General features: G+C 41.2%; 9 protein-coding genes across 22 annotated transcripts; 7 read left to right on the forward strand and 2 right to left on the reverse strand.

Annotated features, from left to right (window-relative positions):
- The first annotated feature begins 918 nt into the window (after positions 1–918).
- LOC117216370 (transmembrane protein 45B-like) lies at positions 919–2681 on the forward strand. Its single transcript, XM_033463029.1, has 2 exons — positions 919–1395; positions 1536–2681. Exon 2 carries the CDS (start codon positions 1577–1579, stop codon positions 2336–2338), a length of 762 nt encoding a protein of 253 aa, XP_033318920.1. The 5' UTR covers positions 919–1395; positions 1536–1576; the 3' UTR covers positions 2339–2681.
- Positions 2682–2946: 265 nt separating this feature from the next.
- Positions 2947–5612, forward strand: LOC117216369. Its single transcript, XM_033463028.1, has 6 exons — positions 2947–3297; positions 3359–3528; positions 3605–3853; positions 3935–4095; positions 4172–4261; positions 4324–5612. Exons 1-6 carry the CDS (start codon positions 3173–3175, stop codon positions 5395–5397), a joined length of 1869 nt encoding a protein of 622 aa, XP_033318919.1. The 5' UTR covers positions 2947–3172; the 3' UTR covers positions 5398–5612.
- A 728-nt stretch (positions 5613–6340) lies between these two features.
- On the forward strand, positions 6341–8923 carry LOC117216348 (cysteine desulfurase, mitochondrial). 3 transcript variants are annotated; one of them, XM_033462998.1, is made up of 11 exons: positions 6342–6486; positions 6640–6752; positions 6828–6907; positions 6968–7084; positions 7169–7306; positions 7389–7594; positions 7663–7784; positions 7849–8006; positions 8087–8358; positions 8423–8512; positions 8733–8923. In XM_033462998.1, the coding sequence occupies exons 2-11, from the start codon at positions 6647–6649 to the stop codon at positions 8794–8796; spliced, it is 1353 nt and encodes a 450-aa protein (XP_033318889.1). In that variant the 5' UTR covers positions 6342–6486; positions 6640–6646; the 3' UTR covers positions 8797–8923. The 3 variants fall into 3 exon arrangements, with proteins under 3 accessions (XP_033318890.1, XP_033318889.1, XP_033318888.1); XM_033462999.1 differs by having other exon boundaries at positions 6341–6752; positions 6840–6907; XM_033462997.1 differs by having other exon boundaries at positions 6342–6752.
- A 142-nt stretch (positions 8924–9065) lies between these two features.
- LOC117216349 (ras-related protein Rab-6.2) lies at positions 9066–11233 on the reverse strand. 3 transcript variants are annotated; one of them, XM_033463001.1, is made up of 4 exons: positions 11121–11233; positions 9868–10076; positions 9440–9684; positions 9066–9358 (listed from the first exon to the last, which is right to left on the reverse strand). In XM_033463001.1, exons 2-4 carry the CDS (start codon positions 10045–10047, stop codon positions 9160–9162), a joined length of 624 nt encoding a protein of 207 aa, XP_033318892.1. In that variant the 5' UTR covers positions 10048–10076; positions 11121–11233; the 3' UTR covers positions 9066–9159. The 3 variants fall into 3 exon arrangements, with proteins under 3 accessions (XP_033318892.1, XP_033318893.1, XP_033318891.1); XM_033463002.1 differs by lacking the exon at positions 11121–11233 and adding an exon at positions 10848–10945; XM_033463000.1 differs by lacking the exon at positions 11121–11233 and having other exon boundaries at positions 9868–10215.
- LOC117216350 (COP9 signalosome complex subunit 8) lies at positions 10799–13205 on the forward strand. The gene is made up of 4 exons (XM_033463003.1): positions 10799–11028; positions 11143–11213; positions 12082–12260; positions 12490–13205. The coding sequence occupies exons 1-4, from the start codon at positions 10972–10974 to the stop codon at positions 12744–12746; spliced, it is 564 nt and encodes a 187-aa protein (XP_033318894.1). The 5' UTR covers positions 10799–10971; the 3' UTR covers positions 12747–13205.
- Positions 13206–35495: 22290 nt separating this feature from the next.
- On the forward strand, positions 35496–77323 carry LOC117216327 (probable nuclear hormone receptor HR38). 5 transcript variants are annotated; one of them, XM_033462954.1, is made up of 8 exons: positions 35496–36355; positions 66101–66327; positions 68244–68479; positions 68739–69248; positions 69752–70082; positions 70270–70578; positions 71278–71512; positions 71969–77323. In XM_033462954.1, exons 1-8 carry the CDS (start codon positions 36265–36267, stop codon positions 72223–72225), a joined length of 2196 nt encoding a protein of 731 aa, XP_033318845.1. In that variant the 5' UTR covers positions 35496–36264; the 3' UTR covers positions 72226–77323. The 5 variants fall into 5 exon arrangements, with proteins under 5 accessions (XP_033318845.1, XP_033318843.1, XP_033318842.1 ...); XM_033462952.1 differs by lacking the exon at positions 35496–36355 and adding an exon at positions 36411–37448 and having other exon boundaries at positions 69755–70082; XM_033462951.1 differs by lacking the exon at positions 35496–36355 and adding an exon at positions 36412–37448.
- An 897-nt stretch (positions 77324–78220) lies between these two features.
- LOC117216523 (importin subunit beta-1) lies at positions 78221–91937 on the forward strand. Of its 3 annotated transcripts, none has more exons than XM_033463276.1 (7): positions 78221–78314; positions 78377–78658; positions 79679–79737; positions 79824–80006; positions 80080–80433; positions 80513–82524; positions 91839–91937. In XM_033463276.1, coding segments are annotated over exons 2-7 (2670 nt in total). In that variant the 5' UTR covers positions 78221–78314; positions 78377–78597; the 3' UTR covers positions 91840–91937. The 3 variants fall into 3 exon arrangements, with proteins under 3 accessions (XP_033319167.1, XP_033319165.1, XP_033319166.1); XM_033463275.1 differs by lacking the exon at positions 91839–91937 and adding an exon at positions 83270–90256 and having other exon boundaries at positions 78223–78314; XM_033463274.1 differs by lacking the exon at positions 91839–91937 and having other exon boundaries at positions 80513–82528.
- A 50-nt stretch (positions 91938–91987) lies between these two features.
- Positions 91988–100853, forward strand: LOC117216524 (carcinine transporter). 3 transcript variants are annotated; one of them, XM_033463279.1, is made up of 11 exons: positions 92019–92160; positions 92398–92619; positions 93189–93362; positions 93441–93544; positions 93616–93770; positions 93906–94074; positions 94159–94407; positions 94628–94842; positions 94981–95162; positions 95233–95411; positions 100829–100853. In XM_033463279.1, exons 1-11 carry the CDS (start codon positions 92089–92091, stop codon positions 100836–100838), a joined length of 1731 nt encoding a protein of 576 aa, XP_033319170.1. In that variant the 5' UTR covers positions 92019–92088; the 3' UTR covers positions 100839–100853. The 3 variants fall into 3 exon arrangements, with proteins under 3 accessions (XP_033319171.1, XP_033319170.1, XP_033319169.1); XM_033463278.1 differs by lacking the exon at positions 100829–100853 and adding an exon at positions 95513–95771 and having other exon boundaries at positions 92089–92160; XM_033463280.1 differs by lacking the exons at positions 92398–92619; positions 100829–100853 and adding an exon at positions 95513–95723 and having other exon boundaries at positions 91988–92160.
- LOC117216526 lies at positions 96575–100707 on the reverse strand. Of its 2 annotated transcripts, none has more exons than XM_033463282.1 (8): positions 100477–100707; positions 99861–99968; positions 99573–99782; positions 98685–99212; positions 97937–98006; positions 97696–97858; positions 96864–97082; positions 96575–96805 (listed from the first exon to the last, which is right to left on the reverse strand). In XM_033463282.1, exons 1-8 carry the CDS (start codon positions 100501–100503, stop codon positions 96760–96762), a joined length of 1371 nt encoding a protein of 456 aa, XP_033319173.1. In that variant the 5' UTR covers positions 100504–100707; the 3' UTR covers positions 96575–96759. The 2 variants fall into 2 exon arrangements, with proteins under 2 accessions (XP_033319173.1, XP_033319174.1); XM_033463283.1 differs by having other exon boundaries at positions 96575–96787; positions 100477–100706.
- Positions 100854–101954: the final 1101 nt, after the last annotated feature.

Here is a 101954-nt window from a genome sequence, read left to right on the forward strand (position 1 = left end):
GACCCTGCTTTATTAATTTTTTAAGTACATCAATAATTTTTATTTTATAATTATATATTTTTATATTTTATATCTTCTAGATTTTACTTTAACATAAGAATACAGTTTTCAAACTTCCTACTTCTAATCAAATTTTTCTTGTTAATTAATAATTGTCAAGGCAAACTATGGAGAATACAATTGCAGAGATACTTACATTCTAGTGGATTTTGAACTACTATTAGGTTCTTCATAGAGAATAAGAAGAAATGCAGGCTGTAAGAAATCTGTAACAAGACATGAAATATTATAATTGTTGTCAATCATATAGTTGATCATTTCAGAAGATTCAAATGGTAAAGGATGAAACTTTATCAAGTTTGGAGCTTTAGTAATGATAAAGATTGAAATTCTAATAAACTGTAATAAGTCTAAGAACAGGAACTTTAATATAAATGTTAAAAAGAACAAATAGAACAAAACAGATAGAATTAATGGCTTCAAAATGCGGATGTCTGTGTTTAAAAAATAAACATGCACCTCATAGTTTAATAAATAAAATTGATTGATGAAAAAGGAAGATAATAATAAAATCTTTTAACTTGATATAAAATAATATTCTTGGAGAAACAGTAATAATTACATCTGCGCTATCGTTATACAATGTGAGATGACACAGAATTGAATGTTGTAATGATATATAATATGTCAAAATCCATATGCATAATCTATTTTATTTATGAAAATATTTCTTATTTCGAAAACATAAGTGATTAGTAAAATAGTGCGAAATGGACTTTTTAAACATGGTGGTGCCATCTACCAGTAATGTACTATTAGTTGGCATTGACCCAAGGACAGTAATTAGTACCGTTAGATGGCACAACTATGTCCAACAAAGCCATTTGCGCCGTGGTTTACTCTAATTACATATAATTAATTAACTATATACTTACGTAGGAAATCGGACTAAATGCTATACTAAGAAGATTTCTGGGAGTTAAAGCTTTAATGCAATTCCTGGATAATTCAACAATTCTCATTATATACCAAGAAATTTGATTTTTCCATTTCGTCCCAAAAAGAGTAGTTCCATCGATTCATCGCTAGGTGGTCATAGTTCCACAGTCCATGTCTCAATTTTTTACTTAAACTTTTTATTTGAAAAAAAAACTAATTAGGAGCATTAATGTGTGAATTTTTATGTTGTACATTCAGAAATTAGCCTCAGCTTTCTTTTGACGTTGCTTTCAACCTATGAAATGCATGTATACAGATTTGTAAATTCAACTCAATAGATCGAGGCGTCGTTCGAATAATATAATTTTTCACGAACTACGTTCGAAAATTGCATTCATTCTGAAAAACATCCAGGGTATAAATTTTATATGTGATTGCATAGGGATATTATATACAGTGAGTAATTAGCAATAAGTGTCTATTTTAAATATATTTTTATTGTCTTCATTCTCAGGTTCTTTACTTAGATCAAGAAACATATTTTTTATGAACAATTTACTTTTTCAACACTTCTACAGATTTCATATATTTTGCAGATTACTATCAAGAAACAGGAAGTCGATTTTACATATACTCCATGGATAGCTATTTACCTTGTATTCTCACCGGCTTTATATTTTATACCTTTGGCCTAAAGTGGTGTTACGAATATGCTAAGTATTGGGTATCTCTAAGACCTAGAGATGATCCACATACGACAAAGGGACTAAGACTTATAGAAAAATGTGAAAGACTTATACATAGACATCCTATAGAAGGAAGTTTAAAACTAATAGCGACTGCTGTAGGATTAGCTGGTACGATAACTGGTGGTCTGCAACAAGTTGGAACTGTTTCACCAAAAGTTGTACTTGCTACAATCTATTTATTTTTTGCATTCTCTGGCCTGGTTGATGTTTTAAATTTTTATTTTCCTCATAATGTGAGCGAAGGATTAGTTAAATTGGCCCTTGCTCAAAGTTTCTTCATAGAAGGATTTCTTTTCTTATGGGGGAGTGTTGGAAGCAATGCATTAGTTGATAAAATTTTAGCACTAATAGTATGGACAACATCTTTGTCTATTTCTTTAGAACTTGTATGGCCCGAATTAAAACTTCTAAGAGGTTGTACAACATTACTCCATGGTGGTTGGATAGCACATGTAGTTCGTGTGTATCATACAGTGCCAATGTTACCAGAAGGTATTGCTCTGGTATTTTCTTGGCATGTAGCTGCTGCTTCAGCTGTGACATTATGTGTAGTAGCAGCAACAAGAAGTTGTGCTCCCAAACTTATGATAGAAGAACCACCAGAGATACCTATTTATGATTATTGTCAAGAACCAGACCAGAGAATGTAGACCCCACATGTGAATGGATACAACTTTGTGTCAATTTAAAAATTTTTATAGTATGCACAAAAGTAATATTTTTAGAGTAGTATACTGTTAGTACTGTAGTGCCAAAAAATCAAACAATGTAAACTAATCATAATTTTTACATACAGTATTAGTATTTTTTTACTTAATATTCATAACTTCATTTTGTAATACAACGAACGACTCTATTTTTAACTACATTTATACAAATGCGATGGCATAAACTTGTAATAACTTCAAATTGTAGGTAAAATACTCATTAAGAACTAAGAGGTGCCTTATTATTGTTCACTTATTTATTACTATGAAATTATGTAATTTTTTATCTTTTGTAATACGTTTTCTACCCTCCATAAACCTATTGCATGTTACGTGCAAAAATTACGTAAGTATATATTGTAAATAAATCATTTTATTAAACTTAATACGAAAATACTTAATACATAATTTATTCAACATTTAATTGTAGTATCCATATATAAATTATAGTAAACTGCAGAGTTTCCAAATCTTGAAATTCGTTTTAATACCAACCTTGACACATATATATCTCCATTAATTGCTTAGGGTGTTTTTTATAACTAGCAAAGAGTAACTAGTGTTATTCTTTTATCAATATTCAATAATAACAATAAATGCTTCGATTGGTTAGGTTTTTAACTATAATATGATTACAATAATGCACTGTTTAAAGGATTTTTTTTATTATTTGATTAATTTTTATCTACTATAAACTTACAATGTAGTGCAGTTTATAGTCAATAATCATGGCCTGAAGTCATTACAATTTACTTTCTAAGAAATCAAGAGGAAGAAATGGAAACAACAACAATTACAGAACCTATGGAGGAAAGTCCTGAAAAGGTTCAAACAAGTCCTCTAATACAAGTAGTAAGAGTACCAGTAAAACATACTAACCTTGGGATAAGAAGCCATGCCATGTAAGAGAATAATACAAGACAAGAAAATTTCTTACATTACTAATAATTACTTATGTTTCAGGGATATGAGTACAATGGTAGAGCTTACATCTTTTAGCACACTTGGCAAAATACAACCTTTCTTAGTTACTATAACAACTACTGCAGCTTTGTTAGTAGATTTGCATTGTCATTTAACAGATAAAGAAGTTTGTGGCTACTTAGGTGGCCATTGGGATATTAATTCACACAGTAAATATTTCTGTAATGTTTAATGTAATTTAAATACACATTTTATTACTAAAACTTACTTTTTCTAATATAATAGATCTATCTATAACAACTGCCTTTCCATGCCGGTATTCTGGTAAAGACAAATCAGCTGCAGCTGCTGTTGAAGCTGAAATTGCAAGGGCAATGGAATGGAAACGTGTGACTTTAGTTGGATGGTATCATTCTCATCCTAGATCTCATGCATCCCCTTCCCTGAGGGATGTTGATTCTCAATTAGATTATCAAATAAAAATGAAAGGACCTAGTGATAATGGTTACACACCATGCGTAGGTTTAATATGCTGTATGTTTTCTTTGACAAAATATTATTTATTGCTTAAAATCTTGTGATTAAGTCCAATGAATTCAAAATGATGGATTTCAGCTCCTTATAATACAGATGGCAGTTGCTATGAGTCAAATTTTAATGTTTTCTGGTCTTTACCACCTCCAGAAAATCGGCCTCATGAATATCCAAGACCAATGCTTTTGAGCTATACATTATCTCAAGAACACTTTCTTTCTCAAGATACATTAGAAGAAATTGTAAGAATTTACATAGTTCTATTCTATTAATAATTCAGCCAAGGCAATCAATACATCTTTATGTCTATTATTTCAGAGAAGATGCATAGAATATTATAGAAGTGAAGGAGGTATTGATTTTACTACCAACTTTAACAATAATACGACTTATCTTGAACGTTTAAGAGTAAGTATATAAAAATAAGATTCAAATATGAGTACAATAATAAAATACATCGATATCTGAAGTGTTCTTTAGCGTCCAAGTTACCCGGCCGTAGTAGATCGAACGGTTCGTATTGGGATGTAATTAGAGAAATGATTTGTCCTGGTTCTGAAGATGGGACATCACCGGAATTTCTGGCTATGAAATTCCCTCTGGTACCAGTATCAGAATCACTTGTTCCCTCAGTCCCACCAGGGGTTGGTCTTGCACCTAATAATGCAGCTGTCTTCCTTACACCTGTGAACTTCAAGCCTGATGGTTCAATAATTACACCTACATCAAAACCTTTTGTAATGCAACCATCTACTTCTAGAGATAATATTAAAAAGGATATTATAACTACGGACACCACATCCATCACGCAAATAAAGGATGGAAACTCTACATCTAAGCAACATATATCACCATCAGAAGTGATGCCCAGCTTTCAATCCGGGGAACTTACAGTTTCTGTAAAAAATACTAAATGCGATTACGATTTTGCGCCAACTGATTTTTCGAAAGTATCTAATCCTCTCGGAACAGATATTAGTATCAATAAAACGCGGTCATCCACAACACCCGATTTTCCTTTAGCCGATATAACACAGCAAATTTCTAAATTTTCAGACCTATCAAAATTAGCTAATTTTTCCACAGCGGATTTGGCAAAGCTTTCTGGTTTTCCTATACCAGATTTTGCGAGAACGTCATCGCCATCACCATCTGCATATATGCGTAATATTGCAAATTTGTTTGGCCCAATTGGTAAAATCTCTCCTGCGAGAGATATTGAATCGAACGAACGAAAATCAAATGATTTTGCTATGGTTGATCCTATCCAGTCACCATTCAAAGCAACTATTGGATCTTCAGAATCTTGTAGAAATTTTTCTGCAACTCCGGAGGACTACACAACTGATAGGAAAAAGATGGAAATACAAAACGATAACGCAAAACTCAATCGATCAAATGAATATCAAGGAACTGAAGATCTATCAATTTCTAAATCTGAATTTGGTGGGATGTTGGATATGACCACGATACATAAAAAGCAACAACAACCACAGGGTAGTGACATTGGTGATTCATTAAATTTATCGAAAGATCGTCAGTAATTTTCCTACATGAATGCCGATTAATCAGTATTTTACGATTATGATTATTTCAATACATTTATATTACATCGCTGCCTGTATTTTGTACTCTTACATTTACTTGTCAGACATTTTTACATACAAATTAAATTATATTTTGTAATTCTAGAAATACTCAAATCAATACGATTAATTTGTATATTTATTGTATTTAATAAATCGTTTTTTATCATTTTTTTAATTCATTTAGATACTTATATCTAACTCCACTTTCGTAAGGAAAGTGGAATTTTACACATAAAATGTTAATATATTTCCAAATCATTATATGTATATGCAGTGTATATGCAAATGGAAATGTTTATGCAAAATCACTAATAGTGATTGCGGAATCACGATCATAGTCGTGATGTAACTTCATTCACGACTGTGATCGTGACCTTATTTTGAATGAATTTGTTCATTGTGATCGTAATCCTTGATCTTGATTGAATTATTTCTTATAAAATACTTTAATGTAGCTTACACAAAAATATCTGTATGTAATGTTAATTTAAACGTTATATTTAAATGTTACGTCACGTTACGTTTTCTTCATACATATATCGTAAATTTACTTTAATATTAAAAATGAAGAATAATTCAATCTTCTTTTCTTTACAGATACATCAGTATCCTAAAGAGTAAAATATTAATTCTTCCTTTCTATTGTAAAATCGTAATATTAATTTGATATTGTTAATATAAAAAATAATATAAAAGATATTAATATACAAGTTATGTGATACGTGCAAAAAATAGTTATGCTCTCCACCAATCAGAAACGACCAAAAAAATTACAAATCACTGTGAAAAATCATTCTGATTGAGAATGAACATAATCGATTCACTTGTGATTTATAAGTAGCGATTCACACCATCTCTAAATATGCAGAGAGGAAACCTCTCTAGTATATGTATACATACTGAGAACAATGTTGCACCATTTTATATATTAATTGCATAGCGTAGTTGTACGTACACATAAATCAGTAACTAATAAATTATAGACTTGTCAGAAAAAGTTATTAAGTACATTGCATTTGCAATTGATTGTTACACTTTACATATGTATGTACATTTACAGAAGTACTCTAAATGTAGCTAAATCGATTAGATGTAATTTGAAAACAAAACTATTCAGTAATATAGTTAGGTTATCTGTGATTAGAACATGTGTTATGAAAATAGAACATAGTTGACATAAACTTGTGTTTTTATAAGAATTAATATGTTCCGGCCGGCAAGGAGCTTGTTACGCTCTTTAAATCGTATCAAAGAACGCCGTACAGTGCATGTTAATAGTCAAAATTTATCAGAAATTACAGAATATGAATGTAAGAATTATTGAATTTTGTGTTATTTTAATATTTCGTTAATTCTTGTATGTGAATATTATGATTGAATTGTAGCTGTTATCTCAGATGAGTACAAAAGAGGACCTTCAGAAGGCAGGGCACTTTATCTAGATGCTCAAGCAACTACACCACTGGTAAATATGATGTGATGAATTACAATATAATTCTTGATATTTGAATCAATTATTAAATAGGATCCACGAGTACTGGATAAGATGATGCCTTTTCTTACGGCATATTATGGAAATCCACATTCCAGAACTCACATGTATGGATGGGAAACAGAAGCTGCTGTTGAACTTGCTCGTAAAGTTAGTATCATATATAACACAATGGTTTTTTTTTAAAGAGCTATAATCTGACAAAATACTAATCAAATATTTCATTCCAAATAGCAAATAGCAAACTTAATAAATGCAGATAGCAAAGAAATTATATTTACATCTGGAGCCACAGAATGTAATAATATAGCTGTTAAAGGCGTTGCAAGGTTCTACAAAGAAAGAAAGAATCATATTGTGACAACTCAGATAGTATGTTAATTATATTGAACTATTAATTATTGTGCATTAACTTATTGTGCATTTATCTTTATATATAACTTTATCAATGTAGGAACACAAATGTGTATTAGATTCTTGTAGAGCTTTGCAAGCAGAGGGATTTGAAGTAACTTATATTCCAGTAAATGCAAATGGTCTTATTGATCTTAATCAATTAGAAGATGCAATAAGGCCAACTACTTCTTTAGTTTCTATTATGATGGTGAATAATGAGATTGGTGTGCGACAACCAATCGAAGAAATTGGTGCTATTTGTAGGTAAGGAAAGATATTATTAACTAATACCAAAAAAAATTTTGAATTCAATGATGCTATCAATTTTACAGAAAAAAGAAAGTGTTCTTTCACACAGATGCAGCCCAAGCAATTGGCAAAATTCCAATTGATGTTAATGCTATGAATATTGATTTAATGTCTATTAGTGGTCATAAAATATATGGTCCAAAAGGTACATCAAGATAAATTTTTATATATCTTATATTGAATATAATTATTATGAATGAAATTTTAAGGAGTTGGAGCATTATATGTGAGGAGGAGGCCAAGGGTACGTGTAGAAGCAATCCAAAGTGGTGGTGGACAAGAAAGAGGTATGAGAAGTGGTACTGTTCCAGCACCTTTAGCAGTAGGCCTAGGGGCAGCTTGTGATTTGGCACAAACAGAAATGGAGGTAATTTTAATTATAAACTATATACCTGTATACATGTATATATATACTAATATTTAACTAAATTTATTCTTTTTTACTAGTATGATCACAAATATATCACAATACTTTCAAACCGGTTGATTGATAAAATAATGTCAAATTTACCACATGTTATACATAATGGAGATCCAGTAGCTTGGTATCCTGGATGTGTAAATTTGTCTTTTGCATATGTAGAAGGAGAATCTCTATTAATGGCTCTAAAAAATGTTGCTTTGAGCAGTGGTTCTGCTTGCACTAGTGCAAGTTTGGAACCTAGTTATGTTTTAAGAGCAATTGGAACATCAGAAGATCTAGCACATTCTAGTATCAGGTAAATTAACATGTTTATGATATCGTAATACCATAATTATCCTAATATTTATTTATCTATATAGATTCGGTATTGGTCGCTTTACAACTATCGAAGAAATCGATTTTACTGCAGAAAATACGATTCGACACGTTAGAAGACTTCGAGAAATGAGGTACATCTTATTTAATTATAATATATTTATTTAATATAAAAGCATGGATGAATTACCTTATTGATATAACTTTGGCGGTAAATACGAAAAGCGCGATGCCATAATAGAACGGAGGGAACAAATTTATTACTGGACGTTTCTCATAATTAAGAACATATGGCTTTAAATATTGGTTGTTATATATACTTAATAATACATATTTAAATTGCTTATTTTGTAGCCCATTATGGGAGATGGTCGAAGAAGGAATTGATTTGAAAACTATTAAATGGACTCAGCATTAGTGATGCTTTGTTACACAGCTTCAACTATGTGGATTTAATGTACAATGTTGACTGTGAGTCATATACATAGATTAAGTCTAATTAAGTAAAATATCTTTCAATATCTAATAAATGTTTATTTAAAATTCTTTGCTTTCATGACTTCTTTAAAATTTAACTTCGATTGTATATAAATTCTTCTAATACTTCCCTTACTCCTCCCATTTTTTATTTTAGGGTGCTTTCTCTTATAGAAAAGCTTGGCATTACCATTATTTGATATAAAAAAGTAATTTTACTCTTCACACTTTATTACCATGTACTGAGTTATCCTAGTTATAAAAAATGTTGCTTCAGGATCATACACTTGCTAATATTTATTATTTAGCACAAACATGATGGATCAGCAGCTTCATCAATATACGAAATTTTAAATCTGTCTTTGTCCATTTCATGCAGTTCCATGCGTGATCTGTTAGCTTCCACTAGATGCTGTGCTATATCTTCAAACATTTCATGTATGCCTTCTCCAGTCTTACATGATGTCTTATATATGCCAGAAATTAAATTGTGACATTGTTCACTGTAACAAATAATACATTGTTTTTTTCAAATATGCACATATATGTACATTGCATAATACTTAGGTTGTCATTAAACTCACCAAAATTGTTCCATTTCTGCATCTGTAACTTGTGGAGCTGTGCTTTCCAAATCACTTTTATTCCCACACAGAAATATTTTTGCATTTTCAGCATATGTGACAATATCAAGCAAATGTTGAGATAAAAGATGGAAAGACGTTGAATTATCTAATGCAAAAACTAGTATAGCAGCTTCTGCAAATTTATAATAGCTTGATGTTACTGATGCAACTCTTTCCATTCCACCTGTATCCCATAATTGCAACTAGAATATAAAATAGAATTAAATGTATAATATAAATGTGAATAGCAGTATATCATATATGTAGAATAAATTTTCTAGGTACGTATATGATTTATTTATAAAAATATATATATGGGGAAAAGTGAAATTGTTCAAAGTATATATAGATAAACATATACATATATATATATATAAACATGTTACTCGTATTCGTCTGTCTTCAACAACATATTCTTTATCGATATTATCGAGACCCAATGTAGACTTGCGATCGCTGCTCGTTACAAAAGTATTGTTCGCAAAACGTCTAAATATAGAAGTCTTTCCAACACCGTATTCCCCGCACAGAATAACTTTCTGTTCGGTTACTTTAACAGTAGCCATATTAGGCTTATGTCACTTCGCCGGTCGTACTAAAATACAAAAACTGCAGCATCAGTAATAACAAATTATTATGTTTGGTATTTATAACATTTTATGCAATAGTCATTTGGCTGTATTCAGTATACAGCCACTAACACGAGCACAATGACAGTCGTGACTATAGAAATATTATACCCGTAACGGACCATAAGATACAGCTACATAAGTACCATAAAATACCTATTCACATCGATACGGAGCGAAACAGATTCCGAGTAGTTCGTAGTTTTGTAATAAAACTCAATACTGTACTTCTAAAGTAGTTTGAATTAAATATGAATTTAAGCAAAATTTAAAAATTCATTTCATTAAATGCTTTCTATGCTTGCAGCAATAGATAATATTATTTGAATTTTGTACAAGTGCCATGCAAACAATATTGTAACATATAATCGTAATTACTAATGAAAGACATGATTTACTTTTATGATGACGTTTTATATCGATATTTTTATTTCAAAACAATGCAGTTATTCGAGAATTTTTAAGGATAAGTTCTATTGATAGTTTTTAGACAAAATTCGGAACTAGTTCGTTATACATACTATTTAAATACGTTTTATAGCTTTAAACTTCATTATATAATTCTAAAATTAAAATGATCTATATAAATTGAATTATCTAAATTGATGATATAAAAAATGTATTTGGGTTTAAATAGAAATTAATTTTAAATTAGAAGTTACGTAATATAATTTGAAAAGTTGGCTTGTCGAGTACTGCCATCTATATTGAAGTAATACAGGAATTACCAATATAACCTGTATTTAATCTTCGGATGTTTAGATTTCTTGTTTGACGTTGATTATTTCAATGTTGCCGCGTACTTTTAACACAATTGTTTCAGTATCGTTTTTTTCTCTGTGGAAATAACGAAATTTCACCATGGTGCTAAGTGAAGTAGATAAATTTCTCCAAGAATTAGAGAAAGCTGAGTTGGAGGTAAATATATTTCTTGAGCAGTGTTCAAACATAGGTTATGCCGACTACTGCTCCGTTCTTCAGAAACATCAGTAAATTCTCTATATACTTACTTATTGCATATCATTTTCGCAGGCGCCTGGTGGAGTTGCATCACCACAAACTTATGCTCAATTATTAGCCGTATATCTTTATCAAAATGATCTGTGAGTACGACATGACTTTTGTTACTTTACTTTCTTTATTTTTTAAATATCGCTCAAAAATAAGATAATTTATTTTATCTAAGAATATCATACATCTCATGATCCAAATTTACAACATGTACTTATACGTTTGTCTAATAAAATTATTGTTTGTATATATCGTGCTGACGCCATCTGCAAATTCGTGTTCATGCTTGCGAAATACAAACTTTTTTTTAAATATATGATTTCCTTGAACGATAATTAAACTAAAAATTTGTTACTTATTTATTTGTGTATAGGTATATATATTTGCATTTTCTTATAGATATATGATTAATGACATACGTTTATATATATTGTTAATTTTGGTTTGTTGAACACATTACTTAACCTACAATTATGTTCCATTTTCTTTATATATTGCGTTTATATTTTATTAGAAAACATCTCGTGTGAATGAATAATAGGTTTTATGAATTATGAGTTTGTTGATCGCATGACGTATTCTTTTATCATGCGTAAAAAATCATGGAAAAATAATTACATATCTATTATTGTAGTTTACTAATTTATGACACAATATTTATCCCATTTTATTATATGTATGTTGTTTGTTAACCGTATACATAATTTTATGAATGAACTTATTTTTTGTAATAAATAATTCTTTAGAGTATAATGTTTTTATGTTTCAATGGTTCATAAAATTTATCCTTTAGAGGAATATCGTCGTATTTCTTTACTTTAGAGTTTGTAACAAACACTTCCCTTCTTACTCGGTTTTTTACTATTAACAATACTTCAACGACACAAATTCGTTCCTTATAAGACCTGCACGAGTGAGATTTCGATCCGTCTTTATTTGATCGAAAAATCACCGTCGCAGATGCAACGCCAAATACTTATGGAAGCGGATACCAGCGGACTTGAAAAGCGGAAACAGAGAACTTGGCCAGATATGGGTGGTAGGACAACGTATGTGGCAGAGAGATTGGCCTGCAGTACACGTGGCCCTTAATGCAGAGTGGAGTGAGGATGTTTCTGACATTATGGCTGCTTTAAAAGGTATATGTCGTAGAATAAACGAGAAAAAATAACCAAATAACCATTCCAATCAATTCCAATCAATTGAAGCTTTTTTCTCTATGTATCTATTTGAAAATGATTATTTTCTCAAAGAAAATTTTTTTTAGTTTTTATTTAATTTTTTCAAAGAATCTTTATATATCAAATCTTACAGAAAAAAATGTCTCGACGCTTGAATCGAGATATCAATTCTAGATCGGTTTTTCAGATAATGTTCGAGAAAGAGCAATTATCTTAATATCCAGGGCTTATTCGTCATTGGGTTTAACCGTGTTCGCATCAATGACGGGCTTAACGTTGGAGGAAGCGCGTCGGGTTGCCATCGAAAGAGGTTGGGTCGTAGATGGGACGATGGTGCAGCCTTGCAAGATCCAGAAAGAAGAGAGTAACCTCGCCCATGAGGTGTGTCTGACCGAGGATCAGCTGTACAAACTCACTCAATTCGTGTCTTTCTTGGAAAACTAAACGGGTAGCAGCGATGCTCACGCAACATGAAGACACGAACATCGACAGTACTTTAAACTTAGTTTTACCTCGTAATCGTATTATATAAAGGAGGAAGTGCTTCAAAGGAGGCACCTGTGTCCTTTCCCTAAGTATATACCTCGGTCTACCTACGCATTCTATTCAATCGGAAGACTCATTCGATGAAGCTCGTTGTAAGCATGGAGTCAACAACTCGATTAATCAATAACTGGCTGCTGTGTGCGAGGAAACTGGCATTTTCTAGAAGAAGCACTTTTTACAGGAGAGAAGATCCACGGACCGCGTCACGGGTTTTAGCTTAATATACATATATACGTTCTGATCAACCAGTGTTCATTTAGAATTAAAACACCTGGGATGAATTATTCTGTTGTATAAAATAATAATCACAGATGTGATCAACTATGTTCTGATACAACGTCCGATGTGTAAAATGTTGCTTGCCTCTGCCATTCAATGATTTTCATTAACCATTTTGCTCCTTTCAGGTTCATTCTTCCCTACAAGATTTATTTATTCTTTAAGTAATAATATTTTTATTTCCTCATTTTTTTCTAATAAATTAATTTCTTTATTAGTATCTTCAGTAAAGGACTGGACCATCTACTGATTTTTTAAATGCAGGTTGAATTATGTAACTAATACAAGATCTTAGAGCAATAAAGTCATGTTAGCTAGGGGAAAGGGTGATCTCGAAACGAGTGGCTTCGATCGCGCGTGAAAGCAAGCGGGTGTATCGTGCTCGGTGAGGTCGGTTGAAAAATCCGCGCGAGGAGATTCTGCCGCGGGCATTGCGTCACGCAAATCGAATCCTTACGGGTCGCGGACAGATAGGTATGCCCGGTTGGCTCGTAGCTTGTGGCCCCCGAGTAATTCTCTATGAAATCGATTCTGACCGTCCCGTATTGTAAACGCTGAATATGCACAATCGTATGGCGATTGCGTAACTTCAGATATTCTCAAAGAAATCGTTTCCACTAGTCAGCAGGTAGTCGAAGTGTGCACCCACCGTCATTGGTATCGGTTGTTCTTTTTTGGCTCCGCTATACTCTAGAAAGTTGTTGCACCGGTATCACCAATCCTACACGATACGCGAGTTTCATATTTTACATGGTATACGGCTGTTGCGCGTAAATTTCCGTAGAAATCGGCACGATACTCGAAAGCGTGTTATCTAGTTGTGTTCTTATTTAATCCCTTTTCTTTCCTCTGTATACAATTGATCTGTGTTTTCAAAAGCGTTGTACAGCAAGTAGAATCAGATTCACCGTGAAGTACTCTTTCTTTTTTTTTTTTGTCGAAATGTTTTTGATACATTATCGACGGGTAAAAAATTCATTATTGTTGAATCGTGGGAAGAAACGAAAAGAAAAACCTCCAACGTATCTGAAAGGCGTTCCCACGCGTTCGTACACATCAAAGCCTATCCTAGCTGTTGTTTATACTCACGAACGTGTACGATCGGTATAGTAATCGGTATTGAAAAAAGCGTCCGGTCAGCGGGGGGTTGCAAAATGGTTAGAATGTAGTTTAGGACGAGGATGACGATGCCGACTCTATGCTACGTATAAGAGATTCGTTGCCACAGCATATTCTGTTCACTGTGCCTTTGAATAATGCAGATTCATCGTCGTTTGAACGAGCGATGATTGCATCGCGATATAGCGCCGTTTCTTCTTTGTTTTTTATCCTCCCTCTTTCACTACTTCATCGTTGCTTCGATAGACAACGTGTGACTATCCGTCGAGGGTGAAGCAGTCTTCCGAATATCACTTTGAAGTTAGAAGAAACTTGTGAATAAATATCTTTACTTTAACAAGTTAGAATAAACGACATAGATGTTGGAAGAAATGATAAACGGTAACGATAAACTTAAACGGTGCAAAGGAAGCATTCATTTTAAAACGTGCAAATAACCAAGTCGTCCAGCAAGTTTTTTCTCACCTTCTTATCGAATTAACGTATTCTTTGGTCTTTTTTCTTCCTTGTTGAATCTTACTTTTGGAGTATAAATTGGCTGCTGAATATCATATTCAAACATTCAGGAATGTTTTACGACAGATGAAAGTCTGATTAGAAGGAAAATTAACTGGATTCAAATGATCAGACGTTACTCCTTGAGTATCTGCACGATTTCTAGAAGCTTGTACGCTCGGTACCAACAAGTATTACTAAAGACGAGTACTAGTTTGCAACATAAAACGCGAAGGTGAGAGGCAAGAGGGAAGACCCGGGTTACCAGTTACCTTACCTGACCTCCCCTCGTAAGAGTACGCGCCGGTGACTCGCGTCTTCTTTCCCGAGAGTGTAGCTGTGCCGCGGCCTGTTGCGGTGACCTTTGCACGTCGCGGAAAACGCCGATGCTCCGTGAGCAGCAAGCGAGTGGCACGAATCGAACGCGACTAGTCGATTTCGAAAGTCTCATCGCGGCGGAAGAGCCGTCGGGGTGAGAGGACGAGAACGAAGAGGATGATGATAATGATGAAGAACAACTAGAAGGCCGATGAAGAACATTCCCCTTCGTTTAACTATCGACGTTCTTCGTTAGGTCACTGATAGACGTGTTCAAATGGAGAAGCAAGAGGGTGTTGCGACACCTGTCGTCCCCTTGTTTCCCGGGTACAAGGTCGTTGGAAAGCGTGTTTATACAGAGCGAGATAGTTTAAATCATAAAAAACTTTCTCTTTATACCGAATTGATAAGGGAGGCGAAATGTCTCTGGAAACTTTTCCATTTGTTAATAGTTCATGAGAGGTAAACTTAATTTACAGATTACAAAGCTTGGACATCTTTGGTAGGGTCTAATCCAATTATCTAATAGGGTGTATAGTGACTATTGAATTGAAGAGTAAAATAAGTGCATCCTATAGAAGGGTTGAAACTTTTGTCGTGATGTAATTTGTTTGTTTAAGCGGTCTGAAAAACTGTATATAATTATATCAGATGCACACTTTTACTATCTCTGGTTATTACATTGCCGTGGTAAAGCGAAACAAGGAATACGCTACGATGACAATGTTCCATCGCTTTCGATCATCTAGTCTGGTTCCTAGGTTGCGTAACACGGTAATCCATCTAGTTTGAGCTTGCATCTGAACCATAATCCAGTGAATTCTCCTTTGTTGTTCGTACTCCGATTCCACCTTTCCCTTATTGGTTGACTTTCTTTCTCTTCCTCCATGCTTAATTTCATTAATTTGTCATTCTCGACTATGTACTTATGAGAAAAAACAGGTCTATCTGTTATCGAACCGAAAATCACTTGAATTGTCTGGAACAATAAACTCGGCGGGCCACTCTCTGCGGGGGTTGTACCGTTAAGAGTACCACAACGTGTCTCTGGTCCGAGCAGAAGGAGAGAATAGCTAAGAAAAGAGAGGGAAAAGGCACAATTGAATGTTGGCGGATCCGTGGGCGGGACGCAGTTCGATTGTTTCTTTATCGCGATCATCCTCGCTCCTTCTTCTACAGCGGGGCAATGGCAATCTCACCACCAATCCGTGCAATCATTCGTGTACTCGGTAGATTTCTATATCGTAGCTTGTATCATTGTCCTTGTTGCGTCGCGCGACGCGTTGGTTCGCGCCGCGTTCTCGGTGGGTGCGCTCAGAATGCACCTTCTCCGCGGCATTCCACGCGGAAAGAAAACCGATCGTTACCTTTGCACAATTGCATCTTGCGGAACGTAACGGTGATCGGTCGGGGGATCATCGATTCGTCTCGATCAAGACACCCCCGCAGAATCTTCGAACGAAGAGTTTAACCAGCTGCTTAGTCGTGGCATTTCCAACGAGATACCAAGTCCGTGCTCGGGTTCGTGAGAAACGAATTTTGGGGAGCGTCCGACCAACCTGAATCCTAATGGAATTTAGAAGAACAATAACGTAGACGAATGATAGCTCCGCGCGCAAACCGTGGCCGTTTGTATCGCGCGTAGACTTTCAGTTCTAGATCCATTGTCTGGGAATGTCCGATCGAAGTATTCCCAACCTGAAATCCAATACGCAACAATGCTTTCCCGTGGCCCGCATTCGTTGGCCCCGGCCACCCCTTATATTGTATATACTTCGCTAGATTACGGTCGATCAACGATAATCGAATTACCCGTGCTTACAAAATATTCTAAATAAGGAGTATCACGCGGTTTTAGAAACGGATAACAGGCCGAGTTACGTAACGGGAATGAAGGAGGAAAAGAGAAACCGATCCGCAGCACGACTGAATTTAGCCTGCATTAGGAATTCATGACTACCGAAGAGAAATTGGCGTGACGCGGCACCGTGACAAATACGCGGCTAAAGTTCTGGCACCCCGATTGACACGATAACCCTCTTTGTATTTGCAACAATGTCTAGTCGTGACTGGCTAGATTAAAAGCGAGAATCTTTGCTATCCTATTACTGAAACATCTTTAACTCTTTTGTGTATTTTTTCGAAACCCCACAACACCATCGTCTTCATCATTTTGACTTTTACAGGCTAGCAACACGAGCCTACGGTTCGAAAAAGCAAGAGAAACAAATAATATGAATTTCGTTAATTTCAACTTGGACTTTAGACTGGTGGAACTGGAGACGTCTAGACACTTGCGGCTCGAGTCAGGTAGAACTCGTTCTGCCGACTGGTCCAGCTATCAGTTCAAATCATTTTTGATGTTCGTATTACTTGTAGCGTTCAACAGCTCGCTTCCGTTTAAATATTCAAATCCACCAATTATCGGGACAGGTATACACCACGGCAATCAAAGTGCCACTACATCATCGAGAGAGAGGTAACTGAGAGGAAGCTGTGATCAGAAATGACTTCGAAAGTGTCTTCTTCTACTTGGAAAGTGGTTTAACGTTTCGTGGAAAGTGAAGGGGATCGTGTTGAAGTTGTTTAGAAATGTAACGAAGCTTTTCCAAGGGATACGATGTTCGAAGCTGATAACTCCCTTCCGTGGTTGTATCGGTGGCACGCCACAAGGCGGCTGCATAGCGCAGCGTGCGCGCATGGCGGGCGCAGACTTCTGGGATTTCGTAAGCGCGGCACTCTCGCTACTCCGGAGATAAAGAGAAATACCTGAGAAGGTGCAGGTGAGGTAAGGCGCAATGAGGCGGCGAGGGGGAGAGGAGGAGGAGGATAGCTTCTCGCTGGCGACCTAACACAAGAGTTGCAGAAAGAGAAGTGAGAGGGGAGAGGAATCGGCGAGAAGAAAGACAGAGGAGACCGTTCAACGGGAGAGAAGGCAGAGAACGGAATATGGGATCACCTAAGGTTAGGGTTCGCGATGCTGCGCCCACGTACCTATTGTCTCTAACTTTCGTGCGCTGCGGGAAAAAGGACGCGAGTTGCCTACGGTGTATACCGAGCCGCGCCACGTGTATCGTCGACCCCTTCTAGCCATGGGATGCTCCGATATTCTGTTTCCTTGAGAGACAGAGAAAGATGCGTCTATGGTGCACGTGAAACGAACGTTAATCCGCTTTGCATCTTTTTTAGCTTAGTTTAATTTAAATTGGATTTTTTAACTTAAATTCTAATTGATTAATTACATTCCTCGGGGGAAAATTGGATGTTTGTAAAATGACGACAGATTTGTGTTCGTTTCTTGATAAAACAGCGAATGATTGAATTAATTATACATCGACCGTGAGAGGTCCAAACGTGTATTTTTATGACCGAGACCGTTGTATAACTACCTCTGATTATAATATTCTAATATCATTAACATAATTGACGACTCGTTTTGACAAACTCTCATTCCCTTAGGGAATGTGCCACAAATGTGTTCTCCAGTTTGCAAACGATCGGTTGAGTGGTAATTTTCTGTTTATCAGAAGTGAAAATGAAAGTCGATAGGTGTATAGTGTAGATAATGTTATACGGATGGATTAAGATAACGCATATTACATCAGTCGTTAAACAAGAATAGTATCTATGATTATGTATATTTCGGGTTGACGATCTCATGCTATTCTAATCGGTGACCTATCGGTAAATCAGTTGCACTTCTTTTTCTCGTAGCCGATGCACATGAGTATGCTCTACATCGGCTCGCTAGAGGGAAGATTTTTAATCGTGACTCGTTGCTATTGGACGAAATATTGAGCCGGTTTTAATTCGGTTAGCTCGTGACGTCATTACCAATACAATTGTCATCGCGCGTGCCAAATTTGTCACCGTTACCAACGAGAGGATCTGATTAAATGGTTAATGGTTAGTCGTCTTAGAGTAACTTTTTCATTTAATTATCGTCATCGTGAATGCTATCGTTTTTTTTTTTAGATTGCGCGCCATCTTCAAGACGAGAAGCACGATGAAAAGTCAGTCGATTGTAAATAATAAAACAAATTTCGCTTTATACGCCATATAAATCAAACTTATCTGTGCTTTTTAAACGTTTGCTACATAACGTAACGAAACCTGTATTTTTATTTACGTTTGTTAGAATTCGTGGAAAGGTGGTCGGTAAATGTATAAATTCATAATTACTACATAGTGCACCGAATAAAATGATTGGCACTGCAAGTTAATACAATATTCGTTACAAAATTTATCTTTCTAATCACTTTTCCAATTTTTCGATCTTAATTAATGTGATTAGGCGACATCATCTGGCAGTTATAAGTTTTAAGTTTGCAAATTGCATACGAAAGTTTTGTATAATTGAAATTTTTAGCAGAATTGTTTGCCTTAAAGAAAAATAACTTGAAAGTATCGAACGTTTTATTTTTATATGCTTGCTTTATTAACATTCTAGTTTTCTTTTAAGGAAATGATATTAAAAAATAATAAGACTCGAAGTTAAAGACAGTAAATTGTTAACTGTTACCAATTTTTGGTACTTCTTAGTACAAATCACAATAGAGATTATAAATGAATAGACCGCTAGGAAAACTGGTGACTCTCTAGGTCTGTTGTGCCGGGTGGCGGCCACCAACGTTGCGCACGATTCTGCTCGATGGTTCCCACCTACCGTAGCCGCGCGATCGTCCGCTTTAAATGTATCACAGTTCTTTAACAATCGTTCCGAACCAACGTGTTTGTAATTAGACACGATATTCGTGTCAAACGCGAGCTCGAAAGACTTTCACGAAAGGCAAAACGTCGACCGTATGGTTTTGTAACTCGTGGCGATCATCCACTTTGATCAAAGTTGTACAGATTTTTACATTCAGTCAACAAGTGTTCGAGTCTATTCCTCGGATACAGTCCGTTTTCTTTGCTTTTTCATATCACAAAGTTATATGAAAACGTTAGAAATTCCTTAGATTAGCGTTTATGCGTTGCTCGTTGGAACTCTGGTCAGTGTCATTACCGTTTCTCACGCGTAGGTGTATCTTCTCAGTTTCCTTCTCCTCCGTCGATTATCGATGATCAATTTCACGGCTGACCACAGTACGCCTATCATCGGTATACTTGCGTAAATTTAAAGGGTTAGAGACTTGGAAACTCCCATCGATGACGCTATTCTGAGAACCGTTAAGTGGTGAATGCTTACACATTGTTCGCCGGTGCTTCGATCCGCCCTCCGTTGTTGCGCTTGATTCTTTAAACGATCTTATTGTTCGGTTTCGCTCGCGTGTTACTTTTCATCGGAGAAAATAAATAGGCATGTACCATGCTGTTGCATCACGGACAGATATTTCAACAAAAGTTTTTAGGGAACGCAACGTTGGTTACATTAAGGTTTCGTAATCGAATCCTAAGTGTTAATCGAAAATGGAAAATAATTAGATCTTCCATTACTATGTTACGAATAAGATATTCTCTCGAGAAAGGAAATATAATACTGTTCTATCTTCCTGTTATCCAGGCACGATATGAAACCTATTACTCCTGACTGAGGCTTATTGATCAGTGATGATAAAGCAATGACGAGTTGTGTAGAGCTATTCATTGTAGCACACGTCATAACGTAAAATTCACAAGTAAATAGTTAATAACGCGTGATGCGCTTTAGTACTCTTGAATCAATAACACGAAGTAAGGATCAATTTCCAGCTTGTTTACATTCTTAATATGTTTGTCTTATTTACATTTCCAATACCTATGTTTGTTTACCTTTTAGTTTTCTCCCACTCAGTCACCAATGACGTTAATTTCGATTCTTTTCTATCGACCCCATTTAAAGCGGCGTTTCCGGGTGTTCTCGTGCATCGCATCTGAAATCGCGGATTCGCATCGTGACTAGGCTCGCGGTTTGACTCCGCTCTTATCTGAAATCTAATCGGTTAATTAAGCTTTTAACGGGATGGGTATCGCGCGGTTGAAACCAAGGACGTCGTTAAGTCGCGAAAGCAGCAAATTCTTCTTAATCTAGATAAAATTATTTTTCTCTCTTCACGAACTTTTATAATCCTTTGCTAGTGGAATAAATTATCTTTTCACATCGCACTGAAATTATGAAGTTAAAGAAGTTGCGTTTCTTCCTTACATCCTTGTAACAACAAACGAAAGATATTTTTCCTTTCAATCATAGAGTAAATTTTCCCTGGATGCAGGCCGAGACCTGTACTCGCTTCACCCTCGATATCCCTGCCCCTCTCTCTAATCGTTTACGCAGTAATCGTTTGTGTCCCACTTAAGTTGGATAGCGTGGGATAGGCCCTTGGGAGATGATAATTACACGTCGCGCTGCGGGTCGACCTACGGGCATGCCGGCACGACCGTATCGTACCGTACGTTACGGCCGTGCACTCTCACCGGTACTCTCTGTCCTCGCCTCTCTTTTTCCTTTCCACACTGGCTGTCCTGTTCTGGTCCTGAGAGCCACGGCTGGTCGGCTTAGAGGCGTTCGACACCGTGCGGTACTCTCTGTACTATCATCGCCGGCCGTTCGTGTCCTCGCCATGAGTAGTACCGGTAAGTACCGGGGTCGAACGCGCGCGCTGCACCGGTGCGACCTCCGTATCGCACTATCGCCGAGCCCTCGCGCGAGTAACGTCGCGATTAGCGCGCATAATCGACCAGCCGGAGCGTGTCGATCTTCCCTCCTCTCTAAGAAAGTCCCTCGAGTGTCTACAAAAGTTTCTTCATCCTCTCTTTTTTCTCGCTAGTTACGTCATTTCGATGGAAAATTCGAGTCGAGAGTCCTCATTTCCCACGATGTAATTTTTCTAAGAATTTCTTCGTGTGTTTCTTCGGTGTGGCAATCGATGTTTCTTTAATCCCCTTCGGGCCTCTACCTATGTATATATAATTGATCGCGTGATCGACACAGTCGACGAGAGGAGTTTCGGCGCGATTTTGAGCGGTCAGGATTGACAACGACGCCGGCGTCGTCGTCGTCGCACGGCATCGGTGAATTGGCTATAATATGATAATAGCACGAGGCACTCCCCACGGCGGGTCCTGTCTATATACGTTCGCCTTCGTCTTCGAAGTGAAAGGCGGGCGAGTCGCAGCGAGCACGCTAGTTTATGCCGCGCTAAGCCTATGTCTATGCCTATGCCTGAGCTATGCCTGAGCTATGCCGGCATGGCACAGTTGCCGCAAGGTCCCCGTCGCCCCTCATCGGGTCAGAGGTCGGCTCACCCACTCCCCTCCTGGCCCTTCACCTCCTGTCCTCCATCCTCTCGCCTCTCAGCTCTCTCAGCTCTTACTCTCCTCACGCTGATCTCTCGTTGTCTTTTCACTCCTCTGCCTCGCCGTCTCGCTTCGTCTCCGCTTCTCTCCGTTCCCTCTGTCTCTGTTATTTTTTTCCATCTCCGCCGTGGTGTCTGTCTCTGTTCCACCCGATCGAGATGTAGCCGTCGCGTTGGTTCGTTCGTTATTGTAAAAGAACGGGCCAACAGGATCTAGCCTCGCGGACAGATGCGCGATTGGGTCACTGGAGGTGTGCGAGGATCCATTTCGATCATTATCCTCGACGCATCAGTCGTCGAGATCGGCACGCACTCGTAGTGCAATCTTTCGCGAATTATTATGAATCGTCGATATTACGACCACGTTTCGTTCACCTGCTTCAGGTAATTGATCGAGTGGTGAATAGGTTCTCTTTTCTTCGTGAAAAGATCTTGGAAAAATCCGATCACGCGGTTACATAGAGAATAGGGCATGGGAAACGTGTTGGTGGACATGCAAGCGCGTCTCTGGCATTCCACTAGCTTACATGTTCTTGTAAGCAACGTATACATATCTAGTCTTCTCGGGGATGCACCCTCTTACACGTGTTCCGCGGTTGGATACCTTGTATGGATGATAACGCATCCTTTCGCCACTAGAAACATTGCGAGAGTCTCGTAGCCAGAAACACACGAGCCATCGGAAAAGTTAATAAACCTCTAACGTATTTTCTCTTTACACGTTAACTCGTTGGATTGCGTAGAACCAAATGGATGTGTTTCTCTATTATGCAATGTGTGTAGCGTTTAACAACAGGCTCCTCTTGACTTACATTAAAATCGCAATTTATTTTAACTTAATTGGTTGGTTACAGCTTTATTGTAGACTACATCCACTCTCAGTCGTCCCACGTTAATCTCAACGGACAGTTCCGCAACATAAGCAACCGAAAAAATATTCTTCTGGATCCAGCGACGTTCACGCAGACGGATGCTAGGATCTATAGATCAAGGAGAAGAGACGGCGGCGGCTGGATAAGATAGATGGCGTCGGTCGGAGTAAAAGCGCGTTATAACTGCGGGGAATAAATATTGGAGTAGGTACACGGGCGGTATTACCATACAATACGCATACCGCGTAGAGTGATTTCGCGGGCCACGCAAGGGTGCGACGCTCGATGTTGTTGCTCCTAGAGCCGTTTCTGCACACGCTCGGTCTCGTGCTGTATACAGAGCTCTCTCCTTCTCCGTTTAGTCGCCATTAATCACCGCGATCTTCCACCCAGTCCCACGCAAGCAGACTCGCGAACACGATATCGAAATACCGGGGAATAGGTCTAACCCTAGAACCGAACTTACCACGAAACGCGAGCCTGTATTCCGTTTAGCTCCTACACACTATGGGAATTCTTCTTCGAATGGAAATTACTAATGCATCCTCAATTAGGTCATCCTATAGGCACGAAGACTCGTTTCGTGGAAACGTCTGGAGAAATTTCTATAAATCGCCGATGTTTTCTAGTTCTCTTTCACGATTTTAATATTTCATCGTAACGATATTTCGTTTGACAGTTTGATAAATATACTAAGGTTGGTGTTATTAGTAATATTTTTTTTAAGGTAGTCGTGTACAAATGTTTGATCAGGCATCCACGATTTCGGTCGATCTTGTTGCTGGCGCGTCCTTTTCTTCGATGCCCGAAGCGATCGTCCTCTCTCTTTCGTTTCTGTGCAGGTGACAGGTGAAACGACCTATACGTGCAGGACAGCGAGGTCGTGTACCATTCGCCGAGGATACCTAATTCCGGAGAAAATGAGAGAATCGAGGACTCGCGATGGGAACGCTTTAGAAGCATAGGAGAAACCCGTGTGCCTCTAGTGTCTGTCAGGGATACGAGCAACGCTTTTAACGGTCAACGGTGGTAAAACAACCCGGAAAAGAAAGAATCTCGTGTTAACGACATGCCTACGATGAGAAAAATATGATTTATCGAACGACACGCGGACTTTATGTTCGTCCAGTTGTTCTGTGATATAGAAAAGCGTTAAAATCATGATATAGTACTCTGTTATGCTGGTCTATCGACTCTATCTGATATCTTGCGTGCCCTGTTAGAGAATGTGTCGGGTGGACCACGGTAAAGTGTGATTTCGCCTTTTTCTTTATGGTATCGATATTACGTCGATCCCATGTTTTTCTATCAATACTGATACACAAGATCACGTGGCTAGATAGCACGATTATTGCTAGTCTAGTCCATATTTCACGATATTTTTCGTTTAGTCGATATTAGTATAAATCAATTATTATCAATCACATGCCTACTAAGTTTCGCTACTGTCAATAGGCGCACGAGGTATGTTGAAAGCGACTGTCGGTCCTTTTAGCATTGCTCACTGATCATGAACGAAGGACAAACTTTTTAGTCCAACGATCGCAGACTGTAAACAGTGATTTCACGATATCTCTGGCCGGACAGATATACATACCGTATAACGGTGGCCATGTAAAACATGCGAAGATTAACATAATCAATGAATCGAACGTCTATGAATTTCCTGTTCGTCCCATTAGATACTAATCCAGCCGGTTAAAGATTATCTTCCGCCGTAATTAGAGAGGCGAAAGTGGTAGGTACGTGCGTCCTCGTAAATGCATAATTACCGCTTGTCTCTGCGTCGGCAGGATCAGAAGTCGTCGCGCAAGGAGGGAATCTCTTACGATTACTTAATGTAAGTAATTGGCAAGAGCAGTAGGCAATATTACTTAACTTAAGTAAATCCAGCTGAGGAGATACTTTGCGACATGGAACATTTGAAACGTTGTTATATACATACGTTAAATCGATAAACGTTGACACGATCGTTGCGAAATCGCGCGACGCGTATAGACTACAGGACTTCGTGCAGCACATCGAATATTGCGTGTGCTAACAGTTTGAAGGAGATTTGCGAGGTTTCATTCTTCGTTGAACCGGTTGAAAGAAGAGTATCGATAATCTGATAAGCAGCCAGTCTCTGTTTGAATCAGTGGACCAATTAAGTATTTCAAACCTAAGAGAATTCGAGAATTGGAAGAAAACTTGCGAATCGTATGAACTTGTAACTTTCTGCTATACAATTCGTCAAAAGGATTCGCAATGTATGGTTGTCAGAAATGCATGGAAGAGTAAAGTTATATGAATCAAATGAAAAATGCTGGACAATTATGGATTTGTGCTGGCAGCTAGATAAACATTCAGAGACAATGACAAACCGCGTGTGCAGGAGTCACAACGTGGATAACAGGAAGCAGATACGGAATCTAAAAAAATGTACAGCCCGTTAACTATTCCTGACCAAGGCCAAGCAAAGTTGTTAACGACATTGTAGGCTCGGCTGAACGTTGCTTGCAGCGTCGGTTCAGCATTAGTCATCCGTCAAACACGATGAAACCCGTATTACGTGCATCCGCGAGTCACCATCCTCGAGATCGCATCTTGTCTTTTCCTCCGACTTCTGCCATGTCCCTCTCTATCGTCTGTACGATAAACCTATATATCTGCGATTTCACGCAACCGTTTCAACCGGCATTCTACTATTTTCCCCCGTAGTGGTAGCGACCGGTCGCAAATCCTTTTGTTCTCCGCCAGATGATCGAACGTAGGGGCGATAGTCTCGAGAGAGGATCGTAAATCAGCGAAATTACACAGTGGCGTAACGGAAACTTAAAACCGTGCTGCTTTGGTCAAAACTCACACAGAGAGACCGAGCTTCAACGTCGTACGATTTAGCTACAAGAACATAAGTCTCTTCAGATCGTGATTTAAGATTTCTTGCTTCGAGTAGAGAAATTTCTTGTGAACTCCGGAGGCTGCTCTTGAACACCGATTTTTTATCCCAAGTCTTGCCCAAAGCAATGCAGTTCGAGTTAATTAAAGCAGAGTAGGAAACGTTCAGAAGCAGAAGGGTCCTCCCACATACAGAAATCGCTGTCCCATCTTACGTAACGAGAAACTTGTATTACATAAACGATAAGCGAGTAATTTGGGCGCCGACTCTGTTCCACGGAAGATGATATCCGTTCAGCGAAGTTGCATTTCGCAACTACGGTACCAGGAACTAGAAACATATAGCGTTCGAGCCACAAAGACAGTCAGTTGTTTCCTTCCTCATTCGACTTCCAGACTGGCGAAATTGGATCGGTAATAACGGTATCCACGAGGCAACGATAAATTCCCCATCCCTCGGTGTTGGACTTTTTCCTACCAACCGGTAGTTTCTCCAGGAGCTCTCGGACCGTTGACCCATCTAAACATGTAGCAATGTCGTTTCGAATCGTATCGTCCTGCGACGTAGTACTGTCCAACCGGGCAGTAAACAATCCCGGTACAAGCACAGGAGGATCCTTGACGGCTTGGCGGAGAGTCGGCGAGGTGTTGTAGTCGGTCGGTGCAGGAAAGCATGCAAAAGACGACACCGAAAAACTATGAGAGAAAGTACCTGTGTGTCTTCGAAGGCTGAAGGGGGACGACCTTCCCGCGGTTCTCTAGCATCGTGTCCAACTGCGTCTTTCTCTTTCCTCCTCCCCCTCCTTTCTAGCTTCACGATTCCTTCCTTTCTCTCCCTCCTTTCCTCCCTTTTTCATTGCTCTCCTCGCCTCTAACCGTTGCTCGGCCTAAGCAATCGTTGTATATGCCTAGCCGCGAACGTTCACATGTATAGAACTCAAACACAACAATCATGGAGGCAAAATCATGGCAAAAGATAACGAGCAGACTCGTTAACGACTTTGTGCAGATCGAGACGAGACGAGGCTATTCGTTTCAACTCGTATATCGGCTCTCCCACAGTGGCTATTCCATTTCCATCTTCCTTCCGTGGTGGATCAACGCGGAAAAGGGTGGTGGAGATCCAAGCGGAGGTACAAACCATAAACGACCCCGCGTGTGACCTCACGACTTGCCGTCGATTCTCTCTATATGGCGTTATAATCGTGACCGCGCTGCCGCCAGACCGGGAAGCTACCGTATTCGATAGAAAATCGTCGATACGTCCGACGTTAACCGCTCGTGAATGTCGATGAAGCCGCTCGAGATTGTACATTGGGATGCGTTATGGGTTAAAAGCATGGGGTCGGTTGAACGCGATGTCGGCCAGCGGACCGCGCATAGTGCCAGTAATGAACAATCGATGTCGCGATTTCAATCGGATATTTGTCTTCGCGGATTGGCGAACCATAGCGTAGGCGGTTTGTTTTAAGGATGGTTTCTCTTTTCGGTTTCACCGAGCAGTGGATCGGCTTGAACGTAAATTTATCAGGAAGACGTGCACCATTAGAGGCATTCTTCGTGTTTAGAAATTCGCAATTGATTTAAACCATCATTAAGAATATCCTAGGAAAGTCTGATAACTATTAGTCATAGATAATTGAAGCACGTTAATTTAATGCCTGTGTTAAAAAGTGGAAGCACTCGATTAATATCGACAAAATGAAATACAGATTTGCCTTGGTTTACAAGCAACAGAAGCTAGTTTCATTTTATGGGCTACTTTTTTGAGTTGCTTCAAATGTTAATGTAAACTTTGATCTGTAAGTAATACTTTAATCGACAGGTAGAAGTGTCCTTCATGTTTTCTAATTATATTGTCTATATTAAAAATATTTCACATTTCGAGTACCAATCAATTCGATACATGGTCTTTTTTATTTCACATTTAAAATATTTAGTTGGCAATTTTCCACCGAGTTCGAAACCGTAATAGTCGCTTTCAATCGGTTGGTCGAAGCTCATCCAAGGATGGTCTTGGTCTTCGACGCTCTCTCATTAGCATAGCAACGCGGAAACGCAACGTCACGCGGTGGATATACGCACGAAACTCAGGATCGCGCTCTTGTGACTCCTCCGACGATTCCGCGTGCATGTACGTCCTTTTATCCGTGTGTTTGCAGCTTCGAATCGATCATCGGTGACAATACCGTAAGCAAATTGTAGAAACGTGCCGCAACAATGCGAATAACAGTTGTCTCCGCGCGTCTCGAAGATGTCAGGCGCATCTCAAATTCCCGCGAAGAAAGTACAGCCTTCCCTACAAGCCTAGACTTCTCTGGTATTCAAAATAGTGCTCTAGGAGGAAAATACCAATCAACCAAAGACAAACATCTTATTTTCCAGTTAACACCTCGGTATTCCAAGCTTTTAAGCTTATCGGTTTCTCTATAGGCAAGCACGAATACATCTAAATCGAGGTGTCCTAGATTTTTATATATTGTGGCTTATTCATTATTGATTATTCATCCTGTATGTCACAGAATTCATCCATCCTTCTTAAGAAATGTCTATTTTTCAAGTATTAAACTTAGATTCGGGTTACATTAGTCCCATTTTTTGCTTTTCTTTCCACCGAGACATAAAGCAAATTATATGAAGCTTCATCGTGTGCGAAATGAATAGAACAGACTTTCGATATGCGATCGATGATATCTTTCTCCAATATAATTCGTGACCCACATCTTTGCCAATTTTTTGAAACGAGTAAAAAAAGGAAGGAGGAAGGGGCATCGTGGTTACTCGGCAATTAAATCATCCTCTAAAAAGTCATTTCAAGGCGGCAGTGTCGGGCACCTGGTAGAGGGTAATGGGAGAGGACAGAAAACTGTTGGTAGGAAAAAAGGAAGAGAGACACGAACAGATGGTCGCATAAAGAAGGAGAGAAAGGAGTGGGCGCAGAAGAGACGACGAATACATTACGTACGGAGGAGAGAGTCGTTTCGAATCGTGTGCCGGGTCGATCGTCCTCCTCCGTGAAGCCGACCGCTCGCTTTCCCTTTCACACGCGGCGCTAATCGCCCATCGTTCTCTGATCTATCGGGTGGGAGGAAAAGAAAGAGAGAAGAAAACTGCGAGAGAAAAGGAGGGGTAACAGAGAGGAAAAGAAACCCGAACTCTGAGAGCGAAAAAGAGATGAATAGACAGGAAGAGCAAGAGACATAGAGGAAGGGAAGAAAACAGGTAGACAGGAGAGGAGGAACGATCTCAGAAGCGCCCTGGTCCAGGGAGAAGCGACCGACTACTTTCAGGATGGAAAAGAATCGTCTATCGTGTATATTGGTCGGTGGATGCGTGCAACTTTCTTCGAGCACGCTGCACTGTCCCATGAATTACATAGGCGATATACCAAGATATCATAATAAATATGATCGATAAGAGTTAACATAAAATTACACGGTCGACAGACGCACAAACTTTTAACTTTTAGAGCGGTGACATCTTGACTGATATTTTAATTATCTCCTTACGAGATTCTCGTGTTTTATAATTAGTAGGATCATCTGATACTATTTGAACTGAAGTCGACATTTATTACGAGCCGTAATAAAAATTGTATCTATTTGTTTTACGTCGACATCCTTCAAAATTGAAAAGCGTAAAGAAAGATATCAGGACGTATATACACGCGTGTGATAATACGGACAGGAGTTTTAATCGATAAGATTAGCAGTGGATAGATAGGCGTAAAGAGTGACGTGTAAATTAATTGAAACTGTCAGCATGAATGAAGTAATCAAAGTGAATCAACGCGTCCTAATAGCAGATAACGTTCGATAATCCTGTCTCTACATCAGCCGGTGTTACGTCTAAAATTAGACGGAACCTTAGAATCAGTCGCATACATTGCAACAAGGGTACGTGCATCCACAGAAATTTTCTGGAAGTTTCAAAATACGTAATGCGTTTCGCGAATCGATTCGACTTGGTTATAGCTCCCGTTTCCATCTCGCCGTTTCCTTGACAGTTGGAGCGCGCGCTCGTTGCGTATATTATACAATGTTCCACGTGCGGTTCCGTTAAAGACTCGACGCCCACGCAGTGTGTGTCGCACAGGCTCGCAAACGACGACGCGGGGTGTATACCGGAGTTGCGGTGAAAATGAAAGTGCGCCGCACCGTTCTGCCGTTGAGGCATTATTGACCACCGATAGACTCGGTCGATGCGGTTGCTTTATTAGCATTTTCATTCATGGGCAAAGAAAGATAGAATTAACCGTGGATTTATGGGACAAGGAGGGTCGCATGTGGAAAAATTATAAGGAGAACAAGTACGTTTCGTGATTAACAGACGCGTGTATCAACGACTGCCGGTACTCGTTCGAAAAATGCTCACGTGTGGATCGAATCGTGTGCTGTACGATGTATAGGCTATGTATTCGCTCATGAACGGACGAAACGATTCAATGTTTCGCCATAAAACAGCCGGCGTACGCTCACAGGTTCATCGAGTATGCGATTAAAAGTGCTCTGCAATTAGCATTAGCCGCGAGGTACAATAACCTCAATCGATGTATTACCGCGATCGTAAACAAAATATTAGCATCCTAAATGGCAATTAGACCGATTGAGTTACGTAAACGGGTGGTAATTATATTTGCACACATGGGCACGTGTTATTATTAGCGTAATCAGAAGTAAGGATTTGACCTGTAACAATACTATATCTGTTTTATCAATGACTTATCATAGAGATCGTTTGAATTTTGATAGCTGGCGATTTCTAAGTGTTGCCCAAACGCTGCCTGTCACTTTTCGCGTTCTTTGTCATTTCCTCTGGGAAGATTTGATTATATCATTATATGTATAATTACCTTTGACGTGATAGAAAAACAAACAACGTTGTAGCGTCACGAAACAAGGTATATATATATATATTTATGGGCTTGAGAAACTATTTCTTCGCACTCGATGATCAGACACGTCGCATAAATAATAATTACATTGCGACGTGGAATCATGGCGTTGAAAAATGTCTCTTAGGAGCAGGACGAAACAACGATCTTTCTTCATTCCCGCTTGATCGATTCGTGAACATAAAAGGTGAACGTTCGGGTTCTATAAATAGTATTATAAATGTGCGTGAACTCTCATTGCACGAGTATCAGCGTGACACTCTCCTTTCGTCGTGTAACTCGACGTTACACGCGGGCGGTTGCGTAATATAGCCTGTAAACCTCTCACCCTCGCTGGTTCTTCCTGACTACGAGAGAACCCATAACGACAACCGGTTCCACCTTCTCCTCCTTCTCCTCCTCCTTTTTTGTCCTTTTCTGCATCTCCGTTGGCCGCATCCTTCTTTCCGCGATGGACCGAACAAGCTCTCGCGCGAAACGAGCTCTCGAATTCGGCTTTAAAACACCGGTTCACCTCGTTGCACGTTCCGCACGATCCCAGAAATGTTGACAGAGGAGGCGTTAATGACGAAATTTATCTCTCACCTGGTAATCCGGCAGGTTAAAGTGAGTCACGTTGTTCTCTTCCAGAACGTGCATGATTGATTGTAATAGGTGTCTTCCTGGAACACCGTGCAATTTATCTTAGCTTCGTTGTTGAGAGTTTGGGTGAAGTGCAGAAAAGTTCAGGGGTACGTCGGTATAGGGAAATCTATCGCGAGCCGCAGGGAATGTAAAGGAATAAAATATTGATATTCTTAGAGGATTTATACGTCTTGATACGAAACATCCTAGGCGAGATAGTGTCCTCGCCAAGATATATTCCATCTACTTTGTTAATTGAGGTCAAACCGTCTCTACCAGTTGCGTAACCACCGTTTCACCCCACCAGTCAAGGGTTAATACGTAATACCGAGGCGTCTTAATTCGCTGTAATGCGGTGCAATTACAGGAACCATCGCTCTTAAATCAGTGTCTTGTGCATTAAATTTGAAATTATAATCGCTGTGCTGTAGTGTAACATAGGGGTGGCAACATTTATCACTGTCGGTGAATTGTAGAATCATATTCAAACGTTTGCTAAAACGTCTTTCTCTTAGTTTCCTCTTCAAACGTGGTTTATCATCTCCTCGAAGGAATTCGTCTGCCGATTGGCAAAAACAATAGTTGACGATGGGCATGCGTGGGCTTGCGTCGTTCTTTTTGAAAGGATCGCGTTAATCTGTCTCTTACATCGCTTTACGCAACTAGGACGCCACTCGAATCGAGGGGAAAAATGTTAATCGATCTGCGGTTGCTTAGGCCGCATCGTAACGGGAAGTCTACATTGAGAGTGAAAAGCGATATCAGGGAGGGACGAGACGAGAGAGAGGTTCACTGGCATCCGTGCTTCTCCACTGACAGCACATTACACGGGAGAAAGGTCATCTCAACCTAATAAAAAATTATGCGCCGTACACCTCTTGAGGAACGTTATACGGTACAATGATCTTCAGCAGCGGCACAAAGCGGTGGCAAGCTAATTAAAGAAAATGAGTAAATAATTTTGAGTTGACCGAGTGATCGTGAAAACAAGCTATCAGAAAAGAAATAATATTACTTTCCTGATTAAAAGAAAACAGGGATAGCAGGTCGAATTACTTTAAAGAATCCAAAGATATAATTTCTCTTCGTTGTAAATATGTCGCAACATTATTCGAAGCGAGCGTTCATAATGACACACGAGAGCTCTGCTACGATGCATATTTGCGAACTATCGAACAACGTAACTTCCATCGGATTTCGTCGAAGTTCCAAAAATTTTGAATCTATCATTCAGTTTAACACTGTGTCACTGGAGTGTGCCGAGGCAAACAACTTTTTTATACCTCTCTATCTTTTCTTTTTCATTTTTAGCACGACACCAAACTTGTCACTGTTCAACACACAGACTCGCGCGACCAATCGTCTTGATAGTCACGCTGGCCTTCGTCTGCGACATCTCACCGGAAGATTCCGGTTTGCGGATCGATCGAATGACCTTACTCTCTCTAGTCTATCCTAGATCAGTACTCGATTTACAAGTATCGAATAAAGAAACTTCAACTCTCACAAATGTCTTCATTTTCTAACGTACATACAGGCAGATATAAATGCCGTTATCTCGCAAATTAATCTCTGTGACGCAATTAAATGGTTGCATCAAAGCAATAGCCAGGTAGAATTTCGAAATATTGGGTGGCGACGATAAAATTTTAGCGAGGATATTATTCGCTTAATCCTGCTCAACGCACTGATCAATTAATATCCATCTTTCTCCATCGTTCTATATATATACATATATATCTCCTTTTTAATTAATCCATCTAGTGGCAACTTTCTTACTTTTCTAACGGACGATATTCTCCGTGAATTAACACCCGTGTTGAATTCCTTGACTGTGCCTGCTCGGCTCATAGGGATCTCTCGTTGCGGCTGAATTCTCACCAAAGAGTCGGCCCGGCGAACCGATCGAACGACCTTATCCTTCTCTTTCGCCTCTTCCAGATCAGTGCTCGTTTCACAGGTGGCGGACACGATACTGCTGTTTCGTCACGTGTCGAAGAGAGCTCGTCTTACGGGTGATTAACTGGGGCGACGTCGGCTCGTGCTTACGCCTCCGCTTTGCCACGCGTGCACCAGTCACCAGGGCCGCTGCATGAGGGTAGGGGCTGTTGGTAGCACTGGGGGGAGTTGCGGGGTAGCTCGACTGATGCATGAATGAAGGTTGCAGAGGTGGTGGAGAGCCGAGAGCGGAAGAGAGTAGACCGACGTCGGCACTCCTCGATAACGGTGAATCCATGCTTTCGTCTCTATCTCTCGTGTATCGTCTCCGCGTCCGTTCATCTTTGTTCATCCCCCATTTTGCTTGATATCCTCGTCCGACTTGCGGCTTTCTCACGCCGACGTCTTTGTCTATCGGTGACCCACGCGCACGTACACAGAAACGACAATTACGATGGTGCAGCCGATGTGCGAGGGTAAATTATGACGTAGTTTTGTCACCGACTCGAAAAGATGCAGTTAATTGCCTTTATTTCCGGCCGCGTGCTTGTCAAGCAGCTTGTGGATTTCCGTGTTCATTTAATCACGCTTCTGTGCGTCAATCCGGGGTTCAGTCCATTGATGGACGGATAAACAGCGCGTTAGATTGACGGCCGGAGGTGAATAATTGCAAATCGTATCGACGTAATTAGAGGTCGTTTACGCTTCGACTGATTTATAGTGTAGTTATCCATGGTGGATCCGAGAATGAAATTTAAACGAGGAAATCGATCGGGTTCCAAAGATACCTTTGAATGCAGAAGAGTCGGGTAAGATCAAAAGAATGGATTGAATGATAAAAGGGGATGGTTCTTCATGAAGATGCAGACAGTTTCCTTGGATGTAATCGTGCTATGAGAGTATTTGCGAAACGTGTGGTTTATGTGATTTTTATAGGAAATAAAGCGTCGTTCACGATAGTAGCGTATACGCAGAGCGTCACGTCGGAACAACTTAAGCGGCTTCGTATCGATTTTCTTGTTTACTGGGAATTGCTTCATTCTGTAAAATGATAAATTTTGTAACGCACGCGTTGCTCAGCCGAAGATGAGAGAAGGAAACATTATACAAAATTCTGATTACGTCACGAGTAGGACAAACAACATCTATCCTCTATAGATTCCTTCATAAAGAATTAAATTTTTACGAAATTCTAAATAACAAATTATAACTCCTCGATGCATATTTCACGATGCATTTTGCGTTCACGCACTTTGCGTTAGACATTGACTATCATTTTGCCCCACGACCACTCCGATAGTTCAGGAATCCGAATAAGGAAGGTTAACAAACGATATTGCACAAGTTCCATTTCCATCCATCAGTTTCCACGGTCTGTTTTAATTCCTCTCTCATCGATAATTCAAAAGCGATCGTTGGTGCCAAGACGCTCGTCGCACGACTACCAGGTGAACTCAGAATATGAACGGAAGCGGGCCAAGTGAACGCCAAACGCGGAAAATAGACGCCGACAGAAGATGGAAATAAACCGACGACCATGAAGGAGGTGTCGTAAGGAAATAAGCTATCGAGAGCGTAAAATACGTCGAAGAGAGAGAGTGTCCCTTTTACGAAAAAACGAATCAAGAGCAAGAAGTAGAGAAAAGAAGAAGAAGAAGAAGGCGGATACGAAGAAAAAGAAACAGAAGAAAGGATGATCCATGTACCGGTGTTAGGTCGGGTCGGGTTGGATTAGGTCGACTTGCGTGGGGTTGGATATCCGGGTGGAGGGAGATGGGTGATCGGTAGGTGGCGTGCTGACGTCACTATAGCGGCATCATCAGCCGCGTGGGCCAATAGGGACGCTCACTCGAGCCAGGTCCATCGATCCGCCGGCTGCTGTCGTGTGTGTTTATGACGTCCAAAGGTGACGTCATCGTTAGCGCCGTTCGCCGCCGCCGTCGCTACACACGCTACGGTTTTAATATAGCGGAGGAACGCGCGCGATCCGGACTCAGTTACGCGGCGGCCGGCCACCCGTGCGAGAGCGTATCGTTTTCTTGTAAAACTTGTCCGCGCTGTTTTTCACTCTCTGTCTTTCTCTTCTCTCTATTTATTCTCTACGGTTTCTCCTTCCTTTCTCTTTCAAATTTTCACGTATAACGCGAATCGTTGTCGATTCGCGGCCATCGATCTTGTCACGGCTTCTTTTGATCCGTTTTGTCAACGAATTGTGTATCAGTTTCGTGTGCTAAACGGATCGTGAATCGTGAGACAGAGCGTGTCAAGTGCGAGAAAACTGGGGATTACATACGCGAGCGAGGAAGAAAAGGTGGTGCAGCCAAGGACGTTTGTGTTTGAGTTTCGCGTGACCAACCAGAAAGAGGGAGGCTACTAGCGCGTTTCGAACGCGCGTGGTTCCGCGGGTACGGGACTACGGTGTGTCCTCGTGTAACGTTCTGACAGCTTCCACGTTGAGCTGTGCTCCTCGCGAAACGCGGCACAGAAAATCGTTCCGCCTGGATATTTTTTTTTTGGAGAACGAGAGCTTCGGAAGCTGCTATTCGCAGAGAACGGTGTACGACGAGCCGATGCGGAAAAGATTCGTCGATAACATCGATTCAAACAGTTCGACGATAATTTTGAAGAACGCCACGACTATAACAGTGAGAACCATGTCGCCCATGGGGACGGAGGAACGATAAATTTCGAGCGAACGTGGGCAACATATAACAGAATTCTGCATGCGAGAAGTGTTCGAGCTCCTCGGTGGAGTGCTGACCTCCGAAGACGTTTTCCGGAAGGATTCGTCTAGCCTTTCGACAACGCAGACAGGTCGGTGATACACGTGTGTCATCCACTGTTTTTCATGTGTTATGGGTGAGTTGTGTGTGTGCGACTTTCGGCTGGATCACGTTATAAAGCACGTACCTGTTCTGTTTATTATCCCGTTTCTCGTTTTCACCTACGCCGATAATGATACAGTCGAGGAATTCCACGTTCCTGTGACTGATACACCCGGTGTTTACGAGCCGTGAGAATTATCGACTGTGAGTTATCCCCTTTCACTCTCACCCGTCGCTCATCATCGTTTACTCGTTCACTTCACTCGTTTCTCGCGGATGCTTTTGCACGAACATCCTCAAACGACCTAAATCATCGAGAGATCAATCGTAATCATCACGAACTGACGATTAAAACGATTTGGAATATCGATGTGTTATTTGTGTCGTGTAATACCCAGACGATCCATCGATTTGAAACATCGGAAACTTGACGCGATTCTCGCGTTATCTCGTCGAGAGCCGGGAGAAGGCGCGAGATCAGCTGTTGTCATACCAAACCACGTGTAACTTTTCGAACTCGCTCTTCCATTTAGCGTTCTGATCGCGCACGTGCGCGCTTGCGCGGCCGCGCCGTGCACAGGAGCGAGAATCTGACCGACAAAGAAGAAAGCAAAGAGAAAGAAAAAAGAGTGAGAGATCGTTCGTCGTAGGATGGTCGCGGTCGTTGTGGCCGTCGATCGTCGTTCGCGCGCCGCCGTGGGCATTTGAAAAGAAAAAGAGAGAGAGTCACGGGATCGAGGCGGGATCCCCGGAGTATACGACTGGATTTGGTGAATGAAACGACTAAAAACGAAGCGCTATAGTGCTGATCGTACGTGCGATGCGTACCGTGGAGGATACAGCCACGGAAGCAGCCGCAGTTAGTGCTGCGACCACCCATCAGCGTGCTACCACTGGCAGGCATCTAGTCGTCGATCACAATCACGATCGCGATCACGATCAACCAGATCGATCGACGACGATCCATCTACCGACTACACCGTACCACCCGGTCACCATTGCGGCGGATACTAACAACAATCATGACCATCATCGGAACTACGAGCATCATGCGGCTCAACGCCACGATCACTGGAACAAGTGTAAGTCATCTAGTACAAAAAAGACCAAACAGAAAAAGAAAAAAAAATGGGAGAAAACGAAACAAAGACCTTGGGACCGTCCTATTATAGTTGGTAAATTCATCGTTTACGAAGAAATTGTACAATGCTCGCTGATGGCTGGTTGGTTGTGGTTAAAAGGTGGTGGTGGTGGTGATGGTGGTGGTGACGGTGGGATTAATGACGATTATCGATGAAGAAGATGGATCGACGTGTTGTATTCTATTTTAGGGCGATTAATGTTCACGTACTATTTTAAATTGCTTGTCGATACGTAATCGGATTCGATTTATTTGTCCTTCGCCGACGTAGGATAGTTTGGATGATAAAGCTTTAGACTGTGGTCGATCGAATCGCCCAAAGATCTAAAGACAATGGTGTGCGCAATAAATTCGCGTGTACGCTCTTAGGAAAATGAAGAAGGTTATTGGGTATGGCATTAAAGAGGAAAGAGCGAGCGAAATGGAGATGAGGTGCGAACGATAGAGCGAAGGGACAAATTGCCCCCTCTAGTCGTTTCTTCTTAGCCAATCGATTCGAGCTGTGAAAAGGATCTAGAGGCTGTAACTCGCCGATTGGCCGCTAACGTTCCTCCAAGGGAACGGATCAATTCTTTTCCAAAAGAAAAGCTTAGCTCTCAACTTTCATTCGTGGACATTTTATCCATTATGTTTCTACCCTATATTAGTTTTATTTTAAAATCACCACCATCATCGTCGTCATCTCCCTGCTCGAAATAATTTTCAATTTCTCGCAATTCTTTAAATCTTTACGAATGAACTTAGATCAGTTTTGTGAAACCATCTGAGCACCTATAAATTATTCATTCGCCCTTCTTTCTTCAGACCTAGCGACAGATTCCATATTCAAGAGCGGTATAAACGTTCGATTCGATATAGCTTGTATGTTCGATAGGACACTTTACAGGTGTAATCAGTACGTTAAGGTAAATATAGTCTGGCAGTTGGCCGAGTGCATGGCAGGCGTTTCTTTTCCGCGTACATACTTGGCCCGCACGAGACCTGTCCGCGCAGGAAAGAAGAGAGTACGCGAACGAACAAATATAACCAGCGTGTAGCGAGCGAGTGCAGGTGCGGTCGCTGGTTCGGCTGCATTGTGCCGAGTGTTGCCCTGTGGCTGCGTAGTCGAATTGCGAAAACCGATTGTCGGGTTCGCCTGAGAGTAACGACCGTGACAATGGTAAATCAACGATTATGACTTCCGCGCGTTAAATGCCTGCTTGTGTCGCGGCACCGTTAAAAGTCGCCATCGCGCTATCGATAGCCGATCGGCTGTCAGTCTGACCGTTACGTGGGCATGTAATTGCGATATACGCAGGCTTCGTGGGGGCAGAAAGAGAGAAAAAAAAAAATGAACACGCTGGTCAACCCAGGGGAGCAAGAGTTGATAAACATATCGAGATCGAGAAATCTAATCAGTCGAGGTGACAGTCTCTCTCGTTTTCCCTTCTCTTGGCCATAAAGAAACTCTCGGCTCGAGAATGGTTTGTCCGTGGAAAATCATTGGTTTACGGGTAACCAAGTGACACGTGTCGTGAGAGTGTATTACGTTAATAGTAATAGGCTTTCGGAATAACGCACTGGTTGCCGTTTCACAGCGCAAGTAGTTAGGTGCAATCAGACTCAGACATTAGCGAGACGTGCATCGCCAGCCGTCTGAGCTGGCACGTCTGTAACTACTTAATTCTTTTTAAAAGCCCGGTGAACGCGCAGCGTCGCCGTCAGTCCTCCTCTCTATAATGATATTGCCCGTAATCGACGATAAAATCCTCTCTCGGTTATAACCCGTAAAGGCGAGAGGTAATTTATTTTATTATGAATAATTATTATATTGGCAATTTATAATAGGGGTGCGCACGGCGTACACTTAGATCGCTAAGTAAAGGATAATATCCTATTATGATAGGTAATACTACGCTATCGTAGAAAACCATTAACAAACATCTACGTATAGAATTGAACGTAAACGCGGATTAACGAAAATATCTTGGATTCGACATAGGTTTCTTGAAAATTCGCGATTTCTTTGCGTTTGATCGACGTAAAAAGCTCGCGTAACGGTTTAACGGTGAGGTCAGGTATACGAAAGTGCAATCGAACGATTCAACCGATCAGCCGAAATCGTTAAGCGACAAAGTGAAAATAATCGGCATCGTTCGTAGAATCGTAAAATTGGATAGTATTTTGACGGCAAGTGCCCGTGGTACGGACAGCGCTTCCTAGAGGCCAATTGCATTGTTTTACTGGGCAAACTAAATATACGTGCGAGGCAAGCGATCCGCGGGTGCTTGGCTGGGACACAAAGGCGACCAAAGAAACGACGAAGACGCCGTGCATCACGTGCCGTTACACTTTTCACGTTTTCGGCGTGCTAGAACGATGAACGACCGACGAGTCACCCGCGTGCACGACGCTACGTCTAACTCGACGTCCACGTTCCCGGAATGTAGATTGAAAAACCGAGAGCGTCTTGTTTCGATACCACCTTTGGCATCGTGAATCATCCTGTCGATTAAAATGTATAAGGCGTTCGCCACGATCTGGTACTACGATGTGTAGTACCACAGGATAATCTATGTGAATCAGTTGATTCGTTCCATTTAGAATATCTTTCTTTAATTTTGTTTTCCTTCCCGCTTTTCGAGGTACATAATCGCAATTAATCTCGTAGAAATATTATGGAAATACGCTGTCGGGGTATCGACATTGAGGCGTCGAATGAACGGGCCCGATGTCATCAGGCGATGACAGGTTCTTGCTGGAAACTAAGCTCGATTGCGGCGTTGCGTTTTTCATGAGGCTGCGGTTATGCGTGGGAGGAAATAGGCTGTTATTTCCGGCGCGAGACATGCGATCAGGAAGCGACCTCAGGAGCTCGCGGGCCGAAGGAACGAGGGTGAAAAGACGCTGCTTAGGTGGGCGGTTCTGAACGATTCATATTGCATAAATGCTACGCCGCTTCTTCAATTATGTAACGGTTCCTCACTCGATGTGACTTGTGCCGTGAAAAACTTTCATCGAGCGTGTAACGAACACGTTTCGAAGCGGGTTTCACGGGAAAGAAAAGAGCTGTACGGTATTGGCCGATAATTATAATTAATGGAAACCAATACTCGTCGATAAACAACCAGCTCGTAGTAATTTAACGTTGCGTAACGTCCAATTGCATGATCATCGCGAACGTACGATGGAAGTATGAGACAGAAAACATACGAACGAGTACAATCTCCAAGGGAAAAGCGTTTAAAATGAACGAAGTCTGGAAAACATCCGTGTGCGTAGACGGGTCTGTTTTGCATACGCGTTTCTCCGTGTCGCGGGACCAGCAGAACCTGATCGCCCGCCGGATACAGAACGCATTCGCTATGAGAAAGAGAGATTACTCGAGTCGAGCGTAATGAGATTGTGACTCGCATAATGACTCTAGGATCGATAAGTGACGTTGATGCATATGAACGCGCGTGCCAGCAGTGAAAGGGTCAGTAGTCAGACAGTGGCGCTATAAATACCGGGAGGACTTGATTCGTTGTGTTTTAGCACGGTTGATTAACGACGGATCGATAGCGATCGCGCATTGCATCGATTCGAGGAAGGGGCAAAGAAAGAAACACGACGTCCTGGAAGAAAGGCAACAAAATGTATAATTGAAGCGTCGTATGCAACGTATGTAACGTCGCTTTGACGAGACTGGGCCGCATGCTCGACAGGTTTATGGTAATTCGGGCGAACCGAGTAAAAATGTGTAACGCGACTGGCTGACGCGCGACCTTGTTTCACCTGAAATAGATTTCACCGCGCGGAAACGTATTCCGCGCGAGTTTTGACGCCGTTCGAGCGGCAAGCTATAATTTCTCTCCGTTACGCGCCGTCCATCCGAGGATCGATCGTTAACACTGAAAGAATTCCTGTTTTCGTGAAAATTCTCCCGACTTGACGCATAGTATTTCTAATTATTCGTGGAATATAATTACCATATCGCCATATTCGTCGGATTTAAACCACTTTCGTTATTTACGGTGCTACAGCACGCGTTTTCGCGCTACGGAATCTCGGCTAAAGCCTTCGATTGATGGATGTTTCCGGTCGGTAAGGACGATATGTATACTCTGCACAATGTAATAATATATTTCCACCGGTCTCCTGCGTTTCTTGGTAAAGAACACGCGTCAGACGTCGCGTGCAGCGTTTTCGCGTCTACGTAAAACGCGTCCCGAAATTCCACCTACGGTAAACTTGCTTGCGCATTGATTACGTTACACGGACGCAATCAGTCCGCCGGGATTTACATAGTCGAGTGTCTTTTTAATCGATCACAGCCTCGAGAAACCAGCCAGTCGTCCCTCCTGTGAAAGAATACATAACGAGGTGGATAGGTGAGCGAGTATTCCCTCGCGGTGGCTACTTTCATTCAAACTTGACGCACGACGCCGCTTTCGCGCGCAAACTCCGTGGCGTCGCGACGCTGCCAGTCTCTCTCTGGCATTAACTCTGACGTCACTACGCCGCCCCCGTCCGTCATCGACCGACCGACAGCACAACGACGTCACACGCACCGCCAAGGACGACGCTATTTCGGGCGTTATGCATTGCCGTCCTCGTCGCCGTCTTCGCCACCACCTTCGACGCTGTCGTCGTCGTTGGCGACCGGTGGGGCCGTCAATATCGCCGCGTTTTCGCCTCCAGTCACGAGATTCTCTTGAGTTTTCCGCGTCATCACGCTCCACGGAACCACCACGCGGCTCGTTTCGTCGCGGATCGCGGAATCACGTCGCTGCCTCTCGATATTATTTGGCCGACGATGACACAGTGAATACAACCGTCGACTCTCTACCGAGTTTCGAGTGTTTACCAAAAAATTTCAAACGTGCTTGTGCTTGTCATGAAGACGCTAGAGTTTTTATGCGTGCCACGGAACCAACGACGCGTCAATCCGTTGCTGATCACTTTCCCATCAGAGCGGTGTCCCGCTTGTTGGAAATGAGGTAACTCTTAACCGATCCGTGAGTCTATTTCGAATAGTTTTTTTTATTATCTGTTTGTAAGAGACTTTCTATGTGCGCCGAATGATATAACTATCGGAGACCTGTTTCAGAGTACAGGTTCTCCGATGATCGTTGATATCGTGATGATGAATGAGAGGTTCTCTGAGTAAGCGTCAGCTACTAGATGTTGACTTTTTACGTAACATGGTACCATAAATACCATGAATATCTCAATCAGACAGTGTAATAATACTTTAAAACTGGATCCCAAAGTGTTTCCTCCCTACTTATCCGTTAAACTTAAACCACCTACTTAAAACAAAGACAGATCTCTCGATAATTTCCTCTCGACAAATCTGTCGTTATAAAATTTTTTGATAAATATGTAAAAACCCTTTAAATTGCTCTCAGCGAGAGATCACTGACCATTCACGCGAAGCAGCGAGTTCAATCCGCGACCTTGGAACTCACGCGTCACGTGGAGTCCGTCATTTTTGCGGAGGTGTCAGGGTTGCATCGTCGCGCAATCGTTTCCGGGAAAAGTGGACGTGGACCGCGAAATAGAAGTGAAAATCGCGGAGAGGGGAGAAGGGCGGTCGTGGCGCGTGCGATAATCAGCAGGAAGGATTACCGTGCCCGTTTGCTCGCGTAATAGGCGGCGTGGCAGTGGCTAAATTTAATACACGCGAACACAACGATGTTCAGGATTAGCGCGACTCGGCTGGGTTCCGCGTGACGTTGTACCACGGAAAAACGATGACGCGGGACGCGGTGGAGGCGAACGGTGGCAGCGGCTTGTGCCAAAACAGAGCCGTGACGACGCATCGCGAGCGTGCTTTGACGCGAGCTTTTTGTACCGACGCGTTAACGTAAATACCGATACGATGCCAGTCCTTGGTGAATGACCGACCGATGAAAAAAAGTTTCCATCGATTGTGCACAGAGAAAATGGGGCGGAGTGGGTGCGGCGTTGATTGCAAGACGCCTGAAATGTAGTTCAAGGTGATATTTCGGGGGTGTTGCTAAGTGGGTATTAAGTATGTGCCAAGTTGCTTGGGTGATTGGTATTGGAGGGCGATGGTAATTGAGAATTAGGAATGTTGATGAGGATCGATTGTTATCGAATATTTGGATGTATTAATAGACGTAGAAGCTTAGCTAATTGGTATTAAAATAGTTGGTTAAAATAGTCAGTGATAAGGTACAATAGTTGGGTGTATGACTCTTTAAAAGTAGGAGTTAGAAGATTTGCAAGGAAGATTTCGATTGATCGGAGATGCGGTCACTATTTCCTTCACTTTCTCGTCGTAAATATAACGGCACTTTTATCCGCCTCGAAGTAAGTAACTATGTGATGTCATCAAGTAAATATGCAAGAGCTGTCAAGGGAAAAGGAGGATAGGTTGCTCAGAGAGCAACCGGTTGTCATGTGCTTCTCTACTAAAATTTTTCACGTAGTAACAGGATGATTCGTTGGAAATTCGTTTCTCTATTGGTGGACACAGCAATTCTCATCCTTCTTAATTGTCTTCCAGCTGACCTGAAAATAAGAGTATCGGAACGTGTGTTAGCTAGTTGGTGCCACTGACGAGGCGGTCTGTATTGATTCAACGCAGTAATCTGGTTGGCTTAACAAACGTGCAAATCAAACGTTTTCCATGAGTGAACCGAGGTTAACAGATTTTGGGCTGGCCGTTAAACTTTGACGTGTGAATAGTCAATGAAGTATATGTATACTTGATTCGATAAGTCCAGGAATATTTCCCTTGACGACGCTGGCAATTTTTAATCTTTAATCTCTCGATTACTTGATCGACAACATGACCTATTTGTTTGCCCGGCTTCATATATATATATATATATATATATATATATATATATATATATATATATATATATAAAGTATATTATATATATATATAAAGTATGTAAATTTATCCACTTTCTGCGTTACATAGACGATGTATCGTTTAATTTTTACATAAGAAAGCTATCGCACTCTTGCCGTGACCTCGCCGTGGAATGCTCTGGACAGTTATATGAAGCGTTGTCGATTAGCTATCGTCAATACCACTAATAAATTCTTACGCTTTTCTATTCTATCTCTCGTCACTGATTTATAATTCTCCTTTAGACGTTGCAGTATAGAACAGTATTGCGTCGCTAATGCCTCGAAAGTTGAGTCATTACCATTACTAGTGACGCATAATGTTCGTCTTTCGAGCTTTATTCAAGCACGTGAGGAATACCGGCCATCGAAACGTACAGTCTCGAGAAGTCGACCGGGCGGTGCGTGAATTCCGCGGAAGAAGTCAAGGCCAGTGTGGAGGTAGCATTGTAGCCGCACCGATCTTAGGCAAGTTCCGTTAAAACAGTTTCTGGCTCTCGAGTAACTGCAAGGAAATTCTTCATCGGGATAATCGCTAGAACGACTCTCGATTTCCTAATTGCGATATTTCAAACAATTTCAAGCCGATTCGAGGAAATCCAAGTTATCTATTTCCACACAGGATCACGATATTCGTTATCGAAAATTAACTGTGACTGAAATAACCTCCGATTGTGTTGAGGGATCGTACAAAGGCTAATCAAATCATGTCAGATGCGGTATCGCGAAACCTACAGACCTCTTTGAAGTCGCGAAAAACAGTCGGTAAAGCGTAGCAATCGGGGCACCCCGTTTTCCACCCACGAACGAGACATGGGGAGGACGTCGATCGATGAACGGAACTGCGGTACAACAATGACGTCATCAACGACGTCGCAGTATGACGTCATTAGTTGAAAGGGAGGCAAGGGGTGGCGATGTAGGCGATGGGAGAGGATGGGTCGAAAAAGGGTGGCAAGCAGCTGTGCAAGGGGGAGGACTCTGGCAGTGGGGGATGAAGTTTCTCGTATGACTGTGTGTTGACGATGCACACTGATATTGAATGCGTGGTAGTTCATGTACGTGCGCAGCTGAGTCCGTTTAACGGGGGCGAGCAAGGCCGCCGGTTAAAGAGGATAGACCACTGCGATATTGAGCGTCGAATTTTAACAGGTGGAAAAGGATGGGTTGGTTTAAATAACTCTCTTTGCTTTTCTGATAATTAAACTTAGAATCTTCATTGGGTTACGATCTTTTAATTGACATGGTAAAGATTGAAGAAGAATAACGAATTTCTGATTGCAAAAGCAGAGGGTTGCAAATCGAAGAACAGAAAAGTATTAAGAAGAGGAAAGCTATTGAATTTCTTTAAGGGAACGTTGAAACGCACGGAGCCGTGTAATTTCGGAGTATTTTAACGTGCCACGAGTAAAAAATTTTACCGCGATGTCGAAGTTCGATCGTAGAAAAGGCCTCGCGTTCGATTGTTTCGCAATGGATCGCGCGCGAACTCGGCCAGCCGGTGTTGATGCAGTTATCAGATGTATTGTCGTTCTGTTTTCCAGCTCGTGATCCAACGTCGAGCGTGTGTCTGCCCGCGCTTGATTTGCCCGAGCGACTTTGATCAGATAAAATTTCGTGGAATCGCGCTACGTGTCCCAATTTACGGGGCGCGCGCGTTTTCTGCTTTTCTCCACAGTTTCGCGTTCCGCGGACACACTGGGAAGCCTATCTTTCTCGTGAATCTGTGCTCCTCGGCTTTCCGTAAGCATAGCTTGTTTAACAACGATAAATTAGCGTGGACGAGAAAGAAGGGAAAAAACCCATTGAAAAAAGATAGGGCAATGAATTCAACCGGAGATTAATGGCGTGCTGTTATTTGCCAAGGTGATCGCAGCTACTTTTTTAAGTAGCCAGTAAATCACACGCTTATTACAATACGTATCTATAATTTCTCGAATAAAAGAGCGACAGCTTCGAATAGCTCCTTTCAACTTTCTACCAATCCATTTAGTATCAGAATCGATCTAAAAATCTTCGTAAATTCTGCTTACTTGATCGTCCAATGAAAATTTACAAAATTGCTAAGAGTCGAAGAGAACAGTATCGACGTTCACTCTCGTGCTGTAATTTTATCGGTGCCCAGACGTAACGCACAATTTGCAAACATTAACATTAACGAGACGAGTACTTCTGGAGGAACGTAAGTACAACTGGCTGGTAGCCATGAAGTGGCTGCAGCAGGTTGTGACTGATGCACGTCTTCGTCTGGCGCGATGAAAATCCGCTTGGTCGAACGAGGGAGAGGCACGAATTGGCTTTACGAGCTCGCCGGCCTTGAGGCCTCGAGGCCCAACGGGGTCTCGATCCGTCCTGAGTCGGTCACAGTCGTTCGGTATGCGGACCTCGATCTAAGCGACTAAATCACTCGTTTGCTTGTTGCACGCTACGCCACTCGTGTACGAACGATTCCTCTTACCGGTGTCTTCGTGGCATCCTCGCGGCATCTTCGCTGCGCGCTCGTTAACTTCCAGGCTTCAGGATTCCTGAATCGTTCACGTATGATCCCTGTTAAGCTGCCGGCATCGCTTCTGCACGACGAAATGTAAATTGGCATACGGATGCTGGGTTGCATGTCGATATGCACAAGAGAATGAATTTCTGGAGAAAAGTAAGAAAATTGCTCGAATAAGTCACGTTCGATATGAGATGTACCAAGTAATTCGATATAAATTTACAATTATGGTTTATATAACAAGATTCGGAGAATAGTTTCCCTTGTATTAGGTCGATGACTCCAACATTAATTACGACGTGTCGACGAATTTTGTTATATTCGCTTCAATCAGGTATCTGTTACTAATGCCAATTAGTTAAATACACTTGCATGCGAATAAGTTTCAAGCGATTCTGTAATATAATCCGTCGACACGCACTCGCCAAGATGAATGAAGAGAAGCCGGGAATCGTGAAAGTGTCCAAGCTAACATTTGAATGAAAGCTAATTTCGATTTGACAATTGTTGACTCATTTATGAGCTGCAGAAATCGTGCAGTGTTCTATTTAAAAAAAAAAGTGGCTGACCTTTGCCACATCTCCGCCTACAATCGAACTATTTCTATCTTAATATCTTCCTCGTCAAGATATATCTACACGAATCGTTCGGTCCAACAAACTTACCGATTTATTAAACTTATTACAATAAATTATCATCTATATCACATGCAGGATATCTGCAAGCATCGTAACTTTCACTATCATACAACCACTTGACGCAATTGATTTCTTTGAATTTATAACATGTTAGTAAAGCACAATCGTCTGCGAGGTACATCCACTTTATGCGCATCGGCAGACGGTCGATTTACGCGTGACGGGTGTTTGTATAGATCGTTCGGTATCGCGATTCTTCGCCAATAATGCACTGACACGACCAGGTTGCATCGCGCTGTCCAGCAGATTATCATGCCGCGTTTTCATCAATGATTTATGCACAGCGTTTCGATCGGATCGGACGTTCGTGTTTACATCCAATTATGTTCTAGAGGATGAACCCGCCTACAGCCAGGTATTATCGAGCATTGCGTAGCTATCGAAGTGAGGATAAAGTGATTAACACTTACGACGAACTTGAAAGCTGCAGTTTCGGTCATTAGCAGTTATCTAGATGTAATTAGATGCATACAGCGGTTGATGGTGCTGTTCGACTATTATATCACTCGCGCGCGGCTCTTTCAACTCAGCGCGTTCCTGATTATCACGACAAAAGACAGGTTTCGAGCATTGTACCACGTGGTGTGGGTGTCTTGCAGTGTCAGCTTCTAAAATATACGCTTTCTAAACAGGAACTAATTAGTTTACACTCGTTTCGTTGCCTTATAAACGATCCCGTAATTACGCGGGACGTGTAAGCGTAATTAATTTACGTCGATAAGAAAAAATGCAGTAGGTATCGCGTCACTTCCTGCTACCAGTAGAATATCTTGCGTGATGCTAGACGCTAATTGAAAACCGTAGGTGGTAATCATTTGAAACGCCAATAAATAGATATATACCGTCGAATTCTTTTTACTGACAAAAATCCATACGCATTGACGCAATAACATTCCACCCACTCTGATATCTCTTCACATTATTTATTGCGCATAACCATAGATTTCGCTCTAATTTCCATCTACTTAACTAGAAAGCTCGTACCTCCAACTTCTCCTCCTGTGTAAACTTTATTCGATTTCTCGTAAATCGACCCAATCGTCTCGTGGTATTGGACCGAGTCTGATCCGGACATCGTAATAAAGCGGTTAATATCCGTTAATTATGTTGGTCGTCTATCGCGCAATTAGATTCGCGTGCTATATAGCAAGACCGATCGAACAACGAGCTTTTCTCCCAGGCGGTGGCTATCAACGGGAGATCGTATCCCTGGTTTCGGGGTCACGGAACCTGCAGCTCGTTTCCGACCACGGTATGGGTGTCGCGTATTGCCTGCTCTGGCGCATACCAACCAGAGAGATCCTATCTAGCGCGTTGTCGCGCCGGCACGCACGCACACGTGCACGCTACCGCACGCCGCCACACGCTTCTGGCCTGTCTTGACTGCTGTTACTGCCGCTGTCTTTCCTTCTCCACTTCTTTCCCCCTTTTTTTTCTCCTTTCTCTTACCGCCACCGCGCGTTGCCATTCCGCCGATCGCTACCAGGGGATCACCGACAGTGGAGAAATTTCAAGGAGAAATCGAAATCGATAGGGGATCGACCCGGAAAGCTGCTCTACGATAACGCATTTTCTCGGTTGGATTAAAGTTACGCGAATGACAGAACGGGTTGCTTCGATTTTACGAGGGAAAGCGAAAAACCAACGATCTAGAGAAGTTTTTACACACCGCGGAGAAAGGACTGTAAGAAATACAGTTTTCCGTTTTCTTCCGTTGGTTTCTTTGAGAGTTTGAAAGACCGTAGGAGATTCTCAGATTAGTTTTTCTCGCGGTGTAAATTGGTATTAAAATAGATAGTGCTTAGTAATTATTGACGGTGCAGTTGAGTTAATACGTGTTCCATGGTATTGATAATTATTATTCAAGTAGTTTCACTATCGCTTATGGATTTTCGCGCTTAATGTCTAACTCTGGATAGAGTAGGAGGCGGAAGACAGTACCACGCATTTTCTCCACGCTTAAGAGACTCCAATTTTATCTATACAGTTAGCCTTTGAAAATCAATCTAACGATTTAACAATTTTCCACGTGGATTAAAGAGATGGTGTAGAAAATAAACAGAAAATTGGATCGCTCGGTTAAACCTGAGGCGCGAGGAGAACTTGTTCAATGTCGAGGATGTTAAGGATGTACTCTGGAAAAAATATGTCTGAACGGTCCAATGAGTCGATTCAGTGGATATTAACACGTCGAAGGGACAGCAACAGGTTCCCGTAGTGGTTGGTTTTCTTCATTAACGTTAATGCCAGGTTGCAGCTGATTAATGAAACTAATAACTCGCGTCGGCTTACGTGAGTGGCGCATTATATTTCGCGAAATTGTTTGACAGGTGGCACGTTGCGTTTCTTAATTCACATTGATTCCTTTGATTAATGAGCGGTATAACTCACTTGAAGCGGAGGTTGGCGGCTGCCTGTACGCGATATATATTAAGAAATCGACTCTTCTTCAGCCTGTTCTGGATCTCGAAATAATCGAGCTAAATATTTGATCGTTGAATGAATCGTGACGGTCATTGATAGCAGGCTCGTTTCAATTCACAATTGATTGATTAACACATGATGCAGAAACGGAATCTGTTCTGGTTAGAACATTAACCTATTTAAACGAGCCATTTCGAGACGCCGCTTTACGGTTTGCATCGATCTCGCGTTTTTCTCCTCTCTCTTCTTACGAACGCGAATAGAGGATTTTTTCGTAACTTCATTATCTTGTTTCATTGTAAGAAGTACGCGTTCAAAAATATTTACGATAAAAGATTGTTTGTGAAAAAAAGGTTGTTTTCTCCGCGTTGTCTTACGAGTTGGGTAACTTGGTGATCGATTTTTCTTGACAACGCGCAAGGACGATCGCTGAAGACGATTACCGAATAGTTGTATCACCCGGTTGCAGAGTTCGTCCTTCACCTTCAACCATTTCATTATGTTCGCGTATCTCGCCACGGCCCACCACCAGTTTCACCATCGATTTTCGTCGTCAGTTCTCGTACAACCTTCTCCAAGGGCATTCAAACCTCCAACATTTGCAATTTCTACACTTGCTTCTATTTTGTTCCACGATCTCTTTTTATTGTTCAACGATTTTTTCGAAGCAACGAATTTATTTCTTCATTTTCGTTCTATTCGAGAAGTATCGCCTTTGTTCAAAATTAAAATCAGATTTATCATCTGGTAAATTATCGTAAAAGGATATTAAAACGTTATAGAATACCTACGCCACCTCCGCCTTGTTATAATACCGTTGAATCGAGCGTGTTTCCTCACAGCTGCGAGCGCTTTTAAAAGTGGACAGAGACCGGCGGAGTTGCTCGTTCGCTCCTCGCCTCGTCTAAATTTACCGTGGCAATTACACGGATTGTAACCGGTTCCGACTTTGCTCATTGCGCTCCATTGACTCCGTACGAAATCCCGTACCAACTTTTAGGCGTTCTTTTGCGATTTTCACCCGTATCAGTAGCGTGTTTTCCAAAGAAACGCGTGTCCGTCTATTGCGCACCCACTCTACTGTCTGATCTCTCCGTTTTCCAACGGCTTCAAAATCTTTGAATCAAAGAATATGTGTAATTTCGAATTTTATGCAAATTAATTCTTCACAAGGAGTTAATTTCTCTTTTCTTTTTCGAACCGCTTTCACTTTAATTTCTTACGTAATCATTTATTCGAACGATGATTTGAAAGACACGTTTCCCCGTGCAAAAACCAGCATTTTGTGATCAGCATTTACGAGAACAAGCCTAAACGTCGCTATAAAGCGTAAAGTAATAAGGAATATGAAAACTCCGGAACAAGACGATGATTATGATATTAAGCATACGATGTAAAACGGTATACGATAATAAGCAGCCACGTTGTCGGAGCTAAAAATGTACAAGAGAGCGCGTTGATGTATTAATTGACTGACAAGAAGAAAGTGATCACGCCCAATGGTGGTTACGCTTCGCGGCGAGTTATTCGAAAAATTCGATAATAAGAACTCTGTAGAAGGAAGAAAGGGAAAAAGTTGGCGGATGAAAAGTTCGAGACTCTCACGCTCTATCGGCGATGCTTGCCCACGTGTGTTGCTTAGATTTCGTAATGAAATTGCGGCCGCGACTATAATTTGCCCGGCGATGCACGAGCCTTTATCTGTTCGCATTCATCGCGTTACGATCGTGTCAGATGGGTTCAAACTACGGTCAGGCCGTCTGCATTGTGCCGGTCGATGATTATCTTTCGAGTCAAGTCGTTCGAGTGCCAAAGGAATCGGTATGGAACGGTTAAGTACTTCATTGGACGCGTCAACCCGATGGGAATTGCCGTTCCATAGAATAAAAGGTCTTTCCGTCATCGATAAATTGGATTCTAAATTCAGAGCTTGTATCGATCAAAATCTGAATACCATGCTGGTATGTACTTCATGTTTGAGCGACGAGTATATTGAATCTTTCCAGCGAATAATAAAGATTACAAGCTTGCTACGGTAAACAGGAGGCGGTATTCACGAGTCCGCCAGTCACCCAAGGTGTTGCATTATTGAGACACGTGTATCGGATTTCCCAATAATTATAGATCACTCGTTCGTATCCCCTTGTGTTTATCGCGTTACACGGTGTCGGAAGAATTCACGGGCGTACCACCCTGTTTGCATTCTGACGAGCGATTGTCTTCCCCGAACGTGTTCAACACACAATATCGCTATTCCGGTTGCAAGAATAATACACATCGGTATCCAATGAAACATATCACGTATCAATACGTACGTGTTACTTACTTGTAGCCACTTACTTGGCACATACACGACCAACAGCCCTGCAATTACTCCCTCGTGGCGATTTAACGTATCATTAGTACGAGTTACGTGAGCAAACACGTTCGAGAGGTTCGCAGCATTTACGTATTCCGTTACCTTGCTCCTGGCCGTATTTTACTGGGCGCGTGTGCGTATAGATATATTTTTGGTATCGGTAGAATAGACAACGAGATTGTCGAGCACCTTTCTGTGTTCATTTTTCACTTTACTCAAATTTTCCTCAAAGCATACACTTAAAATGCATTTAAACCATTTTTCATTAAATCACATTTCTATTGCTTGGTAGATATTCGGGTTATCGTACCTATGGATGATTAAAGTCGTAATGGGATGTCTTAGAAATTTTATTAGTAGACTCCGGATATTTATAGGAAATTTGAAACTAAACTGTACGTACTAATACGTAAAAAATCAAAGTAATTGTCATAATATTTAGTGGGTAAATCAGATCTCTATACAGATTTCTTTAATTGTGTCTGTGAAAACATTTGCAATCTATTGATAAGAAATAACGAACGACCTAGAAAGGTATAATCAGAAAGAGGGTACCCACGTGTCTCGTTGATCGAAGTCCGATCGCAACGATCGTTGAGAAAGTTGGAGAATTCAGTCAAGTCACCTTCTAACGCACTCACGCTTATTCTCTAAATCAGCGTCTGATTCGTTCGATACATCGAAAGACCGTCGATTTTGTCGCTTCCTCGAAGCAACGGATTTATTTATTCATTTCCATTCGAAGGGAGAGATTGGAAATTTCCTATCGCCAAATCGTCGACCGAGCCAAGAGAACAACGAGGAACGGACAAGAAAGTGTGAAACGGTACTTTCGATTGACGCATCTCGATACGCTCGATTCGTGCAAAGTGACGACATACATCGGTCGTGAATTTGCATCCAAATGGTCGCGCACGAAAACCAAAAAGAGGGGATGTGGATGGGAGTAGGAACGAAGAAAGAATCGGCAAAGCATGAGAAACGTTCGGCCCTTGAAGCGTGTTCCGTCGTCGTGCGATTCGCTTGGCGTGGCGTAGAGCGAACGTGCGCGCGCGAACGAGTCCCCGCCGCGGGCGATGTAGAAAGCTGGATGGGATTAGGGTACCTATTACGAGATTCGTTGGATTATGTCTACCTGTTCGTTGATTTCCGTACTCGAATTTGCCCGAACCTGGCAGACGAACTGCGTTCGATTTTATGGTGGGGATGTTAAAAGACATTACGTGAAAGCTATTTCGCCTGCGGATATCGTGAAAAAGATCGTGGAATTGATTTCGAGACTTCGCTATTCCTCGCTGGTTTTGATGCCGCATCGGTTATCGTATGGGAAAATCAGTAGATCGTTAAATGGATGCTAAACTGAAGGGTGAATAACGCGATTTCTGTAATCCTTTTGTTTCTGTAAATGATCTAACGAAAGGAATGATTAATGGGATACGGTAGATCGAACGTTCTTGAAACGAGAAATTAATTGTTCGTGACACAGCGACGATGTATTAGTGGAGGGAGGAGCTAGGAACGCGTGTCTGACTAGTAACCGCTCATTCTACTCCACGCTTGTCCGCTACAGTGTTCCAAACGAGGTAACAGCTGCGTCGTTGTTTCATGTTTACAACATGGTAAAAATTGATCGAGTCTTATTAGCCTGGGTCGATTCCACGTCTCTGGTCGCTTTCTAGCCGACGCATTATCATAGTTCGCCTTAAACCGACATGTAACCGGCGAACACGTTGATGTTACGCGTTCGCCGCGGTGGCAAAAAGGCGTCAGCTATTTCAATTACGGTATCGTACGGCTGTTTCGATTTTCTCGTCGAGTGAGAGGAGAGACTTTAGAAAACAGCGACGGAAAAACCTGCTCGCTTAATCGATCTTTGATCGCTTAATCGAGCCAGCCGATGCTACCGGCTTGCGACATCCGACAGGTAGAACCAGACGCACAACCGAAGGACCGAATCGAGAAAGGCCTCGAGCACGAGGTTTCTTCGCTCGATCTAGCTTTTTGCGATAGATCGTCGATCCATCTCATCCCATTCCGTAATACCATACGCGGCCTCGCCGTGTATTTTTCTTGGACAGCCACGAATGGCAAACGAGATTCTTCTTACGCGTCAACCATTAGCGACAACGAATTTTTAATCGACACACGTTTATACGGGTTCCGAGACACGAAGTCAGTACCTTCTGGCAAGTTTCGAACGTGGATTTACGGCGTAGGATCGGACAAAGATCGCTCGGACTGATACTTGCTACAGGTTTCCCACGAACGTTTCTTCAGCCTGAGATTGCTTGGTATATTGCAACCAATACTCGTGCCACGAAGAAACCTGTCCGGTAAAGTTTCTTTTTGATTGAACACATACGCTTTAGCCTAAGTGACCCTATTAGTCGGTGGTTATCTTCCTTGTGACGTGCCGCGTAGACGCGGTGACCCCGGTAAATCCTTTCTCTTCGACGTGTCGACCGGTTGCAGCCTCCTCGTGCATCTGACATTCGCGAGGTGGCAAGCACGTCTTCCACTTGGATCGCGTGTAATCGCGCGTGTCCCGTATTTACGCGTTTCGCTGGCAACGTCCGCCGTGTCTGATTTAACGCTCGAGACTCGAAGATCGGTGGCTCGCTCGGTCGTAGTACGAAGAAATAGAATCCTTTAGGGACAACGAGTGGAATTGCGCAAGCGAGGAATCGCATTAGGAGCTGGTAATAATTTCGTCGTGCTTGCTTCTTGAAGGGAGAACGTGTTTCTTATAATTGGTTCCTCGTTACCGTCGATCGTCGTGTCTACGATGAAAAGTGCGATACATCGGTCGATCGATGCAAAAAAGGAATTCCAGCGTTCCCGTTGATCGTTCAATTACACGATTTCGATGACTACACATCGAGAGAATATTGTCCTCGATCGAAGGAAGAACAAAAACCGTGAACCCCCCACGATCAGCAGGCGTGAGACGTGTCTTGATGAAGCGCGATTACAGCCTCGTACGGCGTTGATTGAACCGATAGGGATCTCGCCGATGCTTTTTCAAGCCGACCGTTCGAGCCTCAACTCCTGTGGATCCGTCTTGTCTCCCGGTGATGGTGTAGCGCTGTACGCTCGAGACAAGCTGTCGTCGAGAACAGTTCGCGCGACGCGAACCTACAGGAATCACGTAATTGATGGACCGTATGCGGTCTGGAACCTCTGGCGATCGTTATGCAGATAAACTCGCCAGCACGTGCCGCAACCGGTGCACAAATTAATTCTGTTTTCAAGTGACGCTTGTGCGTCGATTGCTTATACCATCGAAGTGAATCTTTAAGATTACATAATCGAGGCTAGTGCCTGTACACTTAAAAGTTTCCTGTCGACGATTAAATGGCATAGTCTTTTGGAGGACGGTTGGTCGCGTTGTTGATTCGTGACAAGGCTAATTTGATATTGAAGCCGTCAAATGTATTTTTAAAGTATTTATAAACATAATACAAAATACGGAGTCAATCGTAGATCGCTCGATACTGGTCGTTGTAAGAATGTTCGATAAGAACGCTCGATACTAACTGATTCGTTAAAGACAGCGTACTGATCGCTGATAAAAATGCTCAAGACTGAGACTGAAAACTGGTCGTCTTAACGATCGCGTTCGTTTATTTATACTGGTCGAGGGAGTACGGGAAAGTTTAAATTCAACTTCGGTTGACGGTTGCATGTACCGGCGACATTGTTTTAGCCGGAGTTTGTTTACTATTACATTTTTTATATCCTAACGGTGTTGATATTCCAAGGTAAAACAGCAACATGATTCGAATAGTCCTTTAGTTCATGTGCCGCTACGTTCTTCGAAACGATATCGAAATTGCAAGAAGAGAATCGAAGAATCGTAGCTTCGGCATTAGACTGACACATTGTAAGTCGACTTTTCCTAGAACTAAATATAAATAACCTAAGCATCTCGTTGAATCAATCGAGGAGATAATTCGCCGATCGAGCGGTAAACATTAATTAGAATGGCGGACTTCTCTCTACGTTCGTATACTTTCAACCACGACGATTAGAAACCCACGCTCTCGAGAGGTTCTGCGAGAAGTTCCTCGACTGGTTCTCTTTTTCTCTTTCTCCCTCTCGCCCTCTATCGATCGCACTCGACTGAAATTCGTTTCTGCATCGAATTCGATGAAAGTATGTCGTTCCTAGTCGCTCTTGTGCGTGCGTACATCATCGAGATCTGGACGACGAGAGTGAGAGGACGAGCAACCGGTATCGTACGGCGCGACGGGGAAAGGAAACGATCCGTTCGACACGAATATACGCACGTACAAGCAAGGGAGTTACAGGGAGATGTTCGAGAATGTAACGTCGCTCACTTCAGCAGGCGAATTCGCGTGAGAATCACACGCACGTGGATGCCGCATTTTATCACCGAATAGCGACGAATCGTGGTCGTCCTTGAGCGCTGCGACGATAGTCTCGCCTCGAGGACGTCTCACTCCAGCCTTAGTCGCGATTTATTCCTATGTGTTTTATTTCTGGAAATCGATGAGATTATGCGTGATAATCGCAAATTACCAATCGCGGTCGAGCCGTGTCGAAGACGCTTCGTTTCGGACGAATCACCGCTGGAAGATTCGACTCGCTGTTCGACGAGTGAATGGACTGGAGTATTGAAACGGCCTGACAAATGTCAAGTACCGAAGAACAGAGCCTTGATTGTAATAAGGATTCGTGAATAGCGTAAAAGGAGGAATAAAAGAGGAAGGTAAAATGTGCAATAATTAGGATGCGATAACGAGGCTGCTATATATGTATGCGCTCAGCCTTGAGATGCTCGAAGCATGGCATAAATTCTTCGTATTTGCACCTGAATGTCTAATTTATGTAGCAGATAAGGCTTTTAGACTATGGAACAATTTATAGTGGAATATAAAGCCGCTCGAATGATCGACTGCGCCAATAAAATGGAATAAGTATCCAACGTAATCCTTTCACCGTGGAATTTCAACAGATTCACGAAACGCTAAACCGTCGAATTCCTTATTTAGCCTGCAACTCTCATAGAATCGGCGTACAATTATCTTCTAATCCTAAAGAATTCTTAACTTCAAGTCTACCGACAAATATAAATTAATACGATGCTAAGGTAACAAAAATCTAAGGAAATTTTTCGTTTCTCTTATTCCAAAAAGTTGCCAAAAAGAAACAACTTTAGCATCTGTGCGTCGTCTCGTACCAAGGCCTCAGCTTCGAAGCGATCGAGCGAGAAAGACTCACGCCAAATCTGGAAGCAATTACGAGCTCTAGAACGTACGTTTCACGCGTTGCAACGCATGCATCTCGTTCACTTTTCGTCCAGTTTTATAGATCTACCACTTACGAACGCAAATGGATTAGTTTCATTAGTAGTCATCGAAAAATGGTGAACGTAGTATGACGCGCGTCCTACGAAACACGATAGCTGACACGTGCCGATAGAAAATCATTTATTAATATTCAAATAGTCGGTAATAAACGTTAGCTTCGTCTGGGGCCGTTTCCAGCCGAAACCTGACTAGTTTCGATCGGACGAAGTCGACTCGATCGCGATTAAGACCGGTTGAACCTGCCAAAGCGGACGCGCCAAACACGGCCCCTTGCATAACTGTCCACCACCGACCCTCGCGCCGAACACGTTGAATCATCTCGCAACACACGCGTCTCTCTCTTCCTTTTTTCCTTAACGTAACGCGAACGAAAAGTGATTAAACAACTTCGTCAATACTTTTTTTTCAGTTTTCCGTGCATTATCGGTCCTCCACTATCGCGTTTGTGTTTGCGGTAGAATCTCGATAATATTGTAATTACTAACTTCAAATCAAATCATCATAATTAACTAACTCAATCAATACGTTATTATCATTAATTATGATATTAATAACCCAGAGACATACGTATGTGAGCTGTTTATGCTAATTTTTTGTCATACGTTCATTCTTTTTCTCGTTGGTCTTTTTTTTTTTTATAGATCAATTTTCCGTAGATAAAACGGTCGAGTTCTTATCGCAACGATAATTGCAACAGACATGGTGATAGTTTCGATCACGTGGAGTTAACATCGTGAAAGATCATAGATGGTGCAAAGTACTTTCCGACAGCAAACAAATTGTAACGTGGGTTTCCGTGTCGTGAAATCGGGGAAATCCCCGATCCTACTCCGGAGATCTCGACGCCTGTCGAGGCACACGCTTCGCGATATTCTACCGCGTCGCCTCTTTTGTTTTCCTCTCTATTCTTCGACCGAAGAGGAATCAAAGGATCGATATATGAGAGCGTGGAACACGCATGCGAAGATCAGGATGTGGGTGGAGCCGCGTCGTGCAGCCATTTTGCTCCCTACGCCATTCGTTTCGATACGCGTGAATCCGTATGTTCCCGTATCGTCGTCGTGTATGAATTTTTTAAACGTATCCCTTCTCTTTGACTCGCTCTTCCTTCCTTTCCACCGAAGGATGACGAAATTATGTCGAATTTCACAACACGATGCGCCACTGGGAATATAATTGCAACGCTGGTAGCGAGCGGCACGGCTGGTTTTCTATTTGCTTATTCTTTCATCCGAAGTATGCAGGATGATTGCTTACGCGACGCCTAGAAAAAGTTGCCTACGTTCGGCCGCATCCACGTTCCTCTTCGTTCGAGTCTTCCTTTTTTTTTCTTTTTTTTTTTACGCCTGTCGTCATTTTCTCTTTCCCGTTGTCTTTACTTACGAATGGTTTCGTAGGAATCGATGCTCGATTAAGTTAATAGCGAATTACGCGACGAAGAATCATTACTGACCTGTCGTGTTTGTTCTTCGTTTCCAGGCCGAGCGTTAAGACAGTCTCTCGTAAAATTCCATGGCCTGTAATTATTGTCCGGCACTTTTCTAGCCTGCTGATTTATGCACGGAGATTTTTGCTTGGTTCCCGCGTTCTCCCGCTCACGGATCGTCGATAATTTACTGCTCTGTCGACCCGTCCGAATATCGGCGAACGACGATCCACTGGTCGACCATATCGCCGATAGAGATTTTTTTCGCCGTAGCTTTATGGCTGGACTTTCCCCAGGATGTACAGGGTGTCTCTGTAAACGGTTATTTTACCGTTGAACGTGATACACATTGTGTTTCGTGCGATTCGCCGACGATTTTGTGTCACGGCTCGAGGCATCCACGTGCAGGGGAAACAGCTTACATCGTTCCTGGGTATCGACGTTGCAGATACTTTCTCCTATCGTACGATTAGCGAATGGGGATATCCAAAAGTCATTAAACTTTATGAGAACCTGTATCTTTTTTTATTTTCTCGGCAGTTGTCTAGTACACTCACAATTACGATTCATCTTCCGTCAAAACGTACCCGAACCACGTTCATATACAACTTTCTCTTAAAAGCCTTCGGGAGTCTTCAGCATCTAACTATTATTCTGCAGTGCCATCTCTGCCTCGAAATCCACGAAAAGAAAATCCAAACTAGCTCGACTTAAAGAGAAAGGAAGAAATCTGGAAAGATTCTTCGCGATAAGAGTCCTAATCAAATCGTGCACACATGCAGCGGGGGAAAAAGAGAAGATTCCTCGTAAACCACGGTCATGCTTGCAACCATTACGAAATTCGTTGCATGGTATTTGTTCGCGAGCGAGGATAATCCTGGCGTACCATCGAAAAGCCCAGCTATCGTCCTGTGTGTGCCACTGAATGCAGCCGGGCTGCATTGCAGCTGCACCCACGAGTCACACATCCTTCGTCGTGTCGTTCCCTTCTCCTCCTTCTTCCTCTCTCTTTCTTCTGCTCTTTCTTCTTCTTCTTCTTCTTCTTCTTGTTCTTCTTATTCTTCTCGGTCGTGTCACGGCATACTGTGTACCCTTCCCACTTCTTTATTCCACGGCGCCTGGCCTGTGTACACGCGTGGTGTGTGTACGTGTGTGCATACGCGCAGTGCACGCCGAGAGAGCAAAGGAGAGTGCTCCGGCCGGAGCTAAGCCGGTCTCACGGTAGTTCTTCGGGGTCAGGGGGCGATATACCTACCTACCTACCTATCAGCCTGGCTGCTCGAGCCTGCGTGTCGCAAGCGACTCTCCGTATCCTCCTTCTCTCTCTCCTCCCTCGCGTAGCTCGACGTCGAAGCTCTTCTTTCACCTCGTTCGACACCGTAAGCCGCACTCTAACCCGGACCACGCGAGCCGCGACTAGCTCGCGAGCGTTTGAAACGGCCTTTGTATTCTTATTGGCCGCGCTAGCTATCGAGCAGCCTTTTATCGGGAGAGGTCAATCCACCGAGAACGTATCTAATCTTTCCAGGGTATCTGGACAATTTGTTTCAGCTTGGCTTTCCTGGTCCTGCTTTCACGGATCCGTGATTCGATCCGTGTTTCTTCTCTCCTCTCCGTAAGCGTTGCATTTTGCTCCTTCTTCGAGGTTGTCGATCGAAGGATTGCGTTTGTAAACGTAGGAAACCAAACGTACTGTCGAACGTAGCAGATAGCGGCCTATTGGTTCGCGCAGTATCTTTCTATGTGGAAATGTTTATGATAGCAATAAAAGATACAAGCTGTGTGTTTTCTGTGAAATTGCAGTGAAATCCTTGTCGAATAGGAAAGGTAAATCCTCGAGGAATACATCCAGCGAAATGATTGTTTGATAGAGTGATTAGCATGTTGGGTGGTTACGAATCTTTTTCTTTGATACGTTTTTTTTTTTCGTTACGCGAAGGTTACCGTACTCGGCGAATTACGAAGCTGGTGATAATTCGGTCTCGGTGAATGGACTGCTAATGAACTGTCGAGAACGATGATAAGCACGTATCAGGCTTCGGATGGAACGTGATCGCGACACGAGGGTGACTCAGGATTCCCGGAGAGATTGTTGTAATCCTAATTGCGATGTCATCAATCTTTCACTAAATTCAGCGAAAGAGAAAGCTGCACCGAGTGCATACGCTGGACCAGTTTTAGAGTACACGTAGCATGGAAACTTTCAAATTATCTTACGTCCGATTCGACGATCCCGTGATTCATTCGACTTTCCACGCTGTGAAAAGATATATGACACGAAACCGTGCTAAATTAACACAGAAGGAAATATTCTTTATTAAAAAATATTCGAAATTCGCACATATATTACACGACACACGGAAATAAATATTTCTCAATATTCGAATAGTCGTTCGATTTGGATTACGGAAAAATTAAAATAAAATTTCATCTCCTATGAGAGGAAGAAAAAGAAAAAAGAGAATTATTTCAATTTAATAGTGAAAGTGTTAAATAAGTTTCGCGATGCCTTCAGGATACGACTGACTAAGAAAAATTAATAGTATAATCAGTGGTACATAGCTATTAAAGTTCGCCTCCTAATGGTAGGGAGATCGGATGATGCAGCATCTGCAATGATTAGTGCACATTAGGTAAGTGGGTCAAGATTTGAAATCAATATGATACCTGTACATGTATATGTACTTTATTAAAAAATAATCGAGTCGAGTGCGATAATACTAAAGAGCTGGTAACCAGCTTGTTTACTGTTCGTTAAATCCTGTAAAAAGTGACTATCATGAATTTTTCACGAAGAATGAGAAATTCAATTTCTGAGCCTGACTTTTCTGCAATTTCCAAAATGCCCGCAGCTACTGTATACTACTGTATACTACTTAGCAAGCAAACCTCTTAACCAATTACCAGATATGGATGATATCCATCATATAGTTATTTCATAGGGCCACCCAATGGTTACTTATACTAAAATCACAATTTTCACTTATAATTATCTTAATTGCTATGAACACGTTTGGTGATTTCTAACTGAATCTGAATCTGCGATGTACAGTGTCTATCGTAAATTAATGGAGTAAAAATATGTATGAGGATTCTTAGTGCCATTCCCATATTTTCAATTTTTATGTAAATACAAGAACTGTCCGAACAAGATATGAAGATTGCCTGAACTAATACAACTACCATCTGATCGAGTACTCACCCTGGATATTATCCACTTTATAGTAAATCAATGGTTACTAGTTCATCCACAGTCTATATTCCGAATGGAATGGCAGCTTCTTTCCCTTCTGCAATACTTTCTTGAAGTAAATTCCAATGTGATGAAATTGGGATTCCCCGTAACGAACAGTGCAAGGACGTCAGAACAGGAATTTCAGCTTAAAAGAAGGAACGCAAAAAAGGAGATTCGGCGATAAAAATATAAGGACAATTGAGGATAGAATCTCAGCAATGAAAACAAAGCGTTAGAACGCAAAAGCAAGAATCTTTAATAAAAAAAAATAACAATACAAGATATTAAGAAAAATACAAGTAACCGAAGCAACATAGCAAATGAAAATCAACGTTCTAAAAAAGATGCACACAATAAACAACGAAGTTCTTTAAAAACTTAAAACATCCTAAGAGTCACGTGTTAGAAATCTAATAAAATCCGAATATATCGTATAGTACTTTGCCATCATTGTATAGACTTCGCAGTATCGACTTTGAAAACAATCTCTCCACTAAAATCTCTGAATGCGAAAATCAGGCGTGAAAATAAGAGAAATTGGAAAAGTAATGCCAGCTTCCAGAGAAGTAAAATGCGATGAGCATAGCTGCTAAAAGGAAAAAGGCAAACGAAAGGCTGGCACACGACCGTCCCTACTTAGTAGTGAAAGGGTTAATTACGATCGTCCAACTGTAGAGACGCTCGGCTCGTGTGGGCGAACCGATGCGAGCTTTAAATCGAAGATATCTCGGTACGCGATTATATGTCGCGTACGGCTGCAAGACATGATCAGGTCCTACTTTCTCTCGTGCACGCACGCTCACCCACCACCGGTTGCTAACGTCGTTAGGTGTGCCTGCATACGAGACGCGTCGATTGATCGGCAATATAATTCTCGAGGTTCGAAGGTAACGTTGTAACGAAGAAAAGTCCTCCGATGCGTTTATTAATAGCGTCCTTCTTTCTCTTTATCTCCATCTCCCTCACTATTTCTCCTCGTAGCTACGGGTTTTCTCATAAACGACACGTTAGAAAGAAACTCGCTGCCAGAATGAATTATTCATGAAGGATATCAATTATCTTGGTAAGCCATGAAATGAAAACACGTGACTGGACAATCGTTGCAATTAGCCCGTAACTTATAGGAATTTCATGCCTAATTGTGGCTGTACACTCGTCCGATGCTACCAAGTAACAGTGACGTCAGTGATGACTCTTCTCTCAAGCGGAAAGTGGGTCGTTTCGATATGAAAAATCGCACAAAATTTTCACGCCTGTCTTCCCGAGATATGTATCACTCAACGACTCTTACAAACTATACACAGAAGTCTTTCGCAATTTCTGAATGTCCAGAATTCCTCAGTTCAATTACACAACCGCGGAATCTGTCTATTAACACGATGATCTACGACAGTGCGTATTTTTCTCTTCATCCATATCTAGCGACACACAAACAGCGTTTAATAGTCCTGCGTAATGTTATCTTATTTGTCAAAGCAATCTTAATGTATTCACATAGAAAATTACTCAAAGCTCTTCGTGCCACATCCATCCGATCCTTCCAATCTTCATTGGATACGGTATTCGCGAGACGATCGAGAGTGGAGAAGAAGGAAGCGAAAGGAAGAGCAGATACAGAAGACTGGAAGGAACGAGTGGTTAATTCATGAGAGCAAATTGTTGAGAAACGAAGCAAGTGGCTGTGCGCGGCGTGGCTGCACGTGGTGGCACGTGGAGAGGCGTGGTTCGTGGGAGGGCCGTGTATACCGGTGTAATCCACTTGGCACACGCTGTTCGGCTAACCCTACTCTTGCTCGTCCGTTCGCTACCCTACCCTGGCTACCTCTGCCTTTACCCTGCCTACGGTGCTGTCGGTGCTAGCGTTGTAGAAGTTAATCGAGTCCTTCCGTGCACGTGCACACCGGCTCAGGTGCAGCCTGTTTTCTCTAGTATGCGCTCCCGTAGGTGGGATCGGTTCTACTCGCGCCTCTCCTTCGCGGTCTCGCTGATCCTCGCTGTCTGATAGGGCTCATTGTTTTGGATCGAGCTATCTTAATTGGCGGAGCAACCACCTTGCACGGGTTACAACGAGAGAGGAAAGGAAAAGGTTAAAGGTACGGGTGAGAGAAAGAGAGTGGGCTATACAGGCAACATTTATGACTTTTCGTTAGGTAATGACAGACTTCTAGCCCGATCGATCTGACTGCGTTGAGATTTATGGCCGTATAGATCCGATGCCAGCCGCGTTTGCATCGATACTTATCAAGCAAGGCTTGTGTGCAGTCCCTTTTAATTCGCCATAACCGGTGTCGCTATCGTATCGAATCACGTCGCACCCTCTACACCCCTCTACGATTAATCTCCGCCACGGTGGAATCGTTTACGACTCGGCTATGCCATGTTTCACGACGTGAAAAACCACTGGGTGGTCCTCTCACGATCCCCATTGCGAAATTCAATCAAATCGCCGGTCTAGGTGACCGTGACTATCTCTCGTTCGCATCTTCCCTGATCCTTCAACGAGTCGAAAGGATGGAGAACTCAAAAGAGCAGAACGCATCTGTTTAACCCATCACTTGTTAATGTCACTTTCTATTCGTTCCTCTTTACGTAACGTATCAATTAATCGAAACGTATCAATTTCTAGCCTTTGTGAGAGAATTGTAGCGAACGAAGTGTGGTAATATTATTCTAAGAATCGAGTGAGGCGATATTTAGTAAAAAAAAAAAAGATTGTAATAACTATGGTGATAATGAAAATGATGGAAATGTAATGGCAGGTACTGACAATTTTTCCTATATTCCTACGTTCTTTTAAGGTTCGTTTCATGCATAGATTCTAAAGATAAAAGGCGAGCGATCTCTTCGTTGACGGGACGAGGTATAGTCATCCCTCGGGCGTTAGGGATAATATCGCGTAATAATAATCGAGCAGAGGGTATGGTGGCTGTCTGCATAGGACGGTAGTATTTTAAATGCCAATGATTTCATGTCTCCCTGGGGTGTCGGAGCTACCCTATATAGGACGAAACCTCGACGTCGAGGACCTCAGTCGACGACGAGAATTCGACGACTAATAAGTCGGTACCAGATAGTGATAACAACCGGTTAAAACGAGTAGCGTCAAACAAGAAAAACGGGAACCAGTGAAAGTTGTTTCCGAATTCCACTGGCTGCCAGGCCATCCTTGGCCTGGTGGTCGAAATTTACTCGTACTTCTAAGAATCGATCTGTGCAAACGCGTTCGTCTCTCACGGAACCAAATTCGTCCGAGTTCGAGGCCTCTCGATTCTAAATTGGTCGCAGAGATGATCACCATGGACGCCGGTCACTCTCAATATCGCAGATATTGTACGTACGCAGTTGTTAACTAAATTCTCGATTCGCGTCACGTCTGAACACAAAAGAAAGAAAAGATCATGGTACCTTTGTAGGATAGAAATAGTCTGGCGCGTACATTCAACGCGTCATCGCGGGGAATACGTGTCAGAAAGTTTAGTTTCTCATCCCTCTTTGTTTCATCATGAAACAATAAACGCGTTGGCTTTGGACCAAAGAACTTTTCATCATATTCTGGAACAATGTCCTCGATAGACGTTATATGCGAGCGACGTTTTATTACAGAAAGGAAAAAATGTAGAGAGATGCGTTAGTCGAACTGTCGTAGATTGCTTAGCCGCCTCTGTAATTGGTTTTATAAGATGCATAATGTTTAAGATCGGTGCATTAAGTCGAAGGAATTTAAAGCGATCTCGCTGCTAGCAGTAGCTTCAGGATGTGTTGCGTTCTGTTGCAGGGCAATTGCATTCGCCGAACGGCGACAGCGATAACAGCAACGGTAGTCAGCGTGCGGTGGCTATTACACGGAACGACGTAGAGCAACAGCAACAGCCACATCGCCAGCGGCATCAACGGCAGGCAACAACTACTGTTCCAGTTCTCGCCTGCACGAATCAGTCTTCTACAACCACGACAACCACCGCGTTCACGGTAGCATCAAGCATGCTTCTCCTACAGACGCAGGTAATGTAATGTCCAGGTTCGCTCTTCAAACCCTTTCCCCTTTATTCTTTATTATTAATTATAATCAGGTCAGCAAGAATTCACTCTGATGCGCTTCGCGCACCCTTTTTTGCGCGACATTACTCCCAACGTCATATTACGATCGATGATCCATCTTTTTTTCTTATATTTCCAAATCTCGCGTAGCTCTTTAGAATACTATCCTATTTCCCGTTTTTCGCAGCATTTGCTTTTTCGGAAGTTTTCCCGCGGTCAGTGACTCCTTGCCTTCAATTTTCTCTAGTACTATTTCGTGTATTCGGATTTAAAATTAGACTTTGTCGTTCTTAACCGACAAAAAAATTGTTAATAACAGCCCTCCATAACTATACGTGAAAACATGTTTCTTAACGCGATCGGAATTTACGTGAACGTCGTCTGGCGGAACCAGCTGGTAATTATCGAATCCCGTATTTAGTGGGTCGCTCGGGCTCGCGGGACTTTCACTATTTCACTATCTTATCTGTTCCGTGGTCTTCGAACTCCGCGAGTCTAGCTCGACCCGCAACAAGATCTGCCCTCCTACGTTCCGGCGTTCTTGATCGTCATCTGCATTCGCTTATCGCGCACCATCTGCATTCCTGCCCACGTACCCGGATCTCCAGTGTCGTCCTACCTGTTTCTATCCCTTCTCTTATGTTCATTTTCCGTCTTGGAAAGTCTTTTCGTTGAAAACGTCTGTCCGCGGGATCGTCACGCGTAATTAAACGGCTGACAACGCTTGGTCTAGCTGTACCACGAAATTAGTAATCCTACGTAGAGAAGTTACACGCAGCCACGCTTTCATGGTGTCGTAATTGCTCGTAGGAAGTTTCGTAAGGAAGAATGGGGGGGTTGAACGGCTTCGAGAGGCCGTTTAGGAGGCCGTAGTCAGGGTTATGGTAGGCTGACAATTCGATCGTCGGCTCTCGAGGGAGCGATGAACGAAATGTCAGCTCAGAAGCGGAACCAACCCGGCAAATTGAATATCCACACCCCATCCTACCTCCATCGTGCTGATATCCTCCAATAGTTACCTGGCCAGACGTTCGTCCGTGTCCTTGTTGCGTCCATGTTGTCTTCCACTCGATTTTCATTTCCCTTCTCGGAGAAATAAATGTTGCTTTAATTATTATATGTTTCACGCTGATATTTTTATTTATGCAGTATCGACGCGACAGTCGACCTTAATATCTTTAAGTAAAATGTCAGCCGATATTTATAGTAATATTCGTATTAAAGATCGTTTATAATAATATAGGGAAAGAGATTATAAATCGAGACATCGGTGTTCGTAACGGGTAAGATAGTATTGGACGATTATTAGAGTCACGTGGACCAAGTACGGATTTTATACGAGTATGGGGAGTTTGGATTAGAAAGAAGAGATTCGTTCGATTCGATTAAACGTAGGAATCTCCGCGTGACTGTTTGAGTTACAGACAACACGCGATACGAGAGCCCACTTCGCTCTTCTCCGACATCCTCACTGCGCACCTCAACTGTACATCGATGTCTCGACACGGCTCGCAATTGTGGTCGAACAATGTTACCGCCTTGCAGTCGAGTACTTCGATTTGCCGCTCGCACGGCTCTCCCGACGTTGTCCGACATTGTAGAAACAATAGAAAAAGTGTACCAGTACCACGGAATTGAATTATCAAAGATCGACAGATATTTCGTGGTCCAATTAACCGTTGTTTGATGTTCTTTATCCACTGAAACAATATAAAAAAATTATCAAATCTTTTTGCCAAACGTAAAAAAGATTTTGTTCGAGTTTGGTGCAGCTTTGAAAACTTTAAATAGTTGAATAGTTGTCGATTTTACAAAAATTGAATGAAATCTCAGTTCGCGATTGAAAATGATCCAACCGAGGTTCAATGCGATTTTTCTAGAGTCCTTTCGGATGTAGCACTCTGGCGGATTTATTGAGTGCCTCGTACACGGATCCAGCGGATGCGGGAAGTCTACCGGAGGAGCTGGACCCATTTCCAGAACTACAGTTGGGTAATCCGCAAGGTGTACCCACGGCTGACGAGTCAGCCCAGGCACAACAAACGGTACATCATCAACCACAACCGCCTCCATCAGCAGCTCCTCTTCCCGAGGACGTGCAACCAGACTCCCTTAGGTACCGCTCGTTGCTTTCAATCTGCATTTCACCTTTCACAGATAGAATCTTAGATTTGGCCGATAGGTAAAAGATAAATCATAGTTGGCATTCTGTCATTACTTTTACGATTCTGCGAATCAGCTTGTTCTACGCGATTGCACGTTTCATTGTGTGATTTAACGATCATCATCGGTAGCATGAAGAAAGATCGTAGCTGGCATTTTGTTCGGACGAGTCGACCGGTCCACTGACATTTAATTCTGATCTGTCTGAGCAGCAGTTCTACACCCCTGCCAAGTTTCCAAGAAACCTACACGGCTCAACGGTACACCAGACAGGAACTGCAGGTTCTCGGTATCAAGATGGACGAGGCAGAATGTTACGATAACTCGGTGTATCCATGCGCCACCGGACATTATCCCACCGAATTTTCACCCACATTGCCCTACCACGACCACAGGCAACAACATCTTCATCATCACCATCAACAACAACAGTCAACACTTCCTCCGCAACAACAACATCATCATAATCATCAAGGTTATTTCGCGACAGAAACGGCTCCGACTCCGACCACGGCTGTTCCTGCTCCATCGAATCATCGACAGGACTCGCCATATGGTGCAGCGGTCACTGTACCCATGGTGTATGGTCCATCACCGACCATAACTGGCGGTGCCACACCGGTTGCACCAACGGACAATTACCCTACCGTCGACAACGTCGTCGTAGGGACGCCTCGTCCACGGAGGGCGTCTCTACCCACGCAGAGGTCAGAGTCTGCGAGGTAATGAATCGTAGTCGACTTTCATTATACGGGGAATATTGATTTCAATGTTAATGTGTACTGTTGAAAACAATTAGAGAATCTCTATTATGAGTGGATCTATTGTTAATCAAGTGAAGAAGTTTTATAGGCTTCGTACAAATTGACATGTTGTTCGTGCGATACTGCCGTAAATGTAAACATTAACATAAGATGCTGGGAATGGATATAACATAAAAAAGAGTTTTTTAATTATTTGGAGCAGTGTAGTTGTTGGATATTCTTTCTTTTTTTGAACAATTTTATATAAGCTCTTGAACCATTTGTAATGAATCAATTATCGAATAAACGACTATACAATTTCGTTTTCTTTTTTAACATTAAAATATGGCATTTATCCGGGAAGACTGACGCGTCTATCCGAGATGAACTTCCTTCCCGACTTTGTTCGTTCGAAAAGAAAGGAACTTTATGTAATATTTTGAAGTTGTGAGATTTTAAAGAAACGTGTCTTTCATTGACAGTAGTGGCAGTACAGAATCCCCGAAAGCACGCGGTGGAAGCGGAGGCACTGGAAATTCTGTGAGTTCTCCGTCACCTGGAAGCACAACGGGCAACGAACGAGCACCGCCGAGTCCCAGTCAATTGTGCGCTGTTTGTGGCGACACGGCAGCGTGTCAACACTATGGTGTGCGTACCTGTGAGGGCTGCAAAGGGTTCTTCAAGAGAACCGTGCAGAAAGGCTCAAAATACGTGTGTCTAGCAGAGAAAGCTTGCCCCGTTGACAAACGCCGACGGAATCGTTGCCAATTTTGTCGCTTCCAGAAGTGCTTGATGGTCGGTATGGTGAAAGAGGTAAGTTCGAATTTATTTACCAATTCTTAAGAACAAATTACTCGCCATGAAAGATATACAAATACCGATTATAAAATTATTAAGACAAGATAACAAAGTAAAAAATATTGGCACACGTTGAAAACATTATTCTTCGGAAGAATATTGAGAATTCGAAAGGATATAACAAAAGTTATTCGTTTAATAGGTTGTAAGGACGGATTCCTTGAGGGGTCGTCGAGGTAGACTACCATCGAAGCCAAAATCCCCACAAGAGTCGCCACCGAGTTCTCCAGTTTCCTTGATTACAGCTCTGGTTCGTGCACATTTGGACACGACACCCGATCAAGCGACATTAGACTATTCGCAGTATCGACAATCGAGTCCTGGCGATCCGCCTATCACAGAGGCCGAAAAGACTCAGCAATTTTACAATCTTCTCACTACGTCCATCGACGTGATTCGAACTTTTGCCGATAAGATTCCTGGTTTCACGGATTTAGTACGGGAAGATCAGGTAATGTAAATATTCTCATTAATAATTCTCATTAATCTTTTCGTCAGCCTTGGATGATATGCTCGTGCAACCATATGCGAGTCGCGATATATTGTTTATTACGTATCGACGAGCAATATCTGTAAGGGAAGCTTTCATTAAAGAAATCGATAGCTTGTACATTTTCTAAAAGGTCAATCCTGACGAGCCTACGACATGTCTAATCGACGGTCTGATTGGTCGGTTATCTAGTTGCTAGCCTCGAGCCACCGATGAAAATAACATTCTCTCGTAACAAAGTTGCTTTTTTAACAATTTCTAACTCGTCTTCCACGATTCACGTATACCTTTTATACATATCGGTGGAAACGATATAACGAGGTCGTAAAATCGATCAGGCGTTAAAGTTTACATGTTTAAAGACCGAAACATGTAAGTGGAGAAATTTTAGGATTAATAAGGAGTTCGAGCCTTGTTCAGGGCCGTACGATGTCAACTCAGAATTAGTCCTTTCTTTCAAGTAGATAAGTCAACGATGAAGAATTCTCTGCCAATCTTGGTTACGTACGTGACGTACGGTCCTGAATACGGCTAGATCAATCGGTATCGCCGTTTAACTTTTTAATTTACGATCTCGTTATATCACTGTCATCGACTGTACGTATCATAACCATAATTTGGTCTTCTAACACGAGTTTTCGTTGTTGCTACTCTTCGTAGGAGCTACTTTTCCAGTCAGCCAGTCTGGAACTCTTTGTTCTTCGGTTGGCGTACCGTACAAAACCAGAAGACACCAAGCTGACATTTTGCAACGGTGTGGTTCTGGCATTGGAACAATGTCAACGTAGCTTTGGCGATTGGCTCCACAGTATCCTCGAGTTCAGCAAAGCTCTTCATATTCTCGACGTAGACACTAGTGCTTTCGCTTGTCTGTGTGCTCTCACCCTCGTTACTGGTAAGTTTCATCGAAGTTCTTGTTTTTTCTTATTCGAAAGAATATCATAAGTATGAACGTTACTTTTCTATTCCGATTTACCCTCGATTCCTCTCTCGTCTATTTGACGACTCTCCATTAGGCGCGATCGTCTGGTAGATAAATTATTTATCGATCAACCTGTTAGTTATTGATGCGACGACGAAAAGAAACCGCCATCGTTCGTGTCTATTGCACGCGATACGTCGACGCGATTTTCCTCGCGAGTTGCATGTGCGTGCTCCTTTTCGGCCAATTCAACGACGTCGTAGAATTACGATTGCACGCAACATCGGCTTCCCTTCCCGTTTAAATTGTCTAGCGAATCTGGAAATCTAGTCATTTTCGTTACAAACCGGTTCATCCCTATGTCCATCGAGTGATTGAAATTGGATCGATTGATAAAAAACGCGTATGTTTCTCTGCTTAAAATTACAGCAAGGTACGGCCTGAAGGAACCTCATCGCATGGAACAACTACAGTCGAAAATAATCTCGTCCCTTCGAGACCATGTCACCTATAACGCCGAAGCGCAGAGGAAAGCGCACTATCTGTCCCGTTTGTTAGGTAAACTACCGGAACTGAGGAGTCTGTCAGTGCAAGGGCTCCAGCGTATCTTTTACCTGAAACTGGAGGATCTGGTCCCGGCGCCACCAATGATCGAGACGATGTTCGTCGGTAGTCTACCGTTCTAATCGCCTTCTCGAGCCAAGCCTAAGGCTTTATCTTCGCGTAGAACAATTTACTCTTGAGATCTTGTGCGGTTGCGTACCTACTCGATTAAGTTTCCTTAGTTCTTATACGTATACGTAGGTTCTACTATCTTCTTGCGTGTACCCTCACATGGTTTTCACACGAGTGTCGACGCATGAATCGTCGTATACCACGGCAGTCAGCTCGATGAATTCTGTCGAGACTGTTTGTCTCGAGGCTGACTCGTCGTTTAGATGTTTTAGCGAATAGATGCGTGCATGCGATCGAGTATCGTGCAAGTGTACATTGGAGTGAATGTACGCGCGAATGGACGAGCCGGAAGACGTGGTTTGTCGCTAAATTTAAGACAAAGTTCCCTGTGCGTGTATGGATGAGAGACGGGTGGATGAGCGGGGCGCATGTCTTCGTGATGTGTCAGCGAGCAGACGCGAGTGCTCGACCTGACAACTGTTACTATTGTTACTACTATTATTACTGCTATTACTATTTTAACACTGTACGATGTAACAACTATTCTTGCTATCGAAAGTATCGAGAACCATGTAACAAAGGTGAACTCGGTTTCTTGGCGGATTATCGGGGCCCACGGAGAAATGACAGTGAAACAAACGGTAGATTTCCCCTTTCGTAAGAGGATCTAACGTTTTACTATGCGTTTATAGCTGACGAAAAGAGCAGTGGCATGCGGAAGATTAATCACGGAGTGTTTTATCAATTGATAATTCTAAATGCTACGCTATTTCTCGCAAACATGCACAAATGAAACGAAAAAAAAAAAAAGAAGAAAGAAAAGGTATACAGTACTCGTTACACACATCTTATACGTACACATACACATGAATTTTTATCACTTTTCTACCTACTTTATACATGTATAAGTCGCTACGTCAACGAACAAAGTCGCTACGTTTCTTTCATTGCTCATGCTGCATCGATTGCCCCCGACGATCCGCCCAATCGGGACGAATATCTCTTCTTTTGGTGAACAAAAATGTACTTATTACTCGTCGAGGAGAAAGAAGAGAGAACGCATTGACGATTCGCAACATATCAGAGCAACGACGGAAGAGCGGAGACAAGTAGATTATCACAGATTATGTTAGTAATTAATATTCCTCCATCTACCTTTTGTCCCACTTCTAAATCAATCTCGCTCTTCCGTGTTGATAGTTTAGGTGTACGTAGATCGTGACTGTGATCACACTCGAACGTCGCGATGATGCTAAAATGAATTATTGGTAGAAAATCCTTGTTTCCTTGTTTCCTGATTCCCTGTGCTCGTATTCATGCGAAACTCGTGTCCTTTGGCTTACTAGCTTCATCGATCCGAGGCTAATCGGTGCTCTGTTATCCCCTCCTGACCCTCGATCGCATGGAATTTAGTATCATTGAAAACGTGTGAGTGTCTTCCAAGTCACGTGGTCGAGATCCGCTCGGCTCAAAATAATTACCACTATTCTTGCGTTAATGTGATTTTAGACAGCTAAGGGAGAAGAAGAATGAAGTAGGACCCGAACGTAGCCGATCGGCTGCACGATCCATCTGGACGAGCATGAGAGGAACTGAATATAAGTGCATAGCGTTATTTCGATCGCGACCGATCAGCAATGAACAGTGGCTTCGTTACGGGTCCGGCATAAAGTTACCTATTACGTTATGACATTTATTTTTAATCAAACTAACGTAGACAGTCCTATTTATACGTATACCGCGCCGCTACTACTACTTATACTATTACTTGCTACTTATTAATTACTATTACTTAACTACTACTTACCGCTAATGTTACGATTTTATGGCGTTACTGTCGCTGCTACCGCTGTTACCATCCGCTACCTTCTTACCACCACCTTGTGTTACCATAACTTGCTAAATGCGTAAGAAACATCGTCGACGTTAAGCACTCTTCGCCGCTGCAATATATCACCAGGATAACAAAAACGTCTCCTTTGGATGTAAAAGAAATAATCAACCCTAGACTGGATTGCATTGACGCACGATCCAAAGAAACCGGAGGGGACCCATGATGAATTTCATGGAAGATTAAAATCGCTATATCAAGGAATCGTTGATGGTTAAGTTGGCGTAATATTTCCAGCATGGCCCGTTGAAAATGGCCATCCTAATTGTTCGGCAACAATACTTTCCTCTTTTGTGTGTATGTTACTTGTCAACGTAAAAGTACAACCCAGTAAACCGATCCAACCGATACAGCGTTTAAATCGCAACATTAATCTTAGTACACCTAATTTCAGAAAGACACGGTCCGCGTGGCGATCGCCATGTGGTTCTTCTAACTTAAACAGAGGCAGGAAAACACGTTAACGATACATATATGTGCACAATAGGTATAAAATAATTACGTGTGTATACGTTACTCTCTACTCGCTGTGTGTATCCGCAAATGTTCCACGCTTTATAAAGAAACAGAGAGGATTCGAGTTCGACCACTGGCTGAATCGTCTCGATTCATTTTCTTTGATTTCTACGCAATCGTAGTTTTTTCATAAAAGTCGAGTTTCATCATCTCCCACTCTTTCTTTCGTATTTTATATATTATTTCTCGATTCGTTGTTTATTCGGTACTATTTCTTGTGCAAGAGTTATCGATTGCTAGCCATATAAGAGCTTCCGTTTAGCGGTCTCTCGTTACGGAAGAGTACACGGAGAAAGGAGTAATTAACGTCGAGCTTCATTAAACGGTACTCGAGCAGACGTAATTCAATTTTCAAGCCTGCACTCGCGATTAAGTTGTGAGTGTCAACATCAACAACGCTTTTCTCTGTGCAAACGAGCTTCATTGGCATTGGCCGCGTGTGTGGAAACGTTTGCGGATGGATACGATCGCAGGTGTTCGGTGAAACGAGAACAACATATGCCCGGCAAGAAAGCAAGGTACAAGTATCCGAAAAGGGGACACGTCACTTTGAGTTCTCTTTTCGAATGAAAATTAGGATAACGCCGTGGAAACGAACGGTTTCGTTTATTATCTAATTCGTCATATCTTCGACCGACCACTGTGTAATATTGAATTTTCAATTAAGTATAATGCTCCCTTTCTAGCAGCACGTATTAATAATTGATTCCCGTTTTTGGATTATATGACACAAGAACAAAATCCGTACGTTTCCATCGTGTGTGTATAGAGCGCATCGAGTCCAGAAGAGATTTAGAGGCTGATGGAATTCGTCAAATTAAACGGTGCTATTAGGCTAATTGTGATTAACGAACGCTTAATGAATTCGAGAATTCTTAAGTTTCTTGCCTCGCTCATATAATAGAGGGGAAGAATATTTTTGTTCCTATTACTTAAGAAAATTAAAGGAAGCATCGCGACCTGTTTCTAATCCCCTATTGGAGTAGAAACAATTTAACTCGTGATTGACGTGCTCCGATTACGATTCCGCCAAATCTTTCCTGGACTCAACGCTGATTAGCGTTGTATTATTTTTTACGATGCTACGACATGTAAATTGCGCGTGCACCTTTCCCGATTTAGCGGAAAGCGTTACAAGAAAAAGAGATAAAGAAAAAGTTTTAAAATCTTATATAAAACAAAAACAAAAAAAAAAGAAAAGAAACGAAGCGAGGAGGGATATAAGAATGAAATAAACTAAAGCGGAGAACAAGGGATCTCGGATCGTTCGAACGTAGAAATATCTCGAATGAAAAACGAAATCATCTCAAGTATTGTTGTTATCGATTAATTGTCATCGCTGTAAAATGAACAAAGGCCAATTCCATTAGGTGTACTTTATCCTCTTCCCTCGATGTAACAATAAATGTTCAATCAACGGATGATTTAATTTTTTTTTATTGAGTTTGTCGTTCTTTTTCTTTGATAAAATAAAATTGAATGTTGTAATGTGGTACGTTCGACCTTCCATGTGGAAATCACAGCGTTTGTAAGGAGTTCGAAATCGAAATTCGTTCCCTTTCCGTCCAAAATATAAGATAGAACTTTTCCATGTTTGCTATCGTGCGTTGTATCGTTTTCTGTCCCAGATCAAGTTTTATGAAGTCATACGAAAAAGAAGAATAGAAAAAATAAATGAAAAGAAATAAAACGTGACAAACTCTCGTTTTCGTACGGACGTTTCTACAACGATCGATCTGTACTCTGCCGTACGAATATCTGCGGATACACCCATATACACTACATGCACAAATACAAAGTACACATCGGAAGTGGTAGACGTTGCACTGAAAGCAAACAAACAAATTTACACACGTCGAATGTATCCGCGTGATATGTTGGTCGAAATCTCTGTCGGTCATCGAGCATGTTGGAAGGATTTGTAAGAAAAAAAAATCAGAGAACGAGGAGGGGTAACAAGCAGAAGGGGAAGGAAATAAAAAAGAAGGAAAAAGAAAAAGGAGGTAAAGAATAAAATAATGTCGATCGATAATGTCGATATGTAAAATCGATATGTATTGACGGCCGTACAATTGAAAAGGAGGTGCGAATTATTGAAATCGATCGATAATTCGCCGATTATTTAATCAAGTACAATTTGTGTTCTCCTTGCAATTTGTTCACAACGACAATAAAAGGAATTGCAAGGGAAGTTTCCCGACCACCGGCCTTTTCACCCCTACGACCGTCGATATTTAGCAACACGTTAACATCGTTCTACTAAAAATTTGTAAAGTATTCTAATTAAAGATGTTTTACCTGATTCGCTGTAATTCTGTGCCGAGTCACACATACACACAGTCCCTCTCTCTCGCTTGGTTAATTATTATATATATATATATATAATATAATATAATATAAAATGATATAATATATAATTATTATATATATACTTATAAATATATAAATATAATGAAGTAATATAAATATAAATAAATAAATAAATATATATATATTATATATACTTTCGATATGCAAATGAGAAAGCAATTTAAAGGCATGATGTGAGAATACAAAAACACATATATTGCGACCATTATATTTTATAAATAAAAGAAAAATTGATATGTGATATAGATGGTAAGGCACGCGGACGATGCGTTGCGATGCATTACGAAAGCAAATGTATTCTGTATATCGTTTCATTAAATCTATGAAAATAACCGACGCCCTTTCTTCTTTCGTGTCAGTATCCTGACGTGTCTATGACAGCAGTGTAACTCTTTATTAGTTTCACAAAAAATGAAACAGATTGTTTTATCGACCAGTCGCGGGGAGACGCGATCGCGAGGAAGCGCGTCAACGGAAGTCGTAAATTCCCGTTACGATTAGAATAATCGACGTCACGAACAGATCGATCCCCTATTTCGATTAGGATAATAGAGATAGTCTAATGAGTATAATGCTTGATTAACAGTTCAAAGATAGTATATATTTCCAACAATTTTCTAAAGAAGATAGCTACGCTGATGCGTAAGGTATAAGTTAAGTATGTGAATGATTGACGGCTACAAACCCGGTAAAGAAATGTTGCTAAGTTAAAGTAGTGAACCCAGTGCAGAGATGATGACTAATCTGTAGTCATAGATCGAATCTAGAGATGTCGACTGACCTGTAGTTGTAGATCAAGTACAGATATGTTGACTGATTCACGGTTTCCCCAATGTTTACCTGATAGAGCATTCATCATAAGGAACCTTCTGACTCAACGATGTTTTATGGCACTTAGGGGTCTTAACGGAAAATCCAGAAGCCTTGATTTATGATCGTTCCTTAGGATTATTGCAACCCGCTTAATTATATGTGGACATCTGATAAACGCTTTGACCGTAGTGAGTCACCGGACGTAACAGTATTAATACAGGAAAAGAAATTAGTAGCAGAAAGAAAACAATCTACAACTTTAAGTGCACGATTTCAAAATTAACCGGCATAACGGCTGCGTCGAGCGCGCGTGCGCTACAGCGATAGCAGATGGAGTAGATGGCGCCTGCGTCTCTATGTGCGCGTGCGCGAAGGAAATTTTGTACGGCGCACAAAGAAAATAGTCCGTGCATGAAGAGACACGACGATCAGTTGAAGAAACGTGACGCTCGTGACAGTAGCTTTGCAACGTTTACGAAATTCACGGCAAGGGTTTGACGAAAGTACAAGGTATACATTCGGTATATTATTGTGTCGAGTTAATGATCAGAAGGTTCGTTTGCGTGTACTAGGCGCGAGAATATCAAAGGCCGCAGATATTACTACGCCGCACGTTGTGGAAGGAAGCAGAAATCGAGTACTGGCAGGAAGTGGGTAGAAGGGGGTACGTCGTTGAGCTAGTTGATTCGGTGGTGGCTACATGTGGCTGTCTGCCGGTAGCGACGAGACATTTCCTATCGAGGCATAAAAAATTACGTTTTCTGATAATCGATAGACGAAAGAAGCTGAAATCATGCAAATGGATCCAACGACAGTACAGCTTATCCAGGTTCTAGAGAGAACCGTCTCCTCGAGTAAGTCATTTTGATTAATCAGTACTTCAGATTATTAGCGACATCTTAGAATTAAGATTAATTTTTCTCAGTTATTTTGTTGCTCTTAATGTTGCTATCGTTGTTACTTTATGAACGACGTAAATACTTCGTTTTTGTCTCCTTCTTATCGTTTTAGCAACCTTGCCCGGAAAAGTAAAGTCCTACCGCGTGCGCGTCCTTTTTATACTTCTTCCGGTGTATTCATGGAGTACTTAGTACCAACGTTAATTGGTGGTTCCTTTGATTCATTTGGAATAGTTTGGCGTCGATATGTTAACGTTTAATCGGGATCTGTCGTTTATACGAAAATACGTCGCATTGTATTCCGTTTGGCTGTTGCTAGGGGCTTTGTTCGCGACCGAAAAAGTATTGTCCCATGTGACGGTTACTCGTATTGCACGTCCCCGTTGTCGGTTGGCACTGCGAGAAGTGCATCTTGCTTTTCTAACCTCTATCGTTACTTCACATTTTTTACCAGCTTGACATAAACGAAATGATATGAATGATCCACGTGAAAAAGGGGTGAATATGAAGTTTTAATATTTCTTAGAAAACAAAAATTTATTTTTCAATATATGATGCCACATTCTTGTATTTTCTCATATATTAAAATAAAACATTATTTTATTCTGCACTATTTTCAACGTTCACTTATACTTTTAAATAATATATAACACACTAAACTCTAAAAAAATGTAAACTATTCATTTTTCATTGTACATCTTAAATTCTTGTAACTACTGCAAAACTTGGAAAATTTTAATTCCCAATGAGATATGGCCCATGATAGAGCATCCACGGAAGTATGTTGAAAAATATTGAACTCAAAATTTGATAAAAATGGACATTATCCCTTTTGTTCCTGGAACCTTCATAAATAGAAAACTCGATATTAATTATGTTCATATTTATAATACATTTATAATATAAACATAATTTATGTTTATGTTACAATAATTTTATGTTTGTATTATAAAAGTAATTTATGTACAATTTCAGACAAAAATGAGTTGGAAGCAGCTCAAAACTTTCTTGAGCAGGCAGCAAGAACTAATCTTGTAAGTTTTTTTCCTTTGAAAGAAACCTTTGTGAGGAATATGCAAGAGTTGGAAAAGTTATAAAAAACTCATTGTTCTTCTTTTAGCATGAATTTTTGCAAAGACTCAGCGGCGTGCTGGTTAATGCCACTGCAAGCCCAGTTGCTCGTATGGCAGCAGGTCTTCAGCTCAAAAATCAACTTACATCTAAAGATCCAGATTTAAAATGTCAATATCAACAACGTTGGCTTGCTATTCCTGTAGAAACAAGGGAATGTATTAAGAAGAATGTAAGTAACTTTTTCAGTTATTTGATGATACATTTCTATGTAAAAGCAATATGATGTTATTCTTTATCAATAGATTTTTGGGGCACTTGGAACGGAGAACAACAGGCCAGGTTCTGCAGCACAATGTGTTGCATATGTAGCAGTTGCTGAATTACCTGTTCGTGAATGGACCAATGTCATTCATCTGTTAGTCAATAATGTTGTAAATCCAAACAGCACAGAGATATTAAAGGAAGCAACTTTAGAAGCCATCGGTTATATTTGTCAAGATATAGAAAGCGATGTTTTGGTACCCCAGTCTAATGAGATTCTCACTGCTATCATTCATGGTATGAAAGGATCGAGTACCTCGCATTACGTTCGCCTTGCAGCTACGAGTGCACTCTATAATTCATTAGAATTTACCAAAGGAAATTTTGAGATAGAGGTTTGTATAATTTCAAGAATAGAATATAGATTTTTTTTAATAACAACATCTAGTTTAACTGTTTTGCTTATGTACGCAGACTGAGAGAAACTTCATTATGGAGGTGGTATGTGAGGCAACGCAGTCCTTTAACACCCAAGTTAAAGTAGCTGCTTTACAGTGTCTTGTAAAAATTATGTCACTGTATTATCAATATATGGAGCCCTACATGGCTCCAGCACTTTTCCCAATTACTCTAGGAGCTATGAAGTCAGATATCGATGAAGTTGCACTGCAAGGAATTGAGTTTTGGTCAAACGTATCTGACGAGGAGGTAGATTTAGCCATGGAAGAGGGCGAAGCTACCGATGGTGGTAGACCGCCAGTCAAAGTATCGAGACATTATGCAAAGGGCGCTTTGCAGTATCTGGTACCTGTTTTGATGAAGAAGCTCACTAAACAAGAAGAATTTGATGACGAAGACGATTGGAATCCCTCAAAAGCTGCTGGAGTGTGTTTAATGTTATTATCCTCTTGTTGCGAGGATGCCATTGTTCCGTTTGTTCTTCCTTTTGTCAAGGATAACATTAAAAGTCACGACTGGAGGTATCGGGATGCAGCATTAATGGCCTTTGGTTCTATTCTTGGGGGTGTTGATCATGCTACCTTGAAACCTTTGGTAGAGCAAGCAATGCCAACGCTTATCGAACTAATGTACGACAGCAGTGTCGCGGTAAGGGACACAGCTGCATGGACGTTTGGTCGAATTTGTGAGATCATACCACAAGCAGCGATTAGTGAGCCATATCTGAAACCATTGTTAGAGGCTTTGATAAACGGTTTGAAGGCAGAACCTCGCGTTGCAGCGAACGTTTGTTGGGCGTTCACGGGTCTTGCAGAAGCTAGCTACGAGGCTGCAGAAGGTCTCGAGGGACAGAATCCGGAAACGTGTTGCATGTCTCAATACTTTGATTTTATCATTCAGAGATTGTTGGAAACGACGGATCGTCCGGATGGAGCTCAAGCTAACTTACGATCGGCTGCTTATGAAGCACTGATGGACATGGTGAAGAACTCTCCGCGCGATTGTTATTTAACCGTGCAGAAGACGACGATGGTAATTCTGGAGAGATTGCAGCAGGTACTGCAAATGGAGACACATATCCAGAGCCATTCGGATCGTGCTCAATATAATGATTTGCAATCGTTGTTATGTGCAACTTTGCAATCTGTGCTACGTAAAGTTACACCGGAGGATGCTCCGCACATCTCTGATGTAATAATGACAGCATTGTTGTCTATGTTCAACTCAAATTCTTGCAAAGCCGAGGGTGTACAAGAGGATGCTCTTATGGCTGTTTCGACTCTAGTCGAAGTCCTTGGAGAAGGTTTCTTGAAGTACATGGATGCATTCAAACCATATCTCTGTCTTGGCTTAAAGAATCATGCAGAATATCAAGTTTGTTGCGCTGCTGTTGGTCTGACCGGAGACATTTGTCGGGCCCTAAAAAACAAAATGTTACCCTATTGCGATGAGATCATGACCCTCTTGCTGGAAAATCTTGGCAATAATTCGGTCAATCGTTCCGTGAAGCCTCAAATCTTCTCCGTTTTCGGTGATGTCGCTCTCAGTATTGGTCCTGAATTCAAGAAATATTTGGATGTGGTACTTCAAACATTGGCTCAGGCTTCTCAAGCAAATGTAGATAGAAGCGATTACGATATGATCGATTATCTGAACGAATTACGAGAGGGCGTCCTTGAAGCTTATACTGGTATAGTGCAAGGACTGCGCGGTGATGTATCGAATCCTTGCTCAGATACGGCAATTGCTCTGGTAGAGCCGCACGTGCCCTTCATTATCCAGTTCATCACGTCGATAGCACAGGACCGTGAGCATTCTGAAGGCAATATTGCAGCTTCTGTAGGCTTGCTTGGTGACCTTGTCACCGTGTTTGGAGTAAAACTCTTGCCAATGGTAGAAACTGAACCACTTACGGAGTTCTTAACCAAGGCTAGACGATCACGTACTGAGAAGACTAAAACTTTGGCTAACTGGGCTGCTAAAGAGATTCGGAAGCTCAAGAATGTTGCTAACTCTACGTCCAGTTGGTGAGTAATTTTTCATTGCTTTATTAATCGTTTCCTTATATTTTTTTTATTCATTTTTTTTATTATTAATAATTTCCGTGTGGACTATGTGTGGTGCGTGTATATTCAATCACCTGTTATCCATATCAACTTACCGTTTTCCCATTTCATTCTTTACTACATCCCCCTTCATTCTACGCTGCTACCTTTCTGTGTAACTTACTAAGATTATTTTCTCGACGAACGATTTATAATGCTATACACTTAGGAGATATGAAAGAAAAAAAAAGAAAAAAGAAAACAAGAAACGCGAGTGTACAAAGTATCAAAGAAGCAAAGATGCAATACAGCTGCATGGTGATGGAAAATTAGGGACACTACATACTGATTCTAGAAATTGGATCGAGTTGTAGTTCTTTCTGTTTAAACAAACAAAATTTTGCTTGAATACCCTTAATCATAACTGTCTTATCTTTGTTTAAAAAACGAGCCCTAAGTTGTCTCACATCTCAAAACTATTCTGTACAATACAGTTTCGTTTTGTCGTCATTGTTTACGAATCCTTTGTCTCATAGCCCCGCCCCGTGTACAGACACGTGCACTCGACACAGAGAGCCCATCTAAAAATAAAAAATTTAGGTCAAAAAATAACAATACAAAATTAAATAAAAGAGAAAAAAATTTTAATACGTTAAAAAAATATGCATACACACACCGAGCAGTGAGCGACAGTTATTGATATTTGGCTCGCTTTTGTTGTTTACAGATCACCCCACGGTTGTACTGTCGTGCAATTTGATTTGACTAGAGAGCTATCGAACACAATACAAAGACAACAAGATTGGATGGTGCGGATGCGAGTTGATGGATGTGCGTGAGTTTCGAAGCGATGACGATGATGGGGTGATGAGTCTGCACGTGTCCCTGCTCTGGCGACGGTATTTGAGTACCGACACGTTGAGCGCAACCCCAAATGGTCGAAAAAATAAATACATGTCTGCCGACAACGGATGATGAGGAGTGCAAGTGGATGTTGCCGATGAATGGGCCAAGGCCGAAGTCTGCCGAGATGTTCCGGTGATGCAAGTATGCCTGGTAACGAGCCTGGGGCTTCTACCCGCGTGATTGAGAAGTTGAACCTGAGGAAAAGACGACTTCAATGGACGATGATCGAGGCCAATGAGAGAGAGAGAGAGAGAGAGCGAATGAATGAGTGTGGAAGAACGAATGGTGTGAACGAGGAAGAAAACGCAGAGAAACCAAATGAGAGAGAGCGAGACTGTAGAGCTGCTAAAGAAAGAATGTGCTCTAGTAATTGAACGTAAGGATGGTTCTATTAATATGTATGCATGTAAGATCACATGGAGTCTGTGTGTATAAAATAAAATATGTCACCTTTGAATGAGCGATTATATTACACACGTCGTCTCGTCGAGAAAGTTCAATTATTAATGCGCAACTCGTTGTAAAGCTCCTAGCTTTTTTGTCCTCCTGTAGCTTTGCCAACGAAGCCCGCGGTCTGTTTCCGATTCCTTACTAAACTGTCACACCATCACTCGTTCGAAGCAATCGAAGCATCACCGAATGACTGTTGTTGGCGTGATTTGAAGTTTATGAGCGAAATAAGTGGCCGTCAGAATGCTGGTTGCTATTTTAATGCAGCCAAGTGGTGCACAAGTGGAGGTAAGAACTTTACCCAAGAGAGGAAGAGAGAAAGGGAAAGAAAAAAGGAAGGTAAGAGTGAATGCGTGTGAATAGCATCACAAATGTTCTGAATGATTCTCAAAAAAATATGGTCGGAAGGTTCAAAATATTGCTGACCTCTGGTCCGATCGTGCTGCGCGAGAATCTAAATGATTAGTTATAGTATGATAATGATGATGATGATGATGATAATGATGATGATAATGATGATGATGATGATGCCGCGTATGTTACTTTGCCCGTATGTGAATGTCTGTTGCTGTTGATTCATTAAAATTAATATTTTGCTGGCATAAGTTATTGAGTTGTACCGAAGTCCTCGTCCGGCCTGAACGTTCGAGTAAATAAGAATTGCAAAGAGGAAAGAAAACTAATTATGATTGAGTATTCAGCCTCAAAATACATAATACAATTATACCCACCCATACACAAAAGTAATCCTGCGCGTAATCGAAATTAATTTTATGCGATCACGTTATATCATTAATTCGTATTTTTGTAATTCTCCAACGGAATATCGGACGAGAGCTTTTTGCACTGCCACTAACAATGAAACAATACTATGTACGTGATGTTCAGGCACGTGTTTTACATCGTTCGTTTCTTTCTTCAATTCAATTCAAAGGGCTCAAGGATATCGAGATCTTGTTTCGCGTGAATATTTGTCAAAGAGATTCGTCTTTCTGGCCTCGCATTGTTGTAGGAAGGCGTTTATCGATGATCAAATGAAAAAAGAAAACCGTATCGAGCATCTTTATTCGCACGTTATTCCGGTGTCCATTGAAAAAACGAATACGGTGATCGCGTAAAAGTTAGGAACGATGGAATTTCAAAGATAGGTGATTGATATAACCCGACGTCATATCGTCCGGTTGCTCCCGTAAGTTGTTTCAATATAAGATCAAGCGAGTTATACGGGAATAGATAGATAAATTCGTTCAAGAAGTCGGACATTGAACCGAAGATATTTCGAATTCCTGGTCGCGCAAGGATTACGCAGAATACCTTTTTTCCTTTTCTTATATATACACATATATTACATGAACATTTCGAATCGACTGAAACGACTAAGATATCGAATGGATCAGAAACGTTTCAGGATCCTTTAACGACGCGAACATTTTTCATTTTCTCGCACACTTCCTTGCCAGTCAACCTCGCAAATTTCCATAGCTTTCCCTTGTAGATGGTTTTGTGCACGAACGCGATATTTAGTAAGATTTTACACGAAAGATTAAGCGGGCAATCGGGCGCTCTAATAATATAATACGAAGTTACGTCACGTGGTCGAAACGTGGCTGTGCTAGTGCCATGCATTCCAAATACTTTTGCCAGCGGAAGCGCACTGTGTGACCGTTCTTTCGTGATGTTCGGAGTATATTTTATAGTGATTTCATTCTTAACATATTTTTCCCGTGAACGCCTTGTTTATGCAAAGCTTTACGTACAGACACGATATCGAACAGAGAATATTATTGACGATGATCGCAGCGAGATTCGAATGGAAATCTAGGCTGAGGGGTGGTATCTTCATGAAAGAACCGCCTGGGTTGGGGTAAACGTGTTTCGACGGAACAAACACATAAACGAAAACTAAACAAAACAATTTAAAAAATAAAGTGAAGAATAAATAGTTGAAAAGGGAAACAATATTGGCGTAAGAAGAAACGCGAAGGGACAAATAGGGAATTGACGAGAAACGATTATAAACTAAGACTTTTTATTAAATTGATTATCTTTTTTACGATTTTACATATCGAGGGAAACCAATGTGTCTGCTCCATGTCTGGATATAAAAATAAATATATATACATATATAATTTTTTTACTGTTGCGAACGATATTGCCAAACTTAGCGTATAAGAAAGAGAAACGTCTATTTAGCTTTTAAAAATGAGAAGAAACCTGACAAAACAACAAACAAATAAAAATAGGAGTAGGGAAAAATCGTTTCGGCGAGCCGCTCGTTACGTAGACTGGAGCCTAAACCTTGATCTCTTTGCGATACACACATTCATGTACACACCAAACACATACAGTTATACACGAATGCAAATTCTCCGTACATTGTTTTATCTCGCGGTGGATCCTTTCGATTTCGGAGCAGAACGAAATTCTCGCAGACGAAACACGGTGTCTTCCAATCGCGAAAATTTCTCCTTCTACGAAAAAGAAAAAAACTACAGCTTTGCTTTACAGTTCTCACGATGACGAGTGCCGTCATCGATCTACCAAAGTCGATGTCTCGATGAATCCAAGGAAAACAAAACTGCAAAAAGTATTTAAGAAAAAAGGGGGGAAAAGCGAGAAACCGAAACAGTGAAACGGTTTATTCCGAATGTCCAAAGAAGGAACATGCAAAATATCGAGGCGCAAAGTGTATCCTGTTTTTCTTTTACATTCCACGTAGCAGAGAGAGTAGAGGGAAAGAGAGGACGTAAGAAAGAGAGCGAGAGGAGAGTGGAAGGACGAGAGAGAAAGAAAGGATGTGGATGTGAAAGGGGGAATGCGAGAAAGAGAGAGAGATAGAGGAACCACGACGGAGAGGACGTTGGTGCGCGACTTTCCGCGTCTTGATAAAGAACTCGATCGCTCGCCTGTTCTTCTGATTCGCAAACAATCGAGAGTTGCGCTTCGTCGCATTCGCCATTCTACTGGCTGTCTTTAAAATGGGTGGTCAAATTCGTAAAAGCCTTCTACTGGTCGTTAGGATGACGCTAGCACGACGATTAGGATCGATAAGAAATTATTCCTGTGTTACTTATTCGACACATCTTTTTATTCTCACGACGAGTAAAATGTATGTAAAAATAGCCATTGAACTACCTATTTTAGAAACAGTCTGTACATTAATGGAACGAACACGCGACTATTCTTTTCATCACGCGTAGTTTACGATCAATCGTGACCAAGAGCATTCTTTCATGATCGTATAACAAGCGTCTACTTCAAGACGTTACTAGAAGACGGGGTATATCGTTCGTTTCCGGTATCTTCGAGGTGATCGTTGCGAATCACGTTATCAGGTCCGCCGAGAAGGGCATACAGACTAACAGAAATGGAAGGAATGAAATACGGAGGGAAACACCCGTGTAGATAGGGATCGGTCGTGGAAGAGCAGAGGTAGGAAACTAGGAAACGAAATGCCGGCCGTGCCGTGATGGAAGTAACGAGTAACGAGTTGTGAAAATAAGAAATACGAAAGATGCAAATTATATTATATATGCGACTGTGATTTTTTGGAGAGACTCTCGTGTGCGAGGGGTCGATGTTCTACCTTAAAGGAAGCGTGGCTCTGGCTGATCCATGTTCTCCATTCTACGATCTCAAACATAGCAGATTTGCTCGCCATTCTTCTGTCTAATTATTATTTTGTCTATTCGTTTTAATAAGGGAATATTCGCTGCTCTGTATTTCGAGCTAGCCTAACGCGCACACAAACACGTATATTTAATGAATGTAAGAAAGACATATATACGCCGATTGAGGTCGTTTTTGAAAGACAGAGTTTTCCTTTTTGCGTTTATATGTGATCGAGGGAACGAGTCACGATCAGAGCCTCGCTCCTAGAAACTAACTCATACACGATAATATCTTATCGAACTATTAGTTGTTAGCCTTTTCATCGTCGAGACGCCTAGAGTGCGTGCGATGCTTCACTAGGGAACGTACGTGAGAGCGTATTTAATTATAAGGATTATTAAAAAGAATAAAAAAAAAAATTTGAAAAGCGTGTGCATTACGCTGTATCAGTGATGATGTGCGCTGTGAGATAAATCACAATTTACTGGTGGGATGTGTCCTGTTAGGGTGTTATCTGCGAGTGAAGAAAAAACGACGAGAGGAACGAATGAGCTGTGAGAGCGAGAAAGATTGTGAGCGAGAGAGAAACACATGAGGAGAGAGTATTTGATAACTGTGGTGGAGGGATGATGAGAAGAGTTGGCTCGTGATTCGACGTGAATCGCGGCGTCACGTTCGGGAAAGGACGAATCGTCGATTTGTAAAAAAAAAAGAATAAAAAGATAAAGAAGAAACGAAGGATGGAAATAAGAAAAAAAAGTTATATAAATTTTGTATCGTGACGCGGTTAAAAAGATCGGAGAACTGTCACCGAATCCATGTCCTGGTGCTTCGCTGAAATTTTTGTCCAACTTAGAAAACGAGATCGCACGACTAAATAAATAAGCTGTTATATAGACGATGATGGCGACGATGACGGCGATGACGACGATGACGACGACGATGACAACGACAATGTGAATAAGATGAAAATGAATCCACGCAGATCACGCAGATGAATTATTTTTCGAGAGGATTTCAGCGACACTGGGTCCAGAACAGAGTCTCCGTTCTTAAGATATTCGAACCGCGGTGCCGTTGTACGTACGAGACAATATTTTCGATAATATTTTTTAAACGATCGAATCGCGAAACACGAAGCCAACACGTGTAGAGCTGTTATTGTTCCAAACTGTCAGAGAAATTGCACGGTAATGGCAGAAGTGAAGATCCATCGATCGTGTGATGCCTATATTGCTTCGTGTGTGTGTCACGGTTGATCAGTATCTTCAGATATTTTTGTTTTTCCCGATTTTTGATGGGTTGCGTCGAGATAAAGCTAAAATGCCATTACCATGCATATTGTGTGATTAAAAAACTAAAGAATTAAAAGAGAAGCAAACAAAAAAAAAATTAATAAAAAAAAATTAAAAAAAATTAATAACGAGAAAAAAGAAGAGGAGAGAAGCAAAATGAGCGTGTGAGATTGATCTTTTTGTGACGATATGCGGAAAGAGAGAGAGAGAGAGTGCTGTCGAGTGCTGCCGATCGACGATCGGACCAAACATTATAATTTACGCATGTGAACAATTCGGGCGATAAACGTGGGTTTGAAGCAAAAGCAAGAAAGAAAGAAAAAACGAATAAACGAGAACACGAGTTGGATGAAATCCTATTTAGCCTGCCACTCTGTAATTTGCTCACCCTCTCCAATTTGTTTCCTAGAGTTCAGCTTTTACGTCCACCTTGTCACCAATAAAATAAAATAAAAGGACAAAAAAGAGAAAGAAGATATGCCGTAAAAAATCGAAGAATCGATAAATTCCTTTGGCGTATTCCATAATTTAACGATCCGTTTCTTGTATTCCAAATTAGACGTTACGAATAATCGCTGATAAAACTTGTTTCTTGACTCTCTGGACAAAGATTAATCTCTTATCTGCATTAGATAAAAAATAATACTTTTCCTTGTAAAGGAGCGAAATCTTCGTTAAAGTCACAAGTTGTTATTACGTACTCGGTTATCATACTATTATCAGGCAAAATAATGCTTTGAGCAAATCGAGATTACAACAACGAGGAAACTTTATTTTGCTACAAAAGATGAATCTTATATCACATACTTAGGAGGACATTGTTTTCCCTTGTTCCCTCTGATTTTCCAATAATAATTTGCTACATGAATGATTCTAGAATGGGAGAGGGTGCGGCATGTCTACGTAGCGCAAGATATTTACGTATCTTTCATTTCTTTTCGGTCTGTGTCAGTCGTGTGGTTTGCCGAGCCTGTGTTCTGTGAAGGTATCCAAATGACAACGATTATATGTGACACATCGGCTGCATCGCTTATCTGAGTGCCAGAGCGATCGTGGAATGATTGGGGACGATTCTTTTGGAAAGTGTGTTCACCGTACGATCGGTTACATTAATGCAACAATAAACAAACAAAATACTGATTTCGAAAAACAAGATACAAAGGTCGTGTTATGAGAAAGAAATCGCATATTTTGCATTTTTTTTTTCGTATTAACTCGTCTGGTATTATCTCTAAAACGTAGATTCCATGTCGTCTGTTCACGGATGTCAGCTTTTTTTGTTGAATCTTTAACGTGGCTGATCGTACTCTGTCAGTGTGTGTACGAGAAACGATTTTACGAATCGCCAAGCGACAGTGCCATACGATTAATTAAACGAGAGAAATCATTTCGACTACTAACATCACGATTTTCATCGTCTTGACAAAAAAAAAAAAAAAAAAAAGAAAAAAGGATCGAGGGAAACGAAAAAAGAGTGAAAGAACGAGGGAAAAGGAAAACTACGAGAGAAAGAAAACACAGTTGCGTTCTGTATGTGAAAAAAGAAATTATGGAATCTTATTCCGAGAAGAATGCGAGGTCGTTTCATCCCGTAAGATTTGACCATCGAAATGCGAATTGCTTCCACATGTGTTTTCAAATTTGGAATTTCTTCTCCTTTTTTTTCTTTTCTTTTTTTATCTTCGACAAAACGAGATTGTCCAGAATAAAAATTCATTTTAAATCTGAATACACGCAGCAATGCTATTATTACCAGTCGTCGTTTCGGCATCGAGCTTTCTCTTTCTCACTTCTTTTTTTCCAATAACCACCCATCTTCATCTATCGCTTTCGACATCGTCGTTCAGAGTAATCTCATAACGAAAATGCGAAAAATTTATCGTCCGATCGAGGTTCGTATGCAAACACGCGGATGGAGAACGTGAACAATTGCCTGTGTCTGTGACAACGGTCCTTTATTTTATCAATCGGATTACCTTGGATTTGAACGAAGCCGTATATCTCGCGATTTTCAAGCATTACCGGAGATATTCGTTATTGTAGAAAAGTACCGAAAACGTAGTTTAACGACGCCAAACTATTAACATTTCCAACAAATTAATTCGTTTGACGAAACGTGGGATAGACGAATGATACAAATAAGAAGAGATTTATACGAAAAGTATATATATATTTGTATATTATACTGTATATGCGGGAAGTAAGCGATATGTGAAAAATCGCAACATTTGATCGGCATGAGAAATTAGAAATTAATTGTAGACCCGCCACGAAGAATAACGAATCGAAAATTACAAAATAACATCAAAAGTCGCGCGGCGTGTTCGAAGAATGAAATGCGGCCACCACGCAGCATGTGTCAGCATTGTTCTTAATCTCCTTTAAGTACCCTTAACCCAATTGAATTAGAAGGGCACACCTCGTGGCACGCGCCTCTGAAGTCGTGTCGCCTGCATTTCCTCGATTCTCTTTCGCGTGCGTGAAACGCGAGTACGTACGCGAGCTCTATCCTCTTCTCTACCTTTCTTTTTTTTAACTCACTTTCAAACGAAGAAAGAGAAGCCGGTGGCTCGTGCTTAATGTACTATATTCGGGAGATGAACAATATCGGTGTATTCGCCATAAAAATTCCGGAGTAATTTCATCGACCATAATTTTTCTTTGTCGACGAAACGAGATACGACGTACAAGCACATACCATTCATTGATTTGGATTAATTTTCTGCATACACACTAATTATTACACGTTCTTTCTCTCTCTTACACACACACACACACACACACACACACACACATACACATACACACGCACACTGTGCATACCTCTTCAATTTAATTTCATTCATTTTCGTTTTGTTCTTTTCTTTTGATACGATTACACGTTTGACAAGTGAGTTTCCTTAAGAGAGAAGAGTAACAGTTGTCGAGAAGGCACGAATTTTTGAAAAATGTTGAGCGAGCAGTGGATTGATCAACAGTGAGCGATTTAATTTTCTAATTCATCCAATTCCTTTTGGGTTCGTGTCCAACTAGAACTCACTAAATCCACTACAAGAGCTGGCACACGCTATCTAAATACTTTTGTCTCCTCTTCGTGGCGACTTCGGAGGGACACCCTCGTAATACGATCGTGCGAGGGTGAAAAAGAAAAAGACGCAGCAGGATGGAACGAATGGCACGTCGGTCGCACTGCCATCGTAAAGGAGCTAATACACGTGACGTAACGCGTTTCTAAGGTATCGGCGACATTTCGGTAGCTTGAACGTGGGCAAAGTTCACGAGAATGGAAGACTTGGATGAAAATCAAACGTCCGAATCAGCGAACACCAAGACGACTGGAAACGCGAACGATGAAGTAAGTTTTTTATGTTAAATTACACCTGCAAAATATTTATTGATAGGAATTATTATTTTGTAGTAATTACTTTGTAGTAATAATTTCTATCAACACGCTTCTATACTTTTATCTAATCGATAGGATTTCCTTCATTATCGTTATTCGTTTAAACGTTTTTCGATTGATATAAAAATCTTAATATGATTGATTACTGAAAAAGAATGTGATCAAGATCAAGAGACAAGAGTTTTATAGGATGGCTTTGATCTCGACGATCTTTTACCGATCGTTGGCGAATTCGGTCGTTATCAGAAGCAACTTCTCTGGCTCGTGTGTCTTCCGGCGTGTCTTCCGTGTGGCTTTTGCGCCTTCAATCAACTCTTCATGTCCGACACGCCACCCCACTGGTGCAAAGTACCGGGGTTGGAGACTCTGGATGTCTCCCGGAGAAAGAGACTCGCGATTCCAATTAGTCAGGTGCAATTGTCGGTCTAGGCGTTAATACTTTTATCTCCTCGTTCATGTGTTTTATTAGGAAGAATTTAGACAGTTAGGGTATTTATTTAAAAGCTAGTCAATCAAATATACCAGCTCCTCGTTGCAAGCTTTTCATTTTTAAATTATTCGATAGCTACACGAGAAACATTCATACAATCATTTTGATATTTAGAAACATCTGTAATTCTGTCATCAGCTATTGGCGAAAATAACTCTTAGTGATATTCTGTTGCGCTTTATATTCTAAATACGTAGTCGTACAATTATCATAGGAATGGCAGAGTTAATTGCCAATAACAATAAATTTTAATCGCTGTAAGTAGGTTAGAAAATAAGATTTAGAGTTAGCGTTGCTTATTCTATCAACCTACGCTGTTTGTCGAGGAAATTAGATAAACGCTAGCATCTTTCTCGTATTTCCAAGATGATTTCCCGCTTTGATACTGCAGAAAAGACGTCGTTTATCCATAATAGAGTACATATGTACGTTTTCCACAATAGTGCACGTTATTTGCTCGCAGTATTGTAACAATTGCCTTCATAATTAGGAGGACAATGAAACGTACAGTCAATGCACACGATACGATATCGATTGGACAGCGGAAAATATTTCTGTCGTGACAGCGGCTTCGTACGTGCCAAATGCATCGTGGCCCATTGTTCCATGCGATCATGGTTGGGAGTATGAAACTTCAGAAGTGAAATCTTCCATCGTTATCGATGTACGTTTACATTTTATCCTGTTTTTCGATCAAGATGATCATTTTATTTTTTCGTTAATTCCTGTTGAAACGTTTCAGTTCGATCTCGTGTGCGATCATGCGATTTATCCGACAATTGGATTGGTCGCTCTAAACACGGGAGGACCAATTGGAGTGTACCTTTTCGGCACGCTAAACGATAGGTGACAAACATTGTTACTTAGTTTTGAAATTTAGATACAGGTTGTTTCATTGCCTTTGTTGTATCACATAGAATTGGTAGAAGATTGTCTTTCTTCACGTGTCTGGCGACTTTAATAACCGGTGGATTTTTAACGTCGATGTCGAACAGCTTTTGGACCTGGGCTGCCACCAGGGTGGTCGTTGGTTTAACCATTCCTGCTATTTATCAGATACCTTTTATCATATGTAAGATTCCACGAAGAGAAAGAAATAATAAATAAATGAGTAAATAACATGAACAAATACAGGGAATAAGAAGTATGAGAAATATTTTTCGTAGAAAGAACGAGTATTAATGTTTTCTGGGTTTTCTACAAACAGCTTTGGAACTGGTTGGACCAAATTATCGATCATTCGTGACAGTGATGACGTGCAGCTTCTATACAATGGGATTGTGTATGTTGGCTGGTGTGACCTATTTGATAAGAGATTGGAGAACGCTTGCCATAACCACGAGCGCACCTTTTCTTTTGTATTTCTTATACTGGTGGTGAGTAATTGTCTCTCTGCCTTTTACTCCTCTTCCGCATTCCGTTCACGCGACGTCATAATAAAACGTCTAAGATTATTCAAGGTTGCTGCCAGAATCACCGAGATGGTTATTGGCGAAAAGTCGATTAGTTGAAGCTAACGAAGTCTTAGAACGATTAGCCAAAGTAAATGGGAAAGAGTTACCTGCTTCTTTCTCGCAAAAACTACGTCAGCGAATGATGATGTCACGGTCCAAAAGTGAAGAGGAGAGATTACGTAAAGGGCCTGGTGTATTGTCTCTCTTCAAAACACCAAATATGCGATTGAAGACGTGTCTTATCACTCTAAATTGGTAAATAGAAGTATAAACACTTCATGAGTCACCGAATATCATAAGATATAACACGCGTGTGTTTGCAGTAAAATTTAGCTTCCGACACTTCTACAGAATCTTACAATGTTTTCGTATTATTAATCGTTGTTTACCGTATATACGTGATTGTATTTCTTTACGTAAACAACACATGACGAAATGTATCAGTCTATCGCTGGATTGATTCCTCTTTTTCTAGGTTTGCCAATAATATGGTATACGTCGGATTATCGTATTACGGGCCAGCGTTGGGTAACGAGGAACACTTGAGCTTTTTCTTCTCGTCTCTGGCTGAGATTCCAAGCTACATGGCCTGCTGGGTGGTAATGGATCGATGGGGTCGTCGATGGCCTCTTTGCTTGTCCATGGTACTCGCTGGTGTATCGTGCATTGCCACGGTTCTTTTGTCATCTGGTACTACATTATGCTAATAAGAGAGAAAAACAGGAGAACAGATTCTTCGTATAAATCATACAATAAAAAGAGAAATACTGAAAGTAGTTTCGAAATAAATTTTTTCATTTTAACTATTCCATCTTTGTCTTTTTATAGATGCTGTTGTGACGACGCTAATACTATTCCTCTTATCAAAATCCGCAATATCAGCCTCTTTTTTAATTATATATCCGTTCGCCGGTGAACTTTACCCTACACAACTACGCGGCGTAGCGATCGGTTTCTCCGCCTACATCAGTGGTCTCGGCCTTATAATCATTCCTTTTGTTACTTATCTTGTAAGTAATCGTAAATACGCTTATCGTGTCTCCGCGTTCAGTTAAATCTTCCAGGAATTTACGTCATTAGGGCAAGGAGAACTTAGTACTACCCCTCGTGATTCTTGGCGTCGTATCTGTAATCGGCGGACTGTCTGGCTTGCGTTTGCCGGAGACGCTGCATCATCGATTACCACAGACTGTGGAGGAAGGGGAACTGTTTGGGAAGGATTGGACTTGTGCCGACTGTTTTCGTTGCGTCCCGACCAAGTACGAATCATATTATTGGCAAAAACTGTCGATTAAATACATAAATACTCCTTCTTATGTAAATGTTGTAAATAATGCGTCGTTGCTTTGGCTGATCTTAGACCTTCATCGGCTGCTGCTTCTTACGAAGATTTATCGCTCAGAGAGACAGTGGAGATGCACGAAGTACCTGAGGCATCGATTCCTCAGAGACTGTTAGAGGATCAACAAAGGCCCAGCAGTGCGAGCGTACGTCGGCTGGTTCGACAATCCAGCGTGATGGACACGCAACGGGACTCCGATGGATCCATTAAGATGACTTACTGGTTTTAGTTTCGAATCGAGCTCTTAGTTTCAAAATAAAACCGAAACTACTGACCCGAGGAGGTATTATTGCCTACAGCATTTTTTTATGTATTGTCCTTGTCGTGAACGTATGTTTTTATACTAGTCTGTTAAAAAAATTCGCAGAATTACATCAGTAAATCGCGAGACAATTCTAGCGTCAGGTTTTCGTATTTCTAGATCGTCTTTTAAAATTGAATGCACATTTCCTCGGCTGATACTAAGCTCTCTAGCGATTATCCGATCAGTGATAACACAACTTTATAAACACGTTAAAAGTTCTTCTTTAGAACTACTCAGTAGAAGATCGAGCATCATCTTCCATCTTTTCTCTTTCGTCATGAAATCTCTTTGACCATTTGTAAATGGTTGCTATCTTCACATGCTTCTCACTCCCTCTCTATATGTTTTTTTTTTTTTTAACATACCAACTATTTCAGTTCCTTTTTTCTTGAGATTTACAAGAAATTGACATTAATGCATCGTTCTTTAAAAAGATCGCCAGACATTTTCTGTGATGGTCGAAAGAAACATGAGCATAGTTTGCTATAAGCGAACTGGTTATCGTAGGCTCGCGAAACTGTTTATAGATAAAACTATAAACTGCATTCCTCGGCCGACCAGATCGCCGCAGCGTTGCTGAGATAACAATAAAAATATCATTCAACGAATTTTTTAAACAGAGAAGTATGTTCTCTTTGTGTAATGCACTTGAAGAAACAAATTATATAAATTACGATTCGATAAAATATTATCTTAAGTATAAAGCTTTGGCATACGTTGATAGTTTAGTAAAACGAAATATAAATAACGCGAACAGAGGTATTGACAACAAATTCTTTTCTCGTGTACGTCTTGCAATTTATTCGCACGGTTGGTATACAAAACACGAAGATTAAGAGAGGGGGAAAAAAATAAGGAAGAAGGTGTTTTGCCGTGGGATCGACTCGTGATACCGAGCGAGCTGTTCTCGTACTTCCGAACGAAACGAATCTTTGTCCACCCTTCTCCTACCTCTTTGACTTTATAGTCGAGTGGTTCTATTGTAGCAGCTGCAACCAGGAAGATCACTGTACGATTTCGATACCAATGTCCCATACTTGTTTCATATTTTCTTATCTTATTTACCTGTCCAGTAATCGCTGCTTTAGCTCGGGTGGATAGGTTACGTATATATAATGATCGGGCATTTCTTCGTTCGAAGGCAGGTTATCGTCCCCTGGCTCACCTTTTCTTCTGCCACTGGTTCTACTGTCGCCAGGACCACTCTGATCGTGTAACGAGGACGTAGCCGTTAGATCTCCATCTAAGCTTCCCGTTCCATCCAACCTGTCTTCTTCTGCTGAACTGAAAGATTGGTGTTTCGGTGATGAATCATGGTAATTGACGAGGATAAATAAAATGTATGTACTACATTTCGATAAGATGAATGATATCTTTGGTTAAAAATATATAATACGTTTCGAGTGGGAATATTGATATCTGGTATCTTAAGTAGAATTTATGGGATTAATGACGCCTTCGTGTGTTTGAATTGTAAAAATGATTTCGGATGTTATTTTTTCTATACTATCAGGTTCTTCGGTGTAAACACAATGTAAATCTTCGAACGTCTAAACATTTACGTGCATAAAAAGAAAGATTTATATTTGCACTTTTATCCAAGCCGTTCGTTAATATCTTAAGTTTAATTCTACGTAGATATACATATGTGTAATTTCTAATATCGAATTCTGGAACGAGTTCAAACAAAGTTACGAAAAGAGTATGTGACTTATCATTGTTGTAAACATTTGACATATTTGTATCGTGTTGAATCTTTAATTAGATCTGCCTAGCTGCATATGTGACGACAGTCGTCGTGCTGATAAATTCTCTTATCGCTGTTTTTATACACACGCGAACGGTGATAAATCGCGGGGCGATATTGTTATGTGTAAATATGTTTCAACGTACGTACTTGAACAGCACCCAAATAATGTAGTAGCACGCGTAAATGGACAAAGACAGAACGAGCAGAAAAATGCTTAACAGGTACCAAGGTGTGTGCCTCTGTTGCTTTTTCGTGTCTTCCCAATACCTGTCGCAGCTAAGGTACCAGCATATCGCGCGATTCAACTCTCCTAGAAAGAAGGAGAATGATAAAAATTGGAAATCCGATTTGTCGATAAGACGTCTAACAAATTGATCGAACGGCATACCTTCCATTTCCTGGAAATCTCGTACCGAAAGATTCGTCAAGAGTCCAGCGATGCAATCGCGGATCAGTACCTGTTAACATCATTCAAATAATAATAATATTCGTGACATAAAAGAACACGATATTTATGATACGTGCTTGTTATTTCATCCTATGCCATAATTTGTTACTACACTTTTTATTTCCTCATTAACCGTGCTTTTAGTCTACGGATTATACGGAAGATTGCGTTAATACTCATGATACTCGTGATACTTGTTTGGATTTGGAAAGTTTACGTGACTCAAGTAAAATAGTGATTAGTCATTTTAAGACAAATGGAACGACAAATGAGGCCAGGAAGTGATTAATCCTCTCTCGAATGCGCTACAAGGAAGATACCTATATTTACGAGATTATTCGGAACAATATTTAAGTAATGCCAAAGCGTTTTGTAATGCCTAAAGCTTCCAAGGACAATACAACAGTTACTAGAACGATAATCTTACATACTCAAACACCGATCTGTAATCTTCGAGTTGCATAGAGGACAGAGAAATCGGCCGTTCGTGAATTCATATGGCAATGAAAGATATACTATTTCTCTCACGAGCAGATATTGTCTTATAGAACCAAGGAAGTCGTCCACTTATTCGTATCGTTCGACTATTCCTAGATCTTATCGAGGTTTCATCGAGATGATTTCCAAGAGATAAATCAGACCCTTCATTTAAAAAATTTTCTACAATCTTCCCACGAAGTCAACTAACTTCGCATTGCAACTTCAGCTTCTGCAGCTCCTCCGGCTTGCAGTTGGCCTTCAACTTCCTCAGGTGCAACCCCTTACGTCTTTTCTTGTCGACGGCTGGCAACGCCGCTTCCACGAGATTCTCTTCATCGTCCTCGTCTTCTTCGTCTTCGTCCTCTTCGCCGTTGTCGCAGGCGTTACTCCTGTTATCCGGACCAGCGATTTCGACGTGGTATGCAGTTCCTGGCAAACGATGATTCTCTAAAGCCCCGCTGTCCTCTCGATGACAGTATTGCTGAATGTTGGTGACAGCTCCGCCACCGGGAATAGTGCAGGCTTTCTCCACCGGATACGTCCCCGAGAAACTGCCTCGCGACTCACAAGGCATCACAGATGTGTGACGTTGCTCCGTGTTCTCTTTCCAGACTTGTATATCCGTGCTGTGGTGGCCAGTCTCGTCGTCCACCAGGGAATTTTCGAAATCACGGTTTCCAAGCACGTCGCATCTCATGATGTCGCAGTAATCCGCGAGGCACACCGCGTCTTCCGCCTAGCCTCCAACAGTTTCATTTATAATTGACACACTTGGCAACTGGTCTTACCGTATTTGAAGTTATTTGTGTGCGTTGCGAAGGAGTGTCGATAGATTTTCTGTGCCAGGTGGAAAATGGGAGGTGTCTCATAAAATCGATGAAGTTTACACGATGTTTTTCTCTAGAAGCATATCCCTCCTTTATTATCCCGTTATAAGAGTATATATTTATAATTACAATTATGGCAATTATTCTAACGAAATGGTAATTTTGAAAGAAACGAGGCTTTCTAAACGACTCGTGACATCTCCAATTCTACACTCTATATCTCGAACAAATTATATTTACTCGAGCGAATCGAAAGAAGGAAAACGTACCGTGTTAACATTGCTTTTGTGTCTGTTATCGAAGTGGGCATCCAAGTGTTTCTCTGCGTAGAAGGATTTGCCACACAGACCGCAGGTCCATTGTGACGGTCTGTGTTGGTGTTTCGCCTTTTGCTGTGGTCGAAAAATATCTCGACTTTCGTGGAACGGGCACTCCAGAGGCAGCTCTACTTGATGTCTCTTCAGAATTGGCATCCATCTCTGAAACCTCGAGAAAGTTGAAAGATTTTCCACGGCGACAAAGTTGCTACAAATGGACATTTTGCAAATTTTCTTTACCTTCTGAACTATCCTCCTCACCACGGACGCCCGATCGCGGGGGCATGATATTTTAAACACGCTGGGTCCTGGCCAGGGGATTACGGATAAGAGTAACACTACCAAGACCTGCGAAACGCAAAATACACACTTATTCCTTCACTTATTCCTTCTTTCTCCTTGCGTTCGAATGAACAACGTCGTCGTAAATTATTGTCGTTCGTTTATTCGGAGGTTTACTAAAGTTTACTAAGTAGTACTCGACAACAGCACGTCCATAGTACCGTAATTTTTTCAATACCGTACTATCTATTAGTCTATATTCGTGACGTCTTTCTGCTCGTGTTTCTCATGGAATATTTATACGATCGTGTAAAGCGACCGTTAGCTGTACAAACTGCATGGAAGGAAAAATTTTCACGCACTCTGATCTCATTAGTTATCATTTCTCCGTTCCGTACGACGCTATCTCGATAAGAACCGATCACCCGTGACTATACGATCTCAAAAGCTACGACACGAAAAGTGGAAAAAATTGATTTGTAATGACGCAATCTTGCTGACGTGACGGATAGACGATGACCATTCCGTCTGTCGATACAAACACGTCAGTTAGGCCGATTCTTTTTATAATTACCTCGAAATGAAAAGGTTGGGTCTTCATTCATAGCACAGACTCGCTTAGCGACAGTGACCTGGTGTTCGACGATGATCTAGCGTTGCGACGAATAACACGAATATCCCGTTTCTCAATATACTTGCTCGTCGCGGTTCACGGTCAACTGGGGACGTAACGGGGGTTGCAACGAGGCCAAGCTATAGGGATGAACGTCGACATGGCGTCGTTGCCTTTGCGAACAGGGATGAACTCTCGTGGGGCGCTTAATTGTTTGACTAGTTAACTCACCGCTAACCAAATGAATTTATTTCGCGGTCAAATATTTTATCAAGACATATATTTGAATAGTTTATTCGTTTTATGTAAATAGACCTTCGTGAGTGCCTGGAGTAACGAAGATTTTAGAGTAGTTTGCTTTCGCTTTTAAATGACATATTCGTGCATTGTAACGTTAGTTGATGTGCTTATAGGGGAAATGACTTGCGATTAAGAATTTGACATGTAGATATAGTAGATATAATTATGAATGATATTTCACATTTCTTGACACGTGTTTCACAACACTTGTCGTACGGACCTGGACGTAACGTTGGAGTCGGCGTCGATGACGACGCGCCGACGCATCGACCCCTCGACAATGTGCCGGGTGCAATAGTTGGACTTAAATACAGACGACGTTGAAACAATGAAAAAATGTGATTCTCATCGATTAACGTAACATTACCAGGTCATCGACGTTTAGATGCTGTTGAATTAGCAATCAAATTGCTTTGTCTTATATTCATAAATAAATGTATCAAGCTTATTTGCCTAAGGATCACCTATAGGGTGTTCGTTTTGTCAACGAACGATAAAGCGCTAAAAGGTCGGAATCCCGTCACCAGATGGCAAGAGGGGAGACGTTTTTAGATACAAAATCCAAGTTGGTCTCTGTATCGTTCAAACCGTCGGAAATACCGACGTGAATTTTCTTCTTATTCTTCCCTTGACAATTTCGTACAGCGCCATACCACGATGTTTAGCTCCTTTATATTCCACAGGAGTGTGGTTATATAATGCGAATGGTAAGATCAGTTCGTTTTGATTATGTAACACTGACCAAAGTGTAACAAGTATTGTATATAATATGTGCAGGCTCCGTGTCTCAAAGTAAATTAATGTTTTCTGTAGACGCAAGGGATGTAGTTTAAGAAATACAATCTAATACATGAAATACATAAAATACATGAATATTGTAATAAACACTCTGAGTAATTTATATATCCACGAGTATGATGTGGCTTTTCTACTATTTTATATGTCTTAACATAAATATTTTCAATCTAACGTGAATATTCATAAGAATATAGTTAGGGTATAATTGTCAGAACGATAAGAGGAACCTGATATTTATTTATCAGTCCAACAATAAATAATAGGCCTGTCTCGAACTAATCGACCAAATGTTATTGCATTTAAATCATCGTCTAAAGCGGGAAGAACATTAATCGATGTTC

Source organism: Bombus bifarius, unplaced genomic scaffold, assembly GCF_011952205.1.
Source record: "Bombus bifarius isolate JDL3187 unplaced genomic scaffold, Bbif_JDL3187 scf7180000010271, whole genome shotgun sequence".
NCBI classification, from domain to species: domain Eukaryota; kingdom Metazoa; phylum Arthropoda; class Insecta; order Hymenoptera; family Apidae; genus Bombus; species Bombus bifarius.

Coding starts and splice junctions, on each gene's coding strand:
- LOC117216370 (XM_033463029.1), top strand. CDS start 1,577: ATGGATAGCTATTTACCTTGTATTCTCACCGGCTTTATATTTTATACC.
- LOC117216369 (XM_033463028.1), top strand. CDS start 3,173: ATGGAAACAACAACAATTACAGAACCTATGGAGGAAAGTCCTGAAAAG. Junction 3,298..3,358: donor GGGATAAGAAGCCATGCCAT/GTAAGAGAATAA, acceptor CTTATGTTTCAG/GGATATGAGTACAATGGTAG. Junction 3,854..3,934: donor ATGCGTAGGTTTAATATGCT/GTATGTTTTCTT, acceptor GATGGATTTCAG/CTCCTTATAATACAGATGGC.
- LOC117216348 (XM_033462997.1), top strand. CDS start 6,647: ATGTTCCGGCCGGCAAGGAGCTTGTTACGCTCTTTAAATCGTATCAAA. Junction 6,753..6,827: donor AGAAATTACAGAATATGAAT/GTAAGAATTATT, acceptor ATTGAATTGTAG/CTGTTATCTCAGATGAGTAC. Junction 7,085..7,168: donor CTGTTGAACTTGCTCGTAAA/GTTAGTATCATA, acceptor CATTCCAAATAG/CAAATAGCAAACTTAATAAA.
- LOC117216349 (XM_033463001.1), bottom strand. CDS start 10,047: ATGGCTACTGTTAAAGTAACCGAACAGAAAGTTATTCTGTGCGGGGAA. Junction 9,685..9,867: donor TTGAAGACAGACGAATACGA/GTAACATGTTTA, acceptor TTTATATTCTAG/TTGCAATTATGGGATACAGG. Junction 9,359..9,439: donor GCAGAAATGGAACAATTTTG/GTGAGTTTAATG, acceptor TATTTGTTACAG/TGAACAATGTCACAATTTAA.
- LOC117216350 (XM_033463003.1), top strand. CDS start 10,972: ATGGTGCTAAGTGAAGTAGATAAATTTCTCCAAGAATTAGAGAAAGCT. Junction 11,029..11,142: donor TAGAGAAAGCTGAGTTGGAG/GTAAATATATTT, acceptor TCATTTTCGCAG/GCGCCTGGTGGAGTTGCATC. Junction 11,214..12,081: donor TATCTTTATCAAAATGATCT/GTGAGTACGACA, acceptor TCACCGTCGCAG/ATGCAACGCCAAATACTTAT.
- LOC117216327 (XM_033462951.1), top strand. CDS start 37,187: ATGCGTACCGTGGAGGATACAGCCACGGAAGCAGCCGCAGTTAGTGCT. Junction 68,480..68,738: donor GTGCAACCAGACTCCCTTAG/GTACCGCTCGTT, acceptor CTGTCTGAGCAG/CAGTTCTACACCCCTGCCAA. Junction 69,249..69,751: donor CAGAGGTCAGAGTCTGCGAG/GTAATGAATCGT, acceptor TTTCATTGACAG/TAGTGGCAGTACAGAATCCC.
- LOC117216523 (XM_033463274.1), top strand. CDS start 78,598: ATGCAAATGGATCCAACGACAGTACAGCTTATCCAGGTTCTAGAGAGA. Junction 78,659..79,678: donor AGAGAGAACCGTCTCCTCGA/GTAAGTCATTTT, acceptor GTACAATTTCAG/ACAAAAATGAGTTGGAAGCA. Junction 80,434..80,512: donor AAGGAAATTTTGAGATAGAG/GTTTGTATAATT, acceptor TTATGTACGCAG/ACTGAGAGAAACTTCATTAT.
- LOC117216524 (XM_033463278.1), top strand. CDS start 92,089: ATGGAAGACTTGGATGAAAATCAAACGTCCGAATCAGCGAACACCAAG. Junction 93,363..93,440: donor AATCTTCCATCGTTATCGAT/GTACGTTTACAT, acceptor GAAACGTTTCAG/TTCGATCTCGTGTGCGATCA. Junction 95,412..95,512: donor TTTCGTTGCGTCCCGACCAA/GTACGAATCATA, acceptor GGCTGATCTTAG/ACCTTCATCGGCTGCTGCTT.
- LOC117216526 (XM_033463282.1), bottom strand. CDS start 100,503: ATGAAGACCCAACCTTTTCATTTCGAG. Junction 99,783..99,860: donor TGAGGAGGATAGTTCAGAAG/GTAAAGAAAATT, acceptor TCGAGGTTTCAG/AGATGGATGCCAATTCTGAA. Junction 99,213..99,572: donor ACAAAAGCAATGTTAACACG/GTACGTTTTCCT, acceptor GTTGGAGGCTAG/GCGGAAGACGCGGTGTGCCT.